Source organism: Hippoglossus stenolepis, chromosome 22, assembly GCF_022539355.2.
Source record: "Hippoglossus stenolepis isolate QCI-W04-F060 chromosome 22, HSTE1.2, whole genome shotgun sequence".
In the NCBI taxonomy this organism is placed as follows: Eukaryota; Metazoa; Chordata; class Actinopteri; order Pleuronectiformes; family Pleuronectidae; genus Hippoglossus; species Hippoglossus stenolepis.
This window is the reverse complement of record NC_061504.1, coordinates 3,926,788-4,048,683: the sequence shown is the minus strand read 5'-3', so window position 1 is coordinate 4,048,683 and position 121,896 is coordinate 3,926,788. Positions and strand designations below refer to the sequence as shown.

Genomic DNA, 121,896 nt, shown 5'->3' with positions numbered 1-121,896 from the left:
AATTTTCCAAATGAACTCCTGTAGTTGTTTTATTTTACCTGTATGAGCTCGGTGGAAGTGAGTTTCGTTAATTGGCTGAATATGTTTGGTGAAATGCAACAACCTCTTATAATTATCAGCTTCACATCAACACAAAATGTGTAATTTCCTGAACTGGCTGGATCCCTGTTGTGCTAAATGCATCCGAGCACAAATAATATATGAAAACATTGATTTCTACTTGGAGCGATTGGCTTTTAAGTGCTTTAAATACACATACACCACTGGGACTGATGTGAACTTGATGTATTGCGTGATAATTGGTCTGTGTCTGGGATTTCAGGTGTTTTTATTTATTTTCCATGGCACAGTGAGTCACGACGACAGTGAGGCATGTGGGAGCAACCCTGAAAGCAACACGGCTCCGCACAGACAAATTAAAAATTCAGCTCGGGGATATAAAGTTTCTCACTTACATGCTTGGCCCCGAAAGCACTAAATTCTGCGCAAACATTTTCCTTTTGAAATTAATTCAGTGCCACACATTCGGCTGCATAAAATATTAACAGTATTTCAATATTTTAGTGCAAATAATGAGGGCTCTTGACCTCTGTATTTAAATTGAATCACGACATGCAGAATTTATTAGCTGCATTCTCCCTTGTCTGTCGAGGAAAAAAAAATTTGCCAGTAACTTTACCGGGTGTGTGCAGAGCGATGAGGAATCTCTCTCTTCAGGAAAGACGAACACGATTGAGAAATCATTATGCAAGGATGGTCGTGAAGTAGCCATTCGAGAAAAAGAAAAAAAACACATTCAGAGAGCGAGAGAGAATCTGAATCTGATCATTTAACTCAAACCAAACATTTTGCCACAGGAGGACATTGTGATAAGGTGCGAGGTGCCAAAACATGGGAGTGTGCGTCGGCTCCACCGCAGAGCGCGAGCTGAAGGTCACTCGCAGCGTAATTGCCACGTCCCCGCTCCCATTTGTCTACAGCCGGCAGTTTGTGTTTCAGAAATCAGCTGCAGGTGAAAAGGCATTTGGTCGACTGTCATCCTCAGTCACCTTCATGCCGGCAGATATCGGCGCGGGGCCGTGACGGGAGGCCACAGGTTGAGCCGGCGCTCTTATCATCAGCCGGAGACACATCCCACCTCGGATAAAAAGATTCATTCTTTATATTTATATCGTGGATTCACACTGAGTGAAATTGCACACACATACATACACACAGTGATACGGACTGTGAAGCTGTGGCTGTCATTCTCTCTCTGGTTGTGCATGGGGCTGGAATAACAGTATTTAAAACAGTATTTTTTTCATTTTCCAGGTTAGAAATTACACATATTTCACACGGAAAGATAGTATATGTAACGATTCTTCATTAAAATGTCTAAAATGACAAGACCTACGTTATATATTTTGTTGACTTGCGTACTCATATTACCCAAAGATCCAGAGAAATCCACAATTGTATTCAAGGTGACAGGACGGTTAATGTGTGTTGCTGTTAATTTGCATCATAACCTCTTTATCTGTGGCTCCGTCCGTCTCTGATAGAACTTCCAACGATGTATAACGGGGGGGAAACAAACTGCTCGGCAGTTAGCCAGTTCACTCCCAATGGATCACGATAATTCATTACAATAGCAATGGCGGTGACGATAACTCCCATGATCCCACGCTGCCTCATAGTGTCATCATGAAGGTCTTTCCATTGATTGTGGGCCGAAGTTACATGTAGATCCTTGGTATAAATGCCCAGCTTTTCAGATTTCTGTGTCCAACCCTGCAGTATTATCCACAGACATTAGTAACATTTCATTGAAATGACAGTACTGTATGTTCTAGGAAGAGAAATATCCACATCAAGGTTATTTAATAGAACATAGTAACAAGGACACTGCTCCGCTTTCAATGTTACGAGCAACAAAATCTTTTCAAATCATTTACCTCCACCTATACATGTACACACACACACACACACACACACACACACACACACACACACACCTCAGCTAAAGAGTGAAGATAAAATGTCCCAAACGTCACACTGTCCCTTAAACGCTCATTGGGTGGATAAATGATGATTTGTACATGTTTGTTGTCATGGCTACTTGATTTCCCGATTTAGACACATTTAATGATGTTAATATAAAATGGATGCAGATAACAGGAATATAATGGGCTCAGCACGCATGTGTTATGTATATGGGTGTCATTATTATGATATTTTCTCAATGGGGGTTTGGATTCATCCTCAGATGAGAAAAGGGAATTACACAAGGGGATACAAGTCTTCACAAAGTGTGTGTATGTGCATGGTGTGTGTGCAGCTGAACTTTATATCCACTTTATATGTTCAGTCCGTTATTGTGTCGAGTAGCCGGGTAATTGCTCGTATGTTCCTCCGGCAGCATCTTTAATCGTTGAAGAGCTTTTCCAAACAAGCAAAATGCTGCTCTTGTGTTTCACCATGATAAATGAGTGAGGGAGTGATTATCAGCCGCCGCAGATTTCCCTCAGAAATCCAGAGTAACAACATTAAACTGGTAAAAGTGGGAATGCAAACAAGCAGAATATCCAAAGTGCCTCCATGCTTTTGTGCTGAGGACAATATCCCTGCTGCAACACTAGACTACAATCCCTGGATTATGGGATCAGATCAGATAAATACGGGGAAAACAAATCAGCCAAAAGAGGAGACTTGAAGACGGAATAGTTGGTGCCAGTGTTCAACGTCCCTGCATTCTTCAACACCTCTGTCTGAGTGCCTGTTTTCCTCCTCCAGACGAAGCCATTTGCTTCCGTCCACATTCTTGTTGGGGATGAAAAACAGCATCTACAGGGTGAGATAATCCATCACGGCAAACAACAATGTTTTATCCTTATTTCTCTGAGCCACGTTCGCTGTTTTCATATCAGTGCTGCATAATGTGACTCTCTGCTTGGTATCAATCACCTGGAACCCACGGAAAAAGCAAGTAATTTTAAGCAAGGCTTGAAATCTAATTGTATATAGTGAAAACTGCTCGGGGGACTGTAAACTCTGCATAGACAGAAGTCTATTTCTTAGAATCTATTTATTTAAAATTGCTTCTCCTCCTCTGAAGTGCTTGTGTTTTGAGAAGTCTCACATAAATGAGAAGTTATTACTATTGTTATGATAATAATTGGGATGTAACTCCCGGCCCACAGGAGGCTGTTTTCTCCTCTCAAAAAGATCAAGCTGCAATTTTTGTCCCTTCTCTGAGAAATGTGTCCCGTGTGATTGTCTCAAAGAGCTGCTGTCGTCTGACAAATGATAAAAAATGTCCCTACGCAGAACACAGTACAAAACACACAATCCAACACACACTATACACTATAGCAGTGACGTCCTGATCTGCACTGTGGAAGTTACTGGGAGATACTTCGTCCGCCAGAGACAGAAATGGAACATTTTACCAGCTGTGTTTTGTTTTCATCAAGACCCCCAAAGGCTCACAGCAATTATTATTCTTCTTGTTTTTGAGGATTACTTTTGTGTGATACTTTTGTGTTACTTTTACCATTCCCATCACGCAACCCCGTCATTACATTACAGGTGCAGTCCAATGAGCAGTCATCTGTAGCCGTGCACTTGAGTAGAGTTACTGGTTCCTAATGGAATAAGACAGCATCCTGCACGTCACCGGGCTGAGTTCGTCTGGAGAGACCTCTTGATCAAATAATCATTCATTACGTAACCATGCCTTTTGAGCACCGGTACTATATCAGCATACTTCATGCCCAGTTCAGAGTCAAATTCAATTAGTTGATTCATTCTGCAAGGTTGCGCTGGGCAAATATGAGCAGAAACGGACCCATGAGCAGCCAACAGGTCGGGCCAGGTTCGAACACTATCTGGGTTCAGGTCGGTCACGTTGGCTGGGCTGATTTTTTGTATTCAATTCACATGTCTGTAATCACAGTAAACAAGCAATATCCATGAGGGTGAGGGGGGAAAGTAACAAACTCAGTATTAACTGCATCAGGCTCTGGTCGGGTTCAGGCACAAAAAACGAAATGCCCGTCGGGTTCAGGTCAGGCTCAGTTCGTTTTCTCTTGAGCTCGGAATTCGCTGTGGTGTATTTGTGCAAGTATAAATATAAAAAAAATATTAAAACAGGAAACAAAAGTGAAATATAAAAAATTTAAAGTACTACAAGCACCAGGGGAGGGATTGTGCAAAATGTACAGTTGGTCCGTTATTTGCCGGGGGAAGTGAAAGTGCCAGAGTGTCACAGTCACAGGCAGGGACAGCAGCGCAGTCCAGTGACCTCTTGCTGAAGTGCTCTGTTCCCACCAAAGGCAAAATGGATTTTGGTGCTGCAGGATCATTGGTCTTTACTCTGCGCACTCACACAAGCATCACAAGTTAACACAAGTATTCCCCTGTTCTCCTCCAGAAAAGATGAGAAGAGAACTACCGGCTGAAATAACTCAAATTGCTTAGTTTGAAGCGAACTTTTCATGACTGTCTCGTTGCATCACTTGTCTGTTATGTCATTGCACAAATAATTTCACTTTGTGTTTGGTGTGCACGCACCATGACACTTTCAGAAGCCCCGAAGACCTGTAGATTATCACATTAACTTAAGCGTAAATGTATGTAATTAACGTAAATCCTCAACGGTCGACACCTTTCATGTGAAGTGAGAGGGAGAGAGCGACACTGGTGATTGATTGACGCTTCCAACATTGCGCATGCTATGAATTTGCACAAGAAATATAAATAACAACTGACTAGTGTTCCTTCACTTGGCGAAATTGCAATTTCTTGAATCTCTGTCTGAGAAATGGGATTGGTTGGTTTGAGGGAATGAAAGATGGGGTGGAGGCAGAGTTAGAATCAGATGAACAAGCAGAATAAATTGAAAACGGAAACAAAATATAAGCAAATATAAAATGGTGGATGTGGGGGTGCTGGTGAGTGTAAGGACAGGAACATATGGGAGTCAAAGCCGGGACAGAGAACACCTCAAAGACCTTAATTCTGCAAGAAAAGATGGATAGGGGACATTGATTCTTGGTGCAATCAGATACTGTACAAATTGCCTTTTGTCGATTGGTAATTATATAGATGAATGATTTCCTGGCAAAGCCCTGCTACTGATAAAATGCTTCTTTTTTTTTTGCTGATGCCTGGGTTAGCCATGCGAGGTGGAGAGAGAGCACAAGGGAGGCTTAAATCTAAATAACTGCTGGAGGGGAGGGGGCTTTTCTTTCCATCCCGGAAGTGTGAATATTGTCTTAATAACAAATTTCGGCGAGTTCAGCGGGAAACAGTTACGCTTGTCGTAAACACATTTCCATCTCAGTCAACATGACCTCGGGCCTCGGACTTTATCCACAGCTCGGGGAATGCAAAAATAGATTTGTTGTGGTACGAGAGCGCGGCTCCGGACGACTGTCAGTGACAAGGACATGGATTTGTGTTTAATCTGTCTTCATTTGAGAGGCAGATAGAGAGCAATGAAAACTTACTTATTCTGTCCTCTAAGTATTTGCTGGCTACTATGCGATGCAAAGTCTGGGGACAAACTGCAGGCGACAGCACATCACCGTCATCATTCAGTGTTTCCCGTTCAGCAGATTGATGCGTTCTAAGGGTGAAAAGTGGAAAATGTTCCTGCCCTCCCACTGTGGCAGGGCTGAAATCCTGACACTGCCCTGCTGTGAGCCTCCGCTCCCTGATTTGTGTTTTCCTGCAGTTCCTTGACGACTACATCAGCCCATCAGGGTGCAGGAGCGAGAGAAAAAACGACAAAAGGTGATAGTTGCTGTTTGCTGTCACCTCTGTCTCAGGTGAGTTGCATGAGATTTACTTATTGTCACGGCAACGCTGAAATAATCCAATTAGAGTGTTCGAACATACTCGAATGCAGGTGGCATGACTGGAAATCCTTGAGGTCCTATGACAAATTAGTGAAACATCCGTGACTCTGGATTGGTTTATTGTGGTTTACACTGATTAAAGAACAGCAGTCCGACTCTCAGCTCTGACAAAATTCATTTTCATCACCTCAAAACGTTTTTATAATTGTAATGCCTCTGCAGAAATAACTTTCCGATATTTTTATATTAACAGCGGGATCAAAGAATTATGTGTAATGTGAAAGGTGTTGCTAAGAGCAACAAGACACATTGAATTATGATCTGACTCTTCTACATTACAGTCTGACGTGATTCATTCTGACGGCTCTCATCAAACTGGTTTCCACATGCACCAGCAGGAAGGCTGTTGACAAACCGACTGTATGCTACTAACCCAACACCCAATGACTCTGGTGTATATTTAGTTTCGAGATTTGGGTGGTTTTTACATGCATGGATTTTGAGACTTAATAAAAACATCGCAAACATGACAGGTTAGCGACAAGCTAGCCATATATCAAAATACAAACGTTTAGGGCAGCCCAACAATTATAAAAAAGTATATTCAGATAGGCTTGTAAATGATATACTTGTACAAATATCTTAGCAAATAGCATGTTATAATAAGGAGAAAATGGAGGCTACATGTGTACTAGTCATAACAGAAACCTTATGTAATAATGTGAATAAGAGCTCCGTGTAGAACAGTAGCAGCGCCGCAGCAGACACGATGGGCCGACATGTCTGAGCCACAGCAGCTGAGCAAGGTATTAGCCATCACAGAAAGTGGTGTGGTCCAGAAATTCACATCCCTGATGCCTGAGAAATCCATCAACTCAGTCCAGCTTGCTGGTCCAGACGACTGTTCACACCACTGGTCAGTTTTACATGCAGAGAGTCGGAGAAAACAGGCTGACATTTTTTTATATATATATATTTCTTTCCTTTCTTTATTTAAGAGAGTGGGCTTTCAGTTTCAGGACTTTTCGTGATTTCACGGTCAGATTTCTTTTACGCTCTCACTCGAAACCCTGCGCTCACACACAAATATACCCTGCTTGTGCTTAGATTTGCTGAGCTTCAGCTCTTCCCATCCCACTCACGCTGCTTCTGTGCACATGTGAAATGTCTGCTTTAGGATTTTTTTTTGTAATGTGCGCTTGGATTAGTTTGTGCAACAACAATTCTAACAAAATTCCCGCAGCCAATAGAATGCCAGGTGCGGTGATGTCATATGAAATTGCCCCGCCCTCATTTTGGTTACTTTTGCTGTTGTTTGCATAAAATACGGGGAAAAAGGAGATCTGAGCACAAGCAGGGTATATTTGAGTGTGAGCGCAGGGTTTTGACTGAGAGCATCACAAAATCTGAACGTGAAATCAATAAGTCCTGCTCTCAAAGTGACAGACCACACTCTTGAATAAAGACAAGAAAATGTGGCACTAGCATAGCTTTGAGTCGATTTTATACGTTTGCTGTGATTCATCAGATGCCAGTTCGTACTGGTTTCCTCCCAGAATAGGAACTGAATGAACAGGCTCAGACAAAAAGCTTCTGCTTCTCCTCGTCGTCCCACTCGAGCTTTGACAGAAATGTGCAAATTTTAAGAGACAGTCTGGATTTCCGGTTGGGCAGCTTCATTCATCTCTGTGTGCGAGGCAGAGAGAGATATCGTCTTCTTACCCTGCAGCCAAAATAAAAACCCAGTGGGGGTGTGGACGTCAAGACACTTTACATGCAAATGACTTCATACTTTGGGAGCACTTTGTAGTATAATGAAAGGAAATAGCAGAATTATGAATTTTCTTTTTAAAAAGGACTGCTGGGTGATTTTGTGCACCATTAAATGTACAGCTGCGTATGTTGTCTTCCTCGGTCGTGCTTCGGTTTCATTTTCTGAGGGTGAAATGAGGCTGCAAGGTGGAATAGTGTCTCTATACTCTCTCACACTTTCCCATTGCAGTGGGGCTGACCCGGAGCTTCACCACGGCAGATATTAAAAGATTATGCTGGTCAGAGGTTACAAAGACTGTGACAAGTAACTGAGACACGAACAACAATCTGAGCAGGGATATATCTCATACTAGTTTCCCGCCCCAGTCCCTTTATCTCATTCCTGTGGGAGAACACATTTGTAAGCGTCAGTCAGGGTTCATCGAGTCTATTCTGGTGGTGTGTGTTTGGTTTTAGCAGCTCTCTTACAGGCGGCGTTCACAGCCAGGATGATGCGTGAACTCTGCTTCAGTTCGACCAGATGAGAAAGCTGCAAGCTGGTGACAACAAACGGAGCCATGAAGGTTTGAGTTCCCTCAGAGGAGAACTGTGGTGTGGTTCATTACGAATGTGGATGCAATCCCAACCAACTGAATAAAATAAGAATCATAGGTAGGTGGAAGATTTGTTTTTGCCTTATTGGTGTACAAACAATTTGTTCAAACTATATGCATTTAACGTTATATAAAAAAAAATCATGTCACACACCAGGTCCGGACTTAAATTCGGAAAGCTGCCAAAACTGTCAGGACTCAGAACTAAGTTACATACACTGCATATAAAGAGGGACGACACTACATCTAGTTGGTTGTTGGTACACAATATATACTTTAAAAAGTCAATATCATATCAGTTTTGCACTTGTAACTTATAATGCCTCCTTCCATTACACCTCAGAGGTCGGTAATTCAGAGCTGAAAAGTTTAAGGTGAGTTCAGACACCAAGTTCTGAGAAAGAACACTTGTAAAAATGTGTCTTTAACCGAGATTTAAAAGAGGATATGGAGTTTTCCTGACAGATATCTTCCGTCAGATGGATATCTTCATAAGACTGGGAGCCGCAAAGGCCAGGTCACTTTTGGTTGTCACCTGGGACAGGGGAATGGTCAAGTGGGGCCTTCACTGAGGACATCTGGTTACGACCGGGCACATGTCAAATGATCTGAAATGTACTTAGTCCAGAACCGGCCTTAAAAGCCAGCAATAAAATCTCCCTAAAAATTCAAAAAATACAACAAAGCCTGTCAAAACGCAAAGTGGAGAGGATAAATTCAAGTGTAATTGGACACATGGAATCTCACAGAGGCATCTATTGCTCTGATTATACGCTGCAGAGTAATTGAGTTTTTGGCAGGGAAAGCAGCATTTGCATTTTTGATTTGCTCCTGATTCATCAACCCACAGACACACGGTGGTGAGGAGCCTTCACTCTGGAGTAACATGGACGTCTGGAGGCCTGTGATCGGATTCAAAACTGAAACTGAAGAAAAAACACACACATCCAAGTTTGAAAACTTTTAAAAATAATGAACGTGATCTAACCGAAAGAAAAAGAAAAAAAATAGTGCCATCCCCAATGACACTTTAACTGTCACTTCAGGAGCTAATTAGCTCTTCCACCACCAGGATTTGTGTCTTGGCAGCTAATCATCGGTCTGCAGTGGCCAAAAGACAGCAATACAATATCTGAATCAGGAGTAAAGTCTTACTTACATACACTGTTTTTCAAAGTCTTCATACTAAAATTACTAAAATTAATTAGATTCAAACGCAGCCCATCTGTGACAAAACCTCTCCAACGAATGAGTCACTTCTTGGCGTCTCATTTTTTTGTTTCAAACTAAATGAAGCTAAAAGCAAAGACACACAGAGAAGTGAACTTTTCCGCCCTGCTCCCGACTAAAGTAAATAGAGCAGGTGTGATCACACCCTCGACGCTCAGATGGCAAACGGCTCCTGGTGCAGTGCATCCTGCTCTGTGCGGTTCACATGGCAACAAGACCCTCCAACCTTGAGAGGTCTGCCACACGGGAATTCTGGGTATAGCTGGCCTGTCAGATCTGGCAGCCATTCAAGCGTAGTATATGAAGTGGCAGGGGAAAAGAGCAGCACACACACACACACACATACACATAGAGGCAGACACACGTGTTCACTCAAATTCCCAAAATCCATCAGCATTACTCCCCATCCTGCATTACTGTTACACCACTCTGTGCCTGACTCCAGAGCTCCCCTTCTCCTCCCTGGCAGCCATCACGGTGCTTTGCCCGGGTTAAACTGATACTCTCAGGGGCCGGATGGGTGGCCGGGGCCCAAACTGGCAGGTGGGGGCCAGGGTTCCAAGGGAGGCAATTAATCTCGATCAAAAAACCCCCTCTTAGGTGTGATTAGAAACGAGCTGGGCTGAGAAGAGAGGCAGAGCGCTCCAGCGGCGGGACGAGCGGAACACTGAGACCGTGGATAATTTGTCTCGCTAACGAGGATGTAATATTGATCAGGATGCAGGATGAGATCATACAGCACCTCTGTAACATTTTCTCCCTCATATTGATGTCAAATTGCAGGTCACCTCTTCTAATAATATCTGATTTGGTTTGGAAGAGTTTTTTTTCTACTAAAATGGAGCTTAAATACATAGGATCTATTTATATGAATAGAGAGATACATATTTCATATAGAAACATGTATTTTTATCGGAAAGCCTTTTAATGCCTGGTTTTAATTGGTTTTAAAATATGTTTTTTCAAATATTTACTTTTATCTCCTCTTTCATATTTTTGTTTTGTTCTGTGTTGTTTTATTCCCATGTATTTTTTAAAGCACTTTATAATCTTGGATATATACGCTATTGAAATAAAGTTTTATTATTATTTTTATGCTTAATTTATTTATTTCATAAATACAATTAAGTTATGATATACATATATGGTGATGATATACATTTTTCCCCAAACGGCAAACAAATGTCTGTTTTTATTCTATAATATCTTTTGTTACGATGATGCTTTGATTTCATATCACTTCTTATTCCCTGTTCTCATTTTTCATGACATAATTGTTACCTTGTGTTGTGTGTATTACTTGTTTGTATAAATGTTATTTTTTTGCTCGTGTCCTCGGTAGTGTTTCTCTTCATGCTTTATGCCGTCACTCCTGCCACTGCAGCAGCCCAACTCCCCCCTCAGGGATCAATACATTTTCATGGGATCTCGTGTTGTGTTTGGATATTTGATTCAAAACCAAACACTGAGCGGAACCAGAGATTAGAAGCTCCGGTTGCAGCGCCTCCATCGCTTTGAATTCCGCAGCTTCCTCGGCGATAAAGACCCTTGATCCTTCCGAGCTGAACCTTCCGCGTCGACTCACACCGAAGCCATCAGTGCTCGGCTTTGATCACCATGTCAGCAGATATATCTCTTGCTCTCAAAAGCCAAAGGTGGGAAGGAGGAGCGTCGCGGGGATCCCAAGCCGACATTTTCGGCAATTAATAGGGCGTGCTGCATCATTAGTCTGGGTGAGCGCTAATAAAGCAGAGTGTTTGAGTGGGCCACAAGAGGTTATTTAAATGCAAAAGAGCCCAGGAGCCCTCAGCGGTTCATCTCATAAACCTGACTGTGGACTAAATGTTTGATTCATAATCTCCTAGTAATGACTCTGCTGTCAGAACGGGCGTCAGAGTCAGGTCTCATCCGAACCTTGCTCATATACATAATGCTGCGGGGGCCTTCAAGGTGCAAAGCCACGACAAAAGCCCATAAAGAGCCCCTATGCTCCTGATGGGAAATTTCCATGTAAAATCAGGCGATGTAAAGAATGATTTATGATGCGTTCACTAGCGGCAGGTTCGACGCTGTTTGCCTGACTCTTATTGCGTGCCTTTGTTCAGCTGTGTTTGTGTGGACCTCACCACACATTAAATCTCCAGTGGCAGCAACAAGGATACCAGGGGGAGCAGGAATTATTGGCTCCACTTCACCCAGGTCGTGTCTCCACTTCAATCGCGGGGCTCACTCCTCCATTCTGATCTTTACTGATCAGTTATCCAATACATGTTGCACTCCATTCATTTACCTTTAGATGCCGACCTGCAGTCATACATCAAAATGTAAAACAGGCCCAGTTTTCACAGACTTACAAATGTGTATCGCTGTTTGATTCTTCAGAAAGATGCATGTGGTTTTCGACCAAATCCTGTTTAATTTACCATAATGCTACACTGCAACACACTGATCCGGTCAACACCACCTTGTTGTGTGTGCTGATCCTGATGTTGGTGTATACATATTCTGCCTGTTCTGTATGGCTCAGATTAAAACACAGAAAACCAATCATATCTCACCAAGTTAAATATCATAAATAGTTTGATTTCAGGGTTTAATTTATAAGCCCCGGCTGTGTGTCGACAGTGTTTCCCATTTATTATCTAGATTGTGGCGGCCCGCCATGTTCTAATTGGCCCTGCCACAGTTTTATAATGAACCAGTGTTTTGTATAGCAGCGTACTTGGCAGCTGTGTTTGCGTGCTCGCTCCATCGTCCATTAAGTTGTTACCATCCACGCAGTAAGACCTCATAGTTTCAGTTGTTTTGCACAGTTTTTCACATACATGTGGTGTGTAATGCAGTTTTCTGCGTACATCTTGGGATTTGTTGTGTGTGAGCAGGATGTTTGAGCACCCCTTCTACCTCCATAGAGTGAATCCTGTGGGAATGATATAATACTAGTATATTATATATATATTTATACTGATACTGTATAATGGCAGTTTTTCAGTCACCAGTTCTGTGTTCTTCAATCACCAAGAGGTGCGACACACACACACACACTTCTGTGACTGCCTGCTGATGGAGGGCATCAATCTAAGAATAATTAGGAGCCATGCTTCAATCACACATGCCTTATAGCTTCTACCATATGTAATTGGTAGCATAGTATGGAAGAGTGGTGTTGCCACCTTGATTCGCAAGACACGATGTTGTGAGAGAAGTACGAGGGTTAAAGAAATCAGAGTGCACTTGAAAGTGCTGAACATATAGTCGCAAAATGGGTGAATGGCAAAAATCTGGACTGTAAAGAGCTTTGAGTGGTCATCAAATCTAAAAAAGTGCTATATAAATACAGACCATTTACCACTATGCCGCCTTTAAAGATCCAATGAAAGGGAGAGGAGCTTTTAGGACTTCGTCGGACTGCAAACTCCTCAATTATGTATCACACTGTATAGTTCGACCAACCTTATAATCCCCCATTTTCTAGATGGGATTGTAGATGTGTTCATTTGCAGTAAAAAAAAATAAAGATAGATAGTTATAATGTCACCATAAGGGTTCTTACACTTTATGGGGTTTTACAGGTGCAGCAAGCCACGACGCAGTTTGCCGGTGCAGAGACACAGACGAGTGAAACGTCCCACCGCCGGCTGATTTGTATTGCTGCACAAAGCTCAAATGACATTCCACATAGATGTGTTCAGTGCTTTAAAACGCAGCGCACCATTTCCAGCGCTGGAGGTGTGAAGTTACCGATGTCATTAGATTCTGCAGTACACATCCATTTTCCCAACGCCTCGCATGCCGGGCAATTACTGCAGAACCTGAGAAGAAGCAAGAGAAGAGGAACGTTAACTGCTCCTCACAGATGTATTTGCCAAACGTGAGCTTTATGCCTGATGATTTTAAAATGTCATTTATAAAAAGCCGCATGCATCGGATCTCTATCTGCTCCGGCGTGCGAGGCTCCGTCTGAAGCGCCAGCCTGGTGCGGGGACGATCCAGAGCAGGTGATATGGAGATCAAATGGCCTGCCAGCCAGCCACAGCGACCTGCGGCAGCCAGCGCCAACCCCAGCCGCCTCTTGAAAGGAGACACAATCCCGATAAATGTATTCCTGTCAACATTGCTGCGATGCCTTTTTAATACAGCCCCCGGAGGATTCATGGCAAGAACAGCCGGAGTCAAACTCCATTTCTCTGGGCTGAAAGAGAGATGTGACAAGAGCCGCGTGCAGGTCAGGGACAGTCAGGGACAGTCGGGCAGCAAGCAACCGCGGAGAAGCCACCACAGAAGCTCGGAGAGCTGTTTTGTTTTTGTGTTCCCTTTGTATTGCACATCCATCCTCCATTATCTATACTGCTCATCCTTTTGAGGGTCGCGGGGGGGAGCTGGAGCCAATCTCAGCTGAAATTGGGCCAGAGGCGGGGGACACCCTGGACAGGTCGCCAGGGCATCACAGGGCCAACAAACAGACAAACAACCATTCACACTCACGTTTAATTAAGAGTCTCCAATCTGCAAATAGGAAGCTGGAGTAACCAGAGAAAAGAGGCGTAGACAAGATGCCACATTGCAAACTGCAAACTGCACACACAAAGATTGGAATCAGGAACCTTCTTGTTGTGAGGGAACGCTGCACAAAGCAGAGCTGCATCGTTCGCCAGGAAATGCAAATGTTTTGCTCTCGTCCCCTCGGAGGAACCTTACACACCACGGAGCTGTGGACTGATCTCATTAGGTCTGTTTTCTTCAGTTGAAATTGGTTTACAACAACAAAATGTTCTCAATAAGCTCCAAAGATTATCTTGAATCATCAGGACACTGATGGCAGGAAAAAAAGAACCTTTTGAATACAAGTGAAAAAATCCCATTGTCCTGAGGTGGATGCAAAAACATCTTTACCCGGGCTCACAAATCCAGAAATGCATTTGCTACCAATAGAATTTAAATAGCATTTTACAATAAACTATATGAACAGCTACTTTATTTAACTATTGACTGTATTCATTGCAACAGTTATTTACCCTTTTCTTGTAAAATTTGAAGAAATTCTCAATTTTTGTAAAAAATATGTAAAAAATGTATGATGTTGCCTTGTACTGCTTGATGCTGAAATACAACATCTCCTGTAAGAACAACAGTGGGGAGGGTTTGCTTTCATTTCATTTGCTCCTGAATGCATTTTTTCTTTAAATGTACAGGACGGCGTGTTTAGTCTAAAATAAGATGTTACAGTCAGATCACATTGAACGTAGCCTCACTGCAGACTATGGGATACTTTCATTTATAAACACCTCCATCCTTCAAGACGCCTCCCGAAGGTCCTTCACCTGGTGGCCGATATATCGAATGCGCTGGATGTCATGCCCCGGACATTACAGTAGCACGGCTTTCATGATGGGCCGTCCATTGATTTTATGTCCGGGAGGAAACAATGAGGAATTGATCATGGGAGTCCCTTGAACCTTTTTAAATTCAGCTAATTGTGCACGTTGCTCTATGGGGTTACAAGCTGGTTTATAGCACCTAGTCCGTCGCTGTGCTGTTTGTGGAGCCAGGGCGTCATTAAGCTGTGAGGGTTAACGCTGCAGCAGCTGAAAACACATAAGGTCACTCTCAACTTTTGTGGCAAGTGCAGGTCAACTCCTCTCGCTCGTTCTTTCTCTCTCTCTCTGTCCTGGTCCGGCTGTGTTGCGCCCTCAAGGTTTATCGACGTCTGAAAGGTTACTTCTGAGCGCCGAATACTGACCCATGCAGACACAGTGAAAATAGCAGGGCAGAAAGGTTGGAGGGAAGAAAGGAAGCTGCCGGTGGGCAACACATCCCTTCATATTTACTTGTCTGGGTGAGAGTGTCAGGCCTTTTTATCGCCCATCTGCTCCCATATGGAATCACAGAAAATATAACGTGCATGTGTGGAAAAAGTCTTCACTGGCTTTTAAGAGCACATTAGCTGAACTCTTTCCGATCCACAACTTTTTGCATTAGTTGCTTTCCAGAGTGTTTGCTCAGTATGAGATCAAAGCGGGGAGGAGGTACAGTGGCGATTACAGTGGACTGTTAGGTTAGGTCTGATGCCAGCGGGCTACTTTGGAACGGTCGAGAAGTGGCACCCATCTGATTTGTGTGAAAATAAATCATGTGTGCAGCCCTTCAATTACTCCCCGTGCCCCCCACTCACTTCACGTGCAGCCGCTACCGCGTCACTGACATTTCTTTTTTTCATGAAGTAAACACTTGACAATGCTGTACTTTCATTGAACAACAGCCAAAGTAAATAGATCATTTGTTTCAATATTTTCATTTTTGTCAGTCAATAATTCTGCGACAACTCCAAACCCTTAATCGATAGACGTTTAATTTTCTGTATTAAAAACAAATCAATGTAAAGATTTGTTTTTAATGGTCATAAACATCTAGTGGTTATAGAAATATGACATCGTCCGAATTAATAAGTGGCACAAGAGGTTTGAAGGACAAAAGACTGATTTGTCACATTAAGCTACGAACATGTAAGAACATATGTGCCTGAACGGAGCTGTGTGTGTGTGTGTGTGTGCGTGTGTGTGCGTGTGTGTGTGTGTGCGTCATTGGTTGTTGTTTAGTTTTTTCCCGAACCAATTTTCCCTTCACCTGCATGTCCTGCTTTTAGTCCAATTCAATAAACACACACATTTTCACTATTCCGACCATGGACACTCACTTGATTGCTGCACAAGAGCAGAGAGCAGCAATCTCACTAAACCTTAGTATTATACGAGACTTGTATTTGAGGTTCCTGTAATTTCTATATGGTGGTTGGAGCAGGCAAGTGCTATTTTATAGAATTGGTTTTCTATATAAATATTATGAAAAGCACTCAGCGTTTATTCAGAGTTTTGCTGTTTGGCCTTGTACCAAGTCTGACAAGATGAGGTATAGTGGTATATAGATTGGTAGATTATCCGATTGGTCTTTATCACCTCGTTTTCACCTGCGTCGGTTTGTCTATCTGTAAATTAGAAGGATTACGTGAAAACTACTTCTGTAACATTGTGAGATGTTTTTCAACATTTTCATTCATTTCTCAGAGAACAATTCATCGTTTAAATAGAAGCAGGCATGTTTAGAGGATTGATGTGTACGAGTCTGTCTAATTTGGTTCAGATCCCAATAAAAATCCAGATCTAGTGAATTTAACTGGTTATTAATTTAACTGAGGTATGCATGCTACTGAGTGACATTCAAGTTGTCTTTGAATTCTGTTTAATCCCAAAAGTAAGAAAAAAAAACCTTCAATCAAAATTATGAATAACATAACTTTGAATCTTGATTTGAGGTCAGACAGCACATTGTAATCAGCACTGTGAACTTGTGCTCTATGGGAAATTATATATTCAGAGAGAAAAACATAATTTGGGCTCCTTTGAGGGGGAGCCTTTGTGAATTTAATAACCAAATGAGTCCGGGTGAAGACATGGCTGCACACGACCTTCAGTTGTTTTCATCTTTTATCGAGCTGTTGCAGCTTTTGGCAGCTTTGTTTTCTCCGTTTTTTGAAACTCTACACCCACTTCGGCACGAACTTCAGAAGACTCACTTTCTCTCAAAAATAATATTTTAATTGCTCGCAGCAACGAGGAGTCACAAGTTTTCAGAAGACTAATGATCAGCTCGGTAGAACCACGATCTCCTGGGACTCTTTTGTTGCAAAGCAGGAATAATGCAATACTACAGTCCTTAATTAGACACGGGTCCAGAAGTCTGAGACCACCGAAGGGGAAAGCGGTGTCAGGTTTTCGGACCTCACTGTATGTGATCCAGGATCTAAATAAATACATATTCCGTTGTTTTCCACACAACTTGTAGACATCTTCAGCAACACGTTTAAACGTTTAACTCGCTTGCTTCCTGAGAAAAATCAAGGCATTTTCATATTTTCCCGGATGTCTACACTTTTTGTCGAGGCTGAAAATCGGGTAAAAGAAGTCGTCCCGTCTCTCCACCGAAAACCAGCTTCCAACTTAAACAAATTGGACTCGTTCTCTGGAGCTCGACAATCTTAGTTGTTATCAGCATCCCTCTGAACCAGACCTCCCACGTGTCATTCCAACAAATGATGCGCTGACAAATAATACACAGGGTACAAATGCATTTACATATAAATTAAACTCCAAACCGAGCTATGGCGGCGCAGAAATCCTGCGTTATGAGTCAATAATTTAGACTAATGACTGCAATAATAGCAGTGTTACAGTAAAATTATGTAAGGGGAACATCATTTGTATATTTGCAGTGTGGTGTGTGTTTCCCACACCCTCTTCTAGACACCAGCATCAGTCTTGTGAATTTATTTTCTCAGCAGCTTACAGAATAATGTGCGACAGACAAGATGAGAGCTGACTGCAGAGAGCACGACTCATTTTTTATAAGCGCATTATTGATCCCACTATGGAGACGCTTTATATGAAAATAAAAGGCTCAATGTTACATCTTTATTTTTGACTCGTCAGGAATAGCAGAAGCGAGGCCTCGTTGGCTCCCGTGTTCACACAGCCCCGGATTAATTAACCGAGTGTTTATCGCAAACGCTGCCGCAGTTATTATTAATTTTAGAGGTCTAATAACTTAACAATGACAGTACGCACTGAGGAGCGAGGTGTTAATGAGCTGAAAACGATCTACACAAAAACAAATGCATCGAAGGCAGAGGAAAATAAAGACTCCTAATAAAGACTTCTCAGATGTTAATGAAGCACTAATGGCTTATATACTGTAAATCTTATTAAAGAACTAATAATGCTTAATTGGAATTTTCCCCCCTTGCTCAACTTATGTCAACAATTATGTGAACACACTCGTGCTACATAATTCCTAACACATAAATAGATGAAAAAAACAACCTCAACATTTAGCCTTCGATGAGTAGTTTTCTGATTTACATTAATTTCAGCAGATGTCTAACTCAAATCTGGTTCAAACACTGAAAATAAATATTTGAGCTTTTAGCTCATTAAATAGGTTTACATGGAAACCAATATTCTGATATTACCCCAATTCAGATAATAGTCTGATTGGGACACTGCAGTGTAAACAGCATCTTCTGATTACCCTAACCTGAATAAGGTCATACTCAGTAACATATATACTACAATAATAACAATAAACAATAATGGAGTTTTCACAGCCTTTTGTGACATCGTTAAACTTCTAGCAGGAAGGTCAGACGCATGACGTAGTGGACATAATGTTAATGTGAGTCATAGACTATGTGGAAATATAAATGAAATATTCTATTAGAAACTCATGTTAACATCATTATGTGAGTAATGTCTTAATCAGAATAAGGTCAGTAGTCAGAATTTTGCTTGTTAACTTGGTCATTGCTTATTCACATCTTTAATATATAGATTTTCTATTTACATACATTTACTCTTACTCTGTGTATTAAGGCCTCATAAACATATGACTGTAAAACCAATATACATTACTGAAACCTTAAAAAAAAATATTGATGTAACAGGCGCCCAGAAGAAGTCCTAGAAACTTAGGTTAGGTCATTTGGAAATCCCTTAACTTTCCAACTGCAATGTTACACCATAAATAAGAGAAAACAACAAAACCCTGAATCCAATGTTATGTTGCATAAATCCTAAGAGGAAGATCTTTGCCGCTCTTCTTCAGCCTGGTCTGGACAGGCTTGGGTTGGATTTGGTTGCTGTCTGATAGAACCTTACTTCTGACTCCAGTGGTCACTGACACAGTGTTGGGACCATAGACTGTACATAAAGAGGTTGAGACTGGACTCAGGCTTTCACTGGCCCTGAGACTCCGCAAAGCAACAACTGCTCTCGATGGGAAGTGGTCCTAAGGTTAAGGTTACAGTGGCATAGCTGCACAGATGCTGGACAAACGAGAGCGTACTCTGCATATATGCTGTCAGCCAAACAGGAGATAATTGTGTGGTGTGAAGCTTCTCCCCTGCTCCTCTAATGAGACTGTAAACTGACCGCGGGGATCACCTACCATGTCAATTGACTGCAATTTTACTTCCCCTGCAACTGTAGGACACTCTAGATCCCCCCCACTGTGAATATATGATGAGCTTCACTGTGAACCAAATAAAGTAGAAAAAATGTAATAAATAAAAATAGCATGTTGGAGTCGCATGGTCTGAGGTGCAATGTTACAAATCTGAATGCACCTCTGCTTCCTCTCCCCCCCCTCACAGCTGTGCCTTCACTTCCTCTTCACTCTGCGAAAAGGTTAATGTGTTTTCCGGAGGCAGACCTGCACCGATTTATTTTTCTAACTTTCTTACGCCGAGTGAAACTGTCTGACAGCGAATCAGAGGCCAATCTCCTCTCTGGACCATACGCTGCAGCACGTGTCTCACAGGCTTCTTAATAATGCCAAAACATTGAGTTCCATATTGTTGCTGTCGTCTCACCCACCAGCTCTTTATCCTCCGTTCATGACGAATGTCCGTGACAAGTGTGTTGAATAACTCGGAGCAGAATAAACCTGGACTGATCACACTGGAACCTTGGGTATTTCATTTCCTAGAAAACTCTGCAAAAAAACTGCATTGCCTTGGTCGCAAAATGTTGTCATACAATTACTTTATGATGAGATCGGAAATGTATTTTTTTTCAGTCACTGCTGTGGCCCTTCAGATGTTATAACATACGTTGCAGTCTTTGTGTGCAGATGCAAGAACACTCGAACAAACATCAGCGGGATAGGAGCTGCCTGAAATAAAAGAAACCATCTTTGAGAAATAATTATTTGACCATCCACTAACATGGAGGAGGTGGGGTTTATGACCTGAAATGCAAGCCAGCCACCAGGGGGCGATTGAGATGCGTTGGCTTCACTTTTGGGCAGCTGTCATGTTGTTATCTCTATAGTCATGACACAAAAATATTGAGTTTCAGTCTTTCTAATGTCAGCAGCTCTGCTAATGTTTGTAAATACCACTGATGAAATATTAGCTTTATGTCGCCCGACAATAGAACAAAACTAGAACACACATCTCTGTCAATCGCAGTCCCCTTACATTCCATCAAGCTTCAACACATAGATATCAGACCTCTAGATGTGCCGGATTTTCCTCATCCATGAATTATTCCCTGGGAAAACGGTAAAAAACTTTAAGAAAGTGAAAAAACATTTCTGGATCTGCACTGAAATTAAATGGGCCTCTTCCCTGACCTCTACCACATTCCTCTACCAAGTTTCTAGGAAATCTGTCCTGTAGTTTTTGCGCAATACTGCTTCCAAAAAAAACAAAAAAAAGGACAGGGGGGAAAACATAGCCTCCTTGGTTTGGGTAGCTATGGATACGATACCATGAGGAGCAACTTGCAGGCTAACTTGAATGTTTTTACAGCATCATTCCAGATTTCCAAACCCTTCCTGTAGCGAGGTGACACCATCCCTCACCTATTCCTCTCAAGAAGAGATGCATTTTAAACCACTTCAACGCCAACTCACTTTCACACTTCTCCTTTCCCTGTGCTTCTGTATCAGATTTTTTTATTTTTTTTGCAAGGAAGGAAGATACTACTTCAGGAAGTCATTTGTATCCTTTTTGCAACCCAGCCCTCGGTGGGACCTTCACATGCCCAGCAAAGGCAATCGTTAAGAGCGTCTTTTTTCTGCCGCCATTAAGGTCTAATATATCAGTTGTGCAGTCAATTGTACTTGACAGGCAGCTTCTTGAACTTGAACTGGGTCATCTGGTGACAGATAACATGGCCTGTTTGTTCAATTTCCTCCTCTGCAATGGAACCGCTCTGAAGTGAGTTATTATAAATCACTGTGGATGCGTTCATCATGTATCTTGTCAGCGCCGGCGAGAGTGGTGCAGTGCGTTTCTGTGCATGTGCGTGTGTTTGTGTTGGTGTGTGAGTGAGAGAGAGAGAGAGAGAGAGAGAGAGAGAGAGAGAGAGAGAGAGAGAGCAATAGTACAGTATGTGAAAAGGAGAAATGGGAGAGGACAAATAGGACAGGTAACAACTTGAGGCCGTGTGCAATTTGTCACTTTGTGTTTGCATGACTGTGTGTGTTTCTGTATGTGAATGTGTGTATTCACAGGCTATTCATGTCATTTATTTACATCTACGTGGGTTTGAACGCATGTGACGGTGCTTATATGTGTTGTTTGTGTGTGTTCATACGTCAGGGGTCAGTGAAAACACACAGGCCCAGGTCGACCCTCAGGGGCCCTTGAAAGGCTCCAGTGTATGAGCTTTAATGTGACATGGAGATAATGAAGATCTGACCCTCCCCATCACAGAGGGAGGTTATGGTCTGCAGTGGACAGCAGATACCGGTGGGAGGGCGGCGGATTACTCAGCCACGCTGTCCTCAATCAATCGACAACTCCTTCCTCGCTAATATCACGAGAGACATCACAGCGAGAATGTGCGACGCTTTTATCTCAAAGTAATAATCACTGGCATTTGTTTAGCATGTTCTGTGAGCGGCTCTAACGCAATGATCCAGACCGGAGCTTTTAGTTTTTTTGGACACAATAAAAGCAGCCATGATGAATCTTATGGAATAATCGAGAACATGAACTGTATGTTTTTCTTCATACAGGTTCCCTGTTTTCCATTGGTTTCTGTGGATTCAGAACTGGATCGTCTAGTGTGTGCGTTCTCATGATATAAAGAATACAATCTGTGTCATCTGTCAACAAGACCTGGATTTTTAAAATCAGATTAGATTAAAAAAATCCTCTCGAGTGCAGCAGGCCTGACACAGACAGATTTTTTTCTTTTATTCCTCTGTCAAAAGTTGTTTTCTGAATAAATCCCCCACACCTGAACCTTTTTATATGGACTCCATATTAATCAGTTTCAGGGATCTTTCACTGCAGCGGACATTTTGACTGGAGGAACTAAGGACATTGACTCTGCTCTTGACATCACTGCAGTGGAGTAATGAACAAGGTTATTAGTTTCACCGGTGATTGACAAATCAAAGTTCAGTCGAAATAAATAAATAAACAAGGTCTTTGCTTGTCATGTTTCTCTTCACATTTTTTCTCTCTTCAGTGGCTCTGCACCCGTTCTCTTAAGGAACCCACCCCCTCATTTAGGAAACCACTGGGCTCGTCCACGGAAAAACATACGAGAGTCTATTTTAGGTAACTTGTGAGCATTGATGGATTACTGAAGAGAACTACTGGACCTACTGGAGTTGAAATAAATATCCCAGAAAGGCACAAAACAACCACAGAGACACAGAACGACCGTGGAGAGATGCAGGGGACGCAGATTTGAGCGACTTTTGGATACGGGACTCCCGTGTTTTCTGCACATGATCAGAAGTTTTGCAGTCTGTCCATTACAAGCTCCGATATGAAACAGTGGACATCGCCTCTGGATATGCATTTTACAGCTGGCTTGGGGCACACTAGATTTCGTCAGCAGATACATCATGTGCACACATTTACCTGGAGTGATCTTTGGTGTTCCTGCTTAGTACCTGCGTCTCCTCTCCTCTCCCCATCCCCGTGTTTCTGTAGAGGAAAGAAAGGGAGAGGGATCAGAAACAACTCGAAGAGATAGGTTAAGTTAAAGAAGATAGCTCCTAATACCGGTTGTTACTCTGTCAAATGTGCAACATCAAATGGATGCAATCCCCACTGGTTAAATTTGTCTCCGGCCTCCTGAACACAAGCATGTTTTAATTCACTGACAACATGGTTCTCTCAGGACGTTACAGTGATTGTATATGGATTTACATTCATGCCAGGAGACTAAAAGGAAAATCTGTTGGAGTGGGGCTTTGCATGACTAAAAATGATGGAATGACTCCTAGTGGAGGACTGGACCAGCACCAGCTATGCCCCTGCACCAGTCAGTGTGGAGGAGCAGAGGCTTGACAGGCTCGAGGGCCTGGTACTGAAGGAGTGCCTGGCTCAGCTGGGCAGTGCGGTGGCGCATCTTTTTCGTACACGCCAGTTTTGTCCCCAGGGGAAGGAAGGCGACGACCACCATCTGTTCCCAAAAACCTAATGCCAAGGCCATGACAGATCTCACACCTGTGGCACTCACCTCCATCCTCTGCAAAAGGAAAGGGAGCTCACCATCATGGTGGATGAGAACCTGGACCCGCTCCAGTTTGCCGGCGGGGGAAACGGGGAGTCAACGATGCCAGGCTAATGACACTTCAAATTTCCAAAGTCATGTCAGGATTTTATTCATGGCCCTTATCATTTACTTTTAATACAGTGAGCACAAACACACATGTATATGCCCTGCACATCAACACACCTCTGGTTTTATGGATTTCTTTTAAAAAAGGAAGGACAACATGTCAGAGTAAACAGATTAAAACCCCGAAACATTGTTTAAATACTGGGGTCCCTCAGGGCTATGTCTTGTCACTTATCTTCTCTACCTACACTTAGGAAATAACCTACAATAACAATCGACTGTCACTTCCTGAATACGCTGATGACATGGCCCTCTGTCTCCAGTCGGGCTGTGTGGTGGGGGGCACCAGTCACTCCACATCGCCTCTCTGGACCCCACAGGTGAGTAGGGGGATTCCTACCCAATGTTACCAAGGACTGCATTTCCTTTGGTTAAAATGTCAGACAGGACATTTTAACAGCCATATACTGGTCACTCACTAGCCAACACCGCGTGCTGGTAAAACTTCCCCAGAGAAAAGTAAGAAAACGGTGACCTGGAATCTTCAAGCACTCAACCAAAGTCTCCAACTCCGCGAACCCAACTCTCACCTTTACAGTCACGCAGTAAAAAGAAAGAGTCTCCGTCACTGAGGACCCTTCACACTCTGTTTACCGCTCCCTCCAGGTACTCCCATCAGGCAGATGCTTCAAAGCACCTCTGGCCAAAAAGACCTGACAAAAACGCTTTCATTCCCATTGCAATATCAAACTCAAACAAGGTCAAATCCACTGTCACTGCTTTTTAATGCAGCTCCGCACACCTGCTCTCATTTATTTATGGAACCGTTGTGCTTTAATGCAATTTTATGTGAGCCTTTTTATGAGTGGATGTGGTTTGTGACCCCCTAAAGCGAGACAATTTTCTATCACTCTGTGAGAGACAATAAAGTTTTGAAACTTGAATCAAAAATACCACAAAGAGACTCAAAGCAGCCACAAACTGACACAAAATGGCCAAAATGAGACACAAAACCACCAAGCAGGGATCTAGAACCAACACAAGCAGATGCAGAGAAACAACAGGGACACAAAATGAACACAGAGATATATAAAGTGAAACAAAATGGCCTCAAAAAGGTGTAATATGACCACAGACACCATGGCTGTGTGGTTGGGCCTTTCACTCTGGGTGTCGCTTTATGTGCCCAAGAGCCCATTCTTTCCTCAAACATTTTCTTTGGCCTTCACATGCACCAGAGTAGCCATCATCTCGTGGTGTGAAGCTTCTTGACAATTCTGAACGTATAAAACAATGTATGCCACTGCACCTTAAGGACATGCAGAGCTGCAATATTCAAATTTTTAATCATGTATAGTATTTGTTTTGATTTTACTAAATTGTACTGTTCTAAACCTGCCGGTTTGGAATGGACTGGTTTCTTGACCTGTGGTGATGCTGGCTGCAGCTTTCTTTCAGAAACTGTAAAAAGAACCTGCAGTAATTGAGCAGCCGCGGCGAGTAAAGACCGGCTGCAGGACTCAGCCCACTGTGCACTACATTCCAACATGTCGGCTATTTGAGAAGGGTGTTAAACAATCGACACAATCTTCACACCTAAGTTTGCCACCTTTAAAAATAAAAGCTCTATAGCTCGGCTCAAGAGGAAGTGATTCTGTGAATGTTGTTGCCATGACAGAGATCAGCACCCGCGAGCCACCAGTTGCCGGCCACAGCTGCAACTTATAAGGGGTAGAAGAAGAAGACACGTTCAACTACTGACTGCAAGGTGCTGGACACCGGTTTATTGAAAATGTATTCATATTGAAACATGTCACATGTCAAATTCGCACTAATTTGACACTGCACTTCCTCAGACCATTAGGAATACACACGAGAAGTGTGAAGCCCATATATGTGTTCCACATTCAGACAGACGGATAGTTGTGGAATAAGCAGGTAGGCGATTTATTGTAGAAACAAACAATTTACAAATGTGATTTTTAATAGTTGAGTTATGTAAAATTTGTATTTGCAAATCTGCACGGAAACAAACACCACTTCTATTTTTCCCGAGTGACTGAGAATAGGCCTAGTTCACTTAATACTTATGTACAATTCAAAGCACATTCACATCCCGCTGAAAAGGAGTCATGTGTAACTGTGGTGCGTACTATTGTTTGACCACTTTTATCTGTATTAAAGAAACACTTCAATGACAATACGACTTCTACATCAAAATTACCGGACATACGCAGGGGTTTTTTTTAAACGCAGGTGAACTCACCAAAAAAGACGATTCCTTTTCCATTACCAGTGGAGGAGGTTGCCTTTCTATTTTTTTGTGCGTCATGCCGGACGTCAAGATTTCTCCGAAAACTGAGGCCCTCTCTCTCTCACTCCGCTGTCTTGCCAAATCAATGTGTTCACTCAGGTGTCACGTCAGCGGGTGTATGGGAGTTTTTTTGACCAGTGGAAAAGAGGCTTAAGTGAGGCTTTTGCCAACATACGACTCTCTGGATGCCAGTTCCTGACCCACTGCTCTGTGCACTGAAAGACCGAAATAAAACCACAACAAAAATAATACCTGGTGTAACTGTGACATAAATGTCAATGACTTTCTTCTTCAAAGGAAACAAGGCATCTAGAATCTTATTTGTGGAGCTTTTCCCAGCTCTCAGCTTCGGCCTAGGACACAAGACAGATGCCAACTGTCCACATGGTTTATAGAGCAGTTGAAATGGTCACACTGGAGAGCTTCCTTCAAGGTCAACCAAGGATGAAGGATATGTGTGGAGCTTTTAGGGAAAAAAGAAATCCACAAAAAACATCATCAGAGCATCAAAAACACCACCTGACTCAAACCTCAGTGCTGTGCTCTTATCAAGATGCAGAACAGCCCTTGAGCTTTATTTCAGTGAGTTAACTTGACAAAGGCCAGACGAGGAGATGCAGCCTGCACATTAGGAAATCGTTTCCATGCACTTTATTTACTTATTATGTATTCATCTTGTGGAGAGTAAAGCATGGTCTTGGCAGGAAGTCGCAAACTATAGCCTGCAACACCTTGCTTAAACCTGTGAGCCGGAATAATTGTCAACATTCAAAGCACTAGCTGGTTGTTAAGTTTTTAGTTTAGCTTCATATCTTAAAAAGGAAAAAGGGAAAGCGATATCCAAACCATTCATTCACGCCACAGGGGCAGTCAGCTACCATGCTAGCCTGACCAGCGGTAGCGGTTTGGGGTTGAGTGTCTCGCCCAAGGACACTTTGACATGTGGACAGGCCTCAGCTGATACATCTGGTTTGTGTTTGGTTGACACATTTGTTTTGGTTGCAAATATTGGCAACAAATTAGCCATGAATTCACAATTCAGCTTGTGGTTTTGTTTAAAGAAGGACTGCTGCAGTGGGAATTATATGCAGACGGTACAGGAGTAATTTAGTTTTGAGGTAGGTGAATGTGAGATCAATTAGTGTAAAGAGCTGGTCCTGCATAATTTCCAGAAATCTGTCTGTGGCTTGCAAATCTCGAGAACAGTTCATCTGACTGCCTTCACATTTAGCTTGTATGTTGTAAAGCGGAAATGCAGCGTTGAATTTTGTGCAATTTGGACACATTCAATATGAATAAACTTTAAATTAACAGTGCCCTGCAGTGAATGTGGGCGGGGCAATCTGTGGGCCGAGTCTTCTACGTCCTCGAAGCTACAGGAACAGGTTTTTTCACTTTCCGTGATGAGTTACGAGCATGATTGGCTAATCTAGAGGGACAGCGCCACTCACACACAAAATCAAACCGAGTTTGCCGACTCACACAGATGCAAGATTCTATAACCGCGGTTACGTTCATACATTTTGCTTATGAAGTTATGATCATGCTAGAAGGTCGGCTGTTATTTGGTTTTATGGCCAGACCTGAACATGATGCAACAGCATTACGATTATGTCTTCCCTTTAGACAAATCTCCATGTACCCATGATGCAGTGTCAGTAAATGCTTTAAGGAACAATATCATCTGAAGTTGTACTGTTGTGGTAAAAACTAAGACTTACCCACACATGTGGATTTAATCCTTTGACGCTACAAGCAGGTTCCAGGCGAACATGTTGTTGAACAGGCACTGCACTCGTGTACATCTAATGGGAGGAAGGCTGAAATCTACCATTTCATTTAGATATAGGGTTTGTTTCAGGTGATGAAAAAAAAACAGTTTGGCAGAACATTAGATTAATTCATATAACAATTTTTTTACCTTAAGGTCTGCACACTATCCATCATTTATTATAAGGAAAGATTTAGCTTCCTTCAGCCCAAACTGCTTAACAGTACATTCTTAAAAGAACTCTTGAAGCTGAATGTGGCTTTTTATTCACAAATAATAATCATTTGTTGTTTTTTTGACTTTGCGGTTGGAGCAAAATGAAAACTCACTCCATCAAAGCAGCAGCCTTTTCTTCGAAAACAACCAACAGATTGTGTGAGCAAAATACGAAGAGGCTGACTAAAACGTCTCACTTCAAACGAGACACAGAATCAAACCGAAACACGAGCTACACAAGTGCAGAGTGAATTAGGATGAAGAAAAAAAGAAGATGAGAATAAACCGGGCCGCTCCTGAAATCAAAGCAGCCCTCATTTCTTCTCATTAGCTTCTCAGATTCCTGTGACAGAGCTACCTGTACATCACAGGGACCAGCAGCAGGCCGAGAATGAGTGAGACGCCAATTTGTCTTGACATGTTAAGTTGTGACTCGATCAGATTACGAAACGCAGCAGCGTTAATGGACGAGCTTGAGCGTTTGTCTTTCAGCACTGAAGGCTGAACCAGATTTAGTTACCTCCTGAAGTCTGTGACCTTGCCAGTGTCCATCATGCAGTGGAATACTGACAAGTCGTTGCAAGGTTTCAGTCAAACATCAGTTGGCAACTTGCTGAGGTATCATAATCTAACCCTTGATATGCTGGTGTTTTGAAATAATACTTGACAATTTTACATCCAATAATAAGCCTTATTTTTTTAATTTCTTTTTATCCGGTCACTTAAAAATAATGCAGCGGTCAGTGACATAAGCTTATCCACACAAAATAGGTGGTGCAACTAGTCATTTCGAAGGCTCCTTAAAAAATGGGGCCTTTTTACCGCTTACCGCTGTCGTTGTCATTAGTCAACGACAGCAGTAAGGGCAGGACAAGCTTGTGATGCAAATGATCACCAAACCATCTTATTTATGTTCAGCCTTCACGTCCTCAGAAGGAGTCGGGCCTTGGATTGGGACACAGCTATAGTGACTACTCACAGGGCTAGTTGACAAGCTATAAGCTGCCATGCTAGCCATTAGCTTCCAGAGCTTCTGTTCCTTCTGTTCCATTTACTCTTTGCCTTTGACTCCTTACTTACAACTATCTTAAAACGACTATTAAACAAGATCAAGGTTAAACAAATGTTGCAACGCAGCTAATCCCTGCAGTTTGTGGGTATTCAACATACGGGGCAGAGATCACGTGATCTTCTTGACAACCCACAGGCTCCTCCTCTGGAGAAAGTGCGGAGAGTCTCTGGAGTTCAGTGCAGCTGAAGTGTGTTAAATAAAAGTCACTAAACTCCAGATTAACAACAGTCAAGCTCTGAGGAGGAGCTGATGAGTCACCATCTTTTTCCTCAACAAAACCTTTCCTATATACACAGACATCATTACGTGTTACATTTATCATGGTTTTGTCCTTCTAGTACTAATCACAGCTCAGGTTAATCGTACCCACATGGCTAATATATGCATTTGGTGTGTTACTGCCAGCTGTCCCTTTACGTCACACGTTCAGCCACCCTGTGACAGCGTTGCCCCCTGTGCCCTGTTCCAGTAGCGAGGAAATCTGTCACCTGAAGCCTGTCAAGGGCATCGTGGTCGCCTGATGCGCAACTCCACAAACCCATTCACATTTTCTTCACATATGCCACAAATGCAAACGTTAACAGCAACATAAATGCAGAAGATGCTGGATGCAGCGCGGCCAGTGCAAGACATAAAGTTTCTATCTCTACAAGACGATGGCTGGGACTGAATATTTCATAGTGAGGTACAACTTTACCACAAACGCTCAGAACAGAACTAATTAAGATGATTACATGTAACCTTGTTTATTTGATTGCTGCGCTGGTCCCTCGGTAAAATCAATTTTATGCTTCAAATTGAATCCCTTAATTAAGAGAGGTCATTTCTGTGTTTCAGCACCCATTACACTGCATTGATTGATGTCTGGTTTAGCGATGAGTGCAGGGAAACAGCAGCAAGGCATCGAATACTGCATGAGGAATGTAGGATGGAGCAGACAAAGCAAAATGGTAAATGTTCTGCCGGGGGTACAGTTATTAAATTATGTATCTGTGTGTGTGTGTGTGCTGGTGCATGTTTGTACCTGTGTGTGATTGTATTTGCACACACGCACATCATCTGACATGTTCAGTTATAATGATCCTGGCGTTGCACCTACATTTACTATTCTAGATTATTTTATGAACACCAGAGATACTGCAGCAATTTAGACCTTTGAGTTTGGTCCATGTCCCATCTAACAACATGGTGGAGGCCATCTATCTACTTGATTGATTGGCATGAGCTCTGGAACAGACATTCATTGTTTAACAGCTAATGTATTTTTGTATTTGAGTTTATTTGGTAATCCACTCATCGGATCAGATTTATAAAGTTTGTCCCGACAACAGCACAGCATTAGCATGAATCAGCGTTGATAAATATGAGTTATTGCACAACACTTCTGTCGGAAACCAAGCAGTTGCCCCTAAATTATTCATGCGATATAATAAGAGGGTGGTTGCCACAGAGAGTGTTTGTCAATGAGAAGAGAACTGGGAGAAGATGGAGCTGAGAAGAGGGAACTCCATTGTACAAAGTGAACGTCTCTCAGTGAGACGGAAATTGGCAGTTAAGGAGTAAGGGAAGTGTGTTTCCACGTTACACACAGAGCCCGAGCCTTTTAGAGCGGAGACAGATTTTCGGAGGAAAAGCGAGACCTCGGCTTTGGCTTGCTTCAGGGAACGTGTTTCTAGTGTAATGTTATTCTGGCCCGTAGACATGTCGAGTTCTGCCACAACAAAAGGAGACTCACTCAAAGGGAGGGAGAGAGAGAGACAGCTTTCAAACAGCATATATTAAACATCCTCCTCTGCCGCGCTCACCTTCAGTGCTGCCTGTCCTTTGAGTTTGTCGCAGGTCCAGAGGCGACGGCACTAACAAGCCTCCCTGCTATGGTCTCTGGTCACACTATATTTACTACACTGTCACCGCGGCTTCTGTGTAAATGCGATGCTTACAATAGCAGCAACTCCCTGCCTGAACTTTGAGTCTCTATTGAGTCACACGTTTTCAGACATTTTACAGCAGATAGCTTGAAATACTCTGGAAACAAGCGCAGCAACGAACAAGGCGGTCTGGGTCGTCCTGTCAGAACGAGAACGAAGCGAGCAGCTCAGTGACTCACAGGAATTCTACCTCAACCATTTCGTCTGAACTAAAACTCAACCGCGGGTTGTGCCAACTCAAATAATTGAACTGTGAACATGTTGTTCTTGTCTTTCTTGGAGACAGAAGACACAACAGTGATTTGGTGAGATGAGCCAAGGTTTAGATATATTTGTCTATTTGTTCTTGTTTTAGCTCCAGATAAGGACTAATGAGGATTTTTATTTTACTTCTTTTGATACCTTTTGCTGGTTTTATGTTTTTATCCTAAGTTATTGTTTTATTGCTAACGTGTTATTATTAATCTGTCTTATTTCATGCCTTTGATTTTATTGCAAAGCACTTTGAGCTACATTTTATGTATAAAAAAGGTGCTGTATAGATAACATTTATTATTATTATATGTGGCTTGTGTGACTTGGTGAGATGAACTTGTTAAGTTTCTGTACAGCTCATTAACCTGGTCTCCCGAACGCAGCCGCTATTGAGAATAAATAAAAAAAGCACAAGACGTCATCTAGCTCCAGAAAACAACTTAACGCCTTCACCCTGCCAGTTCTAACTGCGGCTAAACATTTCCCACTTAGTCCATCAATTGTTATTGTGGGTGGAAATGCACGTATAGACAGCAGAGAGCAGCAGTACGTCACCGCTTTCTGTTGCCTTTGCTAGTTTGGCTTTACTTGTGAAGAGGAAAGTCAGTAAATTGATCAAGTATAACTAAAGGTTGCATAAACTTTGTTCACCTCATTGAGCTTTGACAAAGCATTGCAGTTCAATTCCACTGCAGTAGAAAAAAGCATAATTGTCAATAAAAACTATTGTAACAATACAATTTCGTCATTTCGGAAGAGAGAAACAAAATGCATATACAGAGTAAATATGCAAATTATTTGTTGTTTGCTGTGGCTTTGTGCATTCTGATGACCCGTATTTTATTTGCATTTCAGTGTGTTCCTACACAGAAGTTATATCCTGTGTGTGATAATGTTGTTTCTTGACTTTTAATTATGTTACAACTGACTCTGCTGTTTCTCCTTATTTATCAAAGCAGGAGAAATTCGTTTTGCTCACGCTATTCCTTTAACCTTTTATAAGATTATACTATTCAACTCACACGGCCTCAGTGTTAGCACTGACTCCACACCCTCGCACAGGTGAATACAAAGTTTTACATTTTCCCACCTTCACTAAACTCCACCGCTGGCCTCTCTGAGCCGAGCCGAGCGGGAGCAGGTCTGCAGGGAGGCCGTGTTACCGTCAGGCAAGCTAATGGGTGGGAGACGAGAGCATCAGATCCATAAGAGGCAGAGAGGTTGAAGGAAAGAGTTGGTCCTCTTCCCAGGGAGTAAACTTGAGGAGGGGAAGTCATCGATGCTTCCTGACCTCCTGAAGGAGCACGCTCGCTCTGCCATTAGGAACCATGTTGCTACGGGAGCTGGAGGATTCGGTGCAGCAGCAGCAGCGGCAGAGAAAGCGCTCTGTCTGTGAACCCATTTGAGGAACACGCTGAAAGTGATTCATTTTATGCTCTATTGTTCTTTATATGATGAACAGAGAGGTGTTAATTACACTGAAATGGTTTCTACTGCCATTTAGAGGAAGATGATTAGTGAAGAGACACGCTGAAACTACAAAGGAAGTGTATTGATAGTACCGCCCCTCCTCGCTGTATGAGTCCCATGATGATATTTGTCCTTTTTCCCAGAGGATAAACTAAACTGACCTCCCTAAAGCTTTAGCTTTCCTCTTCTTCTCACCTCAGTATCCCAACAAAGCAGACTCACTATGGATTATTCTATAAACGCCTCAGTGTATACAAGAAGTAAACAGGTGGAGAGTAGGTGTGTAGGTTTCGATGTGAAGTGTATGTGTGTCGTCACAAATCTGCAATTATTACCTCCACCAAAGAGTTTCTGTTTTCGTCTGCGTCTGTCTGCTAGTTAGCAGCAACACAAAAAACTACAACTACCATGAAAACTTGGTGGAAGAATAATTCCTCAGACATGTTTAGCGGACTGCTATTTACGAGTGGGCGCAATTTGGTGCAGATCCAAATAAAAATCTAGATATAGTGATTTTAAATGTGGTTTCATGAGGGGACTGTTGAGAGTTAAGTTGCTCTCTTAGCGGCCTTCTACTTTTTGTTTTAAAATACTAACCACAAGTTCAGAATCACATGCATACAAAATAGATGTTTGCGGTTTAGTGCGACCTATAAACACACGCTTTCCGCTGAAGCTTGATCAGTGTTGATGATTTCTCACTGGATTGAAGTGGGCGGGGCTCACTGCAAAAAGCGATGCCATGTGCAGCTGTGGCTCAGGAGGTAGAGCGGGTCATCCAGTAACCAGGCGGTCTGTGGTTTGATCTGCATGCCAAAGTTTCCTTGGGCAAGATACTGAGCCACAAATTGCTTCTGACCGCTGTGCCAATAGTGTGTGATAGAAAAAGTGCAGCATAGAGTGCTGTATGAATTTGTGTGTGAATGAGTGAATGTAGCTTTTACTGTAAAGCACTTTGAGTGGTCGATAAGACGAGAAAATAACAATATACATACATTCAGTTTACCATCCAATCTGATCAAACCACATCCACACTGTCATGACAAGATTAGTAAAGTATTTTTCAGGGGTTTTAAGTCATGCAATAACTTCTAGAAATTGCAGACGCAGACATATTGTAAAACATCAAGAACAACAAGTATCCAGCTAACTCGCACAACAAAGGAAAAAAAACTGTGTCAGGAAAGTAAATATTTATAAGCCCAGAAGTCCATTAGTATCTGATGCAGTTTCATTTCGCAGAGCGAAAGAAGCTCTGTGTTTGCTCTCCTCAGTCTGACTGGACGCCCAGACAGGTGACCTTTTCACCCTGCGCCGTGGCATGAAAGATGCAGCCTGCTGCTCTATGAATTCTGGGTAACCTTGCCTCGAAGACAGGCCCTCCCTAAGTATAGCCACCTGCAGTGTGATAGGTCAGGGGGCGGCCTGCTCGTCAGAGAAGACGTCTCTGTGATTAAAGCATCCCCGTGTCCTGCTGAAACCTGTGTGTTTGCATTCCAGCGAGACACGTTGGGAAATGTCAGAAGAAAATCTCCCCAAATTCATGCAACGGTCAGGAATCACTATGATGATGTGAAGTGACGTTAAGTGAAGCCGGGCAGGTTTCTGTAAGCTGAGAGATGGAAACGAAGCGATATAGAGAGAGCGCCGGAGACGTGCTGGCACCTGAGCCTGAAGTGAACTCTTCCTGCGGATTCCAAACTTCCCGCGGTGACGCTCCTGCAGGGCGGACAACCGTAATGATATGAGAGGCAGATCAGAATTCAGCGAAGGCCTGCGCACACCTCAGCCTCCGATGTTTGTACATCTGCTTCCAATTAATATCTTGAATAATTACATTACTGCACATGCAGGGGACACATTGCGAATGGAGGTTTGTGGTTTTATGTTAAGCAGCTCAGTAATAAATTAGAGCGGAGACAGACACGGCGAGGAGTCTTGGCAGGGCAGCTGGTGAGACAGACGAGCACGAGCGGCGTCAGAGAAACTGCTGTGACTCGTGACGTATTCGCTCGGACGTCAGCAGTTCAACTGCAATTAAATACTGAAAACAAGTGCCCTGCTTCTTTTACCCGACTTTGTCAGTAAACTATCTAAGTACAGCCGAGGTGAAGGACATGATTCATGACATCAGAGCGTGACAGGAAGACAGAATCCGTTTGTTTGTTTGTGTGAGAAAAGCAATATTTCAACTAGGGATATTTATCGTTATTTTTTTTAATTTTTTTTCTGAATCAGGGGCCATAAAGGGGTCAATTATATGTCCACCATTAAATTCCAGATTCAGTAAGGTGCCCATTAAGTTATCCCTCATTTACTGTTAGGTCCATAGGAGTGGGGCCAGTGCCACCCAGGACCCACCCCTATATCCACCCCTGCATCATTGTCTCTGAGTGTTAACAAACTGGACTAAATAAAGGTTAAATTGACTAAACAGCACACTGTGAAGAAGCGTCGGTTGAAAAGGGAGTTATATCTGCATATATCTGCAGAGGTTGTTGAGTTTTCTGATGTTCTGATGTCAGCAGAGACGCTGCAGCTTTTTGCTTGATGTCTTTTTTTGTTTCTGGTCTTATTTGTTATGCTGTTTGCTCTCACCAGTTCCTGGTGTGTGTCCCGCCAGCTCCTGCCTGTCCTACTTTACTGTCTCCTTCAATATTATGATTGTTTTATTAAAGTGTCTGCAAGTATCCTTTTCCTTATTCTCTTTGAAAACACTGTGTCTGTTACTAAACCATCGTTGTTAATAGAAATTAACTTCAAAGAAAATAATAACTTTATTTGGGACAATTCCAACAAATGACGCCTGCAGCTTGTTTTTCTGTTGATCAGAGGAAGCTCCTACTCACACTTATTTTGACTTATTTTACTAAACTACAAAGTCACATATGCTTTAAGAAATACTTCAATATTAAGAAGAGATCACAGGGTTCACTTGTGGTGATAAACCCACGGAGAATTATCAGCTCTGCAGTTTCCCAGTGGAGAGTTTTGGTGTCTTTCCATTCTGTTTTAGTTTCTTTTGGCCTGATTACATTTTTTCAATCAGATTTTCATATTTTCCTTCACTGTTCCAGTTGTTTAAAGTTTAAAAAAAAAAACTTTGAAAACCCACAGTGAGTTTAATTCCTGCTCAGCACCAGCACACACACAGAGTGAGCTGGTGAACATAGTGAAGAATCAGTCAACTAGATGTTTTTTCATGTTGATACATTTAACTGAGAAAGTCATTGTGTTCAAACTATAGTTGCTGCCCCTGAGTGGTCAAAAAAAAAAATCAATGAATGGAGGTTTTAATTTAAGTTACAATACTATGCTTAATTTCAAAATTTTATTAAATTTTTCAGAGTTATAAGATGCAAGAATTGTGAATAAAATGCACTTATCTAAAATAAAACTATGTGTTATGCAGAATGGCCCCTTCCAGGACATTTCTATATTATTATTACATTATATCAGACGCCTTGTTTGTTTGTGGAGCTGTGATGGTGACTAAACTTTGGACAGCTGACTTGTTCCTAAATAAAGAAAGAGCTTGATGAAGAGTATAATCAGTGATTGTACAGGCGGCCGCAGAGAGTGACATGATGACTGATGATGATTGATCCCAGAGAGTTTGTTTTCTTGTTTTGGAGCTTTTATACCTGAGACTTACTTCACAGTCAGGCTGACAGTTCTGCAGCACATAAATCTGTCCATAAACCCCCAAAAAGTAAAGAAAAGACAAATAAATCACCCTCAGCACTGACAAGAGTCCACAAATGTGGCCTCCCACTCACTGAGAGAGTCTATGTGTGACGACGACACAGTTTGGATTCTTCAAACCGAGCTGTCCAAAATAAAACAAGAATCCTCCGTCGGTGTGGCTGCAGGCTTTGAAAACTGCCTCACTGCCACCGAGACGCTTCAGACCTTATGGAGTTATCAGATCCAGCATGTAGCATCGGGGAACTTTCTCTTCTTTAATGACAGAGATTAGGAAACAGTGCGCGGAGACAAAAGGACACGAAGCTGTCCCGCACAAATGCAAAATCACTTTGATGAAACTTGTCCTCCCCTCCTTTGAAGCCAGCCCCTATAAATAACTTCCCAGTGGTATTACATGGTGGGAATGCAGAGATAAAAACATGCCAAGAGTGCCCTCTATGTGCAGGCTGCAGCTCTGTGTCTGCATGTGGTGTACAGTCATGCAGGGGGAGAAAAGCGCAACATGAGCGGACAGAATCAGACGCGTCTCACAGATGCTGAGCTGCAACATTGAGCTGGGGGCAGCCTAGAGCTGGACCAATCAGTCACCATCAGTGGACACCCCGACTTAATTTACATTTTCATGACAATAAGCAGTGAAATTGATAAATATTATAACTATTGCCATTATTATCAGTGATTGTCATGATGATGATAGCAGTGGTTATTATTTACTGCTGTTAAGTAGGATGGACGAGTATTAATACACTTCTTATTTTCTCTTTTTTATTTTATTATTTTATTTCTTATTTCTTCTCCAAGATTATTATTATTATTATGAATAATAGTAGTGGAAGTACTAGTATGTAAAATTAGTGTTGTAATAATGACATTATTATCATAGTGGTTAAATTATCAAGATAATGAAAACAAAAATATATATAATAAAAATTATAATATCAGCATTACAACACTAATCTTACACTGCATTGTTCTTGTCCTGCTTGTATTGTTTGGTCAATGTCTTATGTTTATAACACGCGAGTCAAGCAGCCGAGACACTGCGCGTTTCCATATGGGTTCAATATTCAGAGCATCTCAGGGAAATGTCAGAGGGAAGGCCCCACGTTCCCGGTGCCCCCTCTAAGTGCTGTGTCATCAGAAGTTAAGTGGAGAGGCGGGCCAGATCAAAGCGGCAAAGCAGATCTTCACTGTCTGACTTTATTTCTGCCAAAGCCCGAGAAACCCTGTCACAACCTCAGATGCTCAAAAAACCATTTCCCTTCCAGACTCATTATTCCCTCCAGCGCCGGATGATGATGCCACACACACACACACACACACACACACACACACACACACACACACACACACACACACACACACACACACACACACACACACACACACACACACACACACACACACACACACACACACACACACACACACACACACACACACACACAAGCTATAAAATGCAATTAGATGGAATAGTCTGTGGTAAAACCTCGGCTGATTTTCTCCAGTCAGATAATGCAAAGACAGTTTTTCTCCCGAAGTGACTCATTCTGATATTAACAGTCATCACAAATACAATTACAAATATCATTGGAAAGATCAGAGCTATGATTCATTTAATAAAATGATAACATGATGAATGTAACAACTCATATCAAACCGGTTTTAATTAATATTTTGCATAATATTTGTAAAAAGAAATGAATGCTGCTGTATAATAAAAACTGGCGGAAAAAAGTGCAGGAACTACAGAGAGAGAAAAGTGTCGAAAAAACAGTGAAGGCCAAACGTTTTCAAAGGCATAACAGGAATTATCTTGTTAACATTTTTGGAGGGCCATGTGTGAATAGAAATCGTCCAGTTCAACTCTTAAAATTGCCAATTAAAAGGGTCACACTGACTTTTTTCTTCCCCCTCAACCTGGCAGATCTCTGGGAAGTTACCAGTCGCCCGGAGCCGAGGGAAATGTAGCAGTCACAGCATGACAAAGAAACGTTATAACAGTGGGCAGCCAGTGTAGCATTAAGCATTAATCAGGGTTTATATAGAGATTAAAACAGAGAGGAGAGGGAAACTGGACTTTTATTTTTGTGAGTTGACAAGAAAAACAAGTGTGTTTTCACACCTGAAAGTCCAAATTGAGGTTGTTGTCTTTGTTACATAGTTTACGTTGGACCTGGTTAGTTTCAGTTTATCATTGTAAGTTAAGGAGCGCACTAAGGACTATTGTACGTCCATCACCTATGTGGGCGGCGTCTATCTGTACTTTACATCGATTGGTCTGTAGACGGGCGTGCAGCTGACGTTGGCGTGCTGTCAATTTTGGGGGTAGCAGTCTCTCTGTTTGAATTAAGAAAATAAGTTAAGAGGTCGTTTCGCACTCCCAGCATCACCAACTTCAGCCAAAGCACGAGTTTGAATCCGCCAAGTGGTCGTCCTTGTGTTTAAAACGTTATATCTGTCAATAGTCTCATGCTTCATGAGCGCAAACAGCAGTATCGACAATACATTGATAACATTGCCAGTATGGGCTCAACATGTTCCCTGGAACAACTCGGAGGTGATAAGGTGCCAGAGTTGTTCAGCTTGTTTGGTCCCGAGTGGAGAAAATAGCTACGAATGCAGTTTTAAATCAATTTGTCAGAAAAGTCTCTCTTTTCAACACTCATTTTCATGCTAAAACAGACACGCATTTTTCAAAGACCCTTTGTTGGGCTCAGGCCGGTGTGTTTATACTGTTGTTGAATAATTTCCAGTAAAGATCAGACCCATTGCCGCTGCAACATCAGGATGACGCCTTTTTGAAGCGTCTTCCTGACACGGAGCTTCGGCGAGATCTAGTCAGTAAGTGGCAGACCGCTTCGCAGGAGAACGAAGCAGCCAGTTCTTCACTTCACAACCTGGCGCCGGCAGCAGACAGATGTGCTGATATGCCATCTATAGCCTCGGGCCTTTTCTGACTTCTAAAGGCTTCTGCTGTCAAAACGGTGCGCCTGGGAGCGCATGACACAAAAGTTAAATGAAGGTTAAACGGAAGCACTTCAAAGTGGGAGATCTCCACAGAAAAATAACGGAGGAAAGGTTAATGTGTGTCTTGTTGAGACACTAGAGCAGCTTGTAGCTTTTGGGCACGACGGTTTGAGGTCCGGTTTGGGTCAGAACGCCTCGGGGCCGCCGTGTATTGGTTCGGTTCGGCCGCTGTGTGCAGTGCGATAACAGGGTTTTAAAACGATGCTTGGAGAGCAGCTTTCATCCAGGGCAGATTTTCCTCTGTTATAGCATCACTGCATATTCTATAATACCGGAGGGAGACTATTTTGGCTTTGTACATGCTGGATACCAGTTTGTAACATTCACCTCTGATATGAGGGGAGCTGATACATGAAACATGGAGGAACTTTATACATTTTTCAGTGGTTCAAGTTTTAATTACCAAAAATTGTTTTGGTAATCTGCAAATGAATGAGGTAGTTTTGGAAAATAATTTTTTTCGCTTTCTTGCAGGGACGCTGGAAGTAGGGGTGCTGAGGGTGTTGCAGCACTCCCTACTGGCGATGGGCTGTAGCTGCAAGACAAACGTTTACTCAACGAATTAACGCAAAACTTTTTTTGGACAGTACAGAGTCAATTTACAATGGTTGTTTATTAAATTGTTGCTGAACCGTAGCGTGGCTGTGACAAAGTCGTCAATTAAACTGTCCATAGCTGAATATGGTGTCATCCTGCTTTGACATGCAGGATGTTGTTGGTCAAGTTTGATGTCTGCTGTTTGTGTAAAATGCTCTAAAACCAATAAATATATATACAATGTGGCCATTTAAATGATTACAAAAAGGATGCCTCTTACGCGGCATTCAATATGACGCCATTATACAACCGTCCCCTCAGCACCCCCCCAACTCTGACTGACTTCCAGCGTCCCAGCTTTCTTGACAAAAGTCATTGCACCGTGAGAAGAAGTCGTTTCCCTGTGTCCAGTTCTAATGCTGAGTTAAGCTGCTGCATGGCTCCAGCTTCAAATTCAACAGAGGCACATGAGAGCAGCACTAACTCAATCATTCTGCTCTCAGAACGAAGAGTTGGGACGTTTAGGTCAAAACGCTGATCAATTTGTGAATAGTATTTGAATGAATATAGCAGGTCAGAAAAACCCAATGAAACTGAATTGAGAGAATGATCAGATCTGATAGACAACTAAGGTAGACCTTTAGTTTGCAACAATTCAAATTGACAGGGAATGCCCGAAATTAACTAATTCACTGGACAACCACATCTAATGACAAGTTCATCTGGTCTGAATCGTGAAAAGCGTCACAGGTCATGACTATCAATCATACAAATTGGGCGACTGCAAACACTTTTGGAAACTCTTTTCTTAAAGACATTAAAGGTGTGCGACTTGGAAGAGAAGTGAGACATTCAGTTCACATCCTGATCTGCTTCTTTACCTTCACACACGTGTCCAGGTGCTGGTGAAGAAGACATGATTGTCAGATTGTTGGTTTCGGAAAAAATGCTGCAAACTGCAAAATCCGAACAGCAGAGAGGATTTTGCTAGTAGACCTAATCACACCTAGTGATGGTCGCCTGGTTCATCTCAATGTTTACCTGTTTATAAGCAGCACATTCTTATGTTTTCATTCCACCTGTGTGGCAGGTATATCCAGAGGGCGGAGTCAAGCTGGTGACCTAGTTTGGAAGCACCTGGGCCCGTTGCTTTCAGCCAATAAGAAGCAGCCTTTTCTGGCCCCGGGCTCTTTCACCCAGCACCTGACTTTGTGTTCATGCATCCAGCATCTCTCTCATTCTGCACACCACACTCATGCATCGGATCACATCCCATAGTATCTCTAGTTCATTCTGATGTTGATTATTTTATTAAATTCTTAAATAAACAACTTACCATCGTGCAGCTTCCTCATGTTTTGTCTTTAGAGCCGTGTCATGACAAACTTAATGAATTACATGAAAAAAAGGAGAAGGCCGGGGTAGTACAAGCTGATTAATGCTGCACACCTCTATTAATATGATTGGACATTACTGGTCAGGTGATAGGCACGAAGAGCAACTTCCCTGTCTACCTCCTATCAGAACTGACACTGGGCTCCATTTATTTGATCTATCAGGCATAATATCCGTCTGTGGTACCAAGAAATAATTATTTTCTTGTGCAATATCTGGAAAACATGTCCATTGTGCATTCATGCACATATTCAAGTTCGGCAATGCAGAAAACATGAAATACACCAAAAGTAATTGACAATAAACACTATCAGTGGGTTCTGCTTTTCCCCCGATTTTTACATAAACATCTGGCTCTTACTCCCATCCATATATACTTGTACAGACAGATCACTAGTGAAACATCTGCAATATAAAAAAGAACGAGATAGTTCTGCCCACATGAGAGACACAGACAGGAAAGGAAATGTGAGGAATAAAAGGTATTAAGAGCAGATATGCAATTACCAGCTAAATATCCAGATGAAAAGAATTGTCACATCTCCACTGAGCCGCCCGCGTCCCTTCAGTGTTTAACCCATTATCACAACATTGTTATGTGGTTGGCTTGTATGCCAATGCGACAGATAACTGCCAAGCCCCAGGACTCAAAGGCAGCCAACCCGAAACTCTGCAGCTTTACAGGGAATAGAGTTTGACACTGTTTTGAAGGTCAACTTATTCTGCATTCAAACCCCAACAGGTTCCCCCCCATGGGGGGCCTGGTCCTGCTGAAACGCCTATCACAGGGAACCGGAGAGGCTTATTGTTCTCTCCTCTCCTGTTGACCCTTACCGCCCCATTAAAATCTAGCCTCAAACCCTGCCTGAGGGTCTCCAGCCATCATCGGCACGCGCAGCCTCGCCAAAGCGTTGCATACCAATGAGTCAGAGGGTCGGAGGGGGTGCGGTGGCGGTCTGGTTTGCATATTTAAAATGTGGGTTGGGATTGGTCACCAGGCAGATTAAATGGAAGTCTCGTGCTTGATTATCAGTGGGTTTGATGCCGGAAGAGAGCGGGAGGAGTTGAGTGTAATGAGAGCTGCTGGTTCCATGCAGGTGATCTTGTGTGCTGACTGTTAACGGAAACACACACACACACACACACACACACACACACACACACACACACACACACACACACACACACACACACACACACACACACACACACACACACACACGCACACACACAGATATGGTTATTCTTTGTGCTGACTTGCTAAAGGATTATTATCCCCGCCATGGAAATACTGCTTTTACTACATCTTTTGTTTTCCTATCTGTCAGCAGCACATCTGATTTATTCAGTGGTGATTAAACAGTGAATTTCCCACTGTTATCATTTGCTTGAATAGAGATTTGCTTTTCCATGTTGCCTCTCTGGGATTTTAGCACAATACATGTAGTTTTTTTTGGTACATTTGTACAGGAAAGAAATGAATGCTGTCATTAAAAAACACACCAAAAGAAATGGTGAAGGCCAAATGTTTTTATAACAGGAATCATCTTGTTAAAATGTTTGGAGGGCCAGTGTGAATAGAGGTTGTGAGGATGTTTTAAGAAATTGTTGATTAGAAGGGTGCCACTGACTTTTCTCAGCCTAATGAACAGCCGCCAATAGCTAATTAAAAAGTAGAAGTCCAGATAACACTGTAGAAAGTAGCAGAAATATCTTGTAGTTAGGAAATATATAATAAAGCTAAGTAGCAGAATAATAGCAGTGCTTGATTGTTAGCGTTCCTTGCTTGAGATGGATCCATGTGTCGCATTGTTCATCTCTGAGCAGTGTAATATTATCTGTTTTCTGTCTCCCACTGATCAATATTCATAGATTAGCAATTGATCGAATGACTATGTTTGACATAGGTCACTCTTAGTGAACCCACAGAGATTGAATCCGCCCTGAGCACTACAGTATTTTTGCCTTTTGAGCTCATTGTTTTGATTTAACAACACGCAACTTCAATGTTTTTCATCATCCTTTCCAACAGGCGGCTGTTTTCACCCACTATAAAGTCACTGATGAACTCACAGAATTAGCAACTGGCTGATGAAAGCTCTTCCATCTCTGTGATTTTAAAATCATAACTCCAACCTTCATCTTAATTAAAGCCACTACAGTAGAATAAAACAAATTCCATCTTTGGCTCCCCCTGTGGTTGTATCATAGAAGTGCAAGCAGAAATACACAATGCTTAAAATAAAAATACATATTCTACATTTCTAGTCAATTCAAAGGATTAATCATTATTTTTTTTCTATTTACAGTGGCACCAGTTACTATGAGTAATGTATTGCTACAGTGTATTATAGCTCAGCTCTACCGAGCATTTTAGCGTCTTTAGGTTAATTGTTTTGGTTTCACGTCCCACAGTACCTGTTTCGAGGTGTAGCAACTGTTTGCTAACATATTAGCTATATCAGCTTTATTGATGTACTTGTACTCGAGGATTTAATGTCTTTCTGTACATTTAGGGGTGACTGCATTAAATAAAATGAACTAGGAATTGCTTATCTAGTCTCAAGTTGGCCTTTAATTACACATTATTTATTGATTGCATGTTCAGTTATTTATCTTTGACAACAATAAAGATAAGATTTGTTTTTCTGGACATTTTACTTGTTTAATCTTCCTCTGACTGTCAATACACTAATATGAGGCTGCCTCTGAAATGTGACAGATGAAACACAAGGTAAAGTCATGTTTCATAAAGTGACCAGCAGCTCAGTCCAAATCTAGGACTAAAAATAAACAGTAAAATCATGAAATTATAAACAGAGTCATACGACGACGGCTTATTTGGACACATATTTTATTTATTTAGCCTACTGTGATAGATGATATCTTCATATTACAGTTACAAAAAAACAAAACATATATCAGTTTTGGAAACCCGTGTGGTCCTCGCTCCGACATGACGGCTGCAGAGGTAGTGGAGACACAATCTGAACTAAAACGGTTTGATGCCCTGATGAGGAATCACACAGTGAGTCTGCTACTGGAAGGACATAATGGACTGAGTTCAGTTCTGAGACAAGCTACAGTACAGAGGTCCCAACATGTCAACACAACTAACTGTGTCCAATATGACATATATCTGCATCCTTGTCAAAGTCCTATTAACACACTATAAGAAAATCCTGCCAATTTAACAATATCCAGACTAGATATTTCTAGTTATGCAGCCTTACAGCTAGTTTGTTCCTATGTGTTAATGTGGTGAACAGACAGACAGGAGTTGATTTTGTATTAGCAGCTATAGCTAGGTTGATCGACTATATAAAATCAAAGAAACATGCAGACAGAAGGAGAAAGAGGAAAAAATAAATAAAAAAAGGTAAATGTTTGAGCAACACAATATCATGTTTAGCGTGTTCACAAAAATCTTTTCAGAACATTGTGGCACAATAAGGCACAGTTAGCTTAACAACCAGAGATGTTATTGGCAGTCCTACAGCCTCCCAGTAGCAAACCACCTTGTTTACAGTCAACACCAACACACACTGACACACACACACTGATTCAAGATTTCATTCTGCAGACTAGAGTTTGTTCAACTGAGCTTCTGTTATAGTGGCAGAATTTATCCCATTGGCTCAGTGGGAAGAGATTATTTAAAATCAATGGTTTTCAAAAGGGAGTTTTGAATATGTGGAAATCCTGAATTGACACTAAACTTGTGAAAGATTCTGATAGAAATAAAGGCTTTGGTCACTTTGATCAAAGCACATTCAGAAACATAATTCAGAATCAGAACAAGTAGAAAAATCAGGACAATTTTAATTAATTTCTCTGGTGGCTATGTTTACTTGGCTCTGGTTTGTAATGATTAACGCAACCATTCAGACGATGGGAGTTTTTGAAAGTCCAATCTGCTGTCGTTTCAATCAGCTCAACTGAAGCTAATTGTATTAGCCGACCAGACGACCCTAAAAATCTGAAAAGGGCAAGTTGCCACATTTTCACGTGACATTTGCATTTATGTATCTAACACCTCTTCCTCTCTTTTATACCATTACAAACTTTAAACCACTCTGTGTGTTAGTTTCATCCATCCTAAGAAAAATAAACAACAAAACACAATCAAGCTATACAATAAAACCACTTTCAGCCAGTGAACATTTACTTTTTAATAAGTTGTGTGTTTACAGGAATAACAATAATAAATAAATAAATTCAAAAATTTAAATTTATCCTCTGCTAAATGTGGTCTTAAGCAAACCTTAAAATATACCTCTTTCTAAATACAGGTATTATACATAAGAAGAAAATATATGTGATGCTAAGCAGTATATAATTGATAAGGCTATCGGTGCAGGTCACATCCACTCTTCATCATCTCTATTCAGATTCCATTATTATAGCACGTTTCCTTTTGTTCTTCAAATAAACATGTTGAACCAAAAGAAGTAAAAAATATATATATATATTGGTTTAATTTCAATAAATATCTTCATGGTTTTGCAGAACAATACACACCACAACATTTTAACCATGGTTTATTTGCTGTTTATGTTCTGATGTGCCCCAAACTCGCTTCCCTATTAGAAGAAGTGGAGGGGCCTCTAAAGCAGCAGTTCCTCCACCTTCAGATTTATTTCCCTTTAAAATGAAACTACTTCCCCTACACAGATTTAAATGTGGTTCAGATTCTGAAATTCAAAATCCACAACACTAGGTTGGGAAACTCTGGGGGGGTTTCCCGCGCCTCCTGGTACACTGCTGTTCATTCTGCTCCATCTACAAAAGCAATAAAAGCTTCTTACTTATTGTTAAAGATTTTAGGGAAAAACCTGGAGTAAAAATCATAAATTGTACATGGCTCGGATGAAATTAAAAAAATATAGTTTTGTTCCATCAAACCATTGCATGGGTTGTGTTGTGTCCTAAACCTGTATATGTTCACATATAAACACCAAGAAAGAATATTCCCACCACCAAAAGAAAAAAAAGTACAGATGCATTTGCATTACCCATGAAACTGAAATCTTAAAGGTTTGACGAAAAAGGTAAAATATGAAAAATGTGTTTGTTCCTGTTGAAACTTGGCTTTTACCTTTTGGTCTGGGTGGTTTTGGAACCAGCAGGGGGCAGTGTTATTTAGTAGAGAGTGATTGCACAGCAGTGTGTTTCCCTCATCAAGCACAGTGAGCACAGTGAATAAAAGCAGTTCCTCTTTCCACTAACTAAGTGCAAGCTGGAATAGTCAACATTCATTAGGTATAGATCATATTCATTAGACAAAACTACAAGGAAGGTACACACATTGCAATATATGAAAATACTACAATCGGCATGAAATGAACAAAGTGCATTTTGGGAGTTTGAGTTACAGTCACTTGAGTCAGTGACTAAGAGGTAATCTCAACATGTAGGGACCTAACAAATGACAAGCTGGGGTTGTCTGTGTGTTGCTGGGGCAGACTGGCTCATTTCCATACGGCAGTGGTTCTCAAATGGGTCAGGGTCCGTGAGAAGTTTACAGCTTCATCCATTTAAATTATCATTAGTATCCCGTGTTGAAATGGTAAAAATATTATGTCTTATATCTTTGTATGACCTCTTCTCTTGTGTTATTCTCTCACATAAGTAGAGCTGTAAAAAAAATAGGCTGTGTAAAATTATTCCGAGGGTCATACATGAGGGGGGTCCCTGGAATATTTTCTCACTTGTAGGGGTCCTTGGCTGAGAACGAATTGAGAAGAAGTTGTTTTTCTTTCAACAGTTTCCCACCAATACGCTGAGACTTCATCTACATTAAACCGTAGAGGATGTGACTCGGCTGTCATTATTCCTGGGTAAAGGTGGTACATTGTTAGAGCCTCTGCTACGCAGCTGGACATTCATTTCCATGAGTCTGAATACACATTCAAATATTCAACGCAGGAAAAAAAAAAGAGACAATGACAGGTTTCTTTTGTTCATGATTGCTTTGACCAACTACATTTGTTATGAAAATGTGTTTGGCTGAGACAGGACACCATGTGGTCAGCTCCGAGCTTCAGGTGTCGAGACAAAAAACGACCAACAGCACAGTGTAGGGTGACATTTACAAAAATTAAAATAAAACATGGAATGGATGGAATATTGAACAACACTGACACTTACGACAACAGACAGTTACATTGTTACGTGATATGTTGACCCGGAACACGTTGAGAGCACACAGTGAGATTGCAAATACAGGTAGACTTGATCAGCATCCGTTCATTTGTATTGTCAGCGGTATTCCTTCAGATGCTTTAATGCTCGTTTTAACATTTCAATGCGGACGAATGGAGCGGATAACATCGAGTTCCTAACAGCAAAATAAGCGGTCTCGTTAAAGTGTATCAGCTTTGTATAATACTATCACGTATGCACTGTACAACTGGAATTACACTACATCACATTTAAGGCAATGCATCATAGAGTGGACTGTTAAACTGACCAGGAGATATACTGCACGTTTCCCTGTATGTCTGCATTTCAATATGAGGGAGTTGAGAGATTTTGGTCATTAATACCTTATTAAGGCCCACAGAGGAAATTACATTCAACCATGATCAAATGTATTGAGTTGCAGCAGTTTTATGAAGAAGGTTGGGGAGTCGTATGGCCATTTTTTTTCTTTTAGTGCAGCATACGGTATATGAGTGCAATATTGAGCATTAGACAACTTACAAGGAGCCTTTTATGACTTGATCGAACGTATTAAAGTGGGACATTGGTGCAGTTTTACAACACGACATAACAGTGCTCAGGTGGGCAGTATAATGTGCGTGCACCAGCGTCACCAGCTGTGAACACATCTGCTCTTTATTTATGGAAGTGAGGATTTTAGGACGCCCAACTGCCATATGAAAGAATGCAATTAGGGTCGTTACATTCTGGTTCTCGCTGACACGTATCACGGATCAAGTGCACCGAGATTATCAGAAAGTTAAAGTTTTTGCTTCCTACAAAGCTGAGCAACCAGGAATCTCATGGCTCCTCTTTTGTTCCATATTGATTCGATTTCAGGAACAATAGCCTAAATGTGTCAGTGTTCTTTAAATAGTCAATGGGAAAGACTATCGAAAAGGTATTTTAAAGGTTGCATGTTGGAAAAAGACTGTATCCATTATTATTGCTGGCTTAATGTCTGAAATTATCACATCTCTTCATTTTCCAATGACGAATGAGCACCTCTGATCTGACTGTAAAGTTGGTACAATCAGAGCCTGGAAGTTCCCCACGATGAAATGCAACCGATAAACCAAGTTGGTTGTTGTGTTAACGTACAGTTAGGGATCAGTGTTCTTCAACACTTGACCCTGTGACCTTTCATTCAAAGAGAGGTCTTGTTAAACACCAAATCTTCATTTAGCAAGACTTCAGAGGGTTGTGAAGAGATCTTTACTCAACATGTGAATTCAGTTTGCTGGTGATGTTGGAACATTGGCAACACGTTGATACTGCATTCACATCATATCGGAAGACACAGAAGGAGAAACGGAGTGACGCTTGTTGCTACAGCTTGGGATATTTTCACTTGTTGCAACTGACCTAAAATCCTGTCTGACCACATTGCAGCAGATAATACTTGACAGCAGAGTTGATCGACTGACTGTTTTTGTTATTATCTGCCAACATCAACACAGATTTGCTGTTTATTCTCAGCTGACATAGTTTCACCAGAAACAATAATCTCATATTCTGTCTATAACTGCAACTAGGTAATCTGTGGTGGAGATATTGATTCCTCAGTTGCAGTCTTGTGTTTACAGTAAATCCAAAATCAGGTGGAAGAGGAAAAAAAGAAAATAGTCATTTCTATACTGATTTCCACAATCATCTTCTGACTTTTAGCCTCTTCATATGCATACAGTATCCTACACGTTTGTCCCTGGTTAATATTTCTGTTAAAAGTCACAGCTGAAGCTGCTCGTCTCAGCTTCCTACAACACAGTTGTTGTTTTTCAAGTTAGTTTTAGAGAAATGCTGAGGACCCCAAATAGAGCTGAGTGGAACACCAAGAGGTGCCTCTTGACACGGAGCTCAGTTTGATCGTAGTTGAAAGTGTTGCAAGGTTGCGCTGGAGCTGAAGGGGAGTGGTTGGGAGAGCAGACGGATCTAGATGTTGGTTTCCCGCTGCATAGATTCCTCATCTTTCTCATCTTTGTTGACCAGCTCCTCAGAGGCCTTGGCTTCCTCACCAGCCTCCTTAAGATCCTGAACTTTGTCTGGATCTTCCGTTTCAGTCCGCTTGTACATTTCTGCACGTTTGCGCTCACGGTCCAAGAGTCTGTAGTTAATGAAGTTTCCAATGAAGAGCCAAATACTAGCCAAAATCACGATAGCTCCACAGCAAAAATACATGTACTTGTAGCTTTTTGTGACGTCTACCAGCTTCCCTGTAAGACAACACAAAGTTTTAAAATGTTAAAGTATCGTCACAAAGTTGTATTATATTTTGCAGAAAATGTGTCTACAATTGCCAATTATTATTAACTGAGTGATGATTAAATAACAATGTCATTTTTATTTAACCATTATTTAAAAAGGATTTCTCTTGATATACATGGTCTCTTTCACAATAAAATGGAACCAAAATGGCAACATAAGATTTGTCATTATTGATCAACAATCACTTGAAACACTACAGAAAAAACAGTACATTATAGGCAAGACATAACTGATCGAATGTGATAGACGGAAGAGCTAAGAACAAATGAAAGTTAAGAAAATTTTAATCTTGCATGTAAGTGAATGAAATATGCTCTTAGACATATAGATCATACCTGCTAGAGGTGGACCAAGAAGGACCGGGCAGCACTCCACAATGGTGGTGAGTCCCACAGCACTGGAGAACCTCGGAGCCCCGACAAGGTCCATCAGTGTTTCAAACAGCACTGAGCTGACCATGCCAAAGGCCAAGCCAAAGAACACTGCGTACACTACCAGGCCGGTGTAGCTTTCAACTAAAGGGCAGAGGATGTGGCACACCCCATTGTACAGCACAGCAAAGCTGAAGAAGTACTGGATCCTAGGTCGAACCCAACGCGAATTGGCCAGTAGCCCCATTGATGGCCTGGCAAACATGTCGACAAAAGCCAGGATCGAAAGCAGGAAGGCAGCGGAGTACTCATCCACACCCATGTCTTTGGCAAAGGCTGCAAGGAAGACAATAGGTGCGAAGAAGCCCAGGAACATGATGACATTGCCCACTAGGTAGATGAGGAAGCCACGATGTTTGAAGAGCGTCAAGTCTAGGTACTTGTTGACTGTTTGCCAAACGCTGCACTTCTCCTTTGTCGTAGTGCTGATGGCTGCCAACTCTTCTTCCTTCTTGACCTTGCTGGGTGGCGGCCCCAGAGGCCTCATGAGGGCACCGGCCACACAGCAGTTTAACAGCAGGCCGCCCAGGATGAGAAAGCTGCCTCTCCAGCCGAACTGGTTGAAGAGGTACTGGTTGAGAGGAGCCAAGGTGCAGAGGAACACCGGACTGCCGGCCATTGCCAGACCGTTAGCAATGGGCCGCTTCTTTAAAGTATTTGCCAATCATAGTCAGCGCTGGCTGCAGGTTGAATGCTAGTCCAAGACCTACGAGGAAAGATTGGTGACCGTCATGCTACAGTTTCTTATGTTATCACCTGTGCAAAACAACACTATTTTACTTTCAAATTTCCTACATAAAAAACTGTACCTCTCATAATTAGCGATATGGATTGTCCAAATATCTGTCAAATAACTAAATGCTGCAGCTAAAACAGTAAAATATTCTCACATATAAGCAGACATACTGAAGGAATGTTTGTCTTTGAGCAACAACTTGTAAATACTTTTACTTTTTAAATGTACCATGTAAAGAAAATATGAAGAAGAAAGCAGCAAGTTTTGATTTTACGATTTGGTAAGTAGCGACAGAGTTTTGTTTCCATTTATGTGATACATTTCCCAGTTCTATATTAAGTGTTATCAAAAGGCATTTTGTACACACTCCTTCTTTCAAATATAATGCAATAAAAAGATCAATTAAGCAATATCATTTGTCATATTACAGAATTAAATTATGTCCTATAAAGTAAAAACCACAAAGTGCTGATTAAGACATACAGTAGTCATGGGTTCTCTCTCTACTTGTGGGTATTGATTATTAGAGGGTAAATCCATTAAGGTTTAAAAAGGACACAGACTGATATTGATGGGCTGTATCTGCAGCAAAAAAACAAAATAGACTGAGTAAACAAACACACACTATTTTCATGTAAAGGCTGTTTACCTTTCAACCTGCTGTTTAGAAGAAGGGGCTAATCAAATTAACTGAAAATTGACTTAAGTGGAATTGGACGTACTTACCACCGATAACTCCTATGCAGAGGTAAAGCTGCATCACATCGTTGCAGAAGGATGCTAAAATCATGCCGGTGGAGCAGAGGCATCCCCCCATCATGACGATGGGCCTGCAGCCGTACTTGTTGACCAGTATGCTGCTGATGGGACCTGGAACAAATGGAAGAAACAAAACAAAACAAATCAACCCACACGTCGCATGTTTACAGTGCAGGATCACTGAAATTGAGCGCATAATGATTTAATCTAGTTAGTGCTGCACGCCAGCACGAGCCTGGCTTCTATTAATATCAGCAAGCCGGCTGTTTAAATATTTAAACACTGCACTTCCATCAAGTAAGTGGCAATGTCATGAATTAGAAAAGACCTGCATATACAAATGTTATTTTTATGTTTGTGTATGTTGCTTTAACACACAACACAGTGTAGACGGTTATGTTGTGTCAAACTGTTTTTACATTCTCCAGTCTGTGTAGAACCTGCGTCACGATACAATTCACTCAAAAAGCCCCAAAAAACAAACGACAAAGCACTTTCTGAAAAATGCACTGTGATGCATCAGAGCCACTTGGTATAAGAATGTGAGTTTTGTATTCAGATGGCTTGAAAATATGAGCATATGGAGGCTGGATTCCTTCTGCAGGCCTAAATTATTAGGCCTTACACAGCCACTTCCTGTTTTGTACACACTTATTTCGCTATGCTACGAAACGTAACTGTTGAAATGTATGCCATGAATAGCCATAGACATTACGTGTGCATTCATTTGTATTTATAACCACAAAACATTGCATAACATATATGCATTTAAAGCCTTGTTGTTTAATATAAAACATATTGCATCTGGAAAATATGAGCAAGGTGGGTGCGATATTTAAAATTGAGTGTGGCACAGGCATAATAAAAATCAGCCATAATATATACATTCTCATTCTAAATGACAGTGCTGAGGAAAGTTTTCTCTTAGTATTCAGAATCTGTATCCTCTGTTATCACTGTAAATGCTGTACTTACGAGATTAATCACAAGTGTAACTGAAGAAAAACCTTTACATTACTGGGCCGGGTTGTTTTTATAGCTGGGATTCTCAATATGTTCTGACCATTTGAATTATGACTAGATTCACTGAATGATAAGGTAAAATGCTGGACTCTGCATTTTATATAGGATTGTTACTCTATATTCTAGAGACTAGAGACTGATCAAATTGACATTTGATCAGTTGAATAAATCTCAGTACAAAACTTCCTCTGTTAAAACTTTTAGGAATCTTTGCATCGTATAATTGACACCGTCGCCTCTGCCTTTGCTGAATTTTAAGTACAGGAGGTGTAAATCGAATAGGGAGACAGAAAAGTAATGAAAGATGTATTTTTTTTTGGAAATAATGCTCTCATTACCAGCCAGAAGATGTATCATATTTCTGCCAGACCCAGGGCAATTTAAAAAGCCACTACGGGCGAGGAGTCATCTGCCTTAATTTGCTCTGCATGAATCTTTTTTTCGACCTTGAGGAAAAGTTCGCCTCATTTGCATCCACGCCAGTGATCAGTATTCTCGGGGGCTCGGCGGGACCCGAGTCGGAGGAGATGAGGGAGCCCCTGAGCCTGCACATTACCTCCCTTGAAAAAAGGGCTTATCATGTGCTGGGCAGTGGCAGCGTCGGCTTCATTACACAGTGGACAAAACCACAAACTAAATATAACCACCTAGATACGAAAAAGGGAAGGACACATATAGAAATGTGTCTAACAGTTTTTTCCACAACGCTTTAATGTGAGCTGCAGCATCGAGGCTGCTGCGGCTCATGATGTGAGAACGCCGGTTATCCATCATCCACTCAAAAGAGGGTGAGGAAATGGAAGCAAACATCTTTTAGAAAACTATTACGGTGCAAGAAGAGACAGACACGGTTTTCTGAAGGGACAGTGTGTTTGGCCGCGGACCCATTACACAGATATTCCCAGGGACAGAATAGAGGGTAGACCAACTATTTAATAAAAGTTTATCCATATTTCTGGGTCGACCCCAGGCTGTGAGGTAAAGTTTAGAGTTGTGTAACTGGAGGCAGCAACAAAGTAGAAGATGTTCACATGGTCCAGATTAAAGAAGCAGGCTCGTGATGGGAAGGATTCCAGTTCTATCTCCTCTGCTGACAAGATAAAAGGGAGTGGGGGAGAGTCAGCCACCACCACGGCTCCGGTGAAGCTGCTCAGCGACCAGCAGATAAGACGGTGGTTGTGCGAGGCAGCTTCCAGATGTCCACATGTAGAACTAAGTCAATCAGAGTGAGGTGTGGCTGGATGAGCAGGACACTGCTCTGAGTCCTCAGCGGTTTTAAAAAGCAGTAAATGGCTTCCATCTTGCTCCCTTTATATTTATGTAATAAAGGTGAGAATAAAAAGATGTAAGATGCTGTTAATGGCCGAGCATTGCCTTGTGGTGTATGACAGGCACAGTGTGTGTTATTGAAATAATAATGATGGGTCAGAAGAAAAAAAAATACAGATTAAATGTTCCTTTAATTTACAGTGCGATCGTTTTCACACCATAGTCTGGACCGAGGTTCATGTCTTTGCATTAATGTTTACATTTGATCCGGTTAGTTTGGTTTAACTTTGTAATGAAGGTCTGACCTTTCAAAACAAATGTTTCCACACTGTAAACGAACCCAACTATGGTTCAGTCTGATCCAGACCAAGACAACCTCTTTAGGTGGAAGTACATTTTGTCTGGATCTTGGTCTTGGTCTGAAAAGTCCTAAGTTCTGGACCATTAAGGTAAATGTGACAGCGCCCTTTGTCACAAACACGCTGCTGGCCAGTTCATATAGATTGTTAATGGACTGCATTCATGTAGCCCTTTCCTAGTGTTAATGACATTCATTCAACAATATAAACCATATATACACACACACACATATATATACACATCATTCACACATCATTTGGACCTATACGTTTGTCATCAGTGTGGAAATAAAAGCAAATTTATGAAACTTGGTTCTCTACAAAACTGCAGTGAAGTATTCATTTCTTCTTTCCCCTCATGATACAGCAGCTAACAGGTGCTTTATTTACGTTCTACCTGTCTTTATGGATGACAGTGAATGTTACACAGGTGTACACTGTTACTGTTCTCACTCACACACACACACACTCAGGATAAGTCACACCAATTTAACGCGCACGCACAGTCTGCAGCTGAAACACGTCAGCACGCAGAGCGACGCTCGCTGCAGTGCTTTGGGGAACGAGGGCTGGTTTGTTGGCAGCAGCCTGATGTAATGGTATGAAGAGAAACTTGTCAGATATCTCCAGCGAAGCGTTTGGAACAATGAACCACGCCTGCTTCCACTTAACTTACGAGCTGACACCTCATTCAGAAGAGAGAGTTCCTTTCGTTCTGCCTCTGGAGCGTCCATGTGCTTTGAAGTCGGAATGTGGAAAAAACATGGACGCTGCAAACAAAATGTGTTGTGTTTCATTATAACGAAGAGCAGATAAAGAGGATCAGGTGTGACAGACATAAATAATATTAAACGATTATAATAACGTCTATATTGGCTAAAAAGGGGGGGTTAGGTACTAGAGATGGACAGACAGCTTGCAAGTGACAAAAGTAACATTTGACAAGTTGACATTAAATCTTCTATTCAGCGCTGGTTGTAAAATTATCTGAATTGGTTTATAAGTGATGAAAGACATCAGCAACTAGTGGACCAAAACGTCTCCATCTCTCCGAATTGTCACTTGAGATGACGTTCACGTAAATTTCCCAATCGGGAACTAATTGTCCCAATTATTCCGACACCACGTGAACGCATGATTATTTTCATTCTCTGGGGACAACAATGTCTTTGTAATACATCCAGGATATAAACGCATGGACCAACATTCCTGTCCCTGGAGTTGTGTTGCTAGTAAGACTGCAAATAGATCAGAAACTGGAAAATGGAAGCAAACATATAACATTTTAATTTTCTAATATACCCAGGTTTGGTACTTTTAGTAATTTAGGAACAATAAAATGATTTTTGATTGTTTAGTCTGGAGTTTGCTTAGTTGACCATTGTTGGTTGATTTCCAATTGTGATTAATTTTATGTTATCACTGAAATCAGACTGTTTTTGGCTTAGGAAGCTCTGTCCATCAAGCTAGTTATTTTCCATTGATAAAAAGGTTGGCAGGTTGTAAGGCCTGAGATGAACAGCACTGAAATGTCAAAGGTCATTTTTGTAAATTCAATAGATTGGATTGTTATTTTTCTGGATGTCTGAAGCTGTAGCTCATTATCAGGCGGCCTCACAGTAATGACAGAGCTGTGTAAACACCAACACAGACACACACGCGCACGCACGCAGGGACGGGGACTTACGGAAGATGTTAAACATTCAAATAGAGATCGCTTCATCGGCGTAAGAGACAGAACAAGAGAGCAGGCGCTTAATGAATAGCTGATGAGCGCGATCAATGCGAATGAATGAGTAACAAGAGCTGTTCTCTTAGTAACTGCACATATTGACAAAGTCGCCACATGGTACTGACACAGTCACGCTGAAGCTCGAGCAGCAGCTTGACGATCAATGAAGTCCTATGATGTGGCGGACACACTTCATGGTGAGTGTTTTATATCTCAACAAGGTCTCAGGTCAAAAACTATGGTTTAACAAGATTTTTAAGTATATTTTTTGTGGTCATTTTGCCTTTATTGATAGGACAGTAGGAGTGAAATGGGGAGAGAGAGCAGGGAAGACACGGAGCTGGGCTGAGTCACAACTGAACCTACGGCCGCTCCGCCAAACATAATAATATTCAGCATTCGCAGATTCAATGTGATGAAAACTTATGTCAATAAATCGATTAGTGGATCAAATAAAAAAGAATCTGCAACTATTCTGTTATTATTCAAGATAAAGTGTAGAAAATATCTGCATATTCCTCACTCTTAAAGAAGATTGCTTCCCTTAATTGTGTATTTGATGTCACCATTACTTCAAGAATTAAAAAAAGTCCATGCAGTAGTGACCAGGGGGTGGAGCTGCCGTAGCAAGGTCCCGTCGTTACACAAGCTCGACCAATCGCGAGTCACCTTGTAGATTTAATATATTTACCAGCACTTGGTGCAGTACTCCTACTTATTTCTAACAGATATTGCCTATTATATACTATATAAGTATAAGACTTTAAAATATCAGTCCATATTTTATTAAACCTTGTTTTAAACATTTGGACTATTTATAGTTATTGGAAGACTGAAGCTGAATGAAGCATCCATCACATTCTTTCACCGGTCTTGGTAGAAGGGATTGAATGAGCTTTCCAGGCCTGTTGATGACCAGTGCAGATGGTGACGACGGCAGTGCATAGAGTGACAGGAGGATTACAGCATGGACAGATGGCAGACGTGGCACTGCCAAGCAGGAGGTTGTGGGGTTGAAGCCAACGAGGGGAATGTAGCAGGTGCCTGGAGCATTATAGTGGAGTATAAGATCTGCTGAAAACACACATTCTTCTGCTCCTTGCTCAAGAAAGAGATAAGGACCAGGTGGAGCATTGTGACAGTATTTCATCTGATCACAGATTTGTCTTCGGTCTGAATCTGAACTCAGCTCTATTAGAATTTTTAATGTGTAGGAAATCTCATTCTGGAAAATACAATACACCATTTTTGTTCGTTTCCATAGCTTGTATATAATATAAATGTCTGGTTTAGACAAAGGTGTCACACCACCTGTGTATGCCTTGAAAAATGGCTCATATATTGGGAATTCTACAGGTTCCTTGTTAATAATTATCCAAAATCATCAATGTTATGTTCTTACAATTGTTAGTCAAATGGACTGCTGTCTTTAGTTGCATCAGCTTTGCACAACATGGTGGTTTCCGCGTCGTGTGGTCAGGATGTGTCACTGTGCCTTTGATGCTGTGGTTTCAAATGTAGGTCATGATTTCATCACACAACCTACTTCTTTCTCCATCTCATCAGAAAAAGAAGCCCACACAGGAAAGTACGCACCATGCAAAATTGTAAACTAATAATAGATTCCCCTTAAAGAAATATTAACATTGTGATTCGAATGGTCATAGAGGAACTGGGTTTGAATTCCTATAAAAAAAAAGTTGACATTATCATAAATGATACATGAAACCTCACACTTTTGAGTCACTTCCTGTTTAAATTGCAACGGGCCCACAGACCAGCTCGATAGACACTGTTAGCTGTTGCTTATAGCCCCATCTGTGATATGAGCTCGTCATATGTTACTGTCTGTGCATTACAGTGACTCAGAAAACCTTATTATGGAATCACAAATAGACTGTTTATAAATTTAAATGATCCCAAAAAGTGACGCCAAAGCTTCTTCATTGCCCCCTGGTGGCTGGCTGCAGTATATTTCATACACGGTGCCTCCTCATGCGTTTGTGGGACACAGATGAATCTAAAAAAGTCATAGTACACATCAAATACTTTAAAAACATTTTTACTCAAGGATGATTTCTGTCATTTTAGGTAGTTCTTATCACAATGAGGCAATTTTTCAAGTAAGTTTGGTTTTAATTACTATCTCTGTGCTAAATTTGACAGCTGGGACTGACTCTCAATCGAGCACATTTACCAGCAGGACCTCTTTGACATGTGGACTGGAAGAGCCGGGGATCTAACCACCGACCCTCTGGCCAGGGGGGCGACTCGCTCTTCCTCCTGAGCCACAGCCGCAGCCCTTTGGAGATGAAGGTCAGACGAACCACCAACTCACCTGCAGCATACATGACCGCGAGCATGATGGAGGAGATCCATGCGATCTGACTGTAGGAGGCATCGAAGATGATCTGGATGTCTTTGAAGAAGACTGTGATGGCCTTGGGAAAGGCGTACGAGAAGCCTATGGAGATGAAAGATGCCAACACCACAGCCCATCCCCACTCGCCGTCTGGGGGGGGCACGGCAGGGGGACTCGGTGGCGGCATCGCTGGCCCTCCTCAACACAGAGTATTCACTGCAACGACAAGAAAACAGAGAGGACATTAAAACCAACCAGGCGTTACTGTGCTTTTTTTACTCCTTATATTTTATTTCTGACATAATGTATGACTTCACTTTGTCCTATCTTATTTTTCTCCAGTGTCTGGGGACTTTAAGTATAGACATGAATTAACCAGAGCAGTTTATAGGAAACTGTCACAGATGATTACTTACAATACAGAGATAAATCAGATTACCAGCTGCAGCTCATATTGACAGTATACAGACGGCAGTGGGATTGCAAAGGAGGTCAAAGCTTTGTCCTTCACATGTCATTTAACAGAAACCAGCGGTAATGTGACACGGGAGGGAGAAGGACATACCAGAGGCCTGTATCCTGGAGGAGACGTGTGCAAACACACACTCTGTCTCACACACACACACACACAGTGTAGTAATTATACAGAGGGCAAGCACTCACTCTAAAAGAGATACCAGACCAGACCTGCCCAGTATTCACCTTGAGCCCGCCCCCCAAGCCCTAAGGCGATAATGGGAACAAGTAGGAGGCTGTTGTTTGAAAATACGGTGCCTCTGTGGACAATGCAAACACACCCTGATTACATGTGACAAACAGAGAGCGCCGACTGCACACTCCGCACTTCACACTTGAGTTTTTGCGAGCGGACTGACATGCGGAAACACACACACACACACACACACACACACACACACACACACACACACACACACACACACACACACACACACACACACACACACACACACACACACACACACACACCTCATGAGAACCAAAACGGGCAGCTGTTATAGTTTAGCTCTGTCCGACCTCATTAGCGTCACCTCTCTGAATCAATCAGGAACAGTTTACAGCTGTATGATTAGCTCACGATGCATAGTGACATGATGGCAGCCTGTTTGGTTTCCACATTAATAAAACGGCCCGTGGGAGAATCCACATGTTTCATCGTGTTTGCACTGCAGCAACGCAAGGGTGCAATTATGTCAGCTCAGCAAATCTAGACTAGGGATCAGCGTGAACCAGTTATTACAGCCACTACATTTCCAGTGGAAGTAGTTCCTGTTTCTGCTCACTGACCAGTAAATACCAGCACTGGGGATTTGGTCAGTGGAAGTCTACATTTTACAGCAGCGAGTTTAATTTAAGAACATTACAACCTTAAAAGGAGAGCGGACTCCTCAGTCTGTAAATGACCCGTGAACATCAGCCACCTAATATAAATAAATGATGCCGCTCTCTCTCCCCGTTGCCGCTCTCTCCCCTGATCAGATTGCGATGTTGTAGAGACTCATAAAAAGTTCTACTTTAAGTGTTGACATTAAGTCATTAATGATAATAACTCGTGCCAATAAGCACATTCGCCAAGTTTTTAAAAAACATAAAATTTGTAATTTGAGAGTTTTATAGGGTTTGAAGAAATCTGGGAAATAAGGAGGCACAGCTGGTTGTCATGGTAACCAGAGTGAGTTATTATTAGAGTTTCAATCAATTACTTTGTTGATACATGTATAAAATAATGATAACAAATTATTGATATTATATCATGTTTACATAATATATTTTGAATTAATTGAATAAATTATTATTATGATTATAGTTGTTCCATAACAGTTTTATATATTGTCTTATATATTTCTATGTGTATTTCAAGTCCTAATTTTATCATACTTACGGCTACACTACAAAATGTATTTTAAAAATATTGTATGACATTTTAATTTAGCTAAAACCAGGCTGGTGAATGGAAGTTTAATGCTTTGTGTACCACCCTTGCATTGGCCCTTCAATCAAAGTTAGAGATTATGCCTTTTTTTCCCAGAGGTCCATATAGTGGGTTTAATCCACGCTAATCAGATTATAGGCTGTCGGCAGCAGCACTCGCTGTAGATACTGGTTTTGATTGATTGAACGTGACGACAACACACAAAGGAGCCTCAGAACTCATAAGCAGCTTAAATTGATGGGTTGGAATATGAAGCTCCAAACCGATTGACCATAAAAGAACAGCGATGAGTTCGGGGGGGGGAAAAAACATCTAGACAAGCTTGACATATGTGGTTTATGATCAACTATTTAAGTACGTAAGAAGTCAAGCGAAGCAAAGTTCCAATTCAGTTGTACAATGTCAACACTTCCCATGTGTCCGGGAGTGACTCACAGGCAGCTTCTACTGCCAGCTACTTCATAGGAACTCTGGTTGGAGCCAAGCCGATGCAAATGTGGTAACATCAAAGTGAGTGGAAATATTTGACCGTCATCTGTGGGTATTTTTAGGTGCCACACCTCTGTCCACGCCCACAGTTAAGGTGCATGATTGAAGAGGTTTCTGTTAATGTTTATAGAAACCTGTGGGGATATTCCTTTTTCTTGTTCTTCTCACAAAAGAGCTACAGTCGACAGTATGCGAGCATTCCACCCGTCTTGACAAGCAGCCCTGCAAACCGTTTGATGTGTCCCTACCCGTCCCCAGACTTACCGGTTTCTAAATAAAATGGGATTTCTGTTGTTAAGCCTTGTAAAATCTTATCTCAACCCATAATCTGCATAGTGAAAGCAGCACATTCACACAGTGGCAGCAGCTCCGGTATAGGCCACTGCTAACTGAATGTTTCAGTCTCACATAGACCCAGATCACACCTGGTAAAACGTCTGTGTCTGTTCAGTAGTGGACGGACCTGAGACACAGTGAGGACACTACATTCTTTTTTTCTGTGAGAATGCATGTGCCCTGGTCCACATATGAAGTACCGCCCACTCAGCTGACGCCATCTGGCCCCCTACAGTTTTTCAATGAATTGAATGAATTATCTCACACACACATGCACACGCACAAAGGAGCCGTCTGTCATAGAGAGTCTGGCTGAAGACAATAACGCACTTAGTCTTTGCAGACAGCCATGTTGTACACAGTTATGTGGTTATAGAACGTGGGAAGTTTGATCTGATCACAAATTGTCATTCAAGACATATGTGGACACGCGTTCTAATGTCATGTGTGACGGGATGTAGCTGTCCACTAGTGATGGTCTGAGCTCTCAACAGCCTATGAGATTCTTTTTACGGATACATTTTTAATGTTTAAAAAACAATGACCAAAACCCACAAGCAACCACAACACAGAGGCAACTCTTACATTGCTTGTCTTACCGGCAAATTGAACAAATTAATGAAACGCAGCAGAGTCCACACATGTAAGAGGATGGGGGGAAAATAGCAGGTACAAAAGAACCACAATCAACCACAATCAACCACACGCACACGCACACAGTAGTGTCTCCATTCAGTAGACATTACATGGGCTTACATCGATTTCCTGGAGAATTACTCTAACCTTAACCATAGTTACAACTTGCCTAACCCTAACCCATATCCTAACCTAAACCTAAACCTAACCATAACCTTAAAATGTCATGATTTACGTGATAGTGACTTATCTTTCATCCTCATAAGAAAGAAAATCCCCATAATGGGAATATGTAAACAGATTTAGGTCCCCACAACATGAGTAATACACAAACTTACGCACAAACAAACACACGCACACACACATGTCCTAGTTTGTTACTGGGCTGGGCACACGGCTTGTTTTGGTCCATTGTCATCTGCATGTACTTGAAATGACCAGCTGCCTTCACCTTGGCGAGTTTATTGAAACAGAAAAGTTGAATCAATGAGTTGCACGGAGGAGGCAGGAACCAAAATACTCTTTCTATAATCAAATTAGCCAAGTGGCAAAAACTCATAAGACTGAGTCACTCAGCACTGGACTCCTAAAGAACAGCTCAGTCACAGTGTTTGTGTGTGTGTGTGAGTGTGTCCTCCAAGGACATCACTAATGGTAGCACCTTGGCAGAGAGCCTGAAAGACTGCATTCTTTGTATTGTGGACAGACACAGGATCTCAGGTTTAACCCACAACAAGGGCCCAGAGGAGACCCCAGTGTTGCATGTCAGGTAAGTTTGAGTTTATGGGCGTGGCCTTCAAGGTGAGAGGTCGGAGGCAAACAAAACTCGTGCATACAGAGAGGCTGAGACACTGCTCGGTTTCTGAAGCTTGGATTTGGGTTTTGCCGTTTCCCCCCGTGTTGTAGCCAGAAAAATCACAATCTGGTCAAATGGGGAAGACTGGAAGAGGAACAAACAAACACTACACGCTACACACTACACGCTACACAAACCCAGCAGTGTATGAGATGTGTCTATTGATTTCCTTGAGAGCCCATACAAGTCTTAAAGTTATCTGTTAATCTCATCAAGATAAGCTTGAATGTTATTATATCAAATATCTAGATAAACTGCAATTGAATCCCTTTATATTCTTGATTTGGCACCGTGTCATGTTTCAGTTTCTGTGTGGTGCACTATGTGGATGTGTAACCTGCATTAGTGGCCAGTTCAAGGTAGTTGACACAGTCCTTATACCACTCATTATTGCTCTATTGCTCCATCCTCTAAACAGGGAGGGAATCATTAAAATCTTATCAGCTTGTTCAAACGTGTGACGTTGGTCATTCATTCATCAGAATAATAATCAGGATCTTACTAACCCTAGTAAAGTTTAGGAGTTGGAACCCAGGACCTCTGTGATCCTTCAAATCCCAATGTTAACATTCTCTTTAAAATGTTACACATTTTGTCGTAAGTTGAGAGATAAGACCACGACCTACGTTTGAAACCACAACATCATAGACACAGTATCACATCCTGAGTCTCCAGACAACCAGGAAACCACCATGTTCTGAGAGAGCTAAAGCAACAAATCACAGTTCATTTAACCATCAACTGTAGGAATATAATACAGATGTTGATTTTGGATCATTATGGACTAGGAGCCTGTGGAATTTGCAATATACTGTTCCACTCCGCAACTGGTGCGACACAAGGTTTCAGCTAAACCTGATATTGATAACATATATTAAATAATTTTTTTAAAGAAATCAAACAGTGCTACTATATGCTACAGCATGCAGACTACACAGAACCAGGGGATCGAACTACCAAACATCTGGTTTGTGGACAAACCGCTGTGACTCCTGAGACACGGCGGCCAAGTTGTGGTTGTGGTCACTGAATGAATGGTTGTTCTCCATCTTAAGGAAAATATCTGGCTGTGCAATAGCCAATTGTTCTTTAACGCTAAACAGCCTGGAACCAGTCTTGTCAGTGGTTGGACCAGATACGGGGGTTTTATTAGAGTTGCTTTGCTTATGAGAGCCGAGAGAATGAACCACAGCTGTGGAATGCAAAATCAAAACAAATTGATGAATGCTAAAAGGCACAATAGAGCCACCATATAGAAGCAACCTTTTTTTTTTTACATTACACACCATTTGGTCATATAGAAATATTGACTGTGATGAAAGGATAGCCAACTTTGTATTATGAGACTTACTACAGGTAGACTTTAATGGAGCAGTGGCTATTGCAGCAGGGAGGGAACAGTCAAAGCACCATGTTTCCTCTTATACAAGTTGAGTAACTTCACTGGTAGGGTTGGGCAGTGGTTTCTAAAGTTTAATTGGATTTTGTTTTGAAGGTCTGCAGGACTGAAACTGTAATGAAGAACTTCAGGTTAGTTATGTCAGAGATATGGGACAAGAAGGCCTTCTTGTAAAACCCAGAAGTATAAGATTACTAGAAATCTTGAGCAGCAGCAATATTCTTTGGTCCCAGTTTAATGTCAATCAAATGAACTGGTGCCCGAAAGCCCTGTAAGACTCTACGAAAGAAAACTTGTCCTCTACCGTCACCGGCTGCCAGGCTGACCATCAGCTCACCTTCCCCCACCCCACCCTCGTCGGATTTAAGGTTATGGCAACGCAAGATTAGCTCTAGGGCAACCTCTAAAGTAACACTACTCACTTTGTTTTTGAGAGAGTTCATCATTAACCCAATCAGCAGCTCCTTACACCCTCGCCCAAACCACACATTATCTTCGTGTTAGCACCGTGACATCTAATCTCCCTACGGTGATCCTGTAAACACACGGTCCGGAGCACCGACAGGTAGAAGTACCACAAAAACAAAGGTTCCCTCTCTCAAACCTGTTTTCTAAAGAAAAAGACCACCAGGTAGGGCGTCCTCCAGCAAAATGTACCAAGATCGTTTTACTCTATCTACTCAATTGTCCGCCTGTCTACTCTGAGGCCCCTGGGCTGGGAATTCCTGGGAAAGAGCCTTGATTAAAAAAAACACTCCTCTAACCTTACCACTAAAACAGGGTGGAAAACCTCCAACAATAATTTGCTCGATCAGCAACACAGTATTCTCTGGAACCCTTTTGTTTGTTGTGTTTGAGCACCTCAGCATGAAAACGAGAGCATCAGTCAACCCACCATGCACACACAACTACACTGGTGTGGACACAACAGCACTCTGGAAAAGTCCATCCACTTCATGGTGTCATGTGGGTGGATAACACCCACATTTCCAAAGCCAAACCACCAATCAGATGCCTTGGCTCTGATGCACACCTCCGAACACGTCATGAAGGTCAAAGACACAGGTTAGGAAATGACGCATTTTTATATCGTGACAGATTTACAAATGATCTTATGTGTGCCACCTTCGCAACGTTAATAAATGAATGTGAGCGTGTGTCACTTTCTAATAGCCTCCGTGTATAAGTATTTTACAGATGAGTGACTTTTATCGAACGCTTTTATTGTGGTAATTAAAACAAGGTATAAAAACAACTTTTTGAGGGTGTATAGTTTCTTGCAGCTTACACATTAGGAAGTTTTTAATTGTAACGTGTTCTCCATTTGGAGTACAATGGTTTGTACTGTATCAGGTGATTTTGTTTGCACACAGCAGCAGGCTTGTGTCCACAATAAACTTCTCTGTTGAAACAAGGATGTCCGGATCCAAACCTACACAGGCGCACATTGTCAGTGTCATACACGTTTATGTATATATATATATATATGTATATCTGAGCACAACCTTAACAACGACATTATATAACAAAGTCTCAACTATTAACACTTGCATAAGGAAACCAGTGTTGGTCGCTCATAAAAAGCCTGACACCAATGTTGCTGCTTACATTGTGAAGGGGCGTAACTGCTGACAAACAGGGTGGACAACTACAGTGTGTTACTGTTACGGACACCTTGTAACTGAATGCAGGACGACAAGAACAAGAAAAAACACACAACCTCGGCTGGACTGCTACAAAACATCACACTTGTCCCAATTGAAATGTTTAAATAGCCGCAGAACAGTGTTTTTTCCCCGTAGTTACAAAGGATCCTTCTCCGAAATGTGCTCAATAATGAGAAACTTCCCTCTAGGAATTTCCGAGTGAAGTCTTTTTTCTCTGCTGACAGTTACAATGGAAATCAATAAAGTAAATACAACCAGCAGCCAAGCAGGACATTAACCCCCGTAAAACCTCCATGTCACTTGTTCACTGTAAAGTTTGTGTAAAGATTAACTTAATGAGTTAACATATAGGCTGCTTGCTGTTTCCCAGTGTCCTGTCTGATGCCAAGTTAACTACCTGCTGAGGATAGCTTCATAATTGATACACAGAAATAAAAAAGGTACCAATATTGTCATCTAACGCCGAACAAGAAAACAAAGAAGAGGATTTCCCAAACTATCAAATAATTCCTGTCACTTAAAATTAATTTTCAGAGAGGGAGAAATAAACTTGCTTGAAATCCTGAGTCAATTCATCACAATCAAGAATTTGTGGATACAGCCTAAAGGCTCTTTTATGCTAAGCATTAGATGTCTGAGAAAAGGAAAAAACCCAAAGGACGCATAGAGGTATATTAGCAGTGATAGTTACATTGTTTAAAACGGATGCAAGTGATGTTGTACGTAAATGGAGAATATATAGGAACCTTTACTTGATCTGGTTTGACTGCTAGTTTAGAAAGTTAGCTAACATCCCTGCCTCTATAACACCTAAAAGTGTTTTAAAGTAAGATACGACATTATCAATACTGAAGGACATTAGGGCGTGAGCTTGCTCCAAGATCTCAGTGACGCAACATAAAATAAAGAACAGAGAATTGAACTACATTATTAATTGTATTAAGTCTGAAAATAGTTCAAAGTTCAAGTTCAAAGCAGAGGAGGATCTGTGTGTTGAGGTAGTGCAGGCTGCTGTCAGGGCCAGTGAGTATTTAAATATAAGGGAAAATAAAAAGTATTAAAAAGTATAAAGTGTATACCGGTAAGTAAGGGCAAGCTGTATATTTTTTTTTTAATTACACACTACGCATATTTATTGTTTTCTTATTGTACATGTATGTGTCACGTGACTATTTCGGTCCAATCAAAATCACGCCTGCAGTTCAACCAGCTCCACATGGATAATAACCCTGAGATGACAGGGCAGGTCATATGAAATACTTGCGGTTTAATTCATTTTTCTTTTTTCAGCATCTGATCTCCACTCCTTGTGGGACTGTTCAGCCTGAAGTGTGACCGTTTGCAGGAGGAAACCACAATGTGACATGTGGAGTTATTTTTACAGCAGCTGATCAGAGGAGGGCTCAGCTTGTGCTAAACCTGCTTAGGAGACAATAACACATCCTCATCACACCCATGGCTGACAACACAGAGTGAATACTGTTGTGTGTTACATGGTGAGAAAACCATGACAAGCTGAGAGAGTGATGCAACAGGGTGAGTCCTCAGCACCACCGCAGCCTGATCATATGATGCTGCTGATGTAAGGATAGGGACCGGATGAAGCCAGTCTTAGAGAACCAGGGCCTACACGCGCTGCACCGGCCGCGCGTCTTTCCTCCTTGTTAAATCGCCCAACTGGTTCTTCTTGCAGACATTCAACTGCGCGCCTGAGATTGCATGGATCTCCACCCTTTCCTCCAACCCCCCAAAAAGGCTGCCCCTGAACGCACCACGAAACGCACGGACAAACTCTCTCTCTCTCTCTCTCACGCATCTCCCGCTCATCGCAGCACATCCTCCTCCCCGCAAAAGCCGACAAACCCCGCACGAGAGCCCGGTGAGTCCTCCTGATCACCGGCCGCGCGTAAAGACGCGTTAAGCGGTACTTTACCTGTGGACTGGACGGATGATGGATGATGGAGCGCAGGGTGTCCGGCTCGGTGACCTTGCAGCAGCAGCAGCAGCACCAGCAGAGATGTGCTGTGTGTGTGTGAGTGTGTGTGTGTCAGTGAGGTGGACGGATCAGTGTGTGTGTGTTTGAATTTCCTGACTGACTGAGTCGCTGTGTGACGTGGAGCTGCGGAGGGCGGCGCTGTCCCGGCCTCTGTTTCTATTTTCTGCCCCGAGCTGCTCCACACGATGCCCCTGGTACTTCACCACACGTTACTCGTTATATTACACACACACAAACACACACACGTTCCTCCACGCTCCTTCTGGGTAATGTAGTGTTTCAGCAATGTGTCCCATGCATATGAAGGACAACACATGAATAAATAAATAAAGTATAAATAAATAAATAAATGTGGGGGATTAATGAATAAATTGATGAATGTAGAAATGAACAAATAAATGTAGAAATAACTTAATAAATGTAGAATTCAATTCAATAATTAGTTGATGTGTGAATACAGAAATAAATGAATGAATACATGTACAAATAAAAAATAAACGTAGAAATGAAGAAAGAAATAAACAAAAATATTGACATTAAATAGATTTTTTTAAATGTAGAAATTAATAAGTTAATAGATGTATAATTTATATAATTAGTTAGTTAACCGACGTGTGAATACAGCAATACATGAATAAATACGCCTATAAGTAAATGTAAAAATAAATAAATAAATGTAGGAATAAATAAATCAATCAATCAATAAATGTACAACTACAGAAATGAATGCATAAAAATGAATAATTAAATGTAGAAATAAATGTTGAAATACAGAACTAAATAAGTAAATAAAGAAATGTAGTTGACTTCTACGCTGATCTCTTGAAGTTCGAATGTCGGTTTAAGTGTGAGCAGAGGAAGTGAAAGTGCTGAAAGCGAAAGATGATAAATTTGGGTCTTATAAATACTCTGACTGGAAAGCAGCTGCAATGTTGGTCACAGTTTTTAGAGAATTATTATAGATCTTCTTCTTCTTCAGAACAAAACCCATGTGATAAAACATTACATAACATAACTGATATGTTATGTAATGCAGATGTGCCACGAGGGTTGTGCAATGTATACTGTATGCCATTGTTAGTAGTAGTAGTAGTAGTTGTGTGTGTGTGTGTGTGTGTGTGTGTGTGTGTGTGTGTGTGTGTGTGTGTGTGTGACAAACTGTTGTGTATGGGTTTAAAAGTGCATTGAAAGACATTTTTTATATGTGAGTTTTTAGTATATGATGATATGATGTATGACATGATAAATATAATTCTATCTTCTTTGGACCTGAAGGTCGGACTCCAGAAAATATTTCCTGCTAAACATATATTTTATATTATGTTACAATACAATACAATACGGTGTTGGATGTGGTCGTTCTCCTAAATGTTCTGTGCGTGCACAAAGCTGCTGACATCATCAACTACAAACCTAATCTGGGTCACTGGAGCTCAATCCATGGGATTAATTTGAAAGGGTCACAGTGAAGCTTGTGTAAATGATGACAGCGACTTGTCAAATGTCAAAGAAGTAATTTAAGAACAACTGAATATATGAAGCAACCAACATGAAAATAATTAGATGATGGCTGAACTCCACAATGGATTAAGTTGGTAATTGTAAAGCAAATTATTATTGAAGTAAAATATGTATTGTATGGGATTGCAACAGTAGATCTGCAAATACAAGTTATGTTTGAGTACTGCAGATACAGGGTTGCTATACTGCCGTCTGATATAAACAAACATTTTAACAAGATTTATGATTTAAACATATATTTTGGATTTTAAACATGAAATTGTATGGGTATGAGTGTGTTTGACAGTAAAGCTAATTATCAGCTATGATGTTTTACCAACTTTACGACATTTAGCCTGTCCTTAACCACATTCATTTAACCTTAACTCCATAAGGTGGGAAGAAAAAAAAAAAAATATATATATATACGGACATATTTTGAACATTCCACTGACAAACGAAAGTCCATAACTATTTGGTTTAGTTCCTGACCCTAAATTCCTTGTGTACAATTTTTTTTATTTGGGAAAACTGACTGATACAGCCTGAATCTTCAGTCGTCCAGCTCCTTTTCCAGGAAACTCCTCCAGAGGGCTCCTCCCTATAAATTCTTCAATATGTAAAACACATTCAGGGAACCTACATATACACAGCATTCCTGACTATATACACTTCTACTTAGGTCCTTCCACTCATCTTAATATAACATTTGCAGCATAAGCCATTCTCTGTTTTGTTCTCTGGGACATTATTCATTTAAATTAGTTTTTGGCTCTTGGCTCCTGAATTCTCCACTATAGGTTCCCCAGTAATAGTTGTTTACTTTGTCTACCACACCCCCTGTGCTGGGCAGGATGTGTACGGCGAGTTATTTTGTTTGGGTGAAAACAACTGCCTGCTGCTGTTTGAAATAAAGTGAGATTTAATAAAACATTAAAGCCGCACAAGCAAAACTATTTAATATTACTTCTCTATTTCTGTCATTATGGCCAGTTTTCCGACATTAACTCTGGAATATTGGGTCTGGACCTTTTCCACAGTTTGTCTTTCTCTATGAGGAACACAGCAGGAGATTCATCCAGGTCAGATACATTCACAACAACAGGATAATATTCAGGATCATTCAGGTGGGGGGTGGTGCCTGGGTAGAGATGCAGGAGGCAGAACATGACGTATAAAATCCACTATGTGTGTGTGTGTTTGTTGGCGTCGGCCTTTATCAACAGAAGCTCTCGAATCTCATTGTCTTTCCAAGTTGACATCTCCATCTGCGTCCTCAATGTGTTTGCATTGCACCACTCGCTGTGAGTTTTCCTGCGGTTTTCTCACATGGGCTCACTCAGACACTTTCCAGATATTTTACCAGGACGCCGTGGAGGGAAACTTCTGGAAAAGGTCTGGAGCAACTGAATCGGACACGTGCGTTCTCAGATATTTTCATCTTAGAGCGGCTTCTTTCCCATTACATGTAGTCACTATATCCATTCTTAATATAGAGAAGCATTGATTGGTGCAGCTTTAACAGTTAGTCATCAGTGAGGCTGGCGCTCACGTATCCACTGTTAGTCTCGAATTTGTTCGAATTTCACTAAGATTTATTTTTCATGCATAAACACGTAATCGTTCAGACGTCGCCAGATCTCTGAACGACACAGTGCTGCTAACACTGAGCCTCTGATGATGGCTTTGAGAGTGATTCACTCACACTAATAACAAACGTCAATTCATTGTCAGGACTTGCAAGATCATCAGCCCAAGTCGTTGAGTCATTTCTTCAATTCTCTGTGAATAATTTTCCCATCTGACACTTGAGTCTGCTGCGTGTGTGTGTGTGTGTGTGTGTGTGTGTGTGTGTCTGTGTGTTCATTCTGAAAGTTGATTTGTTTTCAGTTCAGTAGCTTGTAGTCAGAATTAATCTGATTCTGCAACTTCAACGGGGACGTGACTGCGTTTCTTGCCACTTAGGGACAAATGAATAAATGATGCTGAAATCACTTGCCTCTTTGTGTTTGAACCACATCCATCTCTTCTACCCATAATACTTAGTGTTTTGGGTTTTTTGGAGGGGGGTATCTCTGTGCTGCTATTTGCTGAATTGCCTGATTGCCTCAATTGACTATTGAACCAAACTGAAGGAGGACACTGCTGCTTTCTGAGTGTGCAGATGCTGGCTGTGAGCTCGGCCCGGGAGTCGACCATTAAATTTTCATTCCTAAATTGCACTGGACTTGCTGAATGTTGCTCCAGGGCGACTCTGTGAGAGGCCATCAGGGACGTTATTCAGAATTACCGTGCATATTAATTCTGAATAACGTCTCAGATTCTCCCTGCATGCTCTCTGTCATTACCTACTGTCGGGAGTATCGACCATTATATTTGGATGGAGCAGGGAATCGGAACAGATTTACCAGTTAGACTACATTGGACCATTTTAACAAGCATGTCAGGACTGTATTTTTCAGATATCTATTTTGATATACTGTAATATAAACGGTGTTCTATTGAAGATTTGTATGATTTGAATGGTGCTTTCAATATTAATATTACCATGCTTAATACATGTTGATGACTTCCCCAGTTGGATGATGAGTGGACTCGACCAGGACACTGGAGGAAGAGGAGGGTTTGAATTGAATCACTGAAATGACAACAAATGACAGCAAGAGAGAGAGGAGAGCAGATAGAAACTTTGGCAGCAAAGATGTGATTGGCTGATTGAGATGATGCCCCAATCTGATTGGATAAATGTAAACACCCAAAAGTCAAGCTGATGTTAGGAAGCAGGGAGAGTGAGAGAGTGAGTGATTCCTGACTGAACTTTCGCTCAGTTTCATAAGCTAATAGGATACAGTCTAAGTAGCCCACATGTGAAGTTAATTTTTAAATTCTAGGTTTATTTTCTTCACAAAAGTTGTTTTCACATCAGGCCTCAACAAGCCCTTCAGTATCAAACCCAACCGCCGTAGAGCGACACAGCCAGAAACCACGTGCTGTGCTCTGCGAGAGTTCCCATCATCCTCGCTGTCTGATACTGTAAACTAGACTCTCTCAGCTCGCGGACAAAAACACAAACATGGGAGCTCAGATTGTAGAAGTGCGGCGCTCCCAGAATCCAAACAGAAACCTCACACTGCCTCACGCTGTGGAGGTCCAGGTGGGAGAGCCAAGCCAAATATCTGTTTTGTCTCACGGCAGAGTTGAGACTGACGTGAGGGAGAATTTAGGAGGAACATGATCCATAAGGATAACAAAAAAGAAAAAGAAAAAGATTTTAATCTCAATATTTGTTACCTTTGGCACACAATTCTTACACAGACCATCAGAAGTGTATATTATTAAAAATGCAAAAAATTAGACAAGATGAGTTATATATTTTATCAGTGAATGCTTTGATTTAGACTCACACACTTCAGGCAGCATTTTGAGAGAACATCTTTTGTGTTTCTCTCATTGTTATATCCGGCAGTAACTGGGTCATTTCAGTTCTTTGATGCGTGTTTCCTGTATGGTCACATGTTTGAAACACGAGTCAGGTGTGTGACACAAGGTGTTTCCTGGTGAGAAGCTGCAGTGCATCAGACAATGAAGCCGTCTGGGTTCACTCGTCAGGAACAAACCTGAAGCAGCTCAAAGAGGAAAGAGAGAGAGATTCATTTCAGTTCGCTGCTGGATCCCACAGAGGAATAAAGACAAAAAGACACACCAGGTTCATTTACCAGATCAGCATGTGGAGATTTTCATTCAAAAAGGAACTACATGACTGACAAAATAAGTGTGTTTACATCCATTTGTTTTAATTTGCAGCAGTAATGATCTGACCCAATATCAGCTGGGGTTGGCTATTATTACAATCCATATGCAAAATTATTATTCATGTGCAATCTGACTTCCATATCACTTACTCCTATTATCATTATCATTACTACCGTGTATTGCTACTTTATTTAAGTATTAGTTTACTCTCTCATGTAACTCATTTCATTTCTATTGTTATTTCTATTAGACACTGGTTCTGCATTTACTCCATATACACTTGATACAGTTGTTATTGTCACTTGTATGTATTTATTCTTAATTTTCTCTGGTTTTATTCTGTTGTGCGCTATTGTATATTGTATTGTTGGAGCAAGCTGGCACAAGAATTACCTTCATGTCTCTCTCATCTTATCTCCTCTCATCTTATCCTATTATTGCTATCGTCATTATCACAAGAGCAAAGGAGAACGTCAGGTCTCTTAGAAATTATGTATTTATAAGACTACATTTAAAGTATTTATTTAGCACATTGACCTGTTTATTCTTAAAAAAGACATTGAAATGTCACTATCTAAAATATAGGACAGCTGCCTCACAATAAAATACCTGTGTTGTTTTTATTGTTGACTTGATTTGGATCCTCATCAGCCGATGTGGAGCATCCGCTACTCTGCCCCTAGGTCCACACGAAACATAATACAAACAAAAAAACATGACATCAGCTTAGACACATAATTACAAACATCTATGATACAAAAAAATAACAGACTAAATTCTTTCTGGAGACATATTAGCTTTATATATTTGTACTGATTATAAAGTGTGTACACATATAGAAAATTAATGCATTTACAGAGTTTTTCCCCTGACTCCAAATGAGCTGCTCTGAGCTAAAACGGACGTTTTTTTCTTGCACTGCAAAAAGATGCCCTCGTAGTGCTGAGGGGCAACTAATGGACATGATATATCCCACCAGCAGAGGGCGGTGTGGTAAATGACTCCACAGGGTCACACATGGACAAAGACTGTCAGTGTCCTCATCTCACTTGGAGGAATGGAGGATTTATTCAGGATGGCAAACTCTAAACTGTCCTCATTGGTCTGTTTCTTCTTCTTCATCTCATTGACCTTCATCTGTGCCATCCTCTCTGCTTGAAGACGTATCATTAAATGTTATATTTAAAAACACTTTTATTTATTCATCATGTCTCTGCCTCTCCATTGGTGTCTTTTCAGCTGGAGCGGTGTGTATTTTTAGCTCCGTCCAGTGGTGTTTTTTTGCGAGAGATTAATCCGACCGAGCAGTGTGGAGACCTTCCCTGGAGATAAGACATCAGATTCAGGTTTTACAGTGAGTCAGGTTTTCAGTTAGCAGCAATCAAGGTGCACCAGAACAAACAGAGCAGGATTAGCCCACGCATTGATTTAACATATGATGCCAATTTGATAAATATGAAGAGCTCTTACTTGCACTGATGTGTCAAAACTAGAATACAAAAATCTATAATCTACTAGAATGGCCCTCAGTAGAGTGCATGTTTCAGCCAAATCCCGATAGTCCCATTAAATTCAATCAAGCTGCACTTATGTTTCATCATTGAATTATTCTAATCAATGAAACTATGACAAATTTAACACCAGTGGTGGGATGTAACCAAGCACATTTACTTTGCTACTGCATTTAAGCATATTTTTCATGTATCTGTATTTTACATATTTGCAGGTACTTTGACTCTACTATATATTTCAGCAAAAACGTGTACTTTCTGCTCCACTACATTTTTACAATGCAGTTACATTGTGACATTGTGTTGTTATACTTGTTTCACTGTTCCAATCAGAGCAGCCAAGTAACATTAGACCCCGCCTCCTACAACTATAGAGCAAAGGAAGACGCCACCGCCGAGAGTCAGCTATATGATGATATAATAGACCATTACATTAAGTAACAGGCTTCACTCTGCAATGACTTTCATATTGAAAGCAAGTATTTACTTAATTTCACTCAAGTAGAATAGTTAATGTGGTACTTTTATTTTTAATTGAGTACATGTTTGTCTATTTATTTGTACTTTTACTGAAGGAACATGGCTGAGTTCTTCCTCCAACACTGTTAAAAACTCACTTGAAGTAAATTCAAGTGAGTTTTAAGAGGTTCATTTGGGAATACTGGATTCCCCTGTGCCCTGTTACTCTACTATTGTATATACAGCTATATAGTTCTTTCTCTCTGTCTGTCTCTCTCTCTATGGTTGTAGATGACATTGTAATACCACACACACATGTATATATGTTTATAAAAGGAAAGAGAAATGTCTTCTACAACCATGTTGTAACATGAAGTACTAGGACTGTGGATTTGCATTACCTTTTGCTACCTTTTTTTTTTTACAATGCATTTCTCCATACAGAATAAGAGAAACTGGTGCACTGCTTCTGAAGTGAGTTTCAGTTTGAAATTCCTCAGAAAACCAAAACACTCAAATATGTGTTTATTTCCCCAAAACAAGTTGAGGATACAAACCAAATATGATATATAATATTATATCACCTCAGAATCACCACATGTCTTTCTGTGAACTGCACTTACTTATGACGCAGCCCACTGAATGTCTCTCAAGCTCCACAGCGGCTTCTCAGGTTTTTCGAGACAACTCCCTCTCTTCATATTGGCCTGGATCCAGCTGAAACAAAAGGGAAAAGCAGATGAGTCATCGGGAGGATTTTCAAGTCAACATAGACAGGGACTGACGTGCACGAAATAAAAATGTGTGAATGCACTGTGCACTATCTTGACCCCTAGAGGTCCCTGTATACCAGAAATCTCCCTCACAATGGGAGAGGAGCAGCACTGGGCTCTCCCATCATCACATCACCGCTCACGCCATTGTTCCTCCTCTGCTGGGTGGATGTTTGCGTTCACTGCCTCCGTCCTCTGATTTAAAGCTGTATTTAAACCGTGCAGGGGCCCGTGTGTGACTGATGAGACCACCGAAGGAAGACGCTCTGTCCACACCTTGGTGTTTACCTTTCCTGTCAGCTTGTTTCCACAAAGGCGGCGAGGACCCCGGCTGTTTAGGGTCAGAGAGAGGGGCTGCAGCTGGAGCAGGGAGCGCTGCATTCTCACCTCAACACCTCCCTTTTTTGGTTGTGAGGGTGGTGGTGGGAAGGAGACATCCAACGGCTGTACCCATAGAACTCTTGCAAGTAAAAAAAAGTTTAAACAAGACAAGCATAATCAAGACTGAAAGCTTAGCAGTGACTTTGTTAGTGTGCGTTATTAAAGAACTTAAAATCTACAATAATGATATGGCTTCAAATTTATTATATATAAGTAGTATATAGGTTGGTGTTGGTATTGAAGTAAACATATACACAAGTATGAATCACACACAACATACGTACCATGGCGTAAAAGATGTATCAAGACGAAAAAGACAAGAGAGGGAGACTCGAACCACAGAGCGGTGCACAAGTAGTACCTGTACTTCTGCTTGAGTAAAGAACGTGTGTACTACTGTGCCACATCTGTCCAAGGGCAACAAGATCTGCCAACCAGCAACCCTACAGCTCATAAATGAACACATTTTATTTTAAAAGTATAAAAATTACATGTGTTGAACCAGTCATTTACCAGTCTCCCTTGAGGGCCTGGCCCAACCTCATGGCGACAGAGAGTCACTGTGGAAGGTGCTGTGTGAATATTTCAACTATTTTGTGCATTCGTTGGTAATTAAAGCTAAATGCTAAATAACATCAACTTAATCATCCCACCATAATCAATTAGGTAACAGGATTTGTTTGTTTTATTCTGCAGGTTTAAAGTTTTCAGACATTTATGCTTAATGCAGAAACCAACTTTGGCAGCGTAGAAAAAGTTTTTGCTACGGAATAACAAAGGGAGAAATACATTGTGACGTTTTCCTTTCTTTTCCAGGTGATTAGCCAGGTATCTCCTCCCTCCCTGGAAACAAAAAGCTCCAGCTGGGCTTGAATGCCACGCACCGCCAGCCACCAGACAATGGGGCCAGGATGGAGAAACAGTGGGAGGGTTGTGAGGGGATAAAAGTTGGGTAGGGGGCTGGTTGGAGTCATCGGTGTCCCCGGGGGGTGCTATCAAGGTGCTGTGCCCCCCCCCCCACCCCTCCTGCTCTCCACACACCACAGATAATCAGCCAATCCTCACAATTGAAGGGGTGTTACCCAATCACAACTGATAATCTCACATACATTTAATCACAAATCATTTTAGGGCCACGCAGAGCTTCGTGTTTCTGTGCAGCAGACAGCAAATTAAAAACTCACATCCCCTGCAGCCTCTCTCCCACTTATCTCCCATCAGATATGTGCACTTCCTCCGGTCCATTCGAAATGAGTCACCTATTAACAATACATTGTATTCAACAAGTAACCCTTTAACCCATCACTGAGCTCGCAGCGGCATGGTGCAATCTAACAAGTGCTCTTTGAAATGCAAATGTAACGACACACGCAAACAATCAGAGCAAACAAACCGAAGCTCACATCTGTTACACCTCAGTTATTCTCCATTACAGACCTGTACACCGGTGCAGGTGCAGACATCACAGACACGTAGTTGTATGAAGTCACTTACCCACTAACATCTGGCTTTTGTCTGCAATGGGACTGGGTACAATCTGTATTCACTCTCAGGTCAAATGACGCTGCAGTAGACACAGGTTTGTATCGGCGCCGATCTGCAGTGATGGAAATATGACACACACTTGAACTCGCCAATTTCTTCTTTCTTTTCCCAGTCTAGACGCTGACTTTGCACTTTGTCTGAGTGAAGTTATGATTCAAATTCCGAGCGTTGGTGCGTAATATATCCATGATCATTTTTGTACTTCTTGTGTTTTATGCCTTCGTAACAAGCTGCAATTGTGATTTTTTTCCCCCCTCATATTGTGCAAAATGCTACACTGGAAAGAAAAGGGAAAAAACTGAAAGAGAAACTCCTCTACTGGCAATGGGAATGGAGTCATTTGCCTTTATTTAGTGGGTGTACCTGCATTTAAAAAACCTGCATGTACCTGCTGATTTTGGTGTAAGAGAGGTTTTATACTTCACTCTGGAACATGTGGCTGCTACGTATCCTGAGCAAAGGAAGCATCCAAGTAAGAAGAAAAGCTGCATTGTCTGCTGCTGTCTTTCTTTCAAAGATGAATTACAGAGGTGAGGGTGTAAACGACAGATCTCCTCACACAGCCTCTCCTCAGAGCCAGTGTTCATTTTTGGTTCTCAGCTCATGGAAGTGGGAACCTCATGTACACCCACTGATGCTGGTGATCAGATCGTACATTCTGCTAATAGGATTCAATTAATTTGCTGTGAGGCTGTTACCGCTTAGCTTTATACTCATATTTCTTCTCTTTCCCATCACCCTCACTCTTTTTATTAACTAGTTACTTAGGCTTTTAATCATGTTTTTAAAAGGTAAATAATTAATGCAAAGAGAGCATCCGAACCAGAACATACATGATTTATGAACACGGACACACTAACACACTGCATCTTGTAATGTGTGTGTGACCCTGTGCCTCTACACTTGTGCACTGATGGAGTGTGTTGAGATTTGTTCCCAGGGTGTAATTAGCTGCAGATGATTATCCACTAATATTATAAATTCATTTTAGGATGAATCTGAGTCTCGCTGTGTAAAACGGAACGTGCTGGCTTGGTATTTCAGTCACTTCAATCACCCTGTAGCAGTTGGCTGCACCACAGGTCATAAATCCCCCCTCCTCCATGTTAGTGGATAGGACATAGGCCAATCTAAAAAGTCAAAGTAAACGTGGAATACATTTTTCTCAAAAATGGCCTCAGGAGCACAGCAGCATAGGAATGACTGCAGGTTAATATGTAGTGTTTAAGGCCTGTGTGTTTTCCTCTGTATTGTGGATTTGGCTTCATCAAAACACAGTAAAGCTGCTTTCAGACATGCACTGAACTCCAGAGATACTGCAGAGATTTTCTAGCTGCCCCCCCCCTGGTAAAATGTCTGCAGAAACTCTGGAGGAGTTCATGTGTGAGTACAGCAGGAGAAGGGATAGACTCAAAAATGTAATAAACAAAAATCCCCACATGAAAAAGCAGAACCATACACATGGAAGACACCGACGAAGATTAATCGAATCACTGTGGCGATTAGAGGCTGTAATCACGTGTTTCGAACATTTATATAACTGGTAGAGCACAGCTGTTGATTAAGAAGTGTTTGTCGACTTTATGAGGCGATGTTCTGACCATGAAGTCAAACCAAGCCAAGTAAAGAGAAGAGTGGAGAGAAGACGAGGTTTTACCCTCTTTACTGATGTTCAGGGATTTCACACTGCTTTTTACGTTTAAAATGCAAAACACCCAACTGTAGTCTCTCACTGTTTTCTAATCGGACTCTGATGATGAATAATAAACCATCCGCTGATATTTAATCTGTTTGGAAGGTTTGGGCCTAAATGCAACCGGATCAATGGCGACATCAATATCGTTACGTGCGGTACATCTCATGCTGATAGTGGTCTGAGTAAATATCTGACATCAAGGATCACAGCTTGAGACAAATATAAAATCTAGCAAATGTTTGATTCTCTAACTTTTTGTTCAGACATGATAGCTTTCCCTGAATTAAAGACCCTGCAGCTTCTTCCTTTAGCCACAAATATAACAAAAGCTCTTTTTGATTTAACTGTCTTCTAGTTTCTTCTTCACTGCAGTCGCATTTCTGTTAAATGGTGTAAATGAAGACCACTTTTCAAAAATAATAATGAGCTTATTTTGTCTTTCTGCTTCCATTTTCGTTTTCAGTTCACTTCATTCATTTGGTCCGTCGATGTGCTCGGAGTTTAAATATGCTGATGTTGTTTCCCTGCAGCCTCCCCCGCTGTGTTCCCTCCCGACTGTTTGAACAGCTGGGCTTTCTTTATCACTGCCGAAGACCCACCGCTGATTCTTCCTGGTGGGAGGGGGTAAGTGAGGTGAATATGTGAACGTGGGGGGTCCCAGAGTTGGGAGGGCTCCCAGCAGGAAGGAGGACTGACTAGTGCCTTGTTTTGGCGGAGCAGCCAGACTCATGGAAGAGACACACACACACATGCACCTTCTCCGACCGATTTCTGAGACTATTGTGTCCCCGTCTCATGAGATCAAGTCTCCAGGAGTTTGATACTCATGATGCCATTAGAGCAGAAAGGAAGAGGAACAAAGAAATTCAAATCATGCAAGAATCACTAAAAAGGGAGAAAAAGGGGATTTTCCTGGACAGACGATGTGTTGACCCAGTGTGCTTAGGTCAAAGGAGGTCAACTAGTAGTAACAGTAAATACATGGACACCAAGATTCTGACTACATGATTACATGTCACAGAGCACAGTCGGATTATGTCCACTACGCCATTGATGTCATTCCGTCAGTTTTAAATCTCCAACATGAATGAGAGTAACGCACAGTTTACCAGTTTAAGTGTTTTACACAATTTCCCCCTGGGATCAACAAAGTATTTCTGATTCTGATTTCTGGTTAATTTAGCAAAAGCTACAACGTCGCAAAATGCTGTGAAAACTCCAATAGGACATTATAATGTGCTAACGACACATGAGTGTCTACATAATGCCACTAAGGTCAGAATAATACCCATGTCTTAATAAGATTATTGCTTATTCCGAGTATGACCTTATTCAGTTTAAATAAACAGAAAATTCTGTTTACATGACAGCGTCTTATTAAGACTGTTTCTCAGGCAGGTTAACATCAGAATATTGTTGTCCATGTAAAAGTAGTCAATGAATCGATAGATAGATAGATAGATAGATAGATGGACATATGGACAGATAGATAGACAGATAGACAGACAGATAGACAGATAGATAGACAGACAGATAGACAGATAGACAGATAGATACTTGAGATTATGTTGTGAAGTAAAATGTCAGTGAGGGAAAGTGCAAAAGGTTGATTAAGAAGTTAAATTGGATATTGAACAGACTCGTCTGCATTTTGGTCCGTGTGTCTGCGTGCAGCGGGGTAATCATTGGAGAAAAAGCACGCCAGTCTAATGAGAGCAAACAAAATACAGGACAAGTGGGTTACAAATGAGAAGCAATTCCACCTCAGGCTGAAAGATAATTACAATCGATACCCAAACCTCGGGCTAAAGTCCTTTATACTCTGACCTTGAACCCCAGTTGAATGCATCTGTGCGGCAGTTGCTGGTGTTTACATTTAGATAACTGATATTGATATCAGTAATGATTTCCATATTAGGAGATAAATTTCCCTTCACACTGGTGTCAAGAGCAAGATAAGCCTGGATTAGGAACCTGCTCAAAGGCAAAGTTGGTGAGCAAAAAAAAAAAGTGGGAAAGGTTTTCAGCCAGTGTGTGTGTGTGTGTGTGTGTGTGTGTGTGTGTGTGTGTGTGTGTGTGTGTTTTGTATGTGGGGGGGGGGGATCATGGGGAAAAGGACGCATGTTGACAAATCGTACGGCCATCAGTCTGGGCCACCACACTACATGCCAAAGTCAGTCGTCCCATTAATTACGAGAGAGGCAGGCATCCTAACTGCGCTCAACACACTGCCCCATTTATCCCCACTGACCGGTTCACACAGCAGACATTTTGTTTTTCGGGCTGCGAGACTTGTAATTGGCAGCGGCCACACAACGCAGACCTTAACACTGGCCACTTTGGAGCCCCTCCGCCACCCGTCAACATCCACCTCACACAGGCACGGCCTTCACAACGCACACACTGTTCTGATGCTGAAATGATCCTGTGTTGGGCGCCGAGGACCAGAATATGGCACGACACCTGGAATGAGCCCTAACGCAGCGCGGACCAAAGATCCTCTCGTCCTCAGACATGATGTATATCCACTTAAAGTAATAACCAGAAATGTTTTCATGAAAATAAATGACTTACTGCTGATATCCAGTCTTTTCCAGTTCTTGAAAGCTGTCCAGTGGATCTTTATTCCCCTACAAAGAAAGCAATGCATTATATGTTAGTGGTTTGTTTTGAATGGATACTCAAAGCTTTCTGTATACGGAAGACAAAAGCAAACCTGGGTCGTTTTTTTTTACCAACTTAGGACAAAGATAAAAGATTTTATTTAATCTATTGTAATGATACATTTTAATCAAGCATTGTGTTTTAATTTTACAACAATCCTTGACATCGAATATGAAAAGCCTGCTCTCTAGCAAACACTAGCTTGTCTATGTTTGACCTTGAGCTGAACACATGACAGGTAGACTCCCGACATCTTTACATTCGTGTGAAATGGAAGAAACAGCAATACTGAGCTACTTTTCCTTAGCCACTTAAAGCTCATTATGTTCACTAGTTAGCTTTAAAATTGACTGTAGCGGTTGATGAGGTATGAGACAAAACTATTTTTGTTTTTAAAATGTTGTTTTGAAACTAAAACACCGCATCCACACAAATATGTAATAGTTCCTTCCTATACATGGTAACAAAACTGAAAATGCATGTTACGTGACCATTCCCTTACACATGGAGTCAAGTTAAGAATCAGATGGACCAAAATGCAGATGAAACAAACAGTCTTTAATTGGACTTACGGGTACGGTAAACAAATAACCAGTCTGCCAAAACGTAGAGGCAAAAGAAAGGTAAAAAACAATACGAAAACCAGGAAAAACGCAAGTACTGACAATACACATGTGATTTATGATGAACAGATGAACCTATGAACCAATGAGACAAAGGTGTGATATTAAGTTGCAGGAGCAGGGAAGCTATGGGGAGGGAAGTGACCAATATTGAAAGTGAACAGGGAGTGAAATTCAAAATAAATCAGGAAATGATACATAAGGGACGATAAGACAATGACAATCAAACACAGAATTTAAGTCCCAAAACACAAATACACAGGAGCAATGGGCGTGTGCTTGCCAGTGCAGTAAGGAGATTATCTTCTAAGTGGTTGCTTAGTTACAGAAAATACAATGAAAAGTATCTTTGCTTGGGCCGACAACCAGGTGGAACGAATTGTATTTGCTTTGCAATTACTGCCGGCAGTCGAGTCATGACTAACTGACCAGGAAGCAAATATGGGTGACTCCAGTTTAGGTGCTCGGAGTAGTGGGGACTGCAGGCGGAAATGTAGGAACAGTGATTTTAAAAGTAAAACGTAATAATATGTAGCCTAATGCTGTGTTCTCACCAAACCTATTGCACATTTTGTATGCGATGAGATTACATGCAAAGTCGATGCAAGGACACAAATAGATGCAAATTCCATCTATTTGGAATTTGCATCCATTGTCTGTCGCACCAGGCGAAGCCAATGACGTGAACGGCTCAGCGCACTAGACGTGAACCAAACAGCATTCTTGCAGACACAGCTCCTGTAGAAGACTGTGTGTGTGCCTCAGAATGGTCTAGTGGACACACACACACGCACACACGCACACGCACACACACACACACAGACTTCTCTAGCTTCTTCACAACAAGTATAGAAGGTGTGCAGGTTGTGTTTACTCACATTGCTCGCACAAGTAAACACGAGCAAAACAACGTGAACAAATTCAGAGCTGGAATGTGAAGTTAGCACCACATTACATCATCTGAAGCATAAAATGTTTTTTCTACTGAGCCGTATTCTTCTCTTTTATAGAAGAAATACCCCTTGAAAATATATATGTACACACATACCTTCCCTACTACTTTTCCCATCCACTGTATGTTGTTACTGGCAGAGAGTAGTACTTTCAGCTAAGCATGCTGGGTAGGCAGTTTTCAGCACCGTTACTATTCTGAGTATAATGTCTGGCCGCCGGCCACGAGCAGCATTAGCTCGAGAGCTCACTGCCAACATCTGGGCTTCATAGAGGCTGCAGAGGCTCTGGCACCGTTACTCAGCTGACGGACCGACTCGTAGCTCCACATACCTCCACGCTATCTTCCAAACTGGGGGGCAGCGAGGGGTACGGGAGGTATTTCACAGCCAGAAAAACATCTATCATGCAGGCGCCGCTGTGACCAAACAAATCGGCGGCGGCTAGAAAATATGATTTCACCGGGAGAGGAATGCGAGCGCTAAGGCTGAGAGGCTGTGCTAGAGAGATGGGGTGGGATCAGTGCTTTCAGTTGTGGGGACGATACTCGGGGGCCTCCAGCTTATGTGAAAGACCCTTTAGGTGCAGGGGGGTGAGGGGGCGGGTGGGGTGTTGTCAGGGCTGAAATTCCCAGTGACACCCTTTGAGGACAATTTTCAGTTTGTTCAGGGCCGAAAACAAAAAGCAATGTTGATTCCAGTTGGGAAAAAAAGAAATCTTGAACTATTACAGTTGTTTTACTTCAAAATAGTAAAAAATGTCTCCTTGTGCTTTTGATGAAACGACTTCACTTGGAGGAAGGTGTCTGTCTGGTGTTGGTTTTCAGCGTGAGGCCTCAGCATGAGGACGCCATGAGGAAGCAATCAGCCCATCGATGAGTGGGCCCGGTGGGACGGTGCGGCCCCCCCCCCCCCTCTTCTGTGCTCTCCCTAAATCCTGCAGAAGTCTTGAGGGATCTAATCAATCACTCCAAGCAGGCAAAATACCCACACATGCAATTCCTGAGCCAGATTTCTGCTGCTCAGTTGGCGTTGTGTTTTCCCCGCTGAAAAGTCGGCGCAACGAGGGGCTGAAAAAACAGCGGATTCCTTCAAGAAAAGTAAGTTATTATCTGTGGTGTTGATCAGCTGAGTCTAGCAGGACTGTCTCCTCTATGGTTGCACTTATTCAGCTGCCGAGGGAGAATTTAATCACGTTAAATTTCAGCCAGTTGACACTAGATGAGCCAAATGGAATGACACTGCATGGCTCTTATGTCAAATTAAATTAAACCGCTCCTCGCTCAAAAACATTTCGATCGATGATGTAACAAACTATATATGGAAATAAGGTTGTCATTCATTTCCCAGTCGAACAACATTAAATCCCCCTCATCCTGCCTCGCGAGTATAGAATCGTTCGCACTGTTCATCGGCCCATTTTCTTTCTGGCACAATCCAATTTAATGACATATTTTAATTACAGATGACTGAGGATTTGAGCAAATGGAACAATGAGTTTAATCAGTAGAAAACAGACAATAGGCTACATGGTGGAACACGCTTAAAAAATATATATATAGTTTACCAACTTGATAAGTTGATTTGATTGGAAACACACGACTGAATCAAATTAAAGTTAACAAGTCAATATTCACACAACTGATAACTTGCAAAAACTACATTTTTTATGTTTTACCAAAGACTTTTGGGGAAGATGGTAGTTAACAATTTTCTTTTTTCCGTGAGGGTTAAATAAATAAAATCTTAAAAAACATTTGATTACATTGGGATTTGGAGTGTTGAAAGGTTCACTGACACCGAATGGGAATGTGTGCATGTGTGCATACCCACATTCTGAGCACACGGGGGATTTCTTCTTTCGCAGCTGCCCCCTTTTTGAAAGGAAATGACAAAAGGATTCGCCTCACACCTGTAGCTGCAGCCCTGTTGGGCAGCTGTTACTGAGGCAATAAACCATTCACAAGACACCTTTCAGAAAACAATAGAATCTCTTATCATCCATCACCTGCATCGTAAGATCAAAAACTAACTACATCACACCAGAAACAGGTCATTCCTCCGGACGTGTATTTGTTTAAACTGACGTCTGGTACTGATGGACGGAGAATTACGTGTATTAACAGCACAGCATCAACAAAAACACAACGCAACACAACTTTAAGCAACACAATATAACGTATAAAGTCAAGTGGAAAAGATAAAGCAAAATTAGCTGCAAGTACTGTGGTCCAAACACAAAGATAATGACGGGAACCTAAAGTACAAGCGCAATAAATAAAAAAGATTTTCAATAAATAAAATATATAGAAAATAAAATGTATGCAATAAGTATAACACAATACAAAAATACATGCAATATGTGCATAAGATGTGCAAAGTAAGTAAGTAGATAGACGATTTGTGTGCCGTGCAAATTAAACTAGTTAGATGATACTAGTTAGATATAAGAAGTAATGTATACACAAACTTCTAAAAGATTTTATATAATTATAATTTTTCATATATGTCCTTTAATGTGGTCATTGATACAGGTTTGAATATTAGTCTTACACTTTTTCACACTTCCTTTATGTCTCTTTAGAGCATATTTCACTACATAGTGACTCATCACCCTTTTATTTATTTAATTCACTTATGGTCAGTCAGACTTTTCTCTGCATGTGGACAGAAGGAGCCTGTTTCCTGGCTGAGGGAGGAGGAAGTGCCGGCGGACAGTGAAAGTATGACCTGGGTCAACAGGAAGCTGTTGAGCACTTTGCCTGGGGGGGGAACCTGACACATCTGCCGGGACACGCAGGCCCATGGAGGAGCCCTTTAATGTGGAAATGAAAAAAGGAGCGCACACCTTTTAAATTGCAAATGAGAAAATGCTCTCCTGGCTTTCGAGTGCAAAGTGTCAATTAAAGCCTCTATTAGTGACTTTACACTGAAGTTGAATGTGTGTCCTACCACAAGGCGAATGTTAACCTTCAATTTCAAGAATAATTTCAAAAGTACGATATTACACTTTGAAATCAAACACTTGAGAAACTTACCTGAGGCCCTGACTGTAAAGGATCTGTCACCTTCAGTTTTAAGCCTGGTCTCTGGAACAGTGACAAGAGCTCGGCCTGAGGATTTCAAAGGCAAAGGTTCATGTGGGATTAAAAGTTATAATATGATCAGGAGTCATGCAGTGCCTTAAAGGTAATCAACAAATTTGGTGAGATGTTACAAAGTACATTTGCTGTTCCATTATACCTCGGAGCTCAGCATTATCGACACCTGAGTCGGAAGTTGCAACTGAAACGCCCACTAATGTCCAATTACTGTCTGTGGACGTGTTATTTCAGTGTTAGTATGCGCAAAATGCCGCTGAGTGCGTTATTATGAACTGGTTTTACTAACAATGGCTTGCTGGATAACGTAAACATTGTGGGCCGAGCTCTGAGGTATAATGAAACACGGCACTAGTACCTTTTTCATGCTTTCCTTTTTTGGGATACTTCCCTTTCACATTACTTACTTACAAGTTCTTACTTACTTTGACTCAAGTAGAACAGTTAATGTGGCACTTTCACCTCTACTTGAGTACAATATTGTCTATATATTTGTACTTTTACTTACTTGTACTTTTCCACTGTTAACCATTCTGCAGAGCTTCTGTAATTGGACTGCATTATTTTTACACTTGTTGTAAAGTTCCTGTCAATTCACAATGAAAGTCTGTAACACACAACACACACACACACACACACACACAGTCTTGGATCAACCTAAAACTAATTTCAAATGTCTGATATCACACTTTGAAATCAGACACTCCCCCTCACTACAGTTGCAGGCTCCATCACTTGTGGACTGCATTTCCCAGGGTGCCTGTGTGGCCCCTCCCCCCCCACATACCTCTGCTGTGCGCTCACGCTGCTCGGTGGGGATCCTGCTCTGCACCAGTTGCCCCAAGTCGCGCGGAGCTCGGCAACAAAAAAAAAAAGTTCGTCCCCGGGAATGGGCACGTTTCAGAAGACCGCTTTTCTCTCACACCTCCACCCCACGACCAGGACCAGGGAGCGGATGTAAGGACCCGCTGTGGGTGATCGACACGCACCAGCACTTGGATCTTTTTTCTTTCTTTTTTTGGAGTGATTTTCTCACTTTGGATAAGTTGCGCTGCAGCTGAAGATAAAAAACCCCCTACAACAGGGCTGTTGGTGCGGCCACAACAGAAGATGTGTTCCTCCACGCAGCCTCGCGGGGCTGCGGGGCTCACCGTGGGGTTTCTCCTGGTGCTGGCACTACAGCGTGGATCCGCCGCGGACGCACGGACGTGTCCCCCTCCCTGCGCCTGTTTCGGGGAGCTGGTGGACTGCAGTCGGCTGAGACGGGGCCAGATCCCGCACACGATCCCGGAATGGACGGTTCAGCTGTGAGTCCAGTTACAGAGCCCCGTGTGTTCCTTATCACTGTCATGGATCCATGTGTTTTATTTTATCCGTTCGTCTATTTTATCATGCAGTCACACCTTTTGAGCTGGAAGAACAAATAGGCTCGGATCAGTGTTTTCCCTCAACGCGGAGGGGGATGATCAACATTCCTGTAGTAGTGGAAATGGAACGGGCTGAAAACCACACGGAGAATTGGGGTTTTCAGCAGGAAAACACTAGATAGACTTTGATTTGACTGGAGTTAACTTCTCTGCTTCGTCTGAAGTGACGAAAAGTCAGGAAAGTTCCCAGAAACCTGTGACAACCTCCCCCTGCCTCACTTTTCCCACTTGAGTCCTTAATCTAAAAGTCTTAATAGGTTTTGTTGATTGTGTTGGTTCTTGCAGTATCATTGAGAAGGCCAGCAGGGAAGCCCCTCGTGTTTTTGCACATCAATGTGCTATTGTAAGCCTCTCCAATACCTCTTTATTAAGGTGTTAATGGTTCTGAACCATCCCCCCCCCATGCAGGTATTCCACTGCAATCAGGCTTTGTGGAGTAAAAGTAGTTGTAGCACCAGCAGATACAAACTGTAACAGTAGTAATTGTGCTAGTGCTTGTCGTTGTTGTAGTAATTACAACGCTATTAGTGGTTCGTAAACTCCCAATTTCCTTCCAGGTTTCCCTTAGTTCACACGGTTGCCAACTTGGGGCCGTCCAAGATGTTCAGAATGGTTCGACAGAGTAGTTGTAGCGTTATTTTGCATTTAGAGTGATTGAAGTTTGTGTCTCAGTTTTGGTGCAGTCTTCAGATTTTCATTTCACAGACCTCTAGGCCTTCAAAGCCATAAAAGCATAAATCAGACGAAGTCCCTGCGCAGGAATTGGACTGTTTATGGAGTAATATCTCCATCACGGTCTGTTTGTCTGCTGGTCCCCGAATACCAAACACAACTTTAACAGCATGTTCTTCAGTGTGTTGTACTTTACAGATAATTATTCTCACTGAATTTTTATTGCCCTGCATTTAGCTGGAGCTTTTTATTGTCCCGTGTCAGACTGTAGTGCTGGATTCAGTGCCTGGTTAAAGCCGCTGCTTCGCTGTTGAGTTTAGTTTTTCTCTTTTCTAAAATGTGCTGCTCTGGAAACTTGACGTTGCCAGTGAAAACAGACCCAGCCTGAGCCTCATAACCAAGGCCAGCCCACCGAAAAAAAAAAGGTTCCACATGGGGGGAAAATTCTTTTCACTCTGGCATGCTAATTTACGAGTTGCTCTCCAGCACATCTTAAACCCCTCAAACCACCCGACCCTTTGTTTTCCAGCACCCCATTATTTCTGCTGAATTAGCAACCCCAGAGCCAGCGATGGTACTGATTAAGGAGGAGCGTGTAGGATTAGTTTGAAACAAACTCACAGAAAGAAAGAAAAAAGGGGAAGGAGAAAGTAGGAGGGAGGAAAAAAGAGAGGAGCATGAAGGAGTAGGATTAAGTCATGAGTGTCAGGGAAGCTGTTGAGGGAAAACTATTTGATGCCATCTCAACTTTTAGGGTTTAAGAATAAGGCATGGAAGTAGTACCAGGTTCAAAACAGTATGTGTACCAGGGGCAAAATCTTAAATGTTTAATAGATCAAGCACTTGGAGTCAGAGAATGACAACTGCTTCTTATAATGGTGATATATTGACTCCTTGATAGTTTGACAAATACCTTTAAGAGAAATTTGATTGTTTTTGTAGATTTAATACTTCATTTATTTGGCCAGGAAACGTTAATGCTCAGTGAAAATGGGATATATACGAGAGATGATATTGGGAATCTTTGGGATTCATGTTATAGTTAATGCTAATTTACGACAAGTTAGCTACTTACCTGACATTCTGGAGTTAACCACAAACTTAAGAAATTAACTTATTTCAAAACTGGAACATTAACTGTTCTGGATTCTCTTAAGAGTTCAAGTTTTGAGCAAAAAACACAATTATTTAAACAGGTAATGCTAATGCTAAATGAAAAAGATAAGAAAAGCACAAAAAGAGTTCGACAATATCCCAAAGTTTGGTGGTTTGCCTTTACATTAGCTACTTATCTGATGTGGTAATAGCTATGTCGTAAAGCTATATAGGAATGATAATACAAAAGTATTGTTCCTCCCTTCAACAATAATAAACAATTATTTTTCAGGGCAAAAACAACTTCTATGTATGTTTTTACCACCGTTTGTTCTTTGACATTTGCTTTGCTATTTTGGCAAACTTGCAGTGTATAGAATGCACATCTATCCACAAGGGTGTAAAGGCACCATACTTTTTTTCCCCCCTATGAAAAACATAAATGAAACTTAATTTTACATCCACTGTGTCCCACTGTTATCTCGTCTAAAGCATTGATGACAGCTCTAGTAGCCTGAAGAGTAGGTCATTCATTCACTTTTCAGCCTCTGATAAGAATGTTGTGCGGTACATTTTCACCAGAGCAGCAGATACAGGCTGAAGCCTGTACGCAGCCCTGTGTGTTATCTTGCTCTGTTCGCAGCCTGCTTTGTGAGGGAAGTGGAAGTGTCAGGCTACTCAGGGTTTATCTAGGGAGTATGATAGCACACCTTTCCCTTATGGCCCGTAGTGCTGGAACTACAACAACAACAACAACACACAGCTGCTTGGAAAGAGACGGATGAGGAAGTGGGGGGGTTTAGCGTTAGCAGGTTGAGTAAAACTCTGGTTGAGTGTTTCATCAGACTTTCCACCAAAGAACAAAAACAGGCCCCTGAAAATTCGACAGGGGTGTTTCAGATGTATGAAAGGCGTCCCTCTCGCTTTTCCTGGCATTGTGAATACATTACCAGTTGTTAGGTTCTTCCCCTCCTCCTCGAGCTCCTTGATGGATTCCAGATGAGGGAGGTGAGGAGGAGGGGTAGGGGAGGGTAAGGGGGTGTAAAAAAAAAGTGTCTGGCAACACAGCGTTGATGGCGCACAGCAGCGTCCATAGCTCCGCCACTTTATGGCACACACGGTTCAGTTTCTTGCCAGACTCCTTGGGCTGGTTTTCAGGCTTCTCGACAAAAACAGGCAGCGACGGCAAGAATCTCCCCCCCCAATGAGCTGGAGTCAGGATGGCTTCAGTCCAGTCAGAGACCAGGTTCCGTCAAGTAAGAGTCAGGCCCGGATCCAAAGGCGATTCAGACAAAAAGAAAACATTGACCAAAGCCGATCAAGAACCACGCAAGACTGAAACAGGCAATCAACAAACACAGCCCTCAAAAAATGTACAAAATGATCATCATCAACATTTCAACATCAAAGCACAAATAATGGCTAATCAATACATGGATAGTTTTGGTTTGAAAGTGGTGAATTTGGACCGAGCATTGGCCAGAACGGAAACCTCGACTCTGGCGCTTTTATCGACTTCCCTCGCCAGCATCCGGCCTCCTTTCATCGCAAAAGAATCTCGCCCCTCAATAACTTATCAGCTTGTCTGTTTTGGCTTCGCCTCTCAGCGGAGGCCTGGATATAAAGTGAGCTGTTTTGGCATGGCCGCGCTCTTCTGTGTTATGAAGAAGGGATGAAAAGCCAACACCAGGCCTTTAACTTGAAACCCCCCAAAATAGCCATTTTTGGGCTTGAATGGGAAAGGTTTGTTTTGGAACTTTTTTGTTGTTGATTTCAGATGTTAGTCACGCAGAATCAGTGCCTGGCTCTGATGTTTCTCAGAAGGACTTTGAAGAATAGCATTCTGAAAATGTTGTTTCAGAGGTTAGACCTGGAAATAAATGTAGTTTGAAACCAAAGTCTTTCCAAGTCGTAAAAACTTGTCATTCAACCAAAATAAGAGGCAGTTAAATTACTTTTTAAAGAGTTTATTAAAAGACCGAGGTACTGACATTGGACTTGCGTTTTCTGTTTTATGCGATAAATTGGTAATAAATCTTGCCCTTGCCTAGCATCATTTCATCATCATTATCGATCTTGCAACATTTCTCTAAACCTTGCGGTTTAATTACAGCAAATTGTCTTTGATCCACTTCCTGTCTTCACGGTGTCAAAGCACAATAACACAGAGAATTTGTGTGTAATTATGTTTGTTGTGTCGACCTAAATGGAACACTGCTTGGTGTATACTTTTCCTTTACTTTCTTTTTTTTTTTTCTTCTACAGGGACCTGAGCCATAACAAATTGCAGGTGCTTGACAGCAATTTGTTTTCCAGACTACAACATCTAAGTGAAATGTGAGTATGCTCTATGTTCTCCCAGTGCTTTCTAAAGTAAAGGCAGGATCCTAACAAACAGCTTCCACTGTCCTACATGTTACAAACCCATTTCTTTTTCTCATTGTCTACAGAAAGCTAAACCACAATGAGCTTGAGGCAATACCAGATTTGGGCCCTTACGCTTCAAACATCACAACGCTCATTCTGTAAGTAAACCACTTCTTAATTTTGATTAACACCTCTCTGGACTCTCCTGGGAGTCCTTGCCCGGCCTGGATGGTCTTCCTCTGCCAGGGCTGTCATTGCTGGTTAAAGTAGCGAACTGGGAAGTGGTTCCTCCCCCGTCATTCCCTCTAGAGAGCAACCCTTTTGGCCGAGCCGGTTCCCAGACAGGGTAGTCAGAGACATGGCAGCCGGCCCCAGACGGGTCACGTGTTGGAAGACAAATGCCATCAACAGAAATGGAAAAGATTTTTTTTTTTGTTGGCTTACACTGCCGTTGGCGTATTTTTAACCTTGAGGGAGTGACGTGATGCTGCATAGAGAGAAATCTGTCGTGTAAAAGGAATTAAGTCCAAATTTGGGGAGTTTTGATGCTGCAGGTTTAGAGGAAGGATTACATGGTTCCGTGTGGTCCTTTATGGGACTCAGAAAGTCAAAATGGCCCCACGGTTGTTTCTCTAAACACCTAAAAATTTGATAATACCTTGAGCTGTCACCTTAAAGAAGCCAAGAATTCAAATGTTTCTTTGTTCCAATGCTTGACTTGGCTGATATGTAAGAAAAACAATGTACTTGTCATATTACATTACAAATCAGTCTTTAACCAGAAGAGGCTTTGGAACACTGTTGTCCAATACGTGCCTTAAGAACAACACCAGATATTAGTGTGTGAAACCTCAACAATTTTGTTTGTTTTCTGTGGCGTGCCTCTCCAAAACCGAGCAATGTGAAGCTATTGTGGAAGAATGTATCCGTCTCCTGGCTGGATGAGGTGTACTCCTCATCAAGCCCTGACACGACGCTCCCCAGCAGCCGCGGGGCCTGCAGCCTTCAGTCGCTGGCAATTTGTTTGCACACTTAGCACAGGACTGTCACCTCCAGCTACAAGTGTCATCAGAGGAAGATAAGCTGGATGACACTGTTTTAGCCAAGCGTTTTACACCTTTGCTGTCACATTTCACTGCGTGTTTCGAGGCGTACCTCTGCGAGTTATCCTGCTGCACCTTATTTGTTCCAAAACACCTCGCGGGGAAATGGTTAGAAAGAGGTCAAACACTCGTCTGTCACAACTACTATTTGTAGTTCAGTAGTGCAGGGTCCATTTCTTCTATTTGATTTGAGGATCCTGTTCGGTTTGGTTTACCAAAAGTTGTTTTGTCAATGTTTACTTGACTTTAACCCACTCCAGACAGTGACTTTTAATAAGTGCAGAACATTAGTCACAGAGTAACTTGAAACACAGAGCACATAAACTACTTCTATTAAATGATAATGCTCAGTAAAAAAGAAGCATAGGAAATGCTCATTTTCGTCAAAATCTCCATTCAGGGCAAAATACTACACCATGTTACCTTTGAACCAAAGCCACTGACCACAATTGGAAGTTGTGGGATAATAGTAAATATACAAATACAGTCTGCAGTGTGGGTTAATAAAATGGGTTACACAGAAATTGCGGCCTACTTGCTCTACTAGCAAACATCAATTCAATTTTATTTGTATAGCGCCAAATCATAATATACATTATCTCAAGGCACTTAACATTGAAGGTCAAGACCTTACATTTTGTTTATAGAGAAACCCAACAGTTCCCACAAAGAACATTAGCCACAATTAACTTTGTGGCGCAGTAGAAGCACCTGAGTGCACTTAAATAACTTTTTGCTTATTTTTTTAGATTAATATATATGTCATTTAAGGTGACATGTTATATATTTGTTATATGTTGTTTCAATTAACTGTTTAATCGAGATTCGTGTGAGGTACAGGATGATATAAAATGCAGACACTGGCTTATTTAAAAATAGAAGTAGAGTAAATTGAGCTATTTAACAGTTCTCAGCTGGTGAAGTCAGGTACAAACTGTTTCAAAAAGCTCTCTGGAGCCGAAGATGGAGAAGAAAGTGAAATTCACACTTGCTCTCACTCACACTGCTGGTGTTGGCCGCCGCTGCCGTCTTTCCTCAGATTAAGCGACGTAGTGAGATTTTTCTCTCCTGTGGAACATTTTTTCCAGCATTTCTCTCCCTCCTTCAGTTTCTCCGAGCTGGGAGGGTAGTAAAGGAGAAAAAAAGACCTCGGGGTATCGAATACCACTTATTCAAACAGTCAGTCAGACATAGCGGCAGCTCTCTCCGACTTCTTTGACCTCGCAGCTCCGAGTAAAAACAAACGGCAATAACCCTGCAGCTGGTAGTAATTGAGTCGTGATCATCTTAATTAATTGAACAATTTCCCAGGAATTTATAGAGGGGGTAAACCCCACCGCTGCTAAATCCCTCCGCCTGTGTTCAGGGGGGTTGAACAAATGACCTGGAGATTCCAGGTCTGATTAGATATAGGAGGATGTAAACCTCTCGGTATGTCCATGGAAATTGGGACCTTGTGGAAGATGAGAAATACAAACCCAAACAGTAGCAATTATAGTTATTATGCATGACATTTAATAATGAATACAGCGTGTGTTCAAAAGACAAACTATTGCTGCAGGTGAGGAATCTTGTTATTATTTGCTGGGTAGTTTTATCGTTTATTCCTTCACTCTATAAAAATCTTTTTTTGATTTCCAGAAACCCTAAGGTGTACAATGACATACAAAAGAGAAAGACAGAACCTGGAAGCAGCAAACCTTTCGCATTTTTTTGCTTAATAATATATCAAAGCTAGCCCTAATTTATCGTCAATCCATTTATCGATTAGTTGTTTAAGTCTTAACGCCAAGCTTATGACACCCATTAACATTTGTCTGTTCTTTAGAGAAGAACCTGGTAGTTAGTACAACCAGGAATGGCTGGTCAGACATAGAATAGAGCGCCACCTACAGATACATTGTGTGATTAACAGGTAATCTCTGAGAGCTACTGTGCAGACTTGCACTTACTCGCAAAGAAGAATGCACACTAATAAAAAGGACAAATTTTAACGCAAATGCATTTTTGAACCTCAAATAACCTGCATCAACATGCGCTTTTAAGTATTGTAGGCAAACAGAAATGCGTCTGAAGAGCGTCTACAGCTCAATTGTGTGTAGAGTTCCTCCAGTTCACACGTGCATCCGATCTGTGCTTCTCTCCAATCCAACGAGTTAATCGACGTGATGAGATGATCAACCATTAGAGTGAGATATGTGCAGGGTTTAATATGGCGTCTCAACAGCAAACGCAGCCCTGGTTTTCATTACAGGCGCCACTGCATAGAGGGGGGAGTCATCAGATGGCTTCTCAAAACTCTGTTCTTTTTCCAATAGGAAATACCACACACACGGACGCACCACCGCACATATGCATGCGCACACACACACACACACACTATGAGCGAGACGGTTTTAGAAAAAGCCACTTTCCATTTAAAGAACTTCGCCCATTAAAAGAATTAGTTGCTGCTCAGTGGACAACAACAACAACAAACGACACCAAACTGGATTCTGGGATTTTATTTAACAACGTAACTTTTCACTGTATAAATGTGGTCAGTTTGATGGTGGTGTAGAGGCAGCTGGCAGGTACGTGCTTGTGTGAAACCATCATCATGTCGGTGTAATAAAAAAAAAAAATGCTTCATCTGCACTTATTACACTGTTATGGACTCAAGGTCTTTGAAAATTTGAACAGAAAACACTTGCAGATGAAGAGTTAAGTCGTGTTTTTTTCCTGTCGATGTTGAAAACCATCCAACCAGAGCGTTATACGGACTTTTTATGCAGACGAGACATTTTCTATGGTTGCGATCCCATTGGCCCGAGCAGCGTTCCTTCAGTCTCCCTCAGCCACTCGCCTCAGTTTAACGAGAACATATTTCATCAATGCCTCTGGCTGTTATTGACACTTGCCTGGCCCTCTATCGACTCCCACTGACAGCGGCAGAGCCCCGCGGCCACAGTTGTAATGGCTCCATAATCACGTTATCTGATGGCAAACTGGATGAACAAATTTGAAGTGTGCGTAATTAAAGTGCACAATGCGGGGATTGTTTGTGTGTGGACAAGACAAGAGGAGGACTCACGGAGGGGACGTGCAGATGTCCAGATGAGATGAGGGACAAAGGAGGGACAGTAGGGTTCGCCATGTGCAGGCCGAGCTTTTGCAACTGTCCGGCCATGCAGTTACACACAGTTTACCGAGCCCTATAGAAGATATTTCTTAAAGGAAAATAAGTAATTTATCTGAGGGAGTTACTTCTGATACCCTCCAGCAGACAAACTTCAGGGTCAGTCTCCTCGTTCTAGGCAGGAAGTGCACACCAGCCCCCTCTCTCTCTCTCTCTCTCTCCCTGTGGCTCCACTTTCCCCCCTGAGAGAAACTGGAAAGACTGGTTCTTTCTCACCGGGCGGCCCTCCTTCTCTCAGCGACCAGTCAGGGGAACATGAAAACTGAGATACAGGTGGTGTGCAGCGCTTTTGTTCGGGACCTGGAGGCCGTGGTGTGCGGAAAGCCCTCTGCAAATCTCCACACAAAAGCGCTGCCTGTGCCGGTTTTATTGGAGACGACGAGCCGATGTATTTTTTCGGAACAATATTTTAGTGTATGTCACGTTTTAGGCCGGTGAAAACACCTGTATGGTGAACAAACATGGGGGTTCTGGCCTCATCCTTGAACAGACATGCCAACTGGACTGATCTTACACCAAACTCCTTGTACTAAAATACGAATTTAATCCAGCTATGATTTGATTACATTTTTAAAGATTATGTTATAAAATCCCAAGTTTGACACTTGTGTAGCTTCTGCCCCCACCTCCACTCTGCCAGCCCCCCCCCGCCTACTGTCTGTCGCTGGCACGGCACCAAGTTTGACTCGAGCCCCGCGTACAGAGACATGCTCTGGCGGGTTTTATTCCAGCGTTGCCCCACAGTCTGCAGCCCGCCCTCCATTTTGGGTCTGTGTTTAATGGTGAATCTCGTCTTGTGTCAGACGATTACCTAAACGTGCTGCACTCTCCAGATGGGGAATCTTGTTTCTGTATAAAATGGACTGTATACACCAGCAGTCAGCACATGTGGAAAACTGACTCTGGGTGTTAACGGCACGGTGTTTGGAATCAGTGAGACATCTTGATTTCACAGCAGTGCGGTGCCACGCTGTCTCTGCCTCAGGTGGACGCAGGGAATATAAAATCTGAGATCAAGATGAGACTCACCGGTAGTGTTGGTAACATGATACAAACATACAAGCACTTATTTCTATATGATATACACAAATCCTTTTCCTAATCATTTTTCTGGAAAAAAATTGTCATTTTTTTACTATAACACTAATTTGGACCTGTATTTTTCTTTTTTATCTTAATGTTATGAAAACAAGGTGTAAGTCATGGATTCACTCCAGAATTTCAAATTACATGGAATTCATGGCCAGAGCTGCATCAAATATTTAAATTTTCACTTAATCTGCGGTTTTCTAGTTTGGTCAATAAAATGTCAATAGAAAAGAAAGAAAGAAACTAATTTGTTCTAATAGCTTTGTTTTGAGCAGTCAACCCAAATATAGTATAAATTTATTAGTATGGAAGTAAAACAGCGGTAAACTGAAAACATGCTGAAACATGGGAATGTTTGGTAAATTTGCCTGAGAAATTAATGAATCAATTATCGAACTAGTAGATTTTTGTTGTTTAAAGAATCTCCTCAGCTCTGTTCATGACAGCTGCCACTCTCCTTACTCAGCCGGCACCGTGACTGACAGATTCCAACAATTAAATATTAATGACACCACATCCCAAATTAAACCTGCATTATAAAACCTGTCGACACTGTTTGTTTTCATGTGCCGTTGGAAAATGAATCAGAAAAACTAACACAGTTCTGGTCAGTAAGGTGTAGCTGGGGGGGGGGGGCTGCAACCATCGGCATGAATACTGAAAACGAGGTCTGTAGTCTGGTGCATTGGAGGGAATTCCTGCCTCCCCCTCCCTCACGCTCTCACTCTCTCTCTACGGCCGAGTCTCATACACAAAGAGGGCACTGTACAAACTCTGTTTATAACTAAGCAGTCCCTGCACTGCAATTTAGGAGGCGTGCAGCTCAGGAAATTGCTGGCCTCTGCCGAGGCATGCTTTCACTGAGGGAATGGTATTCATCAGCCAAGTAATTGGCAGGTTACCTTTTTAAATACCTTGTTAGTAATTACCTTATAAACAAAATAACACATTTCTAAACCAAAGATTGTTTGGACTTTGTGTGAAGAGCAGCGGCACTGATCATAACGAACAATTTGTGAAATATGCTCCTAGCCTCAGCAGAAAAAAAAGGAACTATGACACAGCTTCGCATTGGGTGGTATTTTTTTGATTCGCAAGCGCGTGAGAGTTCGTCTTTTTTTAATACCGCCGGCTAATTGAGGGACTTGACTGTTTGCGTATCTGGAAACATGAAACTGGTGCGCGCCACTAGTCAAATACACAGTATTTTTGTCATTTATTGGAGCGATGCTGTCTGTGTTTTCAGAGCAAACAACAGGATCACCAGGATCTCTGTGGAGCAGCTCCGGCCCTTCCTCGCTCTGGAAACGCTCGACCTCAGCTACAACAACATTGTGGATATAAAGGCCAGCTCCTTCCCCGCTCTGCCCCTCAAGAACCTGTGAGTGTCAACATCTCTGTTTGGGCCTGATGTTTGTGCCTTTTCTGTTTGGTTCTTTATGTGCGTGAAGGAGAATGGAGAACAGAACATTCCCAATCAGTCATTGGAATCATGTGCAGGACTCCACAACACACCAGTACTTTTATAAATTGTTAATACACATCGAACCATCATCAGAGAAATATTTGATCTCTTTGGAAACCATTGCTTTATTTCCAATAGTTACTCAAACTGAAGTGCAGTTTTTATTCTGTCTATAAGTTTTTAAATCAACCTCACACCTGAATGTTTCTCTCTCAGGTTCCTCAACAACAATCGTGTCTCCTCTCTGGAGACGGGCTGTTTCACCAACCTGTCCAGCAGCCTGCAAGTCCTCCGGCTCAACCGCAATCGCCTCTCCTCCATCCCAGCCAAGATCTTCCAGCTGCCCAACCTCCAGCATCTGTAAGCTCGCTGCGTTCGCGCATTTTCATTTCAAGCCAGGACCATTTCAAAAGAAACAATTATTTGGTGCATTTTGTGCCGTAATTCAGATTCTTTACGAGTGCAGCAGGACTTCAAAATGAAACTACACGATGAGGATTTATGCTCTGAATAGTAATGACGGGTTTATGAAGTTATTAAACAAGTTTTTATTATGGGATAGACATTGTGGCTTTGAAAGCTGATGACATATTTTGCGAAATCACTAGAGTGGCACCATTGTGGCAGACTTGAATTAAGGTTTTTAAGATGGTCTGTTGCTGATTTGCTTGTGCAACTTATGCAGTATTCAAATGTTATCGTAAAATTTTTTACATTTGTACGTTTTCAAATTTACTACAAAGCATCTCCGTAAACTTCCTCATTTGACTTCTCCTCCCTCGTGCCCTGACCCTGAGTGTTTACTGTGTGCGTTTCAGGGACCTGAGCAGGAACCGGGTTCGCAGGGTGGAGGGCCTGACGTTCCACGGTCTGCATGCTCTCAGCTCCCTCAAGATGCAGAGGAACGGCCTCAGTCGCCTGATGGACGGAGCCTTCTGGGGCCTCAGCAACATGGAAGTCCTGTAAGGATATTTAGAAACGATGTGCATCAGGTTGCTGCTTCTTCCAAATCTGGTATAAAGCCTCATTTTGTACGTGTGGGCCTGCAGGCAGCTGGACTACAACAACCTGACGGAGGTGAGCAAGGGCTGGCTGTACGGCCTGCTGACTCTGCAGCAGCTCCACCTCGGCCACAACGCCATCAGCAGGATCCGACCTGACGCCTGGGAGTTCTGCCAGAAACTCAGCGAGCTGTGAGTCCACCTATTTTTTTTTTTCTCCCCCTTCGCCGGCGCCCTCTTTCTTTCTTCTCTCCCCTCCTTCTTGTTATTCCCACCTCACTTTCCATTCACATCCTGAACTCCCAACACTTTTCGGTCGCCCTCTCCTCCTCTCTGGCACTCCCGGCTGCCCTTTCTCACACTCCAGTTCCTCCCGTCACCAATCCCCACGTCCACACACACACACAAACACACACAGACAAAACAGTGTCTCTTATGCTCGGCCAGTCAGTGCCAACATTAAAGCACTGCCAAAATATTACACACCCGTTTGCCTCCTTTCTGCTCTGCTGTCACTTGAGCCAAAACATCGGCCTCCGGAAGTCCCACTTATTCTTTCCCATTGGAAATTTCATTATTATTTGCGGTTCTCTTCCATTGTAAAACAAAAAAAAGACATAGCGCTCAGACTCGATTTCCCACCCATCTACAAACATTCCTTTGAACAGATTGAATTCCCTTTGTTGTGGCCGTTGTTTACAGCAGCGGTCGGCTCAGCGCTTGCGGTGTCTGGAGCGTGTTTCACGGATAGGTTGTTGTTCTTTTCCCCTCGCGTCGCTCGCTCTTATCACGTCAACCTGAGCGTAAACAAGCCGCCCACGAGGCAGGGAGCGGGTCCAGCTATCTGATGGGTCCCCATCTGAGTTTACTTTAAAAAAAAACACTCAGAATAGTTTGTTTCAGGATTTCGGTTTTGTTTGAAAATGCGATTTTTCTCAAACCCAAAAAAAGAAAGGTTATCATGAAATTAAATCTCGATCAGACATTGTAGGTAACAGTCTTGACGTAGAATTTTTTTGGGGGGTTTCCAGACAGTTTGGTGATTTCATTAAAAAAAAAAAAAAATTCCTTGCAAACACTCTTCCAATAGAGGAAGGACAACAATCTGTTTCACAACATTTAACCAGAATTTGGATACAGTCAAGTTCTCCGAAGGCAAATGGCGGGTGATGTCTTCAGAGGACGATGCCGGAGGAGGTGTGAGAAATTCAGCGCTGGTGATTCTCGTGTGTGTTTGGGAGTTTTCCAGGCCTCCAGGCTTCCAGGGCACCGTTCTCATGTTGTTGCGTTGTCTGTATCTGTTCCACAGCAACCTCTCCTCCAACCATCTGTCCAGGCTGGAGGAGTCCAGCTTCGTCGGCCTCAGCCTGCTGGACGAGCTCCACATCGGAAACAACCGCGTGAGCTTCATCGCAGATGGAGCTTTCCGTGGCCTCTCCAACCTGCAGGCGCTGTAAGTGAAATTCAATGGGTTTTTTTGAACACCTCATTCTTTAGAAGCATGAAGGGCCTGTGTCCAACACTGGGAGGTGAAATGAACACGTTGATGGGAGCATTAACTGGTGTTCGCAAATTCTCCACTAAACTGAGGAGATTTTCCGCAGTTTCTCCACTCAGCTAACTCTTTGTGTGAACGCAAATGCCGGACTGAGAGCCTCCGGACTTTCTGCCGATCTCAATGTGAGGACCCAGCAGGGGATCCCCGACTGGATTCACTGAGTGTGTGATCTCCGCAACATGATCTCCGCAGCAGAATTGATACGTTACGTCCTCTGTCTCTGCACCCCCCACCCCCTCACCGGAATTCTGCTGAGAATTTGTTGCTGTTGTGAACGCGTCTGAGCGGAGAACATCATGGGCTTTGTACATGTGTGATTGTCAAACTGCTGTAAAAGTCGGGGACCCAGTTCTCCAGAGCTCCTCTGCAGGACACGTCTGAAAACGACTCCAGTCAGTACATACGCTGCTTTAGAGGAAACATAATACCACTGTGCACATTGATGGGTTACCCTAAAATACACAATCTAATAATAAGCTGACCAAAATACCAAACATAAAAAAACATACCAAACTGTTCATTTGAAGCTTTTGCGGAGCGAGCTTTTTGCCGTCAGGGTTCCAGCATTACAACATGAACATCAAATGTACGTTTAAATCCATTAGTGCTCCGCAGGCCGCTGGGTCGCCCCTCCCAGCCTCTTTAAACCCACCTTCAACATCCATCCTCTGCCTGAGTGGAAATATCCTGCCTGATTTGTTTTGGGGATGTGAAATAGATTAGTGTGTGTTGAGGTCTCTCCACACACATAAAAAAACCCCCTCTGCTACACAACCCCGACCTCAACAACCCCCCCACCCCCAACTCTCCCCTTACTCCGCCCAAGCCACCCTACACACACACACACACACACACACACACACACACACACATGCTCACCCATCCCCCCCCCTTTCCCACAGAGGGGCTTCAGAACATTTCCCCTGGTTGGGATTGTTTTAACTGGAACCAAATGTGAGCTGTGCTGCTGAGGTCACCGTAGGGCAGGTGTGCAGCTAGGTGGACACGGACTGCCTCAGGGCTCCTAACCTGCCACCCCAACCCCCACCCCCCCACATTTACATACACCCTTCCCCAATCTCCATCGGCCATAGCCAGGCATGCCGAGGAGGAAAATAACAGTTGGAAAGCATTACACCAGCTTAAGGATCTAAGCAAGCAATTTCTCTGGGGGAATATTTTGGCTTTTTTCTTTATTCCGACACAGAATTTGTAGTTGATAGTGTATTTTTCTTCAAGCGGTGAGCAGAATAAATGTGAAGATATTTTGCCCTGATGCCCACAGGAAGAAATCTATAGCAATAAATCTATAGCAGACATGACCTGCGGGTAAAGTCTGGTGAACTGGATACAGAGTTTACCAGCAGTTTGGCTTTCACACAGCGAGAGGTTCTTTGCACAGACACGTTCACAACAGCAACAAAAGGAGGAGGATGTGCAGAGTTCAGTGCACGTCTGAAAGCAGCTTATGAGGCAATGGTCTCACGTACACAAATGTTGCAGTGGCGAACCTGTGCGAGGTGAGGAGGAGGATAAAACATTCGCTTCCTGTGGCAATGCAAATCGCAGCGTGGCTTTGCAGGGAGTTTGACCCGCAAGGTTTGCATGGCATTTGCGTATGTATGACCATGCTTCAATACACAGAGAGTTTTCTGTACCCACATTAGTAGAAAGTAAACTGACTTAATTAACAAGCTAACGTTCGCCGGTTGTACCCGCTGCTCCTACAATTAAACTGAGCCTCAATAAAACATAAGGGATTTCTTCAATATAACAGTTTGCACCAGACTCGTCTTTACATAGAGAAAATAATGCTTTTTTTCATAGATAATACTAATTTCAGATGTATGATGTATTTAATGGTGGATGGAAGATCTGTGGTAAAATTCCCATTTAGAGTAACCCACATACATGTTTGACTTGCACGCTGAGTATATTTATCCCAACAAAAAATAAGTTCAAAAATGCAGCACACATGTTGTATTGCCTTACAACTTCCTTGTAAAACGTTTTTTTCTTCCATGCAATAGAGTTGCAGACTTTTAGAAGTGCCGCAAAGGCCGGGAAGGAACTTCCTGTGAGGCATGGAACCGCCTTGAATATAATTTTAAAGTCTCAAACATTTTCCCCCTCTCGCAAAAAACGTAAAGCCGCATAAAGTTTTATTAACATCGCGAGCGCAGTTGTTGTTTGGGTGTGGATTCTTTACAGTGCGGTCTCTCTTTGTTTCCTCTGAAAGGGACCTTCAAAATAATGAAATCTCCTGGACCATCGAGGACATGAATGGGCCCTTCTCTGCTTTGGACAATCTGAAAAAACTGTGAGTTCACATCCACCGTCATGTTTGACTTAATGCAACACGTGAACATAATAAAAGGTCGGGGAGAGAAATAAAGTTTGAAACTGATGCAACGACGTTTGTCCCTCTTCTCAGGTTTCTGCAGGGGAACCAGATCCGCTCGGTGACCAAGAAGTCTTTCTCAGGCCTGGACGCGCTGCAGCACCTGTGAGTCCACCTCGTGTTTCACTGATTGTTCCCAAAAGTCGGAGCTGTAAACTAAGCAGGGTGAATCACACCGAGACACAGGGGCTGTTTGTTAGAGCCGTGCACCCAAACTGTCTTCTCCCAGTCCTCCGCTTTGATGTGGAATCAAGGGAAAAACTCTTGCCATTAGTATCTTTACATGTGTGCCAGACTATATCGATCACCAAGTCGCGAGGAGTGTGTGTGTGTGTGTGTGTGTGTGTGTGTGTGTGTGTGTGTGTGTGTGTGTGAGCGTGTGTACAACAGCTGCATTTGATTCTAATTAGAGTTTTTCCCAGCCGTTGCCAGAGCTCAAAGCAGCCCAGAGTCGGGCCTCTCTTGATTAACGCAGCAAACTGCTGCCCAGACTTTTATTGTTCTGGAGCGCAGGCCTTCTTTTTCTTCTTTCAATTGAAGTTTTTGTAGCCTTCACTCCGTACGGCTGATGTTGGCAAAAAAAAAAAGAAAAGCTGCGTCCATTCCCCCCGAGGATCTTATCCAGTCCTAATTCCTTTTTTCTCTTCTCCTCCACAGAGATTTGAGTAATAACGCGATCATGTCCATTCAAGCGAACGCCTTCTCGCAGATGAAGAACCTGCAGGAGCTGTAAGTGTGATCATGTTCAAGGACGGTTTAGGTTAGAGCTTTTGTTTTGATGTGGGACAGAACACCAGGTGAAAGTCATTATGGTCTGCTGGGAAAGTGGGCACCGAACAGAACGCACTGCAGTGTTAATGGGAGCGGGTTCATTTTCCTTTGTCTCCCTTCCACTGAGGGAGAGTTTACAGCAACAAGCTATGTGAGGGAATCTTTACTCTCAAAACGATTCTGACTCAGGCTACATCCACACGACTACGTTTCTGTATGGAAAAGCATCAACTCTGCCACATATATGCTGTTCACACTACTCCTGAGGTTTAGAGCCGCTAAAACCCAGAAGTTTGGAAAGGCTGCTGGCCCCGTTTTAGTTTCAAAACTCTGAAGCAGCATTTTGTCTGGACGGGCAGAAACAGATGTTTGGAAAGGATGATGTAGACACTCACTTGCATTTGCCGATTGGGTCTTTTCAGGAAAACAACCAGAATTCGCCTCAACTTCCACTAAAGAAGGCTACATGGATAGTCGATTACAAGTGTTGTTGACTCTGATGTCTTTGCCAACAACTGCTGTGAAGTTAAATTCTACATTTTATAATGATACAACTGCTTACATGCTTAGGAGACCAACTATAATTTGAGCAATCATGCCCAGTGTACACGAGTGGTCACGTGATATGTGTTTTATTATGGAAAATGCAGTTTTCAAACTAAAACGTTGCAGTACGGATGTAGCCTCTAGGGATTTTTTTTTTTTTTTTTACATACATATATAAATAATTACGTGCATATAGTATCTGAGGGGATTGTGACTCGTGTTAAGACTGTGTGGGATGTCTCTAATTTGTATTTCACAATTTCTATTACAAAATGTTTTTATAAAGTCTATTACCTTTCTGTATCAGCCTCAGCTGATTTAATGGGAGAAATTCACAAAATCTAATTAACGCATGACAGGATTAGTCTGGATATGGTTTTGCATTTATCAAACTCTCCTGTGTTGACCCCTCTGTCGTCCACGTTCGAGTTACATTTTAACTTCCCAAACCGTGCGAAATATCACAGCCAACTCTTTGGAATAATCCTGCCGCAGTGTGAATTGAACGTTTCTGGTATCTCCTCCCCTGGGCAGGCGTCTGAACACCTCCAGCCTGCTGTGCGACTGCCAGCTGAAGTGGCTTCCCATCTGGGTGGCAGAGCAAACCTTCCTGCCCTGCGTCAACGCCAGCTGCGCCCACCCGCAAATGCTGAAGGGCAGGAGCGTGTTTGCCGTCAGCCAGGACGAGTTTGTGTGTGGTGAGTGATGCATTCCCTCGGTGGAACTCTACTTTACACACACATATATACTGTAATGCCTCAGAAACAGACATTATTCCAAGTCAATTTTTTCCATTTACAAACTGACCCAGATTGTTCAGAATTTTCCTCCCTGACTCCTGGAGGAACTAATGAGCCTCATGAGGGAAACATTATGGAAATTTACTAAGTGTTCAGCTGTCCTGCTGACTCTTACATAGAGCTAACTAGAAAATAATTCACCCCAGTTCTGCCAACGACCTGAACACATTGAAAGACGATTTTAAATGCTTCCTCTTGTTTTTCGCAGATGATTTCCCAAAGCCTCAGATCACCGTTCAGCCGGAGACCCAGTCAGCCCTCAAGGGCACCAACGTGACATTCATCTGCTCGGCGGCCAGCTCCAGCGACTCCCCCATGACCTTCGCCTGGAAGAAAGACAATGAGGTCCTGAACGACGCAGAGATCCACAACCAGGCCCACCTGCGAGTGCAAGGAGGATCAGGGGGCGAGACGGAAGTGACGGAGTATACAACCACCCTGCAGCTCCGTACCGTGGAGTTCTCCAGCGAGGGAAAATACCAGTGCATCATCTCCAACCACTTTGGATCGTCGTACTCCACCAAGGCCCGGCTCACTGTCAACAGTAAGCTTGGTTGGGAGAATCCAACTTTTTTGGCATATGTCTTTATCTCAAAAGGTCCTTACAGTGCCTGTCAAAGTCTTCTATGATTCTTAAATGATCTTTTCTATTGCCAGTGTTGCCGTCCTTCACCAAGATGCCCATGGACTTGAGCATTCGTGCTGGAGCGACAGCCAGACTGGAATGTGCCGCTGTGGGTCACCCTTCCCCTCAGATCGCCTGGCAGAAAGACGGCGGTACTGATTTTCCTGCCGCACGGGAACGCCGCATGCACGTCATGCCGGAGGATGACGTCTTTTTCATCGTGGATGTCAAGACGGAGGATATCGGCGTTTACAGCTGCACAGCTCAGAACACGGCGGGAGCCATTTCTGCAAACGCTACACTTACCGTTCTAGGTGAGAAACACGGCTTTCATAGCAGATTCTACAAAGGACTGAATGAAGATTAAATAAACCTCTATGCTCAAGATTCTTGTCATGCTCATCTATTTTTTGTTGCTTCTTTCCCTCTGACAGAAACACCCTCCTTCCTGCGGCCGCTCATGGATCGCACTGTGGCCAAGGGCGAAACCGCCGTCCTCCAGTGCATTGCCGGCGGCAGCCCTCCCCCGAGGTTGAACTGGACCAAAGACGACAGCCCCTTGGTGGTGACAGAGCGCCACTTTTTTGCCGCCGCCAACCAGCTCCTCATCATCGTGGACGCAGCAGAGGCTGACGTGGGGAAGTACACCTGCGAGATGTCAAATGCGCTGGGCACAGAGAGGGGCAACGTTCGACTGGCAGTCATATCGAACCCCAACTGCGACACCGGCGTGCAGGGAGGCATGGGGGTCGGCGCCGTGGGCGGGGCCGGCTCGGACGACGATGGCTGGACCACAGTGGGAATCGTAATCATAGCGGTGGTGTGCTGCGTGGTGGGCACTTCGCTAGTTTGGGTGGTCATCATCTACCACACCCGACGACGGAACGAGGACTGCAGCGTCACCAACACAGGTGAGGTCACGATGCCTTTTTGTGACAGTCGTTCTGTTATCTATACAAATGAAAGCCTTTGATATAATTGGATGCCTTTCTCCTCCAGATGAGACCAACCTGCCTGCAGACATTCCCAGTTACCTGTCCTCTCAGGGCACGCTGGCTGACCGACAGGACGGCTACATCCCGTCAGAGAGCGGCAGCAGTCATCAGTACATGCCGTCGTCCCTCAGTGGCTTCTACCTGCAGCAGAAAGACATGAACGGTAAACACCTGCCCTTTCTCTTCTTTGTCCTTAGGCTGAATCCTGCTGCAGCATCACATTATTTATACATCAAACTGTCCTTTCACCCATACAGGTCTTTGTCAGCTGGACACTGGAAGTGAAGCGGACTTGGAGGCAGCCCTCGATCCTCTGCTCTGCCACTATCAAGGACCAATAGGCTCGTTGCTTCGCAGAGACAACATTTACTCCACTGACCCGTCAGAGGGCTTCACAGGTCTGTACAGGTCGTTTTGCTGAATGAAACATGTTCCCTCGATAATTATTCTACTGTTAATGATGAACATCTGACGGAAATTGTCTCTCATTTTGTAAAGGGACTAATGAGTTTCTGTTTTTTTTGCTGTCAGGCTGTTCCATCGACCAAAGGCCTGCATGCATTGACGCTTACAGCAGTAGCCTGCCCAGTTCTAAAAGGAGGGACTACTTCCTGTCTGAGCATTTTGACGTCTGCTCCTCGACGGTCCTGATGCAGCTCCCCAGTGCCGGTCTCCATCACGGCCCCCCCCACCAGCCGAGCGACCGCCGACCATCCGCGGAGGAGGAAGATGTGAACGACTACGGCCGACCTCACGAGTGCCTCTCACCCTGCAACACCTTCATGGGTAGGTCTTGAGTTAATCCGTTTTCAAAACTTCAAAACTTTTTATCCGTGCTTTGGTTTGACTTCTTCTTGCACATCTCTCATCCAGGAACATTTGGGAAAGCTCCCTGGAGGCCTCAGCAGGACCTGTACACGGGCTGCGGCCCGCCATCAGCGACACATAATGCAATGACGCCACATGAGAACCCTTACACGGCACCTGACGTCGATTCAGACCACGAAGAGAGCAGTCTCACCAGGGACTCGTCGTCAGAGCACGGCAGCAGCGTTTACGAACATCCGTTTGACTGCAGCAGGACTGATCCCTTGCCACAGCGCAGAACGAGCACTTAGCGGAGTGATGCTCCTGCTGGATCTTGTTTTTCATGAAGAGGACGACCAAAAAAAACTCGAAAATGAATTTTCTACCTCACTGAACGGACACTTTTGCAATAAGGACTCCTCAAATGTGCAAAGAGTGAATGTAACGGACGATTTCCTGTTCCTACAGAAAAAGAACCAGGAACATATTAACAGCTGTTCTTTAAGGACACTGTTTAATGACATAGATGAATATATACATTTTTTATATAAAGTTTATTATATTTTGTAAATTGTACATAAACAGATTCCATTATTTTTGCTTACCTTTTGTGTATGAGTATTTTGCGCCCTGCCTATTCAGTTATTCCAGCTTTGAATGAAGCAATGTTTTGCACATGTGTAAACAATAAAAACACCTTAATGTGTGCTGCTACATTCACCTCAGTGCCCCCGAGTCTTCAGTGATGTTACTGTCAGGATCATGCAGGAGATGTGTTAGTAACTGGTGATGTGGGCTAAACTCTGAACAGAGCCAGAGACAGTACAGGTCTGGCATCAGTCTACCCAGCCCTGGTGAAATGTCCTCTGGACTTTCATAAGCAGTGTTGTAAGGAACCTATTTCATATTACTATTGCTAGTTGAGTTTTTTCTATCAAGTAAGGCAAATAATTTGGCACTGAAATGCTAATTATACACAGGATTCTGGGTCATCGTTGCTCACAGCAAGCTCATCTCACACATGCTCACCTACAGTCAGACCACTACACACATCAAGTGTATCAGTCTTTCTTAACCACAACAATCTGCTAATGATCAACAAATAGTCTTGTCATCATTGCGAGGCGCAAAATCGCAATCCAACTTTCTCTCCTGTGTGATCTCTCAGTGCTGGAAGGAGAAGAACTCACAAAGAAAATCGCTTGGAACTGATTAAAGTTTTTTCGCAAACAAAAGGGAACAAAGAAAAAACTCATTTTTAAACAGTTATGTGAATTCCGCTGGAAGCTAGTTATGTCCGATGGTACCTGGACCTGTCTTCTCCGGGGTTTACTGTGACGTGGATTGTTCCTCAAATTATCTACCAAATGAATAATTACACACATTAAGGACAGAAGACAATTATTTCCACTATTAGTAATATTTTTCCACTAACGTTACGAGTATCATGTCATTACAACTAATTATACTCACAGCAGCCGTTCACTACATCACATGTCAAAATACCTACTGGTCATGTTCTTCCGGACCATACAGATGATGAAGTATCCGTCCAGTATCTATACTGCTTATCCCTTGAGGCTCGCAGGGAAAGATGGAGCCAATCCCAGCTGACACTGGGTGAGAGGCAGGGTATCTCAGGGCCAACATACAGAGACAAACAGCCATTCACACCTACAGTCCCATTTTGAATGTCTTTGGACAGTGGGAGGAAGGCATGGTACCCGGAGAAAACCCACGCACACACGGGGAGAACATGCAAACTCCACACAGTTAGACCCCAGTTGATTCAAACTGGGATGCTTATGGCGGTGAGCGACTGTGCTAACCGACACACAACAATATATAACAATAATATTAATACATACATGAACTTAAAAGCTGGTGCCACTGCTCACTAAAAGGTTTTGCACAAAATAAGGACTGTTGCTGCTCCCATCTCATCCAATTACAGTTACTCTTGCAGCCAGTACTGTAATTCACACACACACACACACACACACACACACACTATAGATATTACAGCTGCAGCCTACCATTTATAATAATTACTTTATTAATAAAGATGCCAGCAATCAAATAATACTTGGAATAATTACGTGTAATTTCTGTTAAACACACAATTACCGCTGGAAGAGTGTGGCACGTACACTGCACCATAGCCAAAAGACTCAGGACTCTGTTTGCTGGATGACTCACCCGCCTCCCTCCCTGCCTGATCCCCCAGCTCTTCTCGCCGGGCGGTTTGTTGTTTCAGGCCTCTCCTCTTCAACATGAGGGAAAAAGGTGTGCTTGTGCACCCGGCTTGCTGTTGAAACTTGCACTTGGACGGCGTCATGCGGCTCGCTGTCTGCCACAGTGGAGCCGTGTTTACGAAATGGCAGATTCACGATGGTGGTGCCAGCAGTTCGGAGGGGGGGGGGAGGATTCAGTCAGATCCCCTATTCAAGGCCGGTCGCTTCGGTCTTGCATCTAATCTGGCAACATGAAATGAACTTAGTTTTGCTAGAAGCATGTGCACCCTGCAGGTCTGTGTTTGGATTTGACTCTTCTCAGTTTGTGTATGGAAATGCTGATGAGGAGATTTGCTTTCCAAGGGCATGTTATTTCCCTCCCATCCTCCTGGCTGACTAATGTTTAAGTACACCTGGCCATTGGCTTGGCTGCGCTGGTTTGTGTGTCTTTACCCCACTGTAAAGGAATGAGCGGGGTTTGTTGGAAGTCTTGCCAGTTCTTTGAGGAGGCTGCGATTAAGACAAGATGGTGGAGCCACACACGTCCAAACACCTGGGCAGCAGCTGCTTCTGCCGCCGCTGAGGCAATGTTGAAGGACCAGTCCACTTCTGGGTAATGACCTTATCTCAGCGTGGAGCCATGTCAGGTTAGAGCAGAATCCATGTCTGACAGACCCGTCCGTCCAGGATGGATAAATGGGGCCTGAGAATGATAAATGATAAACTAACCGAGTTCTGATTCCACTTCTGGTCGAACACAATGTGGTGACACTTATGGGACTGACACGTCCTGGTGCTTAGAAGTCAATTTCAAACCTTTGCGTGGGTAGAATGATGTATGATGAGCTAGTGATGCATGTGAGCTGTAGATAAACAGATGTCAGACCAGAACAGAGAGTTCTACCAGGAGCTGGTGGATACGGTTAATGACAAACCTTGACTTCTGCATCACAAGTCATCATTAATGAAATGTTAGGCTGAGGAAGCAGGAGCGTTTCAAGGGAATTTTAGGAGCCCCTTGCAAAATGGGGCCTGGGGGGGCCATATATCGAATCAAACAACCCCCAAGAAGCACATGATTTATGCAAGACATTCAAGTCTTCAATAAAACCTTTAAAAATTACAAAGCTTTTGGCGGAAAGCTACTAGCATGGGGCCTCGTTAGGGGGTTTCCGACAATGGTGTCGTTGCAGTGTACGTAGCTGACCACTGAATTAAAAGGGGGGGGGTCTCACAAAACTTCCCAATCCTCTCAGATCGAGGCCCCTGACATTTGCCTACCCTGTTTCAACGCCCCTGTAAAGAAGTAAGTCAGCCATTTTGAGGAAAAGCAGATGAACTGCTACACTCTATTACAAAATTTCTCCTGGGTTGTGTTGAAAAACTCAAAATTAAAAGATCTTTAACAGCGTAGAAGGATCGGGGGGGATTTTCTTTTCCTTGAACTACTTTGCTTCAAGGTCATTTAATGGCCATTGTGGGAAGAAAGTTTCTCCCCCTCTAAGGTTTGGCAGCTGGTTTGGTGGACTCAAACCCTTTTAACAATATGTGATCCCTCCTTGTAGTCAAGGTTTTACACTTCACTAAACTTGCATGTTACAATTAGGCGGGGGGGATGTAATTCCCCTCACAGTGGTTTATTTACTCCTGTAGGAGTGTCTCTGAATTCGCTACGACCAACAAACAATTTGTGGCCCAACGAGCGACTGAGGCATAGAGGGGTTTCCACTTTTAAATGATGCTGTGGATACAGGAGTCTCCCGTCGAGTCTGCAGCCAGCGACAACCTTCACATTTCCAGCCGGGGGAAAAAGAAAACACCAGCCAGATTGCAGAATAATTTCCCCTCTTTGACTCTGTGTCCAGCAAAATGAGACAGGAAGTTGACTGTTCCTCCAGACCACCAGTGACTGGCAGACGAGTGATGGGAGTCCGCTACCCCCTGGTCTCAGATCAGCGATTTCCTGACCCCACTTTGTTCACGTTAGCAGTCAGACACTGATCCCAGGTCAGCTCCTCGGGCCATCTATGCTCTCCACACCCCAGAGACTCAGGCAAGAAAATGAATTTCGCATGCCACGGCCTTATCTCATTGCCAGACACTCTGAATTTTGTAGCTAATTTGCCTTCATTATTGCCAGATGTGGTGACATGCAGACAGATGTTTGTTATATTGAATAGCTACAGGCGGCTTTGCAGAAATGATTATTCCTCTGTTACGAAGCTCAGGAAATTTGCTGGGGGATTGCTGTCTGACTTTTACAACCACCGAGCTTGTTTCAGCATTAGATACGCTTTGTCAGTGCTAAAATACAGATTTAAAAAAAATGAGCGGACCCCAGCCTTCAGTATGTGAGGTCACACTCCATTTAACTCCCAACTCCCCAACTGCTGACAGACAAATCCAGCGAGACTTGTGCTGTGTTGCCTTCACACATAGTTTTTCTCTCTTACTGACTAAACGTTTGGATTTTTCCTCTCATGTGACAACACTTTTCGATCATTCGCAGATTATCATCATTGGTCAGAATCTTTTGTCCATCGGATCGCAGGACCACAGAGGCGACACAAACTATGAAGCCAAGTTCGAACCCAGGAACACAAAGCTGCTGAAATCCCACGGTCATATACTATGTTCACGCGGGTCGCCATCAGTGTGAATCCCAGCACGGACGCCGTAAAACCCCGTCAGACCATCTCTTTTCAATCTCCAGTGCAGCCACGGCTCTTTGTATGATTAAAAGCGTATACAAGGGCTTTGCATCTTGCAGATGTTGCCATAAATCACCGGTTGGCCCTGCCTCTGCAATTGGCAGCCTGACAAATGTTCCACAATAACTGCAGCCCCCACCCCACCCTTCCAGTAAAAAGGAAAAAAAGAGAGAACGGGTAAAAGAAATGGAGGAAAAAAAACGAGCCTGGAATTTCTACCCGGCTGCTTGTAACTCTTTCAGGACTATTGTAAAGTCTCAGCCATGTCAGCACAGGTGGAAACCTGAGGGGTCGTAAAACCAGAAAGAAAAAAAAGACCGCCTACTCTGGGCTTTCTCTTTTCCCAACAATGTCTTAAACTCCCCGCTGTCCCAGCCAGCCCTCCACTGTGACTAATTCCACACAAATCTAAAGAGCTAAATCAGTCAGGCTGCCTGTGAGTCTGTGGACGGTAGTAACCGACACCCCCACGCCTGTAAAAGACGCAACCATAATGGCTGAGATGGAGGACGAGCTGTGAATCACAGTCTCGGAGGCACGGGGAGAAACATGCTGTCTGCAGGCAAGTTTCAAAGCTCAAACCTTCCCCCCCCCCCCATCCTGCTACTTGAAAGTTCAGAAGCAGCAAAGTGCGAGTGTAAAAGTTTTATATTGATACTAAGGAGGAAAATCCAGTTAAGGACAGTTGAAGTTTTTTCTCTAACTTAAACTGAAATGAACTGTTTAAGATGTAATAAATTCCTGCCCACAAGTGCTTTTTGACCCACATTTTGTCTGGAAGCTAAAAACCATTGTCAGGGTTGCCATGTCTGTGTTACAAAAGCAGCACAATGGTCAATCAAATCAAACCCTAAAAACTCTTTCAATACCCAAAGTTGGTACTGAGAGGCGGGTACGTGAATATATATCTGTGTGTGTGTGATGAGTGTTAATGTGCTGATCTGGAGTCAGTTTGGAAGATGCAGACTTTAAATGTATCGTTATCTCTGGACCTGACAGATCCGTGTGTTAACATTTGGTATCAACACTATTGTGACCACTTGTAATTTGATCTCACTTCCCTGCTATATATTCAAATACACACGTATGTCATTTGTGATCGCGAAGACCAAATGATGTTTTAACCCAGTCGAGCATATAAATAGAAATCATTAGCTGCTTTCAGACATGTAGTGAACTCTGGAGAACGGGCTGTATGTGTGAACGCAAATGTCCAAGTGAGATCCTCCACACTTTCTACAGAGTTTCTCCGGCTAGCCCCCTAGTACAAGGTCTACAGAATGTCCTAAGAAGCCGATGTGAGAACACAGCAGGAGATCTCACCCAGGATCCACAGCAAGCGAGGGGGGGGTGTTGATGACGTTTCTAACAAGCAACAGATGCAAAAATGGAAAAAAAGAAAATAATACAAATATATCAGGACGAAAAAAGCAGTGCCTTACAAGAAGAAGACACAAGTGAAGATGTCCAGAGAGATTTTGGTGATAAGGGCCGATGTCGATGTGCTGTAAACGAAAACACGTGATCTCCGCAGCTAACTCAACACGTTACATCCTTTACTTTGACTTATTTAAAAAAGGGACAGTGTACATACAATTAATATGAGCACAATGGTTCATGTACCAGAGTTAGTGTCAGGTTCATGTTAAAAGAGAACAGACAAACTGCTGCACCACCCCGGATATTCCTGAGTTGCTGTGAACGTGTCAATGTACAAATCAATGTATGCCCACTGGGAAGCTAAAAAAGACTTTAAATTCATTATGGAACTGTAGTGGGTCAGAGGATGTCAGCAGAGTAGGCGGTCCTTCATATGAGGTCACATGATGGGAGCATAAAAAAAAATGAATGGAGGCAATGTCAGGACTTTTCTAAACGACGCAACCTCTGAGATTTCAAACGAAAATGGCCCCAGCAACTGCTCAGGGCTCGAATACTCTTTTAGTGTGGATGCCAGATTTAAATGTCACAAAAGTGATGCACTTCAAAACTAAATTGTATCAGAGTGGATGTGGCCTCGGGGTATTTTGTAGTGTGTTGAAGGGTTAGAGTGAGGTGACGGTTTGTAGTGATGAGAGTGATTTATGAGCGACACACTGACAACACACTGCTGGAGGCTGAGCTGTTTCCCTGCACCTGGGACACGTCGCCGTTCTTTGAGTTAAGTTTAAAGCTTTTTATATCATCTCTCAGATACGTCTTTTCAGGAATTCATGGTAATGCAGAGGCGGCAGCGGCAGCACAAATGATTCCAAATACAAAACTAACCAATACCTTTTTCCCCCGAAGGTACAGATTTGTCCCAAGTATCTAAAATAATGTATTTTGATTTCAGATTTGGTCATATAGTTGAAAAAGAAACCAACAAAATAGTCTCAAGTTTTATCAAACATCTGATGAAGAAAAACAGTTTTTCACTGTGAACTATCTCTCAAACCTGCCTGTGGTGTCGGTGTCAGAAATAATCCCAAACAAATTACCAATAAGGAGTAAATTGTTCACTGCTCAGCCTAAGTCAAACACTCGCCCCGAATGAGTCCAGACTGGTGAAGCGTTGAACCCACGGGGGGATTTTCTTTTTACAAGCAACAGGAGGAGAAAAATGAGGAGAGGTGACCTTGTTAGTTTGGTTAAAGCTCCAGGTGGTTTCCGTGCATCCTGTCAACACTACCTGACGCTACAGCCCCGTTGCATTCCTCCACTGTATGCAAAGAGAGCTGTGACATGGCGGCTGGTGTTGCTGGCAGCCTGCAATCATCTTTTCAATTTGTTTGAGCCCTTCTGATCCCCCCTGTGTCAGACAGTCTGGAAAGCAGATGATGATGTCTACAGATAGATCATGAATAGAAAGGTGAAAATATAGTGCGTGAAAACAAAGACAGAACTAAAGTACGAAAAGCGATATGTCTATTTCAACCTTTGTAACATCATGTTTCCACATAGCTCTGTGTCCATACGCGAGTCAACCGGAAGTTCATTCGTTGCTATGGCAACCTGCGTGATCTCCGATGTGTTGTGAAACTCCTCCCCTCCGGTATGTCTGGAATTGTGCGTTAAATAAGTTGAACTTTTGCGTGGGATTTCAGTCAGACTGTATGCACTTTGTGCCACAGGAAGTTAACATAAAAACGAGTTCGCTAAGAGACTGATGTTGTTGACAAACTGTGTAATTGTACAATTAAATATAAACTTGTTTACCCAGTTTAACAAATTGTTGGCAAAAAAAATAGCAAGTTGTATAAATGTGGAAGAGTTCATATTACATTGTTGGGGAGGTTGTGATAATGTACCGTTAAGAAAGAGGCAAAAGTGGCTGTTTGTCCCTTCGTGCCTCGGCGAAGTAATGGCGTCTTAGCATCTCGCAAAGTCTCTCTTTAAAAATGTCCCCCATTGTTGAAATTTCTTTCTCATGTTCTATGATTGTCATGTTTTCAATATAGGCTACACTGCCCGACCCCCCCATGATTTCCGGTGTTACTTTCAGAAGACGTGCACAAATACTGACGAAATGAACGCAGGGTACAGACAGGAGGCTCCGCCCATTTTCTCATACTTATCTAACTAGCAAAAACAAGCCTTTGGAGATGAAGTAAACTAATCAAGTATCCGTGAACTCTTCTCTCCCATGTGCTTTACTCCCTTTCACAAAGTGCTGTGTCTCAACATGTCCACAGTCTGTATTGTGACTCAAATCTACATCTTGCAATTTACATGTGGGCTCTTGCCTCAACTCCACATCATCCACACAGCTCATCATCCTTTTTTTATGCAAAGTGCTCATTGTGTTGTTCCCTGATGGAAAGTGGCGGTCAGTGGTGCAGTGGTGTCTGGAGAAGTAGGTAAACTCGTCATTTTTCAATTTCTTCATCCCGTCAAGCAAAGGATAAACGTCGTCTGCTATAAACAGGGACATGTCTTCTTCTATATTTAGTGCCCACAGACTTCAGGGTGATGCAGCTATGATGATGCATTTTGAGTAAACTAAGTCGTTGAGTCTGCCACCGTTATAAAATTAACATTATTTGTCGTGGAGCAGTTTGGAAATATCACTGTATAAATATTACAGTTTGCAAATATTACTATATAAATGACTTCACTGCATGTTATTTAATAATTTACAAGGTTCTGCTGTTAAAAAGTGCTCCCTGTGTTTGATGTCTTCACTTTAAATTGTTATACAAGAGGTAGAATTTCTGTCACCGTCAGCATCCTCTTTGACGGGGGTGGGGACTTGGGGATGGAGCGTACGCCGGAGCGGGCGCTGAACTACCATCACTACCTGAGCTGCTGGCGAGCAGCACAGAGGAAGTAGAGCGTCATGAAACAACACATTGGAAGTCCGGAGCAAAATGATTTGACAATGTAAAATATCTATTGCTCTGTTTAATCTGTCACTTCACTATATACTCCTTTGTGCTTTTAGGAATGATGGCTGGTTTTCCAGTGTTCTGACTGGTCAGTAATATGGCTGTTGACAGGTTTTGATGTTATCACAAACTTTAGCTGCAGGTTGAAGTTACCATGGTGATTGAACACCCAGAGTTAAACCTAACACGATGTCGCAAAGATGCAGCTACAGGTACTCGAAGTCTTGACTGTTCGATTTTGGAGGTTTTTCTCACAACCAATCGTGTTTCTGAGAATCGACAAGTTTGCATCAGATTTCCAACGTCGAAATTTATATTTTGATACATTTTCAATTTTACAATTAAAACCCAGACACTCGAAAACTGTGGGATAACAGTAAATATTATAACGTAGTGTATTAAAGGACGAGTGCAGAAGATAAACGGCTCCGTTATACAGAACAACACTTTACCAACATTAGCCACGATCACCTCTTGTTCATACCAGACCAAGTAAGGATGCAATTTGTTTCTTATGATTTCAGCATTTCATCTAAAAGGTAGAAGAATTCCTTGACACGCTCACTGCAAGTGTTGACCCTAAAACGTTACCATATCCTCATAGCCCACAGAAAAAACTAACAAATACATAATCTGAGTATAAATGTGACTTACATAGACGATATATCAAGAATCGGAAAAGTATGATAAACTCGAGTCTATTTCAAAACGCACCATTCAAAGCCTCCAGATGTGTAACAACACATTTCAAAACCCCTCAGTCATCAGCCTCTACCTGACCTTTGACCTTGTTGAGAATCGACACTTCAAACACACTGGTGCCGAGTGTGTGCTTGACCCCGGACTGCGAGCTAACCCCCATTCAACCAATAAGTGGTATATAAAGTCCACCATTGAGATGATAAACCAAATAATGTGTGCTTATGTTACTTATCAAATTGTACACATTGTGATGCCAAAAAGTTCCAAATATACCTTTAAAACTGTTTTTAGAAAACAAATGGAACCTTTGGTAGATTTCATATAAAAGGCAAACACAGACTGACACATATTCAGGTAGTAACTGATATAAGCTCTCAACTAGATTTTGAAACAATTTTCTGTTTTGTGGATCACCCCCCCCCCCCTGCCCACCAACCACCCCATCAAAAGCAGTTTTCAAAAGGCGTGACAGAATGCCGTCCCTGGGAATGATGGGAAAAGCCTTGTGCTGACAACGGGCAAACAAACACGAAAGGTTTTTAATTTCAGGGCAAGCCTGCTGTCGACAGCTCGAACAAATGAAAGCGAGGGAAGGAATGGGGACGGGGTGGAAGCGGAGAGGAGAAAGACCAACATGACACAGTGCTGATCGAGTCGCCTTCTTTTTAAAAAAAGGAAGAAATATCTCTTCCCCTTTGTTGACGCTGAGAGCTCTTTGTAGAGACCTAATCTGATAACAGGGTGTGAGTGTTTTCATAAGTTAACCCCTCACCACTATTTACTGAGACCGGCAGCCGCCGAATGGTGTTTGTGAAACCTGCTGTGCTACATTGAGTCTCACTAAGGGGAGTAACACTTCCAAACAAAAGTCTCCTCTTGGACTGATTATAGGCCTGCAGCCCGATTGGCTTTTCAATAGCTTCTCTGGAAAGGAACGTTTGGACTGCCACAGTTTATACGTTGGCTGGAATGTCAAAGCAATTAACTGCACTTTCTTCATGTGTGCCAGTCATTAATGAGTACAACATGGCCAATCCCTCCACATGCGTCGAATTCAGACTTGGCATGATGGCTTTGTGCGTTTTCCTAATGCGGAGCCTGGATTCAGGGGATTTAAAAATCCAACAGAGTAGAAACTAAAATGGTCACGTACCAAAGAAAAGACATTTCTTGTGTTTATTAGCCAGCAGAAAAGCCAGGTTCTGCGTGTCCGTTAGTAAAAGTGAGGTCTGCAGGCTTCTGTCTTTCCAACCTGGTGTCTGACAAAAGAAAAACCAAACACACTCAGCTCCGCGAGCGTGTTCTGGCAGGCAGTGTTGAGCAAACAGTGCTGCTTTTTAGAACAACTGAGCTGTCGAATATTTATTGTTTGGTTAAGGTTTCAGTGAGAAATTACGACATCAGTCGACGGCACAGAAAGCGGCTCAGCGAGAGAAGGGGTGGGGGATTTCCCACTTTCCCATTAGACCAGCTCTGTCTGAGCCTGATCAACGCACACATCTGTCCAGAAGGACTGCACGCTGCGTTGATGGAGAGCTTGACTTTGGCTCATTTTCTTTAAATCTAAACAATCATGACAAGTTTGACGGGAGCTTTTGACATACTGTATATAGTCTATTTCTGAAGCAGCTCATAGCAGATCTTTTGTGCATTACAAGAGTTTGCACAAGTTGTATTCTGATTCATTCAGATCACAGGACGGCACATTTCTCGTCCAGACTAATGTAGGAAGTCAACTTTATTATCTCCCTCCTGTTTTCAGGCAAGATGCCAGATGACGTTAAATCTGACTTTAAATCATTTCTGTCATTTTCAGATTAAGAGAAAACACACCTACAGGTTTCCATCACTTCCCTGTGTGATCAGATACCGAGGACACATTTAGGTGCGTTCAGACTTGCACTTGGAGCTGCTAGTGATTGGAATAGGACAGATGTTGAGGTCTGTACAGAGTCATTGTGACTGACCAGCTAGCGAGCATGTTCCCAGCGGGTTTGTGTAGCAGATAACTCGTCAGTGGTTCACCCACTCATCACTACATCAAGTTACACCACCTATTTTGCATGGAAGCACAGCTGAACCAGGTTCTGGTTCGACCACACAGTCTGGTTTATGCTGGGCTTAGTTTTCACTAGTTTTCAATCTAAATGATTCAATCACACGCATCTACCAAACACCATAAAGCATATCGTTCGAAACCTAGAACCAAGTGTTCTGGGGAAAAAATGCAAACACACGCTTTTTCAATTGTTGATCTCTGGGATTTATTTTTTGAGCTCACTTGTTCGAAAACAGTTTAAATAAGTGCACGATGTAATAAAGATTTAAGATTGGAGAGAGACCTCATATCAAAGCAGAACATCGTGGCTGATATTTAATGGCCTCATATATCAGTGTAACTCCACAAAAAAAACTGCTGAGGAACACAAAAAGAATCCCTCACAGGCCTAATATGTCATGCGCTCGCGGGCCCACCCAGAAGAGTGACTACAGCCCTTTTGCCTTTTTTCATAAGCTATTTTATCATCCGCTCTGTTGTGCTGAAAACGTACACACGTCCTCCCACACTGACTCAGTGAGCTCCAGATGGAAAAAGGAGCCATCTTTCTGCCGTGCGACCGGCATTTTTGCGCTCTTTTTCATAACAAAGATTTTCAAATGTTTTCCAGACTGGATGGCAGCAGCCGCTGTGTGGCGACTCCATCAGCGTGTTGGATAATGTCTTGGCACTGTCAGGGCAGTTTGGGAAACATAAATAAGTGCTGGCTGGCAGGCGGGGGGGGGGCTCCAGCAGGCCTCCTCCCTTGTCGTCTCTCATGCCTCCTCCCTCAGTGGGCACAGGGGACATTCACATGCTTTTGTGTGCTGCAAACAGGTGAATGGGTTTGACGGTATATGTATGTACCTTCCCAAGCCTTAGAGAACAATAGTATTCATACCCAGACTTTACATGAGTCCCCAGGGTAATCTATGCGAGGCTATAAACTCAATTCACAGCAAAGCATCCACCAACTAATTACAAAAACGTCTGTCTGTCTGTATTTGGCAAAATCTTCATTACAGATAAACCAGGAAGGATGAACACAATGTTTTCTAACTTCACTCTGCACCATAGATTGTTTATGAAAAGCTCTGCACATAACGTCCACAGAAATAAGTGACAATAAATAGAACTTCTTGAGGACTCACTAATGATGAGGAATAATTCTGAAGTAGCTCCAGAGCATCAACACAGGACAAGAACTTGCCCATTCACACAGGTTGACAATGGGCACGGCAC

At 42.4% G+C, this 121,896-nt stretch overlaps 2 protein-coding genes and 1 long non-coding RNA gene across 3 annotated transcripts; 1 reads left to right on the top strand and 2 right to left on the bottom strand.

The window, feature by feature from the left end:
• Window positions 1-1,960: 1,960 nt before the first annotated feature.
• LOC118101782 lies at window positions 1,961-41,052 on the bottom strand. Its single transcript, XR_004694587.2, has 3 exons — window positions 40,763-41,052; window positions 22,875-22,940; window positions 1,961-2,826 (listed from the first exon to the last, which is right to left on the bottom strand). It is a non-coding gene; the product is annotated as an uncharacterized LOC118101782 (long non-coding RNA).
• Window positions 41,053-44,113: 3,061 nt separating this feature from the next.
• LOC118101791 (monocarboxylate transporter 2) lies at window positions 44,114-67,979 on the bottom strand. Its single transcript, XM_035147777.2, is given in 6 exon segments — window positions 44,114-49,693; window positions 50,081-50,826; window positions 50,828-50,882; window positions 51,639-51,782; window positions 58,393-58,632; window positions 67,684-67,979. Coding segments are annotated over 5 exon segments (1,437 nt in total). The 5' UTR covers window positions 58,604-58,632; window positions 67,684-67,979; the 3' UTR covers window positions 44,114-49,412.
• A 19,521-nt stretch (window positions 67,980-87,500) lies between these two features.
• On the top strand, window positions 87,501-109,322 carry lrig3 (leucine-rich repeats and immunoglobulin-like domains 3). Its single transcript, XM_035147804.2, has 19 exons — window positions 87,501-88,009; window positions 92,162-92,233; window positions 92,347-92,421; window positions 98,880-99,014; window positions 99,315-99,458; window positions 99,917-100,060; window positions 100,148-100,291; window positions 101,409-101,552; window positions 103,897-103,977; window positions 104,092-104,163; window positions 104,716-104,787; window positions 105,910-106,073; window positions 106,384-106,719; window positions 106,833-107,114; window positions 107,235-107,711; window positions 107,800-107,958; window positions 108,053-108,193; window positions 108,327-108,581; window positions 108,669-109,322. The coding sequence occupies exons 1-19, from the start codon at window positions 87,813-87,815 to the stop codon at window positions 108,911-108,913; spliced, it is 3,339 nt and encodes a 1,112-aa protein (XP_035003695.1). The 5' UTR covers window positions 87,501-87,812; the 3' UTR covers window positions 108,914-109,322.
• Window positions 109,323-121,896: the final 12,574 nt, after the last annotated feature.

What these genes read in the sequence shown, in the direction of transcription:
- lrig3 (XM_035147804.2), top strand. Translation starts at nt 87,813, where the DNA reads ATGTGTTCCTCCACGCAGCCTCGCGGGGCTGCGGGGCTCACCGTGGGG. An exon ending in AACATCACAACGCTCATTCT is followed by an intron (nt 92,422 to 98,879) that starts GTAAGTAAACCA and finishes CTGTGTTTTCAG; the next exon opens with AGCAAACAACAGGATCACCA. An exon ending in CTCAGCAACATGGAAGTCCT is followed by an intron (nt 100,061 to 100,147) that starts GTAAGGATATTT and finishes GTGGGCCTGCAG; the next exon opens with GCAGCTGGACTACAACAACC.